This window comes from Bombus huntii, chromosome 17 (assembly GCF_024542735.1).
Source record: "Bombus huntii isolate Logan2020A chromosome 17, iyBomHunt1.1, whole genome shotgun sequence".
Taxonomy (NCBI): Eukaryota; Metazoa; Arthropoda; class Insecta; order Hymenoptera; family Apidae; genus Bombus; species Bombus huntii.
In genome coordinates, this window is record NC_066254.1 from 7,023,287 (window position 1) to 7,126,817 (window position 103,531).

The 103,531-nt window shown below is 40.3% G+C and overlaps 2 protein-coding genes, 1 long non-coding RNA gene and 1 pseudogene across 4 annotated transcripts; 3 read left to right on the forward strand and 1 right to left on the reverse strand.

Moving 5' to 3' along the window:
• The first annotated feature begins 2,166 nt into the window (after positions 1 to 2,166).
• Positions 2,167 to 42,523, forward strand: LOC126875182 (GDP-D-glucose phosphorylase 1-like). The gene is given in 5 exon segments (XM_050637938.1): positions 2,167 to 2,460; positions 5,911 to 6,191; positions 14,218 to 14,320; positions 35,838 to 36,153; positions 41,796 to 42,523. Coding segments are annotated over 5 exon segments (1,008 nt in total). The 5' UTR covers positions 2,167 to 2,271; the 3' UTR covers positions 41,915 to 42,523.
• Positions 14,392 to 14,945, forward strand: LOC126875221 (uncharacterized). The gene is made up of 2 exons (XR_007693284.1): positions 14,392 to 14,534; positions 14,608 to 14,945. It is a non-coding gene; the product is annotated as an uncharacterized LOC126875221 (long non-coding RNA).
• Positions 42,524 to 63,399: 20,876 nt separating the features above from the next.
• On the forward strand, positions 63,400 to 74,138 carry LOC126875183 (uncharacterized). 2 transcript variants are annotated; one of them, XM_050637940.1, is made up of 2 exons: positions 63,400 to 64,390; positions 73,334 to 74,138. In XM_050637940.1, the coding sequence occupies exons 1-2, from the start codon at positions 63,403 to 63,405 to the stop codon at positions 73,351 to 73,353; spliced, it is 1,008 nt and encodes a 335-aa protein (XP_050493897.1). In that variant the 5' UTR covers positions 63,400 to 63,402; the 3' UTR covers positions 73,354 to 74,138. The 2 variants fall into 2 exon arrangements, with proteins under 2 accessions (XP_050493897.1, XP_050493896.1); XM_050637939.1 differs by lacking the exon at positions 73,334 to 74,138 and adding an exon at positions 67,894 to 68,698.
• A 20,725-nt stretch (positions 74,139 to 94,863) lies between these two features.
• LOC126875294 (5S ribosomal RNA) lies at positions 94,864 to 94,982 on the reverse strand (annotated as a pseudogene).
• Between the last annotated feature and the right edge of the window lie 8,549 nt (positions 94,983 to 103,531).

Consider the following 103,531-nt stretch of genomic DNA (forward strand, 5'->3'; position numbering starts at 1 on the left):
CTGTTTGTAACATAGCGTTGATACGCTTCTTATTCTCTTCCCTTATTTATGGTTTTCCATTATTCTATTCGGTTAGGCATGCATATTCTCGGAAGTCGGCCCTTGTGCGTGTTTGTAACGAATAGTTAATGTAATCGACGTGCGCGTTTCCAAGCTTTAACAATGATTTTCATAACTAATATCAGATAGTAAAAATAATATTGAAAAGAAAATAGAAAAAAATTGTAATCAAAATATTCCCAAAGTTACAATAGAAAAAAATGTTCTCTTATATTTTTCAACAAAAGTTAAATCTAATACAAGATTTCATTTAAAATTAATAAAATTTCAAATTAGCATCAAAATGAAAAAATCAATTCAGAGATCAAACATTAAAATAACAATTTTTAAACTAATTATCTTTATTTACTTATACTTACTAGCTTTAATACTACCATGAGAAACTTTTAACAGAGATCAAAAAATTCAATATGAAATACAAATTTTAAATATAATTTAATGTCTCCTTTTAATTTCTTCTTTGTTAAATTTTGTATTATTAATTTTTTATTAATGTATTAACCCTTTGCACTCCTATGTCGAGTGTGACTCAACATCAGTTTTTATTTCAGGAGCTACTTTGTTGAGTCCCACTCGACATTCTTTCAGTTCCACCTTTTTTTGTGAAATGTGTGAAAGAAAACAAGGATTGCATCCTGGAAATTGTTTCAAGATATATCATACGCCTAAAAATTACAAAATACAACAATAGTGTGAATAAAACTGGTATTTAAGTGAATTTGTTTCTTCCTTTATTTATTTAAATTGCCTTATTTTTTAGTTAAAGTAAATTTCAAATAAAACACTTAAAAGCGTTAGGAGCTGCTGATAACAAAATTGAAATAAAATTTGGAGTGCAAAGGGTTAAACATATTTTCTAATATAATAAAGATATCATGCCTTAATTCTTAAAAAAAGTTGTATCATAACTTTCTTGTAACTAGTGTTACAGTAATACAATGATATTATTAATAAGATCTTAATGTAAAAAAAATTATGTAATACTATCATATTGTAGAGTAAAATACCTAAGATAAAAGATACAAAATAAATATTTAATATTATACAACACTTCTCACTTCATCTAAGTAATTATGATACACAAGGAAACAATAAATATAACTAGTTAATCTAAATATGGTATAAATTCGTTTTACATGTATTGTATTCACTATTGCATATTCTAACTCACTGCATTATAATTTTTTTATTGTGTCAGTATCTTTTAATTTCGCAGGAAATGTGTGTGTGTGTGTGTGTGTGTGTGTGTGTGTGTGTGTGTGTGTGTGTGTGTGTGTGTGTGTGTGTGTGTGTGTGTGTGTGTGTGTGTGTGTGTGTGTGTGTGTGTGTGTGTGTGTGTGTGTGTGTGTGTGTGTGTGTGTGTGTGTGTGTGTGTGTGTGTGTGTGTGTGTGTGTGTGTGTGTGTGTGTGTGTGTGTGTGTGTGTGTGTGTGTGTGTGTGTGTGTGTGTGTGTGTGTGTGTGTGTGTGTGTGTGTGTGTGTGTGTGTGTGTGTGTGTGTGTGTGTGTGTGTGTGTGTGTGTGTGTGTGTGTGTGTGTGTGTGTGTGTGTGTGTGTGTGTGTGTGTGTGTGTGTGTGTGTGTGTGTGTGTGTGTGTGTGTGTGTGTGTGTGTGTGTGTGTGTGTGTGTGTGTGTGTGTGTGTGTGTGTGTGTGTGTGTGTGTGTGTGTGTGTGTGTGTGTGTGTGTGTGTGTGTGTGTGTGTGTGTGTGTGTGTGTGTGTGTGTGTGTGTGTGTGTGTGTGTGTGTGTGTGTGTGTGTGTGTGTGTGTGTGTGTGTGTGTGTGTGTGTGTGTGTGTGTGTGTGTGTGTGTGTGTGTGTGTGTGTGTGTGTGTGTGTGTGTGTGTGTGTGTGTGTGTGTGTGTGTGTGTGTGTGTGTGTGTGTGTGTGTGTGTGTGTGTGTGTGTGTGTGTGTGTGTGTGTGTGTGTGTGTGTGTGTGTGTGTGTGTGTGTGTGTGTGTGTGTGTGTGTGTGTGTGTGTGTGTGTGTGTGTGTGTGTGTGTGTGTGTGTGTGTGTGTGTGTGTGTGTGTGTGTGTGTGTGTGTGTGTGTGTGTGTGTGTGTGTGTGTGTGTGTGTGTGTGTGTGTGTATTACATAGAATATTAACTAGGTTATGTTTAGATCACCACATGGTTTATACCTAAAATAGGCTGTGGTTAGTTGTGCTAAATGATTTCATATTATTTAAACCTACATAACAAAATCCGACACAATCATGTCCTACAATTCTTCTACTGAAACGAATTGTGCTTGTAGTAAAGATATTAAAAAAGATGAGGAATCTAATTTTGATTTGGTTTTAAAAGAAAAGTGGATGGAAGCCCAGAAAAATGGAGTGTTTCGTTATATATTAAACATTCAAGATTCAAAAATATTGGAAGGCAAATATCACTTTTTAGTCCAGGTAATGTTATTAAATAATTAATTATAATAAATATTTGTTTAATTTATTTTCAAATATTTTTTAATTGTTACAATTTTGTTTAAGTAATATAGTAATTTACAGGATAAAATATTTTACATGTTTCTATTGTTCACTTGTCATATGTGTAAATGTATGCTTTAATTTTACCATCTCTTGCATAAATATTCATGAGATAATTTTCTAGTTCAAATTTTAATAATTACAAATATGTTTTGTGTATTAATGTCATTAATACAAAAGTACATGTAAATCTGGTTACATATGCTTATCTCTTTGTTTTAATACTCTCAAGTACAGTTTGTTGATAACTTATAAAATAAAAATAAGCAGATAAAACAAAAATATTTACAAAATCAGTGATAATTTACAAAAATAAAAATGAAATAAATATTATGTAACTGTAATTATATCTAATAATATAATATAGATAATATTGTTTATTCTAGGAATATTTATAAGAGTAAAATTATATAAATTAACTTTATAGTGCAAAATCATATATAAAATAACAGTTAAAGAAGTAGCAATGAATATATATTTGTTATTATATTGCCAATACAATATCAGGATTGTTTATTTATTAATCAATGTATTATACTTTTAGGAATATATATCTATTGATGAACTAAAATTATTTAATGTTTTATGATTTATAATTATGAGAATCATAATGTCTCTCGTCCCTATTGTATTTCAAAGAACTTATAATCCTTTAACACATTGGCATCAGAGCATTTAGAAACTAATATATATATATATCATTTAGATTCTAGCAAAGGAATTCAAATGACATATATGTGAGTCACGGTGCTAATGTGTTAAGTTACTCTAGTATGACTTAGTTAATATAACTGTAACACAATGAAAGGAAAAAAATAATTCTATTGATTCATATATATGTAAATTCATCAACAAATAACATGGGAACTGCAAGACATTTGTATTACTGATTTAGTTAAAATTCTGCATATGGGAAGATCCTCACTCTGCAAAAGTATTCCATTATAAGAGCAAAGGTCAAATATACAAGATATATACAATATATATAATCAAAGATATATACAATCATAAATATAACATTGTCTTTTTCTGCATAGTAAATAAATTTGCAATACTGTAGTATTCAGTACTTTAATGCCCATAGGGTGCATTGTTAGAAAATTTAATATTTGAAAAAAAACCTTATTGCGCGCCATGGTACATTTATTGGAGTATACAATTGCTGATTAACCAGTTAGCTGTTGCGCCTTCTTTGAAAACTTTGAAAATTGTATACCTAAAATGTGTCACAGAAAGTAAGCGATGAAGTATAATGGCCAAATACAGAGTATGTGTGGCTGTTATAATATAGAATTAAGTTATAATAAAATGACTGTTTTATTTTTTAATTTTATTGCTGACATGAATTGTTATAACATGAAATATTGCCTTTTTTTGACATGATGAGTATATCTGTCATAAATAGCTAACTGGTTAAACATGCATCGCTGCTATAAATGTCGCCTATTACTGAATTGTTGTGACTAGCATCTCGTTAACATCTTTTTGCAAAAAAGATTAACATGTGTGCGTTGCCAGAGTGTTAGTTGGCAAAATGAGTTGGTATTGATGTGGACAATGATGTGGTTACCTATGGCATGCCGAACCTACACAGTTTTGTCTATCTTCTCAGCATCGGACATTTATGGTGGCTGAGACTTTGTTGGAAGACTTCTGTACTCATAAGCTTGTACCTGTACCTGTATCTGTTTGCCAATAATATACTTTATCTCCCAATGGGATGTTGCACCTTCATTTGTACATTTAGTCATTAACCAGATCTTGGAATACTTGTGCCTTGTGAATATGACTTCCAGTAATTTAATCCATAAAAATTGTGGTTAAAAATTTGCAAAATATCTAAACATCATAAGGAATTGAAAATTAGTAAAATGGTAGCTTTTATCTAAAGCTGCTTTTATCTAAAAGGTATAGCTAGTGAACGGGGTCAAAAGAGTCCTCCAACCAAATTTATGTAATGATGTGCCATATGATAGTACCAAAAAAACATCTTATATCAAATTTCAACTTTTTTCTCATCTAAAAAATAATTCATCTTATATTGAGCTCGAATTCACTCAACTACTTTGTAAGTCACATTATTGAACGATACTTCAAATTAACACAAATTCTAAAATTTTATACTATATTTATTATATATAGAAGGTATTAAAATATCCAAAACATAAAAGCTACTTTTTTGCGTGAAATTTTCGAGGAAATCGATTTTTGACACATTCACCACTGGAATATCTTATTAAAAAGCCTAAAAATCTATAAATTTATAAATTCTATAGTTCTATATATATTAGGTTACTCGAAAAGTTTCTTTCATTTCATAAGGTGATAATACATGAACAACAATTTCTGTTTTATATTATTTTATTGAATTAGGTATGACACATTCCATTATATTTCTATTATTATGTTCGTGCATAATTCAATAAAATAATATAAAACAAAAAACATTGTGCATCTATTATTGCCTTATAAAACGAATGAAACTTTTCGGACAACCTAATATATATATGTAACTGTATGAATAGAATAGATCACGAGAGAAGAAATGTAATTTAGGACTTAGAAAATCGATTTTCCAGGTAAAATTTGTAGTGGATTTGTTATTAACTGTTCTTGTATTGAATTTAATTATTCTCAAAATAAACTCGATTTTCCAGAATCGATCGTTCGATTTATTCTAAGCATTTACATTATTACATATATATATATAATCTGTAATTCTATAAATTTGTCATCTTTTACGGAAAGAAAATTGTCAAAAAGTTCGTAATGTTTGTAATATGCCACAATTTTCTACAGAAATTTTTTGTATGATGTTTCTCTTTGTTAACCTATTGAATAGTTCATCACCTGAGAAATGCGGTTTGGGAATCTCCTTAACCATGTAAATAAACCCCTTTGAATTATAAATACACTGAAATTCATCTGTTATTTAGAGAGATATACATACTTCCAGAAACTGCTAAGCCAGTAAATTGTTTAAGGTGTTATATACAAGGTGTTAAAAAAGTTGGACAATATTTTATGTAAATCTAGACATTAAATCCAAAAATTAAAAAACAGATTCACAAAAGAAAAAATACATTATAAGGAGAAGATGAAGATAAATAGTACTTTATATAAGATTAATTCTTATATGTACTGATATGTTCTATTCATTAGACACAGGCATTAAATGTTTAAAATATTTAATGATTCAAATTTTTATAAAGGTTTTATATGAACAATCCAATTATATATTGTTCTCTGATAAAACATATACAAACTTGTTTTAATCATATAAAAATTTTCTTTATTATTAATAATCTTATAATAAATAATATTTATTTTTCTTAATATTTAATACTGACAATTTTTATTAATTTTTAGCTAAATATTGATCGTGGTTATAAAAGAAGATCTCCAGAAAATATTATTTCGATGAACCAACCTTTCAATGAGAAAGACTTTAACTTTACAAAACTTGTGTCAGAAGAACAAATAATGAATTTAAATAATACAGACAAAGATGATATAATTGCAATTAATGCTAGTCCGATTGAATACTGTCATTCTCTGCTGTTGCCACAAAGATGTAAACAATTACCTCAACTTGTAACAAAGCATAGCTTATTGAAAGCTATTGAGTTGTTTTCCTAGAGTTTGTCTTCGTAAGTATATTCCACCTTTGAAGCAAAAGTACAGAAATTAAATCTTTAATTAATTTATAAATACATATGTTGATTGTTAAAAAATGCAATGTCAAAGGAAAGTTAATAAAACATACACAGTACTCTCATAAATTTCATTTTTCTTAATAATATTTATTAAGCATTATTCAGTTAATAAAATAAGATTATTGTAGTAATGCTTTATGAATAAAGAAGTAATTATTTTATGATTCTATTTTATTTTTGAAACTCTAATTGTTATAACATAAAACTTAATCAGTGATGCAATTCCAATTTAATAGGAAAAATAAAAATTTTGAAATTTTGGCATGATTTATTAACATTTTCTGACATTTAAAAATATTTACATTATAACTATTTACAATATCACATTGTTGTTTATAGTTTATAAGTATTTTCAATTAACCTTATTGTATCATTAAGCCCTTAACCCGCAACGTCGTGTTAGAGACGTGGTACATCCTACGGGCCAAACATAAGCAACACATGCACTTTGTACGTGAAACTTTGTACATTAGTTGGGATACATGCGACAAACACTTTTTTTTCTTGTCCGCATTCGGAAGTGCAGTATATTTTCTTGAAAAATATTAGAAAGGTACCCCTAAAAATAAGTTCAAAAAGAATGTTAAGCGTTGTCGAGGACATTGAAAGTTCTGCTAACATCGCAAAAAGTGATTTGATAAATATTTTAAATAGTGATAGTGACAGTAGTGATATTTCACTTTCTGTACGAGAACGTTGTAAGCGACTGGTTATCGAAGATGATATCGACGACGAAGACCACAGTAATCATCAACAACCAGAGCTATGGATTTGGGAAGAAGAAACTAATGAACCAAAAATTATGAAACTATACAGAGATTTCTGGTATAAAAGTAGGAACTTTGAGTTAGTTAGGTGAAAACAAAAAAGAAGTAGATGTTTTTAATGTAATATTTGATAACATATTTTGGGAAAATATTGTTATGGAAATGAATCGATATGCAAATCAAATAATGATCAATGAAAATAAAAGACTAAAACTAGATGAAACTTGGTTTCCTGTAAACTGTGGTGAAATCAAAATATATTTTTCACTATGTATAATAATGGGTGAAGTTAAGAAACCAACAATATAAATAAATTGATCTAAGAGAGCAGTTATAGAAACTCCAATTTTCAGGAAAACGATGTCGTTCAAAAGATTTCTGCAAATAACTAGATGTTTGCATTTTGCAGATAACAATTCGGTCAACAATACAGATAAATTATGTAAAATAAAATAAATAAATTTTAAATAAAATAAATTTTTTGAATCAAAGATTTAAAGAAGTATATACAATGCAAGAGGACATTGCTACCGATGAATCATTGATGAATTATAAGGGACACTTATCCTACAAACAATTTAATCCATTGGAAGGGACAAGATTCGGTATAAAATTTTATAAATTATGTGAGTCAAAATCGGGTTATTGCTATGATTTTAAAATATACATTGGTAATGATAAAATAAATTCTAGTGACAGTGCATCCAAAAGTGTTATCAAAGAACTATCACAGTCAATATTACATAAAGGATTGTTTAAATCTTTAATTAACAGTAAAACTAATGTTGTTGGAATAGTGCGCTCCAACAGAAATAATATGCCAAAAGATTTTTCTAAAGTAAAATTAAAAAAGGGTGAATATAGAATGAGGAACTGCAATGGAATACTGGCATTGAAATGGAAAGATAAACGAGACGTTTATATTCTTTCTTCAAAACACAAAACAGCAGAAATGATTGAACCAGATAAAAGTCGATTCAATTGTACTTTGAAACCAAAATGTGTCATTGAGCATAATAAAGGAATGATTGGAATTGATCGGCAAGACCAAATGTTAGCATGCTTCCCTGTGATGAGGAAATGTATGAAAGGATACCACCAAAAAGTTTTCTTTTACCTCTTTGATATTGCTTTGTTCAACTCGTACATTTTATTCAACAAAATAAATACTGGGAATATTATTATGCTGAATATAGAATTGAAATAGGCGAATCATTACTAAAAAATATACCGTTAACAGAGTATAAACGAAGAGGACGATTACCAAAGGGAGATTTACCAAAGAGACTGTACGCGAAATATTTGAGTTATTTTCCAAAGCATATAGATCCAACAATATCGAAATCACGGCCAGCAAGAGCCTGTAAAGTTTACACAAAACATAAAAAACGTAGCGAAGCAACGTGGGAGGGCAAAATATGCAAAGTTCCATTACATGTACCAATATGCTTCGAAATATACCACACGATTGAAGGTTATTAAATTTTTGTAAATTTTATCAAGACATTAATTATTTAAAATATGTGTTTATTTAGAAATTGCAATAAAAATTTTATTGAAATAATATTTATTATTCACTTCAAGATAATAATTTCTTTTTATTTATTTATTTATTATTGCTTAGTTTGTGCCTTTCGGCTTTGGACGAGCTTTCGGTTTTACATCTCGTTTACATATTACGCTTCTTATATATCTACCTCCCCTCTTATCCACTCTATTATATTGCACTCCCTCAATTATTCTGTCTCTAAAATTATGGCAACTTTTGGGCTTTTGCCTCCTTGCTATGCTTACTTATTGTCGTTCCTCCCTGTTTTGTATTGCCCTTCTCTTTTCTATTATTGTTTTCAGTTCTGTTAGTCCTTCTCCAGTCTCGTTTAGTATTTTCGCTGTGTCCTTTGGTCTTCCCGTTATTTCGCATTCTTCTATTACATGTCTCAGGTCTTCTTCTTTCCTTTTACATAGCCTGCATCTTTTTTCTCCCTCTTCTTTCCAGTATTCTCTTGCTTTGGTCTCGTTTCCACATCTGAATCTTGCTAATATTTTTCTATCCTTCCACTTCATCCTCCCTTTTAAGTATTTTGATTCCCTTATCCTTTTCCCCCTCTCTTCTGCTTCTCTTTTTCTCCTTTCTTCTATAATTTGATCTGCTGTCATCCTTTCTTGCTCTTCTCTTGCTTCCATCTGTGTCCCTCTATTTCTCACCTCTTCTAGCCCTTTCTTTCTCTTTCTTGCTCTTTTCCCTTCTTGGCCATTTCCCCAATTTCTCTCTCTTTCCTTTATGTACTCCTTTACTCCTTTTTTTGACTCTATGGCTTTCCCTTCATACCTTACTGCTCTTCTTAATGCCTTTTCTTTAATTTCTGTTAGCTTGCATTCTTCTATCAATATATAATTCGGTGTTGTCATATCTAACCTAAGATCCATTTCACATATCTTCTTTGTATTCTATCCAGCCTTTCTTCCATGTTCCAGCCCCATACCTCTGCTCCAAACAGCGCCACGCTCTCTACCAGTGCTCCAAACATCTTCATTTTCCTCTTGTAGTCCTGTTTGAAAATTCTTTCTCCCATGCTCCATGTTTTCTTCATTGTTATTGTTGTTCTCTTTTTCCTGTCTTGTATGTGTTTTTCATCACTGCCGTTTTTCTGTAGTATGTACCCCAGGTATCTTATTTCGTCCACTTCTTCTAATTCTTGCTCTCCCCATTTCCATTTTCTTTGTCTCCTCTTGTTCTTTCTTTTCTCGAAAACTACTATCTTAGTAGTATTTTCCGCGCTCAGCTCCAATTCGGTTTCCTTTAAAAAATTTTCGAATCTCTTTAGCATTTCCTTCAGCTCCTCTTCTCTATCCGCCATCAGCACAATATCGTTTGCATTGTCAATGACCATACCTTCCTTTCTCCTACCACGATGCCCCCGATTTGTCCTTTCCTTTATTCTTCTTTCAACCCCACCACGTAGATGTTGAATAACGTCGGGCTCAACGTGCATCCTTGTCTGACTTCCCTCAGTGTCCAAAATTCTTTTGCGTTGTTACCCTTGATTCTCACCACATTGTTTCTGCGTACAACTCTTTTATCCTTCGAATTAGTTTTTCGTTAATCCCCATTTTTCTCATTTTCTCCTCCAATTTCTCTCTGTTTAACCAGTCGAACGCCGCTTTTAAGTCCGCAAAGCAGGCATATAGTGTCCCTTTTTCTCTATTCAACTGTTTGTCTATGATATGGTTAATCACAAATACCGCGTCGGTCACTCCTCTTCCTTTTTTAAATCCGAATTGACTCTCTTCCAGTTTGGTTTCAATCTCTGCCTTCAGCCGTTCGTCCAGTATCTCTGCGTAAATCTTGTATGCTGTGTCCATTAATGTTACTCCTCTGTAACTTTTCGCTACTCTCTTGTCCCCCTTCTTGTATATCGGACATATTACTCCTTTTTTCCAATCTTCTGGTATCCCCTCCCCATTCCATATTTTCCTTAACAAATCTCATAACGCTTCCCCTACTTCTTTCGGTGCATACTTCCATACTTCATTTTCTAACCCGTCTTCCCCCATTCCTTTCTTCTCCTTCAAGTTCCTTAGTTGGTAGATCACCTCTTCCTTCTCTATATTATCTTGTCTCTCCTTCATTATTTTCTCTTCTGCTCGATGCTTCTCCGTTTTTCTGCCCTCTTTGTGCTCTGTTCCTTCTAAACTTTCCATGAAGTGATTTTTCCACCCTTCTTCGCTTATTTCTTCATCTATACTTTCTCTTCTTCTTCTATATTTATTTATGTATTTCCACGCTTTTTGTTCTGTTTTGATCTTCTTGATTTTCTCCATTTCTTCTTCGTGTCTTTTCTTTCTTTGTTTGCACCACTGTTTGAATGCCTTTTTCCCCTCTATGAGCGCTTCTCTACTGCATTTTCCTTTCATAAACTTTCTCACTTTCCTTCTTATCTCTCTTTTCCTCTCTTTCCACTTCTTGTCGTACCACACTTTCTCTCCCATGCCCCATTTCCTCATCTTCACTTTCTTCTTTGGCATTGCTTCGTTTATCTTCTTTTTGATTTCTGTCCACATTTCGTCTACTGTTTTTCCATTGTAGGTCCAGTCTTTACATTCCTCCAAGTATTTTTCCACACTTCCGTTTGTCCATTCTCTTTTCTCCTTCTCTTCTTCTTTCTTTTCCTCATTTTTTTGTAATTCCGGCCCCCTATTTCTATTTCTAACGGCATGTGGTCCGATTCTGTTCTTTTTCCTACTTCATGTCAATTATTTCTTCTGTCGCCTCCTGATTGCCAATCGCATAGTCTATTACTGAGTTTCCTCTCTCCCCAATATAGGTCCACTCCTCTCCTTCTTTATCTCTGCCATTGATTATCGTCCAGCCTCTCTCTTCCAGATACTTTAGCAGTGTTCTTCCTTCCATGTTTACTGTCTTGTCTTTTGTCTCCCTCTTTTCCCGTTCTTGCGTTCCAGTCTCCGCTGATGATCATCACTTCCTCTTCTCTTCCGTCTACTCTTTCCTCTATTTTTTCCATGTCCCTTTTGTATCTTGATTATAAACCATCATTATTCTATATGTCTTGTCATTGTATATTATTTTTCTTTCAACTATATTATCACTTATTTCTTTATATTCTATTTCTCTTAGTTCTTTATTTATACCCGTTATTATCCCCCCCCCCCCTTTGCACTTCCTTTTTTCTTACTCTCATTGCTGTCCTGCATTTCCAGTCGAATTCTTTGGGCAGTCTATATTTTAATTTTTCCCCATTTGCCTTCCTTTATCCATGTTTCCGTGAGTCCGATCACGTCGAATGTCTTCGGATATTCCCACACCTCCCTGTTCTTGCTTATTAGCCCTGATACATTCCAGAAGTACGTTTTCGTCCCCTTTGTAACCCCCTTTCCCCCTTTTTTCATTTTTCTCCCCCTCTCTATCTTTCTTCTTTCAGCCTCTCTTCATTTTCGTTCCATCTGTACCATTTGTTTTCTATTTTTAGCTTCTTGTATCCTATCTTTACATATTCGCTCTTTTCCCTTCTTTCTTTGGCTACCCTTCTTATGTGTAACTGTACCTCCCTTTCTTTTCTCGTCAGATCTTCGTCTATGTATACACCCTTTTTCAATTTGCTTTTCTCCTTCGTTATCCGTATCTTTTCCTCCATCGATTTCATCGTCGCCACTATTATTGTGTTCTTGCCCCCCCCCCCCTTTATCATATGTGCTCTTTCTACTTCTGCCCCTATCTTCATTTTTTCGTTTATGAACTCCTTTACTGTCTCTTCATTGCTTCCTTCGTTCCAGTCCTTTAATTACTATGTTCCTTCTTCTTTTCTCTCTCTCTCTCTCTCTCTCTCTCTCTCTCTCTCTCTGCTCTGTCTTTCTCCTCCTCGATTCTTCTAATTCTGCCCAATGGTTCCTTCTTTTCCCTTTCCCACTCTTCTCTCTCACTTCTTTCCTCTTCCTCTTTCATTTCCCTCTTCATCTCCTCCACTTTTTTCGAATATCCCTTTTATTTCTTTTATCATTGTCTTAAATCTTCTTTCCATTTTCTCTGCTTTTTCCATCATTACTTCCATTCCTTTCTCCCTGGCTGGTGTCTCTTTTTCTGTCGAGCTGTATTTGTCCAGTGTATTTTTGAAGACTGCCTTATTTCCCATTTTACCAGTGCTCCTTGGTCTTCCCTTGTTTGTCGCCATCTGCCGTTTCCCTACCTTACTTTGTTTTGCCGCGCTTCTGACCTCCTAACCTCTTCTTTTCTAGTTTTTTTTATTTATAGCTCTCTCTGGTTCTAGTCTTTTTTTTCACTTTTCTTTTGCTTTCTCCTCGTATGCTCACTCTTTATTTTCCCTTCTTCATGCCAGTTTGTGCGTCCTTTTCCTTTTTCCCTTCACACTTCACTTTTTCCGCAGAGGTCTCCGTCCGCGTGTTACCCTCGCTCCGAATCGAACCGAAAGTCCCATAAATCTTTCTTGTTCAATGATCAATTGGTAATAGCTATTTATCAAACATCTTGCAACATAAAGTTAGTTGTGTAGCGGCACATGAGTCAGAGGACAATTCATATCATGTTGTTGTTTCGGATTATCAAGATCATTAGGACACAAGTAATGTAAGAACAAATAGACTCCGGGAAAAACAATGTTACCGCTACGCATAACCGTCGAACAAAGACGATTTAATCTTCCGACTCTCCCCCCCCCCCCCGCCCCCCATCGACCAGTATAAATAAACCGACGCAACCAAAAAGAGTTTAGTATCTACGAGTATTACGAGCATCTTTCTGTATGTAACGAGCGATCCAAGTGTTATTACGAGTTATCTACCAAGTTACGCGACGAGCATTTATCGAGTGTTTATCCGCGATTTTATTTTGCGATTTATACTTTGTGCTAAAGCCTCAGCGAATATAGGCTGTAGATTAATTTATTATTTTAAATAAATTGGACGGTTACGACAACAAACGATAACCTCCAATAAATCTCACGGTCAAACATCCATATATACCTGTCCTCTACAGTTGTACCTTACTGATCAGAAGAATGGTGCGATTTACACAACTTTGAACGCTCAGCCAGACTGTGAAATGGCTCGACCCTGCCGTTGGTTACAGCACGCGATGTTCGAACTTAAATCGTAAGGCAATGGATTAACTATCTTGGATTTGTGCAACATGCAACAATAAATGTCTTAACCGTTTGAGTCTCAGGTGTCGAAAAATCGCGGACAGCGTGCTAACGCTTGTCTTAATCGACTGTGAAGAGAAACAAGCGGCGCAATAGCACTCGTCATATTTGTTATTTTTATGACATAGTTTATAAATATTTCAAGTTTTATTCAATAAAAATTATTGAGAAGGTAACAATGAAATACAGAATACAGTTCAAATATATTGGGACCTTTCGACACAAAATCTAAACAGCGCGATCGCGCTGCTTGGTACTCAAACGGTTAAGTTCGTGATTTTATTGTTCAATGGAATCCAGTTGTGAAATTCTGATCAAAGAAATAATATTACATATTTCAAAATCTAATCCATATTATATTTATACTTATAATAAAATAATATTTTTAATCTACTATTTTAAATAACCAAGAGCTTAAATATACCTGAGTTTTCGATATAAGATCTACAGAGAATAAAAAGAATAATTGGAGTAAATAAATAACTAAAGCTTAACAATTTGATAATATGTTGTTTGCAGATATATCAGGGTGGCTTTTAACAGTCTTTGTGCTTTTGCATCTGTGAACCATCTTCATTGGCATTTATACTACTTGAGATGGAGGATGTTACTGGAATATATTGTAACTACATTTTTATTCTGTTATTCCTTATATATATATATATATATATATATATATATATATATATATATATATATATATATATATATATATCTTACTAGTCCAGTCGAGTTACATTGAATTAAATTAAATCCATTTCATTAAAAAAATTCTAATTATTGTTCTATCGCTTAATGTGGTCCTATTGACAATTGAGAATGAGAATCTGTTCAAGGTAAGAGATTATTTTCAACAATACATAATCAGAAGTGGTATAATTGTAAAAATCAGTCTCTTCTCTTACTTAGTTGCTTATATCTGGGGACTGAGTGGAGATAGAGGAAAATATTACAAATGAATGTTGTAGACCACCAACTGAACTGCAATTTGGATTAAAAAATTATCATTATCACACAAGAATATCTGTGTGAAAAATTAATAACTTACTGTATTAACAAATTATAACATGTGTTACAAAGTTTTATTCTTTTTAAAAAAACAAATGAAAACTTTAAAATTCATAATTTTGCAATAAATTTATTTTCAGGGTGGAAAGGAGGTGTTCAAGTATACTTATACTTAATTATAATTATATATATTATATAGTTGATTGAATGTTGAATGAGAGGGCCATTCTTTATTGATATCCTTGGTGTTTTTATATATATAGTGTATTGGGTAGTTGCTATGTCAAGGAATCAATCGATTGGAATAGGGCAGTCATCACGATAATCATGAGTATCAGGCTATTATTATAGACTATAGGTGCTTAATAAGAATGTTATGTTGCTATGATAGAGGGGACACATGGTAATCTGTTATTTCCAATTGTATTGATTTCTTTGTGACTTAAACATTCATAAACAATTGAAACATTTAATAAGATTCACAATAGGGAAATTTTATTTCGATTCCTTAGTACTTGCCTTATAAATAAATGGGATAACTCTAGAAATGACTAGAAATAACTACTTAACTTAAAATATCATAAATCAACAATTTCACATATCGTTTTTTTTATTTTTTTTACAACTCGTGAAACCAATTTTATTTACTAAATATTGTAATAATGATAATAATGCACACGGTGAGCAAACCAAATTATACAGTTGTATGTACAAAGAAAATTTAGAAGAAAAGTTTTTAGTATTTATATGAACAAAATGATGAGTAGCTTTTGCATAAATCATTATTCGCTGTCATAAACAATAAGAAACATGAAAAATAAACATAATATGTACAATTATCGTGGTTAGAGGAAATGTAAGAAATTTTTTGACAATACAGTAGGAATACGTTTGTCCAAACGACTCGAGGAACAAGATCATTTGGATAATAAAAGTTCACTCACTACCTCCAGCAGCTACTCTTATTATAGTAGGATAGTGAATACCGGAAGGTAGTGACTCTTCCTCTTCACATGATTACTTATCCCTTGAAAACTATTTAACTCTTATTACTATTTATTTGTATAATGGCTGCATGACATTCGTTTTGTATCAGTTATTACAAAATAAATGTATAAATAAAATTTCAAATAAATGAAGAGGGTAATGAAGTCGATTTATAATGCTCAGGTCTGCCACGATGCTTTTTCTCGGAGTGAAGTTTTGGCTTGACTTTCAACAAGCTCTTATCGAATTTTTAATAGAACACTGCGCTATACATAAGAAATAAAATTATTTATATAAATTATAATAAATGCTATGAATATGAAGCTAATGCAGAACAAGTGGTGAAAACAAAAAATTATAATTTAATAAATTTATACGCTTGTGGTTTCCCTCCATGTCAAGTTCAATTAAAGCAGCAAATTTGAAACCTGCAGTATATATCTAACGTTTGGAGCAATACTCATTAAAAATATCCTCACACAAACCAGATCAGGAACTAAAACATATACGCAAAAGCATACAAAATTGGCTAAAAACTCTAACATTTCCAGTTTTGGATTGTTCTGCACAAAACTTCGACCTCAGACCCACAGAAAATCTATAGGAATTATTAAAAAAACGAATGTGTGAATCGTATGTTCTACCGCTATCATCGCTCGCTCATCGAATTGCATAATAGAATTAATAGAAGCAACGCGAACGAAAATGAGGAAGAACAAGAGGACTAAAGTTGTAGGATGCAGAATACTGGGAAACGAAAAAGGCACTGACAATATGTCTTGGAAAGACCAAAAAAGTAAAACAAGTATGACATAAGAAGAATATAAAAGTATAAAGAGCAGAAAAAGAAGAGTATAAAATATTATGTAAAGAAAAAGAAGAACAAAAAATATACGAAAAGATGGAAGAGGTAAGGGGTTGTAAAACGAAGGCAGAAATATGGGCATATGTTAATGGGAAGAGAAAGAAGAAAAGCAAGACAATTGCTCATATAAAGATGGAAAAGTGGAAATAACATTTCAATGACCTATTACAAGATAAACAAGGGATATGCAGGAGAAGTAGAAGAAAGGGAAATAGAGGATTAAATAGGAAGAATAAACAAGAGAAAAGCAGTAAGCAGAGACAAGATACAAAATAAAGCATGAATATATGGTGCAGGAGAAGCCAGAAGGAAACTAAAGGAAATAGTAAGAAGAATCTGGAATGAAGAAGACCTGTCGACAGATTGGAGAAAGGGAGAAATAACAACCATAAATAAGGTTTACTGCATATAAGGTTTACGCAATGATGTTAAAAGAACAACCAATGAAAAAAGTAGAGAGGAAGAAAATACTCTCAGAAACACAACCAAGATTCAGAATAGGTCGATGCACGTTAGATAACATATGTATATATTAAAATGTATATGTAAATTCTATAGAATTCAAATTACTCGCCTTGTTACGATCGTTCGCGGAGAGACGCGGTCGCGAGGAAAACGCGTCAGCGAGAGGCGTAAATTCTCGCTACGATTCGGTTAATCGACGCCGTGAAGTAGTCGTTTCCCTGTTTCAGTTAAGATAACAGAGGTGGTTGAATGAGTATGACACAGCATAGTAAGTTATATTTCACCGTTTATTCCAACAACTTATAACGAAGGCAGTTACGCTGGTGCGTATGTACGAGATGAGTGAGTGACTGATCTACGGGTGTGTATACCCGGTCGAAGGATGTTGACCGTTCGAAGGATGTAAAATCAGTACTGTCTTGGGAGACGATGCTGTGTCGGAGGAAAGCTAAGGATAGGTGTGTCTAGCGCACGGGACCATCGGATTTGTTGGTGATGATTTTAGTTAAGAGAGTGAGGGAAATAGGCTTCGTTGTTAATTGGTTAAACGAAGGGTCTTAACCGCCCTCGAGAGAAAGTGGTTCGTGGGAGGAAAATTGCATCATGCGTGAGAAAAACTAACTTTCCCTTGTCAAGCCGTGGTAGACAATGGTCTTTAGAAATGCTTCGGAAACAGACGTTTGTTTGGTTTGAAGGACCTCGACTAGGAAATTCCTGAGATTTATGGAAGGTACTTGAGACTATTGAGGGTACGCAGTGAGTATCCGAAGACATCTGGTTGCCATCTTGCCCGCGGTGTGTGGCCTGGGCTAGGTAAAGTGTTACGCGATGTAACACGCCTGCTGACATTTTTACTTTTGCTTTGTTTTATTGGCAGTCATTCTGATGAATAGATTAGATCAGGAGAGAAGAATGGTAATTTAGGACTTGGGAAATCGATTATTGATTTTCCAGAATCGATCGTCTGATTTACTCTAAGGATTTACGTTATTACAAATCGATTTTCTCTACGTCATGCCGTTGAAGATTATTCTCCGTATCACCATAAACGAAAACACAAAAGGTGGAAGAATAGAATGTGTAGAATCTATAAGAAAACCAAAAGATGAAGTGAATTATGTTTTTCCGCTGGAATATCAATCAAGAAGTTATCATCCCGGATTATTCAGTTCATCAATTGTTAAGAACGCCTCAAAAAGTCTAACTAAGGTAGGTCAATATAGAAATATATCACACTTACGATGGATGATGAGACTGCGGCATCATACATCTATACGAACTTAAACTTTGTGTTTCAAAATTCTTACTTAGAAGAATCAGAAATCATCTCTAAAAAGGAAAATAAAGACTGAAAGCAACTCTAGTTTTGATATGGGAAGACTTTTGGAAATTCTTCAAAAAAAAAAAAAAAAAAAGAGGTGTTTATGACGCTGGAGCCAATGCAAGTTCTATTAACCAAAAGATTATTTATAAAATAAAAGCAGATCTAACCGAACATAAGAGTGTTTTCAAAACTATCAGTGGCAATGACTTCACGAGTGTCCGGGTGAAACCTCTAATGAAGATAAATAAAAGATAGATAAATAATAGAACAAATAATGGATGTTTTCGTGGTACGCAACGATAAGTTCACATACCACCTTGTCCTAGGGTTGGACGCCATAAAAAGTTCAAATTAATACAAGATAAGAATTTCAGAATTGCTCAAAAAGTTAAAAAAAATTGTTATAAAAGAAGATCACGAAAATCACAAAGAAGAAGAAATAATATCCGAGAAAAAAGAAGAAAGAAAGAATGATCAGATGAGAAGAGAGATAAACTTCACTGAATACATGGAGAATGATCAATTTGTTGACAACCTTGAACATTTAAACAGTCCGGAGAAAAAAGAAGTGCTTTGTCTTATAGAGAAATATAGAGAAATACATTCAGCCAGCATATCAGGCATATAGAACTGTTGATGAGGGCTATTAAGAAATAAGGCTTTCACTTGAAACTGGTCAAATGTAATTTTGCAAAAAGTTCAATGAAATATATTAGCCACATCATTGAGAAAGACGGTGTGCGACCAGGAAAAGATAACCTCAGAGCAATACGCGAATTTGAACGTCCAAAGAACAAAAGAAATGTAAGACAATTGATAGGAAAATTTAATTTTTATTATAGGTACGTAGAAGATGGTTATAAACTCTTGGAGCCACTTCATTACTTACTGAGGAAAAATGTGGAATTTTGCTGGACTGAGAAATATGGGAAGTCAATCCAAAAGATTAAGAAATATTTCTGTCCTAATCTAATCTAATCCTGCCCTAATCTAATTATTCATTTATACAGATGCAAGTGGGGACCGGTTTAGGAGCTGTTTTGAAGCAACCCCGAAAGAACGGAATACAACAGCCTATTGCTTACTTCTCAAGAAAATTGAAACTGACAGAATCGAAGAAGAAAACGATTCATCTCGAATGTCTTGTTATTAAAGAAGCGATTCTGTATTGGCAACATTGGTTAATCGGCAGAAACTTTACCGTTTTGTCATTTTCATTGATTAGTTTTCAAACGCTGTTCTCATGCCCATGTCAAAAACGTAGCGCTCAGGCGATATCATCAAACTCATAAATTCGACGGGAGTAACTGATTCCATAAAAATTATTCTCGCAGATCGATATCCGGTAATGGCATCCGTAGGAGATTCAAGATTTAGAAGTTTGTAACCCTCTTGCAATGTCACGAGGCAAGGAGTAACATATTTTACTACATGATAGAATACGGAAACAATAGGAATAAATATTTGCGGATTATTGCCAAATCCTAGTGGAGAGTACTGCAAGATGTATTAATGCTATTTTACAAGCAAATGAGTTATAGTCGAAATGCTAATAAATATATTGAAACTGAAACATTACATTGTTGAAAACGAAGTGTTAAACTGAGTCAATCAATTCTTTTTGTTACAAATAAATGAAAACGTTCATATTACGAAAAAATTTCTTACGCATCCTCTGAGCATGATAATTGTATATCTTATGTTCATTTTCATATTCGTTACTGTTTATGATAATAAATGGTTATTTACACAAAAGCGGAAAGTATGGATTCACTTGAGCTGTGACTCAGTTTAGTTCTTTAGTGCATGTTATACTGTATTTTCGACCAATCACGGGGAGACGCAATCGCGAGGAACCACGTCAACGGGAGTCGTAAATTCCCGTTACGATTATAATAATCGACACCACGAGTTGATCGATCCCCCGATTTCCTTTAAGATAATAAGAGTGGTTGAGAGGGTATAACACTGTAATTCACAGGGTTATAAATTTATATTTTAACACTTAAGTTACACCGTTGCTTATGATATATATCGTCGACAATGATTTAGCGTATAGAGACGCGATACAATGGCACACTATTCGTTGGTGATAGAGCAAGACTCGTATAGTTTTGTTATAGTTGACGTAGCAATAAGGGAAAAGACAAAGCTGAACTAACCCGTTACTGACATGTTTACTTTTCTAGCGTTGTAGAATAAGTAAAGTTGACTTTTCTAGCGTTGAAGAATGTTGAGGTTATTCGGTGTGTAAACAGAGAAAACATGTGGATAAATTGTAAGGCAGAAAATATATTTAAATAGAAGTGTAATTATAAGTAAGAATACAATTTGAGCTGGTCCAGATCCACACGCTAGCTGTGTTACCCAATAACTGAAAACCCCGAAGCCAACGTCGCCTATCTACTGTTAACGGTCTGATTTCGTCGCAGGCTTTTGTCTACGCGCTGTCGATGGCTTCAGTGCTTGAGAAAACTAAAAAGACCAGATGTAGAGTTTTCTTATAAGTGGTGACCACTTCAACAAAGAAGAAATAAGGTACAGTGACGATGCTGTGCCGGAAGAAAGCTAGCGATGGGAGTGTCTAGCGCACGGGACCATCGGATGTGCTCATGACATTGTGGTTAGAAAAGTGAGGGCAGTATACATTGCTTCTGATTGGATAAACGAAGGTTGGTGGACTAGGAAGCCGCCCTCCGTAGGAAGTTGCTAGTGGGAAGCATCGTACGTGAGAAAAACTAACTTTCCCGTGTCAAGCCGTAGTAGACAATACTCTTTAGAAAAACGACATTTGTCCGGTCTAAAGGACCTTAGCTAGCGAATTCCTAAGATTTACGATGGGTCCTTAAGACTATTGAGTATATGCAGTAAGGATGCGCGGACATCTGGTTCTCGTCTGGCCCGCGGTGTGTGGCCTGGTCTAGGTAGAGTGTCGCCCGACGTAACACTTACCGTTGTCCTCTGTCGACTAGTAGTCGTTGGGCGAAGTTCAGGTTCCTCAGATCGCTGGCTATTACCATCTGTGCTATTTCGTATCGTAAATTGAGCAAATATGTCTTAAGTATTTCGCATTCTTCAATATCCATAGCTACGCGTCGTTCAGTTGGCGTGTGGTTTTCGTTTTGAACTGCTTAATTTAATTCATTGAGCTGTTGTCGGAACCTGGAGTTGAAAGATTATACGCTTTCTGCTGCTCCTTGTTTTAAATTTTTCAATTTGTTCCAGCAATTACTAATAGCGGTTAGTGCTGATACGTGTTGTCTTAAACATGATTATAAGTCTTCAAGCGAGTTGATCTTTAGATAGCGTATGTTTCGATGAGTATAAGGTGTAACAATAGTTCTCCGTCACTTGCCTTGCACACTTTGTCATGGCTCTCACTTTGCCGATTGATAGGACAAAGTCTTCCACAATTACGTCGTCTCGACCCCGTAGTGTCTCAGCAATACGTATGGCCTTTTCTGCTTGGACGCCTTGTTCTTCGTCGCAGTCGTTTCTTGGTCTGATTGTGACATGACTAGTTTTACTTCGTAATCTCTGTAAAGCGTCTGATTCTTGTCAAGCGGTTTCTAAATGGGTGGTCATCTGTGACTGGTCGATTCCGGTGTCGTATTTCAGATCCATGGTTTTTGCAAGATTACTATTTCTAAAGCTTCTAAACTCGTGAGTTAGGCTTTGAAATTGTTCAATCAAAGTAGCAATTAGTTCGCGTTGCTTTTCGGTACTCTTGTTAGTTGGATTTATGTTGAGAGGTATGATACTTGCAGCAGAAGAAGAATCACTACCTTCAGAACGTATTTCGGCTCTACTGTTTCCATAGTGTGCCAAAACCAATTTACCATTCTTTTGACCAATTAGGTGTCCATGATCCTTCGCTGTAGAATCCGTGAAGTTCCCGTTGAAGTTTCCTCTTGTTATTGCACGTTGTCTTGACAGCTATAATATTTAGGAGGATGTATTTTTTAAAATTACTTAAAACGAAATTGATGTAATATCTGTTTCCCTTTCAAACGTTTTTTAAATACGAAAGATCGGAATCAAATCTTTTGTGTCTTTTTTCATTTAGCGATATTGTTAAAATTATTTTTATTGTTGCAAAATCATGTTATCTTGATTAATAAATTATTTCTATATAAAATATTGATCGTTAAACTTTGAAGTAAATTGTACTAAATAAGAACATGATCTCAACATAACATATGAATAAGAATAAAATAAATAATAAGATGTAAGAAAAATAATAATTTTTACATATGCTGTAAGCTCAGTCCCAAGATATGAGCCAATGGATCTGCGGTTGGGCATGGCACCTTCTGCACGTTACATCCATATATTTTTTCTTTGCCCGTGTCAAGGTGGTTTTGGTGCCAAAGGTGTTTGTACGGAATCGCAAGGCATCGATGAAGCGGGATGGTTTTAATAGTCAACCACACATTGCCATGTTTTTCTTTAGCGAAGTCAGCTACTCCTTGATCCTGACTTCTTAGTTCGGCCCATTGTTTAATGTGTTGGCCTTTAAATCTTTTACTGGCCTTCTCAATGTCCTCGGAGGTGGCCGGCCAATTAATCCTCAGGGAGGCTCTCCAGGTATCCGTGGAGCTCGTCCACTCGACACTGTGCTTCCCTCTCATCTTCACCAAGCGAGACGATGTCATCAACAAAGGCCAGCACAGGAATCTCATGTCTTTCATTTATATTTATGCCACCGGTCTTCCTATTGATTATTTCTATCAGCGGCTCAAGGCACAGATTAAATAGCAGCGGTGATAACGGATAACCCTGCTTAACCCCCCTGAGGATTTCAACCTCGACCCCTATATTATCCTTCGTTTTAGTAATCACTTTACAATTTTGATACATTTCAATAATTATGTCATTTATAGGGGTCGGTACGCCCTTTCTCTCCAGGCAAGGTCTGATTGCCGAACAGGGTATGGTGTCGAAGGCTTTCGAGATGTCTACAATAGTGAACACCCCGTGTCGATGTCTTTTACAATGATCTAAAGCTGCGTTCATTAATTCTATATTTATTTTGCACCCGCTTTCTGATGTAAACCCCTTCTGCCTTATATCCTGGGTGATATCACTCCTGAGCCGTCCGTCGAAGTTCGACGAGAACATTCGACTTAAAACTAAGCCAATTGTAATTGGTCGCTAATTTTCAACAATGCTAGCATCTTTATTGGACTTCGGAATTAATGTAGTCCTATTCTCCTTCCACGAGGTCGGAAAGTAGGAACTATACCATAGCATGTTGAAAAATTTGGCGAGTATAATAGGCAGGCCAGGTATTAATAGATTTTCTTTCAATAGCCCATCTGGTCCTGCCGCAGACTTCTTCCTTATATTCTTTATTTTGTCCTCGACTTCCCCGACGGTAGTCGGCCCGAAGTAGTCACCTAGCGGCAATTCTGGGGCACTAGTGTAATATCGGAAAATAAGGATAGAAATTTTTTCCCGATTACTTACAATTTATTAATATTAAACTGAATATACGGATATAAATTGGACAGAGAACGATATTTAACGGAAACTAAATGCAATACTCGTATCTATATCAAATAACTTTACAGTTATTTGATCACTCTCGTCACAACGAATCTAACACACACACTCTCTCTCTCTCTAACAACTCTATCAATTCTCACGACTCTACTCTTCGACGACTCGAAACGTCTAACGACTCTACTCTTCAACGACTCAATTAGCTCTAACGACTCTACTCTTCAACGACTCAATTCGCTCTGACTCTCGCAACACACTCGCTTTTCGACTCGCATACTCTGACCTCTCGGTCATCGCTCCTTGAACCCGAAACCGTCCTTCTGCTCTAGCGTTCTTTATTGTTTTTCTCATATCTCTGTAAGAACTAGGTGACTTTAGTCACATAGGCGCTCTTAAATGTAAACGAACCACAGAAGGACGACGTACACGGTTTTTTCTATTTTCAACCGATCTCTAATTCAAATTTATTCTACGATATTACACTATTTTCTAATATTATCGGATTTATGGGGCCAGTTCTCCCCCATAGATCATGTAGGGGTGTGACTTGGGTAGGCGCTCCAAAGGTGCTCCTGCGCCACGAGCAACCATAATTCTTGATCTCTTAATCAACCAGGTTGATTTTGAGTGTCACTGGTATCAATACTGATGTTAGCATGTGCGACCTTAAGAGAGTCATAGTTACTCCCGCCACGGAGTTGGCCCCGCAACTCTTAACACGTTCGTCGCCCAGCGTGATTCGGTTATGTTTCCTGCGGGGCCCAAATCCGACCACCGATACGCTGAACGTAAATAGAACGATAAGCGGGAATTCACTGTTTATCGCCTTCGATTCATTGTAAAGAAAAGATTATTTAGTTCTGAAATGGAGAAAGTGATAAGCTTTCCAGCTAGAGTATTCCGAGGGATCTCATGGCAGATATCTCAAATCTTTCATTTATATACATGGAGCATACTTGTCATATAAACATCATTGTTATCGATGATCTCGTCTTATAAAAGTTCTAGAGCAGATTCTTCATGTGCCTTTGCTGCACTTACTTATTGAATATATAGTACATTGGTATTGTACATGCGAGAGTGAGGAAACGTAGAGTGAACACACACGTGTATGTATCCTCTCCCTAGTATGTATCTCTCCTAGTGTAGGAGCGTCAAATGATAGCGAGAACCGTTGGGCAAGAGCGATGGGCTTTTGTAAGTGCTATAGACCTCCTGCGAGAACGATATCTTAAAAAGAGCAACACGCAAAGAGTAGAGAAGAAGTGTTCAAGGCTAGATCCAAATATGATACAATGCTGAAAAACTAAAATTAATACATGGTTAATGGTTCTGTTGATTTTGCTGGTTGGTTTGTTTGGGGGATTTAATCAGTGAATGAATTTCATTAAGTGAAGAAAAGTTCGAGCCGTTTATGGAAAAGATCACGACACCAAAGGTTAAGTAAGAAAACAATAGGAAGATTTCGAACAAGTAGAATAAACAAAAAAAAAATCAATATGAAAAGAAAGGAAATCACGATTCCAGTTTTTGATAGAGAGGACTACAGTATGTAGAAGAAAAGAATTACGATGTTTCTGAAGCTTAAAAAATGTGATACTGTCGTAATTAGAGAAAAGACTAATACAGATAATGCAGATTGGGATAAAAACGACTTGAAGTCTTACAGCGTAATCTTAAATAAGCAGCTAGAATTTATTAGTGAGAAACAAACGGCATATGGAATAATGAAAAAGTTAGACGAGATGTATTTGAAGGAATCTATAGCACTACAAATTGTGTGCAGAAATAGAGTGGAAAAGATAAGGCTTGATAAGCTAGTAAATGTATGAAAAAATGCGGGTGCACAAGTAGAAAGAAAAGGAAAGCTGATTTACATGCATTTTACCCGAAGCATATAACTATATAGGAGATCTGGTAAATGTCTTGAAGAAAGAAGATCAAACAGTAGCGTATGTGAAAAATAAAATCGAAATAGCTGAAATGGAAAATAAATCTGATCATGGAGAAAGAAGAACTAACGCATTTGCTGCAAAAAAAGGAAGATGCTTCAAATGTGGGAAAGCAGAGCATTTTGTGAGAGTGTCAAAGTGGCGTCCAAGCGGGAGGCAGTAACGGTTATTGGCGCGGATCAACACGGGCTAGTGGTAGAGGAAGGGAAAACAGAGGCTATACAAGCAGGAGACGCGAAAACTCCCATCGTCAACAAGTAGCCGGCACGAGCGAGCAGAGCAACTCAGGGGTAGACGCATGAATCACAGGCTCATAATATGGTAATGGGATGGTTCTGTGTCCTAAATGTCCTGCAGAATCACGGCCATAGAGGCAGCGACCATCTAGTGTGCCAGGCGCAGAGGACAGTGGTAGGATAGGCACTTCTGATCTGCACCCGGCGGCAGCCCTTCCACAGAGCTCAGGACCTTATGATATAAACCTACCCAGAATCCGCAGTCCACACATTCTAAAATCCGAATTTTTTATCTTACTTACGAAATGTTCGAACTACGACGCGAGATCACCGGTGACCTGTTAATTTCGTGATTTCTTGTGTTTCCTACGTGACAAAATTGGCAATCCCTGCCAGGGTTCACTCAACCCATCAAGAAGAAACTTCAACGGGAACTTCACGGATTCCACAGCAAAGGACCACAGTCACCTCCTTGGTCAAAAGAAGGATCAACAAAGAACAATGGCAAATTGGTTTTGGCACACTATGGAAACAGTAGAGCCGAAATACGTTCTGAAGGTAGTGATTCTTCTTCTGCTGCAGGTGTCATACCTCTCAACATAAATCCAACTAACAAGAGTACCGAAAAGCAACGCGAACTAATTGCTACTTTGATTGAACAATTTCAAAGCCTAACTCACGAATTTAGAAGCTTTAGAAATAGTACCGATGAAAACATTAAAAGTATAAAATAATTTAAGGAAACTAGCGATAGAAACCGCGCTAAAGAAATAGTAATCTTGCAAAAACCATGGATCTGAAATACGACACCGGAATCGACCAGTCACAGATGACCACCCATTTAGAAACCGCTATCGATAACGTAACAGATGACGAAACTGACGGATCAGACGCTTTACAAAGATTAGGAAGTAAAACAAGTCACGTCACAATCAGACCAAGAAACGACTGCGACGAAGAACAAGGCGTCCAAGCAGAAAAGGCCATACGTATTGCTGAGACACTACAGGGTCGAGACGACGTAATTGTGGAAGATTGTCCTATCAATCGGCAAAGTGAGAGCCATGACAAAGTGTGCAAGGCAAGTGACGGAGAACTATTGTTACACCTTATACTCATCGAAAGCATACCCGACGACGGGAAAAGAAACATACGATATCTAAAGATCAACTCGCTTGAAGACTTATAATCATGTTTAAGACAACACGTATCAGCACTAACCGCTGGAACAAATTGAAAAATTTAAAACAAGGAGCAGCAGAAAGCGTATAATCTTTCAACTCCAGGTTCCGACAACAGCTCAATGAATTAAATTAAGCAGTTCAAAACGAAAACCACACGCCAACTGAACGACGCGTAGCTATGGATATTGAAGAATGCGAAACACTTAAGACATATTTGCTCAATTTACGATACGAAATAGCACAGATGGTAATAGCCAGCGATCTGAGGAACCTGAACCTCGCCCAACGACTACTAGTCGACAGAGGACAATGGTTACGAGAAGTAAACCGTGTTACCAACCGCTGACAACACTACGCCAGTATCGAAACGAAATACTACCGATCCACGACCACGAACTTTTACTCAGTCATCTAACCAACCATCAGGTGACCGCATGAAAATAAATGTTTCAAGTATTAACGAATCGGACACGCAGCCGAGATTTGCTGCTCCCAAAATTTTCTATTCACCAACCAAGGAAAGGTCCCACCTCAAGTAAACCAAACAACGAAGAAAACAGAAAAAACGATCTAGAGTCAACTGCATCACTACCGGAAGATTATCGTCAATCGTATTGTAACGAAGAAACAGAGAAAGAGCCAGATTCCTCATCGACTCTCCGTTATAACACTCTGGACGCAGTTACACACATATGAGTATGAGTAGTGTGGGGTATGTGCGTGCGCAGCGTCTTGTAAAACAGAAGAATGCAACTGTTTCGTACGCATGGCGGTAAAAAGGATGGTACGACAAATAAGAATGCTGAGATGCGTGCAATGTGTATCTACGAATATCTTGTAAATCACATATTAAATAAATATCAAACTATTTTAATATCACTTCTACGTGTAATTTGTGTGTTCCTATACATTTATTTCGTCGACTAAGATTCACCATTCTCAACATGGTAACAAAAGTTCCTGGTTGCCGGAATTTAAGGTTATGGAACTACGTGTAACCGGGAATGAATACATAGAACTTGATTTAAAAAGCTTGAAAATAAGTCCTGAAAAGGTAAAAAGGCTATTGGCAGAACAAATAAAAGAAATCTGGGTATTATAGAAAATTATTTGTGAAAAAAGAGAAAAAGGGGTGAAAATACAAAACGAATCAAGATGTGAAAGGAGGATGAAATCAAACTTCAAATATTCGACGGACGTGATTACAAGATATGGAAGAAAAGATGTTATTGTGTTTAAAATGGAAAAAGTGTGATAAACTGACTATACGAGAGAAAGTGGACACAGATACGCAAGCCTATTGAACCTAAAAGCGATGAACTCCATCTATTGTAGTATAACAAATGAACAATTGGAATTTGTTGGTGACCCTGCTTTAAGAATAATGAGAAAATTTGATGAAATGTATTTGAAGGAAACAACAGCATTGCAGATTTACATAAGAAATAGACTCGACAGAAAGAAATTGAGAGGCTTTGAAGATTCAAATTCATTTTTCACGGAGTTTGAAAAAACGATTAACGAGTTAAAAAGTGCTGGTGCAAATGTAAGTGAGCGTGAAAAGCTAGACTACATGCGGAAAACGCTACCAGACCCATTGAGATATATCGGTGATTTAATCGACTTATTGAAAAAAGTGATCGCATTTGTAAATTTCTAAAAAATAAAATTACTATGTGGGAAACGCGAGGGCAGATTGAAAGTGACAAGAAAAGGTCGAGTGTATTTAACGTTGAAAAATAGGACATAAAGTGCCGTGGCTGTGGAAAATACGGTTACATAGTGAGAATTTGCACAAACACGTGGAAAGATGGAACCAGTAGTAGAGCGAAGTGACAAGGACGTGCATATCAGCCGTAGCAGAATAAAAAATGTGGAAATTGGAGACGGACGAATTTTAAAAGGAGCAAAAGTTAGAAAACTTTTGACTTTGTAGTAAACAAAATGAAAATTAAAATCACAATAGCCAATGTATTTTACTTAGAAGAAATAGACAAATACTTAATTAGCTATGCTAGAGTAATGGGTGAAAATAAGATTACTTCAGTAAGAAATACGTCAAAAATTTATAACAAATACAATAACTTGATAGGAATTGCATTCAAAGAACATGGTTTATACAAAATAAATAGTTATATTGAAAGGCAAGAGTCTCATGCAAAAAATGTAAAAGATGACACTAAAAGATAAATTTCACAGAATCTTGGGACATGTAATAGTTTTAATTATTTAAATACGACATGTAAGAAAAACTTAATTGAGGGAATGCCAGAAAATTGTGAACAGAATAGAATTGAAATGTGGAACCTGCATCCAGAATAAAATGCACATTTTGCCTTTCCAAAATAACCGCAGTAAAGCACACGAAATTTTAGAATTGGTACATACCGATTTAACCCTTTCGCTGCTACGGGCGACTACAGTCGCTCTGCATAAAATGTCACTGACGTACTATGGGCGAAATAATTGCTCTTTGTAAAATGCCGTGTACTGTACATACGACGAGTGATTGAAGTTATTACACATCAAGTATCTTACTCTGGACATGTAGCGTTAGTATTTTGTTTTGCCTCATTTCTTTCTCGCGGACGAAATACCTCAAACACTTCAACTGAATGTGGAAAAGATACCAGAGAAATTACATGGACTAACGAATTATTCCGGCCAAATATTCATAAATTTAATTGTGAGCATTCGGGAATAAAAATATCAATTAGTTATTCGGCACCAGTTTTAGATTTTTTTCAATTGTTCTCTTCTGAAAATTTTATAAATTTCATTGTTGACACGACAAACGATTATCGGAGCAGAATTGATCAAGATGCTAATGCGATAAATTCCCGAAACACTTCTCTTCCAGAAATTTGTTGCTTTCTCGCCATCAAATTATTAATGCCACGAAATAAAAAAGTGTCATATTGTGAATATTGGTCTAACGATGAATTGTTCAAGAGCAAAATTTTTGGAGGAGTTATGAATACAGCAATAAAATACGGCAAATTTGCGATACGCCCAGACAAAGTTTTCAGAAGGCATTTTACCCTTTCGAAAACTTGTACCTTGATGAGGATTTACTCCTTTGTACAGGAAGGTTATCGTTTAAACAATACATTCCCTCTAAAAAAAAAAAACAGATTTGGGATAAAATTTTTTATTTTATGTGATACCCAATCTGGGTATGTACAGGGTCTTATTATTTATAGTGGATCATTGAGTACTGTAAGCAGCGAAAATGAAATTATCTGCGAATCAAAGACTATAGTCGTGTAACTATTGAAACCTTATTTAGGCAAAGCCCATACATTGTATCTGGATAATTGGTACATAAGCCCAGCACTTTTTATCTTTTTATATAAAAATGGAACCTATAGAACTGTAAAGGAAAGGCGAAAGGGCACCCCAATTACCCAGAAAAAATTAAAAATGGGTGAAGCGAGTTTCCGCTCCTCAAGTCTTTTATTAGCAATGAAATGGTGTGACAAGAGGAAAGTGTATATGTTGCGTTCTTTCCACAATGAAAAATTTGTTCACACGAAACGTCATTATCGCACGCAAGAAATGATTAAAAAAGCAGAGCGTATTGTCGATTATAGTCGGTTGATGGGAACTGTGGACAAAACGGACATGGTTATCAACACCATTCATTCAGAGCGAAAAAGTATGAAGTTGTATAAAAATATTTTTATCATTTAATAGATATGTGTGTTTGGAACTCTTATTGTTTATATGAATTAAAAACTGACAAACAAATATCAATGGCAAAATTTCACCTGGAATTAATTCACCAACTTTTAAGTTATTATATACAAGGAAATAACAATAACATTTCAACAGTTTTGGCACGGCGGCTCGTTCAGCGGGAGCGCCTCGCCGGAGAAACCTCCAGTGGCGAAAGGATTAAATGGGTCTCACACTAATACCGGATATGATGGATCAAAATATTTTTTGACATTTATAGGCCACTACAGTAAAGGCGCATAGATCTATACATTGAAATCAAAAAGTGAAGTTTATAATTGTTTCTTGATTATATAAATAAAGTTGGGTTTTCGGTTCGGTTCGGAGCGAGGGTAACACGCGGACGGAGACCTCTGCGGAAAAAGTTGAAACAAAAAAGGACAGGAACTTAAGTAACAAATCAGAAGGGAAACTTGATGATAAAGGAAATGATTTGAGACAGTCAGAACGGGAAAGAAAGAAACCTCAAAGATACGGCCAAACGAGCTCATATCTCATTTACGTGAATGTAGTTAGCGCAGATAGTCCTAAAATCCATGAAGAGACTTTAAGTGAGATGGCAGCGATTCACAGAAAGAAGCAATGGATCGAGAAATGAATTGTTTAATTAAAGATAAAACTTGACAATTAGTAGAGAAACTAAAACACAAGAAAATATTATATTTGAAATGGACATATACGAATAAATCTGATAATCGTCAGAGAGCGAGACTAGTTGTTCGAGGCTTCCAACAAAAATAAGTACTGGAAGATTTATACTCTCCAGTAAAAAAAATGCAGGCGTTGAAATTACTATTATTTTATTGCTGTCAATATGGTTCAATAATTATGCAAATGGATGTAGAGACAGCATTCCTAAACGGAGCTGTAAAGTCGGAAATACTTGTAAAACAATCTATGGGTTACGACGACAAAAGCGGGGAAGTATCTAAGTTATCAAAGGCATTATATGGATTGTGTGGAAGTTCAAGAGCTTGGTATGATTGTTTCGACGATTATATGAAAAAATTAGAATTTCAAAGAAGCGAGAGTGATTCTTATCTCTATGTAAAGTATGAGATTAATGATGTATACTTAGTTGTATTCGTAGATGACTTATTGATATGTGGGGAAAAATTAAAGGAAAATCGATGTGGTTAAAAACAAATTGTCAAACAAATTTGCGATAAAAGATTTAGTAGAAGTAGACTTACTTAGTGTTGAGATTATTAGATGTATGAACAGAGGAACGCGTGGATAAATTGTAAAATAGAAAATATATTTTAATACAGAAGTGTAAGTACAATTCGGATTACTTCTTAAAATGGGTTGATTGGTCTATAAACAGTATAAGTTATTCAAAAGGTAAAATTATCGTTTAAGCTCTACAATAAAAATTGAAGAGGGAATTTACGATCTATGTGAATAAAACAAATTAAAAGGAAATGAATATGTAGGACAAAATTAAGGAGGTGAATTGAAATATGTAGTTTTGTGCGCTACACCGGATCAGCCGCGCAGTAATGATTCACATATATGTGTCGGGTTTACATTAGAATTAGGGTTAGGGGCGTGCAACGAATCTTCATTTGGATTACACATTGTCGTTATGCAACAGAGAAGACATTGACTAGTGCAAATACGATTATTACAGAATTTGACAAATAACCGTGGTAATTAGATATTCGAGAAGATAATGACAATGATCCTAGGTTCAATAACGAATCCGCTGTCGACGGGATGATAGATGAACGTACTCACAAAATCTAAGTCGGATGCGTGATATTCACTGGTCGTAAAGGGTTACTCCTTTCATCAGTGAGATCGCGAACGAGAATGCCTTTCCTGTCCCGATGATGCCACAGAGGAAAGCTATAATGGGGTGTGTCTAAGGACACGAGATCATCGGATTCGTCGAGAAAAGCCTTCGTTCAGAATGTAAGGGAAATTGACGTTGCTGCTAATTGGTCAATCTCCATATCGGTGGTTAGAAAAAGATGCTAGCCGCCTTCGAGGGAAAGTTGCTAGTGGGAGACGCCGCTCGTTGAAAAATATGTCTCCCCTATCTTCCCGTAGTTGGGACAAAGACTGTTTGTCTGTTTGAAGGACTTTAGTTAACTAAACCTTAAGATTTATAACGGGCCCTCGGGCTAGCCGAACATGTACTGCGGAGACGCATCGACATGTGGCAATCATCTTACTCGAAGAATAGGGTCTGCGTGTGGCGAGCCACGGGACAGAAACCGTTGGAATGTTTGCTGTCGCGTGTCGCCACGAATATTTCCTTTAAGGAGAGCTATAGAATTACTCCATACCTTTGCTAGGCAAAGCGTTCATCCCGTGACCGCGGCTACGTTCGGCGACTGACTGTCGCCTCGAGCCCAAGCTCACTATCACAACTCTCGAACAATTACAATCGGATTGAATAACTACAATTGTTCAATTACAGCTATAGTAGACTCTAGGTTACAATGTTGCGGGATTATCCAAAATTCCAAAGGCTCCGGTGTTCTTTCATCTCCGACATATGTATATGAGTATGATATAAGTATGTGTATGAGTATATGTGTGAGTATATGCGTGCGCAGCGTAGAACAGACGAATGTCACTGTTTCGTACGCATAGTAAAGAGTGAGACTAGAAGAGTACTGAAACGTGTGCAATGGTTATCTATAAATATCTTGTGAATCACACATTAAATAAATACAAAATTATTTTATTATCATCTCTACGTGTAATGTAAACGTTACTACATATTTATTTCGGCGATTACGATCCGCAATTCTCAACAATAACTATGAAAGCTGAACTATGAAGATTGGTCAAGCATGAGCATGTACGTGACGCAGGTTAGTCTTTGTCGTTCGATTGCGACAGCAAGTGTACGCGTCCGAACACTCACGGATTCGCGAGCAGTTTGAAGGGGGGAAGGTATAGGCCAGAAAGTTCATCACAATGTGAACTGTGTTGGCTTATGGATGCGTGGCTATTAACTCTTTGCGATCTGGACCATCAACGAATCCGCTGGTTCCGTGCGTTAGATACAACTATCACTAATTTTCCTCGGCGACAGCACCATCATCACCGAAGGATGATAATTTTCCAATCTTCAATCGGTCAACATCTTAACTTGCTAGTGACTCTTTCCGTGTATACTAAACACTGGAAATAAATCAACTAAACACAACATTACTCTGCATCTTAACTTGCTAGCTTCTCTTCATGTACAGAGTGCAAATAAATCAACTAAACGTACTACTACTCGGTATCTTTAATTTACCTCCACCTTGAGCGTTAATATCGTTCACGGTTTGTGATATCAAGCGATCAGTTGCAACCTGACTGATCGCCAGTTATTTGAGACTTCGCATCAAAAACATCAAGAGGAAGAATACAAATGAATAACGTAATCATGAAGAAAATAAGGAGTATTATTGCCTTGTATACAATAATTCGTATAATTTCAGCAAAGCAAATAAAACGTACGCCGCGGGGTATAGGACGATTGTAACATTCTCTTCGATTTCTATCTTTTTATTAACCCCTTAACCTACAACTGCGGGCATAGCCCGTAGTACGATAATCGGGTCAAATGTAAACGGGCAGTGGTATGATGTATGATGATCGGGCCAAATATAATATATAATGTAATATGTAATAGCTTGTTTACGTTTTCGGTCCAAAATTCTCGAACGTAAATCGTAGGTTAAGGGGTTAATAGCTTGGATATTATTTCTCATAAAGCGAAATTGCTGTCACTCGATAATGTCATGTAGCTATGTAAGTTTGTGGTATGAAAGTTTTTGTTGCAAATGTAATAGCTTTTGCGTAATTTAAAGTCAAATTGTTACTTTCGCCAGTCTTCCGCGTCGCTGAAATATTATTGGTAGACTTGAAATTCTGGAAGTTTGGTTCTAATATTTTGAAAACGGAAATCGGCTGACTTCTTCGTGGTTGCTGGTTATACCAGGAGAGAAAATACAAGAGATGTTGAAATAATATCATAATTCTTCAGCAACGGAAGACTTTGGTTTAAATAAGACTTTAGTTAAAGTTTGACAACAGCTTTACTACGTTTGTTTGACTATCGCGATAAGGGAGCTGAGTCTAAAATGTACAAATGCTGAGCTAAAAATGTACAAATTGTTTAAAAGCTTCTGACTCGTTATTTGTAACATTCTCTGTGAAAAATAGAAAATATGTAATAAATATATGGTTATTAATGATATAAAAATTATTTGTGGGACCAAATTTATCATCCCAAGTAAAAGAAATTTGTAGCTGCACCTCCTATTGTAAATGGTGTACAAGAAGATAGTCATCTGCTCAAATATTTATTTTGGATGTATAGAAACATGCTAACATGTAATTAGGAAAATCTCTCAGAAAGTAAACTGATTTTCAATTGTAATAATTTTAACAATACTATTTCATAATTTGTTTCGTTACAATCTTCTTTTAAACTTTCTTACTACAATCATTTTTACTACTCATCCAGTATATTTCTTGACATATGTTGATAGTATTAACAAAAAAATGCAACTTAATCTAATTAATATCATTAACGAGAACAATATAAAACAATCATTTTATCTTTCACTTTTCTTAATTACATTTTAATGGTGAAGATGATTAACAATTGATATATCGTTACGTTATTGATATATAACGTCACGTGTTAGTGTAACTAATTGTAATGTCCATCAGATATTAAACCTTCTTCAAATAGATGCCGGAAAATCTAAATAACAATTATTATATGTTACTGATGGATAAAAGGCTAAATTCTTTGCTTACTTATTGCAACTTTTGTAATTTTTTTTTTAAATATAGCTTCGTTAACACTGATATTTGTTATTGTATAACATTATTATCTACACTAGTACTATTTTTCAGGATCTTGAAGAACATGCAGGGCCTATACAAATATTAAGAAACTACCCAGCAAAAGGATTTTGTATAAAGTATTCCAATGTCCAGAATATGGATGACTTTGTTAATTGGGCATTTTTGATAATAGACTATTTGCAAAATAAACAAATAGCACACAATATATATATTACGAGAGGTAAATCAAATATTAAAGAAAATAAAGAGGAGTACAGAGACGTAAGAATTTATATTTGGGCCAGAAAATCTACTCAAGGTGCAAAAGATATTCATGCGTTTAATCTGGCAGCTTGCGAACTTTTTGGACACTTGTCAATGAAATGTGAGTAATTGTTACTATATATACGTATATATTCCTAATCATATTCTTATCAGTTTCCTAGTATATTCATAAAAAATTATTGTTCATTCATATTATATTTTATACTTAGTAGCCACAATCTATAATTTTTTAAAAATGATACCTAAGTTAATCTATAACTTGTGTCGAGATGAAAATAAATTAACAAAATGGTATCCCGAATAAGATAGAAAACTTTTCGGAGATTTTAGATTACGATAGCAAATACATTATTATTTTCTTCACGTATCTGTACCTGGCGCGAAGCCTTACCAGGTACGGTTTTCATAAGCACAAAGTTGAGGTACGTTCAAACAACGCGCTATAGTTATTCCGTTGTGACCACAGCTACCTGTATGCGGATCCAGTTGCAGGATCTGCAACCATTACAGGAGACCGCTGTCAGAGGAAATGTGCTGCTCACACGCTGATGTTCCACAGTTGTAGAAAATCTCAAAAATGTGGTAGAAATTCATTTCCTACGGAAATTTCACTTGAAACATTCACGTGGCAATATTGAAATAGGTCGGTCGTAAATTATAATATACCTCAAAGAAAAGACTGAATTGTCAAACTGCAAAAAAGCTACTTCACCACCGATTTTTCCTAAATACGTAATCGACGGTCTCGCTTAGTTTCCGTGATATTCGCAAAAAATGATCGGTACAATGAACTCAATCCATAGCTGTATGTGTCCATGGCAGCGTATTGCGCGTTAGTATCGATGGGCTGTAAAAAATGTTTATTATTGTTGAGGTTATTTGATGTATAAACAGAGAAACTCGTGGATGAATTGTGAGATAGAAAATATATTTTAATGCAGAAGTGTAATTATAAGCAAGAATACAATTTGAGTTGGTCCAGATCCGCACGCTAGCTGTGTTACCCAATAACTAAAAATCCCGAAGCCAACGTCGCCTGTCTACTGTTTATGGTCTGACTTCGTCGCAGTCTTTTACCTATGGCTTTGTGGCGGAACTCGACAACAAATACCGTCACTCGACAGTAACTACAACCGGACCACGGTGGGGCAGTGGTTAGCGCCTTAGGTCACGAATGTTCGGGACTCGGGTTCGAACCCCGGCGCCCGTGTCCTACCTTTCTTCCACGCATCTAAATTAGAAGAAAAATAGCAGTACCTCAGCAGCGACATCTACAGCCAACGCTACAAGTATCACGGACAACAACTACATCTCAGCTTCAGTGCTTGAGAAAACTAAAAATCCCAAATTTTTTTTCTTTTCTTTTTTTTTTATTTAATTGTTTACATTCACAATTTGTCCAGTTTGGACATTTGGTAGAGTTTTTTAGCTGTTAGATTATCATGTGGGTGACTGCCCCAGGTGGGATACCATTTCGTGTTGGTTAGGTTGTGTCCTTTGTGAGGTCTGTTGGGTGTTTCCTTTTCAGTCTTCTATCCATGTTTGAGGCGTTGATTGTTTCCACAGCTAGCCGGTTTGGGTGTGTTCCTATTCTTTCTTTATATTTTCCTGCGTGTCTGCTAATTTCCTCTATGACCGTTGGTATTCCCAGGTCCTTCTATATATCCTCGTTTCTAAGGTACAATGGGGTGTTTACTATTGTTCTAAGAATTTTAGCTTGTACTGTCTCTATTTTGTTTATATGGCTCATTGCTGCTGTCTCCCCATAGTGGTATTCCGTACGTCCAGATTGGTTTTATGATCGTTTTGTATATTTTTAATTTATTTTCCATGCTTAATTTCGATTTTCGACTTGTTAGCCAATGCATTTGTGTCCTTGTTGTCTGTATTCTGTCTGTTATTGATTTAGTATGCTGTTTTCATTCGAGTTGTGTTTCTAGGTGGAGTCCTAGCAATTTGACTTGCCTTGTTTGTATTATGTGCGTGCCGTTCAGTATAATGTTTGGTGGTATCTGTTTTCGCAGTGTGAATGTAACGTGGTTGCATTTTTCGGGGTTTACTTTAATTTGTTTAACTTGCAACCACTTTTCTATTTTTGTGATATGTTCTTGTAGTAATTTGACTGCTGTTTCTGGGTTAGTGTGCCTGACTAGTACGGCTGTGTCGTCCGCGAATGTCAGTATTTTGCTATTGGTAGTTGTTGATATGTTGGCCGTGTATAGCGTGTATAGTATTGGTCCTAAAACGCTTCCTCGCGGAACCCCTGCCTTGATGTCTTTGACTTCGGAGTACTTCAGAGTCCTTGATTTTTATTACGAAGGTTCTGCTACTTAAGTAAGATTTTATTAATTGGTATATTTGCTCCGGGAATTGTTTCCTGATTGTTTGTAGAAGGCTATTGTGGTTTATTTTGTCGAATGCTTTCTCTATGTCCATAAAGACGGCTGTACAGTATTTCTTGTTTTCTAGTGCTAGTATTATTTCGTTGACCAGTCTGTGCATTTGCTCTATAGTGAAGTATTTGTTTCTGAATCCGAATTGGTGATCCGGTATTAATTTTTCCTTCTCTATTATTGGTTTTATGCGATCGTATATTATTTTCTCTAGTATTTTAGAAAACACAGGAAGTAGTGATATTGGTCTGTATGATGTAGTTTGATGTGGGTCTTTGCCTGGTTTAGGAAACACTATGATCTGTGCCAGTTTCCAAATTTTAGGAAAGCACACAAGTTCTTAGTATTACGTTAACTATTATTGTAATTTGTCTTATCGCTTTTGGCGGACGGTTTTTCAAGATTTTGCCATTGATTAGGTCGATTCCTGGTGCTTTATTATTTTTTGTTTTCTCGATTATGTTTCTAATTTTTTGTGCTATTGTTTTGGGTATGGTGTAGTGTTTGTCAGTTGAGGTACTAGTGGTTTGCGCATCCTCGTCCGTATGACTATTATGGTTGCTGTTGTTGATATTATGTGGTGTAAATGTGTTGTAAAGGTGGTTGGGAAATTCTTCAGCTTGATCTTCGCTGCTTTTTGCCCATGTGTTGTCTGCTTTTCTGATTAGTGGGACTAGTTTTGTTGGTTTCTTTATTTTTTTCGTGACTTCCCACAGGGAGTAGTTGTAGTTCTCGTGTGCAGAGAGTGACTCTATGAATTTTGTGAATTCGTTATTGTTGTGCACTTTTATTTTGTTTTTTTATTTCCTTTGCAAGTCTGTCTCGGTGTATTTTGTTTTCTCGTGTTCTATGTTTTTGCCATTTTGCTTTTGCTTTTCTTTTTTCTCTAAATTGTTCAAGTATGTCTGGTGGAATTATTTTCGTTTGTCTGTTGGTTGGTTCAGATATAGTAGTCGTCCATGCTGCTTCTTGGATAGTTTCTGTGAGTGCTATTACTGCCTGTTCGATGTGTTCGGGTGTTTTCAATGGGATGTTGCAGTTGGTTTTGCTCTCGATTATTTCTTTAAAAGTTTGCCATTTGGTGGTTTTGTTGCGTAGTGTCTCTGGATTGTTGTAAAGTATTGGTTTGTTTCTGTATGTAATTATTATGGGTGTATGATCGGAGCTAAACTCGAGGCTGGGTGTTATTTTCAGTTATGTTAGACCAAATGTAGAGTTTTCTTAGAAGTGGTGGTGACCTCTTAGGAGTGGTGGTTGCGAAATTCTCACTATTTGTTTGACATAAGACCATTATTATGACAAAAATTGATAACATTTCTGTTTACGATTTTTTCAAAAATTTTGCTAATATTAGGAAAAAGTGATACGGACCTATAACTAACTGGGTCCGATTGATCCTTATTCTTCTTCAAAAGCGGTTTTATTTTAGCCACTCACCAGACTTTCTGAAAACGAGCTAGGCTTAAACGGTTGTTAAACAATATTTCTGATGTAATTCACAATATACAAGATGCTTCACCTAAAACAGGCCACGTAAATATTTTCTCGATCTGCGATGATATGAGAATTACTTTCACGAAATTCAAGTGATTTCGGGAGATGAGCCAGATGTAGGAAACATTTTTTGTAGTGTCGTTTTTTAATGAAAATATTAAGGAACTACATATGAAATCATCGGAAAAGCGCTACAATCATTGTCCTACGCTGTCATTTTCTTACCTATTATATACCGCAAACCAGGACAAAAAGAATAAAAACAAAATAACGCATATGCAATACGTAATGCGTAAAGTACAATGTACCAAATCATTACAAAGAACATAAAAATTATGATATTAATGACATGTACTTCCACTAGTACGCTTAATCATTTCCAATATTCGATAGTCCATATTACAAATTAATTTTTTAAATATTGTAGTATAGTAACATTATTATATTGTTTGCCTCTCTTATATACGGCTCTTGATAGCATTCCGACTAAGCTTTTCGAAGTCCGGGCAGCGTGAATACCACTTTAGTCTCCAATCCTTTTGTCGAATGTTGAAAGATAACATTTTCTTCGTGACTTTCTTAAAGGATCGTAATCAAACAATCATCTAATAACTCTATGTATTGTTCTGAATTTATTCTTATAGAGATCATACAAATTGGTGCTTTTTAGAAATAACTGAATGTAATCCACACCATCGAACTTCCTTCACCGAAATTTAACCAAAGAGTGTCAATAATGTTTAAATCTGCCTGGACTGACTAAATTAAATTTTTTTTCATCAGAAAATGTAATATCTTTTCACTTCTCACGCTATGACATGTGATTTTGAACGAATTCCATTCTTACTCTCCTTATGCTCCTGCTCAATAGGTGGTTTCAATGATTTTTTGGTCTACTTTAATCTTCTATTTTGCCACAATATTTTTTAGGCACGTTGTGCGATCACCGGAAAGTCCAAAATTCCCAATAACAATTTCTTTGAATATTCGTAAACGATCTTCTTTTGTTAATTTAGTATTGTCACCAGTATAGTGGTTTTTACCGTACTTCTTCGGCATTTCCAGGGAATTGTAAATAGATGCAGTGGACTTATTAATTTTTGTAGAGATCTCTCCGATAGTTAAGTCAACATCGTGATATGCTGCAATTTTTGCTTCTTCTTCTGATGTTAAGACTTTTGCTCGTGGTATTGCTGCCGTTGTCACGTGGAAGAACAGGAAATCACGAAATCAACAGATCACTGTCAAGATCAATGTCAAAAATATTATTAATATTTGTTGTAATATTAGTTCTTAATTTACATAGTAAGTGAATGTAGTAGTTATAGTTAGTTATTACTGCACAGCGGTATATTTCACAAGTGGAAGAATAATTTGCTGTTATTTGATTGCTGAAAAATTTGATTCGCCACATTTATGGTTCTAATGTGCGTTAATAAACAGTCAGACAATAATCACTTACTTTACATTTTTCTTTGAAACGTAAACGTTCTGTAGATTACGATGGAACTTTTATACTAGTTTTTGAGAGAATAATTGGGTTATAACGTATGATGATATCGATACATTTTATCCCCATTAGAAATACGAAGGTTTGTAATTATCTGTAAAAGTATTGTTTAACTTTTTTAATATTCAGTATGATGAAATAGCAAACTGTCTGTATCATTAATTACATAATTATCGCATGAAAAAATAAAGCGCCGTATTTGTTTATTTTTGACGCTTTTGTTATTAATGTGCAAATGGATGATTAGACATGTTTATTAATTGAATATTGGTTATTAATTGGAATATCTCTTTGTAACTTTAAACCAGGATAAATAATTATCATTTCTCTTTATGTATGTTACAGCCAAAGAGGCATACGAGAACGTTACGGAGGAATATGTAACACGCGCTTTGCGAGAGGCAACTGAAGAAACTTTCTCTTCCGTCGCTGCTGAAATTAAAGCGTTAGTAGAGTCCCAATAAATGCAGCTGCAGTACAAAAACAGACAGTGTAATACTTTCGAAATCTATAACTAAGCAAAAGCATATAAATTTGGAAATGGAGAAAACAACGCGGAGCTAAAATAGTGTCCCCAGTAACATTATGCTTAAACCATTTTATATTTGCGAACTATATTCGGTTATCTTTAAATTAGCAAAAAGAAATTGTTTCCAAATCCAATTTCGCCGTTTGAGAGATGCACATTCATATACATATACATATACATGTATATGGATGTACATTCGTGATCTCTGGCATAGTAACATAACATTCCTATTGAACGTAGCAACCGCGATTCGCACGGTGTCAATTCAGACCACTCGTGTTCTGGTATAGGCAAATTAAAACAAAATTGATGTAATATTACAACTTTACTGTGTACATTTTTTCATTAGTATAAACAACTATTACTATAATAATGTTGAAGAAAATATTAGGTTGGTGTGATTACTAGTTCCTACATACAAAGTTGGTACGACTTCTAACGACGCTCTTTTGTTTTGGCGTCCGCCACGTGTTAATCATCTGAGTGTATCTGGTGTGTTTATATGGCTGTACATGGTGGTGAAATACAGAACGTAAAAGCTGAATCTGTGTGAATCAATAAATATCAAACTCCAAAACCTATTTAATAACAAATAATATAACAAATTAAGTAATATGCTGTAGACTGTAAAAAACAATAATAAAATGTATGTTTATATTAACACGTTGAATGCCATGGTGGTTGTCACGTAAAATAGAAAGAAACTTAAGAAAAAAAGGAACTTTATTTTTTTCTGGTTTACAATACACTTCCGAGCTCTAGGCGTGACTGTTCAAGACTGACTTGGATGATTTTAGGGGGAGTATTTAAATTCTTTTATTCGTGGGAGTGGGAAAAGGCTTCGATCATATATTTCTGAGAACGGGTAGAGTGACCGGATGCTACCCCGGTAGTCACTCATGCTAAGGCGCTTGGAATTTCGCTATCCTATCGTTTTGTTTAGTCGGATTTCATCTGTGACATTCCCCCCTTCTTAGATTGAACTTGGTCCCTCAAGTTTTCTTCAGAAGACTTTCGTGGAATCGGACTCGGCGTGGCTTGAAAATCACAGCTGATTCCTGTTCTTCTTCGAGGTGGTATGAGTTGGTCGGGATATAGACGTCGGATGTTGCGACCGGGGAGCTTGGTGCTGGTGGGGATGTCCCATTATGGCTGTTGATTACGGTTTCATTTCTGCAGCAAAATAAATTGATACATAAACTATTCGGTATACATTTGAATACTCCTATCTTGTTTTATCCGTATATATCTAGCATGCCTGATGCTATGTACCCTAATATCTGGAGCGTGGTTAGCACCCAATACTGTATATTTTTTATTCTATGTTCGAAACTAAGAGTTTTTATCTCGTCGCCTATTTTATAGATCGTGGTCTTATAGTCTTGTAAATTATCTATTACCTTTGATGTTCGCTCGAGTTTGTCTAACAGATTAGTGAAGCTATCGTTTGTTTTGAGCGCTAGGGTTTTAGTTTTGATTTCGCATTTGACTTCGTTTTTTGTCTCGAGTATACTCATGTGTTCATCTTTGTACAATATATCGCAGGAAGTGTTGGATCTTATGATGGAGGGCTTGTCAAGTTTTTGCAAGGTGTGTTTCGTTTGGCAAATTGTGCCCATTTCTATCGGGTTTGCCGGTATTGCGATGTAGCTGTTGCTAGTTCTGAGCGATATAAAGCTAATGTCTTCAATCTTAAACACAGTTATTTGACAATGTTCGATAGGAGGTTTGAAGTTTATTATTTCGCTGTCATGGATTGGTAGTGTTTGTTTGCATATAGTGGTTCCGGCTCGATTCTTACAAAGTTTGTTGAAATACTCGATATCAGTGTTCATAAATGAAAGTCCAGAAGTTAAATATATTTGATGCTGGACTACTGGAGCCAAAAATACTCCATTTCTCTTACTCGGAATAGGATATACCTGTAATATATTCCATTCCGTTTTAGAGACTAAAGGTACTATGATTTTAATATCACTGATGTCGAGTATAAACTGAAACTGTTCGGTTTTGGCAGAGATAGCGGTGTTGCACGTCTGGTTGTCTATCGCTTTGGTGTAGTTTTCTATAAATTCATCGGGGTCGAGTATTTGTGGGCTAATTATTCCGTGTTGCCTAATATTATGACGTTAAGTATCTCGTCTAACTGAAAGTTTAAAGTTTGCATCGCGGTGTCGAGTTTCATAATCATTTTAAGCATAAATCTATCGATATTTGCCTGCTGTTGTTGTTTTAATACATCGTTATATGATTTCTCTAGGTGGTTTAGGTTTTCCGAGTTTACAATTTTTCTAATAAGTGCTGTTTGATTAGCTATTGCAGTCTTGATTTTATTGTTGTCATCGAATAGTTTGTCCATGTTTTGGTTTATGAGTGTAAGATCGTCATCGTCGAGAGTTCCGAATAGACGTTTCGATACGGAACCTATGATGTTGAGTAAACCTCATTTGCTTCGGGTGTGTATTAACGTTTTCAAGTGTTTTGCGAGTTGTTTCAGGTTATTGATACAGTTTTGTAATCCTAATCTCCTAGTTGGCTTAATATATCTTCTATGTCGGGTAATGCATAGGCGTCTTGGTCATTCAGTTCGTTTAGTTTTCTGAAGTCAATAACTATTCTCCACTTCTGTTTTCCTGATGCATCTAATTTCTTGGGAACAACCCATACTGGTGAATTGAACGGAGAGTCTGATTCTTCTATAATGTTTTTATTTACTTTTCGTTTTTCGTAGATTTCGTTTTTGTGGCACTCTGGGAGTCTGTATGGTTTGGTGTTTATGATTTTGTCTTGTTTTAATGTGATTGTATGTTTTGTTAGATTAGTACATCGTAATAGGTCTGTTTCTAAATTGAATGCGTCAATGTAATGTATTAATATTTTCTCTATGGGTTCGCGGAGTTCGCGTTTAATATGATTTGTTCTCACTATGGTTTTAAGTTTAGCAATTTGATCTAATCCTTTACTGTTATCAATGTCGTTAGAAATTTCATGATTTGTCTCATCAGAATTGAAGAAGCATACTCGCGTTGGTTTGCCTTCTAGGTAGATGGTTCGAACTCACTTTTCGCCTGGTTGTATCGTTTCTGGTTTCTGAAAGTATAAAATCTTATTATCAAGTTTTAATCTATCGTTGGAAATTTCATATTGGTACTTCTCTAAACAAGGTAGTCCTATTATTCCATCTTCCATTAGGGGAAAGTCTTCCGGTACTATAAAAAATTTATGTTCTTTGCAAACATTTTAGATATAATAAATTCGTTAGTGGTATATTTGTCTTGTCCCATGGAGAACATTCGAGGTTCATCGGCTTTGAAGGTTTGAGAGTCTACTTTGTCATTTTCAATAGGTTGATTCCTGCTTCTGCGTCGATGAAGTGTGTTACATGTCCAGTTTTTGTGTTAAACCGCATTGTGAGAAGTTTGCCTGTAGGGTAGTGGCGGCACTTGCTCCGGAAGGCTGGTGACCCGCTTCATTTATTTTCGGGGCTCAATGGTGGCTTACCTGACGGAGACATCGGCTTCTCCTCGTAAAAGAAAGGTCTCATTTCGCTTCGTAATTGATCCGTCGTCCTGATGTCGCTCGTGAGTGCTAATCTCATTTCTCATTTTGGAATCTGTAAGTACTCAAGCAAGCCCTGATGCATTTTCTTTCGAATATGCGAATTTTTTCCATTTGGGAGGCTGATATGTTGTACCAGATTGGGCAGCCGTAGGTTATGATCGGTCTGATTAGCGCTTGATAGCATAGAATTTTTACTTTGCTGTCGAGATGTTTGGAGTAGAATCGTTTTTTTATTTTCCAGAATGCTTTATTGGCCTTAGTAAGTTGAATTTCGGTGTGCTGCTTGTAGTTTAATTTATAGTCTATACCTATACTCCTAGGTATTTTACGCAATTTTTGTGTGGTATGAGAGAGGTATTCTCTTTCTATTGGGCCGATTTCACTTGACTTGGGTCTAAACAGTATGGTTTCGCATTTGCTTATTGTTGCGCATTGTTGATTTTTAATTTCCATGCGTGGTAATAGTCGTTTATTTTCTCGAAAAGTTCTTGGAGTTTCGTTTTTATTGTTTTGATTTTGCGGCCTGTTACGTAGATGATTAGGTCATCTGCGAAGGCTATGGAGCGTTTATGGGTGGATGTATTGAGATTAAAGAGATTTAGTAAGTCACTGTTGTAAATACTGAAAAGTAACGGGGAATTTACTGCACCTTGTTGTAGACCGTTCTTTATGGAGAATTCTTTGCTTGATGAGTGTGAACCTTCAGTCATTACGAATGTTCTGCTTGTGATCATGTCCCAAACTATTTTAATCAGGTATTTAGGAAAATTTTTCTTGATCAATTTGTATATGAGACCTGGGATCCAGACTGTGTCGAAAGCTTTTTCGAGGTCTATTAAGCAGGCGGCTACTCGTTGTTTTGCGTTTTAGAGCCCAGCAGATGTCCGACGTAAGTTTGTTTATTGCGTGAATTGTGGAGTGTTTGTGTCGGAAGCCGAATTGGTTCTCTGGTATTATGTCATTTTTTGTGCAGAAGGAGGTTAGGGGGTTAGGTTGTTTATGATTATTTCAAATAATAATTGCTTATGTTGGGGAGGAGACTTATGGGTCGTAGGTTTTCGGGCGATGAGCCGTCTTTATCTTTTTTTGTTATAGCTATCAATTTGGCTTTTTTCCATTTTCTGGGGAAATATGTGTTGTTTAGAGCATTGTTGAAGAGTACTGTGTAGTACCATTTTATTTTGTTCGGTAGGCGCTTGAGTAAAATGTTTGGGATGCCGTCGAAGCCGGAGGATTTTTTGTTGTTTAGTTTGGAGAAGATTGTGTTTAGTTGATTGTAATTTGCGAAGTAGTTTATTTCTGGATCTGGTTGTTTGGGGTTGTCTGCGGTGTTTTCGTTTGAGAATGTGCAGACTGTTTTGTTTAGCGTTTTGTCTTGTTCCATTTCATTTTTGAGTTTGTTTGTTTCGGCGATGATAATTCTGTTTAGTTGTTCTCGGCCCATGTGTTCGTTTTGCGTATGTATTTTGGAAAAGTGGGTGCCGATGATGTCTAGTTTTTCTATTGTTTTAGGTATTATGAAGTTACCCTCGGCGTCTTTGATGGTGTTGTGTATCGTTATACCTGCTTCTTGGACGAGGGAGGCATTTTCTGGGGGCAATTTGAGAGGTGGGATGGGGTTTTGTTCTTTTGGTCTAAAGATTTGATTTATTTGTGGGAACATGTTGGCTGAGTCGTTTTTGGAGATGTTTTTTATTTTGTTTGTCCAGTAATGGTTTATAGAAATTGCGAATTCTTGTTTCAGTTGCGCTTTTATTCTGTGTAGTAGGAACTTTAGGAATTCTAATTCTTCTCTTTTGTCGTAAGAATAGTAAAATTTTATATTGTTTATTTTGGAGAGTATGTAGCTTTTATCTCGCTGTAGATCTTTTATTTTATTGTTTATATAGGGCTCGCATGAATTTTTTTGTTTTATGATTGGCACGGATTTTTGGAGAGCGATTTGTGTGTGTTTTTCTATTTCGTCTAAGAATGAGTCGATTTGTCTGTTTGTTAGGTTGACGTTGTTGTAGATCTTTAGGTCGCAGTTTTGTTCGAGTGTGTTTTGGAACTTTTTCCAGTCTGTCTTTTTGTAGTTGTACCTGGGTGTCTCGGTCTGGGTTTCGAGCGTTAGGAAGTCAGATGTGTTTTTGTTTTTTTTTTTTTTTTATTTATTTGTTGAAATTACAATCAATTCTCGCGTTGAGAATTTTCAGTAATTTTTCTGGCGTGGCGCAGTGACATGGCTGTTTATTTACAATAAGTTAATACTTATTATAGATAGATATAATTTATAATCTATAAGTACTATAAGTAAGTGCATATGCTTAATTTGGATAATTAAATGAATCTAACGTTTAGGTCTAGCGGGTAGTGCCTCTTCAGCCTGCGAATCTGGTCCGTCGTATCGAGTAGTCCAGTGATTAGGGGGTTTCGGTGTTTGTTGATTCTTTTGCTGTATCTGTTGCTATATTTTGCTATTTCCTCTTTGACGGTGGGTATCTTGAGGTCGCGGTGTATTGTTTCATTGGTTACATACCAAGGTGCGTCAATTAGGGATCTTAGCGTTTTCGATTGAAAGCGTTGGAGTATTTCGATGTTGGAGTTACTTGCTGTTCCCCATAGTTGGATTCCGTAGGTCCAGACAGGTTTTATTACGGTCTTGTAGAGGGTAATTTTATTCTGTATGTTTAGTTTGGAGCGTTGGCCCGTGAGCCAACAGAGTTTTTTTAGTTTGTCCTTTAGTTGCTTCGTTTTATCTGAGATGTGTTTCTTCCACGTTAGTCTCCTGTCCAGGGTCATGCCCAGGTATCGGACTGAGTCCCTGCTAGGAACTGTTGCATTGTTGATGGTGACCCGGGGGCAGGTTTGTTTTCGGAGAGTGAAGGTTACATGTGAGGATTTATTTTCGTTGATTTTGAAGCCCCATTTATGAAACCACTTTTCCATGGAGTCGAGACTTCGCTGGAGAGTGGATGAGGCTATTACCGGGTCTGCGTGGGTAGCTAATAGCGCTGTGTCGTCTGCAAATGTCGCTATTGTTATATCGTTTGATATAGGTAGGTCGGCAGTGTAGATGGAGTACAGTAGGGGTCCGAGGACACTACTTTGGGGTATGCCAGATTCTATTGGGAATGTTGTGGAAGTGACATCCAAGTATTTAACCATGAATTGTCTATTGGTTAGGTAGGACTTTAGGATGGAGTAGTAGCTGTGTGGTAGGATTTTTTAAAGTTTGTATAGTAGTCCTTCGTGCCATACTTTGTCGAATGCCTGTTGGATGTCTAGGAAACCCGCTGAGCAATATTTTTTCTTTTCGAGTGTTTGGCTGATCGTATGAGTTATGCGGTGGATTTGCTCTACTGTTGAATGATGTTTTCGGAAACCGAATTGGTGATCTAGGAGTGTTTTCAAGTTCTCTAGGATTGGAAGGAGTCGGCTCGTGAGCACCTTCTCGAATAGTTTGGACAGGGTAGGTAAAAGACTGATTGGGCGATAGGAGCTGGTTTCGTATATCGGTTTACCGGGTTTAGGGATGAGGGTAATCAATGAGATTTTCCAAGCCTTAGGATAGTGTTCCAGGCGAAGGATAGCATTAAAAATCGATGTGATGAGTGCTATCCCTTTTGTAGGAAGTTCCTTGATTGCTCTATTGCCTATTAGGTCGTGTCCTGCTGCTTTCTTGGGGTTTAGGCGACTGATTGTTTCTATAGTCTCAGCAGAGGAGAAGGGTTCGATAGGAGGGGATATTTGGAAGGGGGTGTGTAGGTATTCAGTAACGTCCGCGGCGGCTTGGGGGGAATGGGGTTTGAATACTTTTGACAAGTGTTTTGCAAACAGGTCGGCTTTTTCTATAGGGCTTCGCGCCCATCCACCTTGCGGACGGCGGATAGGTGGGATTATTTGTGGGGGGCGTGTGAGTTTCCTGGAGGCCTTCCATAGTGAGTAGTTGGCGTCGGCTGTGGGGGATAAGCTGGCGAGGTATTTATGGAAGCAGTCGTTTTTATAGTTTGTTAAGGTTCTGGATAGCTTTCTAGTTGCGTTGTTAAGTTTGCGTTTGTCCTCCGGTGTTCTGTGGGTCTGCCATACTCTTCTTAGTCTACGTTTTTCTGCTATTTTTTTTAGTATGTATTGGGGATATTCTTGTTTCCTGATAGATGGCTTTGTCGGTGTGGAGAGGCGGATTGCGTTTATTATGCTCGTGTTTAAGTATTCCGTGGCTGCTTCGATTTCTTCCTTTGTTTTTAGTGGGGTGAAGGCTGAGGTTGAGTGTGTAAAGACTTCTCTGAAGAGCTGCCAGTTGGTGTGTTGGTTGTGAATGGAGCCATTAGGTGTACTCTCGATGATTGTTGAACTGACTGTTGCTATCACGGGAGAATGATCAGAGGAGAGATCAGCCGAGGAGTTGATCTGGACGTGTCTTGATGGGATATTTTTAGTTATGAAGAAGTCGAGAAGGTCGGGTATTTTGTTGGTGTCAGTGGGCCAGTATGTGGGTTCGTATGTGGTGAGGTAGTTGAGGTTGTTGTTTATTATGCTGTTTAAGAGGTTTTTGCCTCTTGCTGTAACCAGTCTGCTGCCCCATTGGATGTGCTTGGCGTTATAGTCTCCTCCAACTATGAATCTGTTGCCCAGGGTGTCCAGGAAGTTATCAAAGTCTTCTTTGGCGATGGAGTGTCTGGGAGGGCAGTATACTGCTGAGGTGGTGATTGAGCCATGACAGTCTTCTATTGCTACGTTTGTTGCTTGGAGGTAGTCTTTCTGGAATGATGGAAATTCGTAGTGCTTAATACTTGCTTTGATTATTATTCCGGTGCCACCGTGGGCCTTTCCGCTGGGGTGTTGGGTATGGTAGAATTTGTAACCATTTATTTTCAGGTAGCTCTTATCGGTGAAGTGGGTTTCCGATACGAGCATTACGTCGATTTGCTGGTGTTTTAAGAAGAGTTCTAGTTCACGTTTGTGTTGCGCTAGACCGTTGGCGTTCCAGAGAGCTATGCGCCTTGGTTTTATTTTGAGTCGGGGCGTGCTAATTTTTCCACGATGAGTGTTAGTAGCGATAGCAAGTGATTTATTTGCTCCGATTGTTTCTCTATTAGCTTTTCGAGCCTTGAGGAGTTGTCTGCGTTTGGTGGGTTGGGGACACTGTTTTGGGGAAGGTTCCTTTGGCTGTTCGGGTTATTTTGGATGCCTTGTACTGCTTGGGCATAGGAGGTTGAGGTGGAGATGAATTTGGTAGGACTGGGTGTTTGGTTGGTTGAGGGGGTTGGGGTAGTCGTGAATTTCGGCGGGCTGGGTGTTTGGTTGGATACCTCTTTTGCTCTGAGCTTAGGGTACCTGTTCGTGTATAGTGTTTTATATGCTGGGCAGCCTTTGTAGTTGGCAGGGTGGTCCCCTTGGCAGTGGATGCATTTCGCTGGGGTTTCCGGTGATTTGGCGCACTGGTCAGTGGAGTGAGAGCCTGCGCATTTAACGCAGCGGAAAGTATGGTTGCAGTATTTCTGCGTATGACCGTACCTTTGGCACCTTTTGCATTGCACTATTTCTTTTTTCACAAGCGGTGGTTCGGATTTTACTATTGCGTTCATTAGGCGACTGATATTGTAGATTTCCTTATTGTTAGGCTTTTGTTTTATATCTATGAAAAATAAGGATAACGGATCTTTTGAGACTCTATGCCTTATATTACTTACGTTGATGACTTCGTGGCCGAGTTTTGAGAGTTCGTATTTGAGTTCGTCTATGTCTGCTGAGTGGTGGATGTTTCGTAGGACCACCCGGAAAGGCCTTTCCTGTTTGAGTTGGTAGGTGTGGAAGTTGGCGCTCAGGGTCCTCGCCGAACACTCCGTGGCCGGTGAGCACCTGCGTCATCCTGAAGGTCAGCGGCGCTCCGCCTCGATCCCTCCAGGCCTCCCAGTTGGGAAGCACGGCGCGAACGGCCCGGTGCGGCCGCACGGCGTCCTCCTGGATCAGCTGCGAGCGCCATCGTTCCCACGTCTCCTTCTTCGCCTCCTCCCGGATGTTCGGGGCCGGCTGGCTGGCGGTCGATGGCGTCGGGCCCCTCTGGTGTTCGTACACGCGTTCGAGCGCCAGGGCTAGCAGTTCAAATGGGGTTGGGGGGGGGGTGCCGCCAGCACGGTCGCCGACGCGTATGATGTCGTCCTCTGCAGCCTCCGCAGCAAGGTCAGGCTGCGGCGACTGGTCGTCAAGCTTCTGACCCAGACGGGTGCCCCCGTAGAGGACTCGGGACCGAACTACTCCCTCGTAGAGTCGGCGGATTCTTGATCCTGCTCCGCCGATGTTCGGTAGGAGGCCGCACAGAGCGTTGGCTGCGGCCGTCGCCTTCGGGACCAGTTGCTCGAAGTGCGGTCCGAAGGTCCATCCGCTGTCGATCGTGAGACCCAGGTACTTCATCTGGCGTTTCACCGGGACCTCTTCTCCGCCGATGTTCACCGACAGTCCGGGAGGAGGTGTTCCTCTTCGTCGCTGGTCGAAGAACCACAGTGCCTCGAATTTGGCCGGCGACACCGTCAGGCCGAGCCTTCGAATGGCGCGCACCGCGCTCGCCACGGCGTCCTCCGTGCGATTCGCCGTATCGTGCCACCACCGTCCCCCGGTCAGGACCAGGGTGCCGTCGGCGTAGCACACCATGCCTGCTCCCGGGGGCATCGGACATCGGAGGACGGAGTCGTAGGCCGTGATCCGGAGTATCGGTCCCAACACCGACCTCTGCGGAACGCCGCGCTCGATCCGTCTTCTTTCCTCCCCGTTCTTCCCGGTGTAGTCGATGTATCTGTCGGTCAGGTACGCTCGGATGATCCCTACCAGGTACGCCGGGACCTCGAAGTGTCGCAGGGCTTCCACGATCCTGGCCCAGGGGATCGAGTTGAAGGCGTTGGTGACGTCGAGTGATACCGCTACTGCCACCCCTTCTCGAGAGACCTTGTCCTCGGCCATGGTCTTCACCCTCTTCACCGCGTCCACGGTCGAGCGGCCGCGGCGGAATCCGTATTGGCTGTCGTGCCATCCGGGCGCCCTCTCGGTCATGTGAGCCTCCAGCCGGGCGGCGATGATCCTTTCGAGCATCTTGCCCATCTCGTCCAGCAGACATATCGGCCTGTACGCGGACGGCGAGTCCGGCGGGCGGCCCTCTTTCCGCAGCAGGACCAGTCTAGCCGTCCGCCATGTCCGGGGGTCTCTCTCTAGGCATCTGGTGAACAGGTGTCGCAGGCGGGGAGCCATGGTGACGATCGTCTCCACCCACGCTCGGCCCGGTATTCCGTCCGGACCGGGTGCCACGTCGCGGGATGCCATCCTCCTGGTTGCTTCGAAGAGTTCTTCTTCGGTCACTCGCAGTTCTTCGCTCCATCCTGTTGCGGTTGTCGTCGCTGCCTCCTCGTCGTCGTCGTCGTCGTCGTCGTCGTCGTCGTCGTCGTCGTCGACAGAGAGGGAGGATGGCGCTGGTTGGCTCGTGTCCGTGTCCTCGGGCGGGAACAACGTCCCGATGACGTTGTCCAGCAACGCCGGATCCATGTTCGAGGTCAGTGGGGGCGCCGAGGGTCGTAGCTTCTTCGTAACTACTTTGTAGGGCCGTCCCCACGGGTCGGATTCGACCTCCTCGATCAGTTCCGTCCAACACCGAGCTTTCGCGGTTTTGATCTCCCGCTGAAGAGTGCGTCTCGCCTCTCTGTACTCCTCGTAGCAGCTGGAGATCTGTTCCTCGTCGCGCGTCAGCCTGCGACGGCGGGCCCTTAGGAATCTTCTGCGGGCCCGAACGCAGTTCTCTCGCATCTCCGCGACCTCCGGAGTCCACCAGTACGTTCCCTGGTCGCGTCCACCCCCCGGGACGGAGCGTGGCATCGAGGCGTCGCACGCCGCGGTCATGTATCTTCGGAGCTCCTCCGCCTCCTCGTCGATGCTTTCCTGCCCGGTTGTCCGTCGGGCGTCCCAGCTCCAGGCGGATACAATCGTGGCCTCCCGTAGCATCTCCTTGTCCCTTTCCTTGAAACGCCATCGCGGTGGCGGGCGGCGGCGGTTTTCTCCCGGTCGTCGTCGTCTTCCGGCGTCGTCTTCGGCTCCCAGGGCCACCTCCATCAGTATGTAGAGGTGATCGGATAGCGTTTCCACCCCCTCGGCCACCCTCCAATCGTGGATTCGCCTGAGTAGCTCCGGCGTGGCCCACGTGATATCCACTACCGAGGATCCTCTCCACGCCACGCAGGTGCTCGCCGAGCCCCTGTTTGCCAGCAGGAGCCCCAGACCCGCTGCCCAATCGGTGAGCATCCTTCCTCGAGGGTTGGTCCTGGGATTTCCCCATTGTGTCGAGTGGGCGTTGAAGTCCCCGAGGACGAGTACTTGGCGGGGCAGGCATCTTCCGATGCACTCGCCGACTCGATCCAGGAAGTCCCCGTACGCGGCCAGGTCGATGTTTGGGGAGACGTATACCGCCACCACCGCTGCTCCCTGCCACTCGACCGCGACGAAGCCGCTGCCACGGTCCAGCAGGACGCCCGGGGCTGCCGTCCACGTTATCCCTGCGAATCCGTCCAGGTCCCCGACCCAGTTGGGCGAGTCGGGAATGCGATGTGGTTCGGCCACCGCCGCCAGGGCGACCTCGTTCTCCCGGATGGTCTGAAGGAGCAGATCTTGCGCCCTTCTCGACCTACCGAGGTTGCATTGCAGGAGGCGCTTGAATTATGTGGTCACCTCCATGGCCTCCTCCCGGCCGTCCGCCGCTGTTGGTTCGGCGGCGCTTCCTGGTGTCCCTTCCGCGCCTGCTGCTGCTGCTGCTGCTGCTGTTGGTTGGCGGATCGGTCGCTTTCTCTTGACTTTCGGTGGGGTGCATGCCTCTCCGCCCATCCTGTGGTTCGCGGGCGCCCCGAGCGACTCGCACAGGGGGCACTTGGGAGTGGGGTCGGGACAGTCTCTGGCGCGGTGTCCGTTTCCGCCGCACCTGTAGCACAGGTGCCCTCGGTCTTCGCTGTATACGCAGGTGGCGCGTACGTGTCCCAGTTCCAGGCACCTGAAGCACTGCAACGGCCGCTTCGGGATGGCCCTTATCCTCGCGGTTGACCAGCCGATGGCTATCTTCTCTGCCTGGGCCAGCTTGCGGGCTCCTGCTGCCGGACACTTGATCCATGCTGTCCCGAGGCCGCCTCTGGTGGCGCCGATCTCGCCCACCTGTACCTCCGCGCTGCCGCATCCTGCCGCCGAGGCCAGTGCTTTCTGCAGCTCCTCCCTCTTGACCGAGATGTCTATCCCGGTCACTCGTAGCTCCTCCAACCTGGTAGGAGTGGCGATTCTCACCGCCGTCGGGTCCAGCGCCTCGGTCAGACGCGTCGCCTTTCCTCTGTCCTTGTCTTCAGGGACTTTGATTATGATGGCCCCCGTCATCGCCTTTTTCATTTCTAGACGTTCCATTCCGAGTTCTGAAAGCGGGATCCTTGTTCTGGCCGCTTCCAGGACGTCGGCGTAAGACATCCTCGCCCCCTCGTTCAGCATCAGGGTCACCGCGGATGTACGCGGTGCGCGAGGGGGCGTGGTCACCTTGGGTGTGTTCAGTGGTCCTTTCTGCGTTGCGGGGGCACTCTGTTTCGGTGCGCCTGCCGTCCTGCCGAGCTGGGGCTGCTGCTGCCGTGCCCGTGTAACGTCAATTCATATCAGAGACCAGGCCACACACCACGGACAGGATGGCACCCAGATGTCTGCATATCCTTGGAGCGCACCCTCAATAGTCTTAAGTGCCCACCAGGGGGGCCTTGGCATTTTTATAGTTAAGGTCCTTCGGACCAAGCGAGTATTTCCTGTCTTAAATTTCCCTTTACGTTTATTGTCTACCACGTGTTAGCTTAGAAAGTTGGTTTCCTCCACATCTGGTATGTTCCGTTGGCAACTTTCTCGCGAGGGCGGCTAAAACCCTTCCGGGTCCACCAACCGTCCTATTATCCAATCGGAGATGGTGTTTACTGCCCTCACTTCCTTAACCAAAATTGTCATCAACAAATCCGATAGTCCCGTGTCCTTAGACACACCCACCCCTAGCTTTCCTCAGACACAGTATCGTCAGTAAAACTTCACTTATTCTGTATCCTTAGAATAGTCAACATATCAATGTCGGTCTCTACTCTTATAAGTCGCGTAGTTAATGTATTGTTGTAACTAAGTCTTATATAACGTGGTTGGAGTGAATTGTTATTTATGTTAATTCAGTGCGTGTTACATTGTGATTGCTGAATTCATAATAAAGGTTGATTAAAACCAAGTAAATAGTGGTGTTACGACTCAACTATATTTTTATTTTCACCGACCAACCCAAAAATTACGTGACATTTTGGCGATCCGTGCCAGGATCCATCAGCTTCGAGAAAACGAAATTACGCATTTCGGGCTACGGTCAACTTCGAAGATTGAGGATCAACGGACCACTGCAACAGAGCAGACACCTCTGACGTTTCGACAAAGGAACACCGCAACGGCACCTTTCCTACGGGCTAAACGATCAAGGTGAGCGAACGCTGAACTCTTTTGTCAAATAGCACAGACAGTACAAGTAGTATAACAATGGCAACGCCACAAGAAAGTAATACCGAAATGGTTGACGCCGCTTTAACTAGTAGTGGGATAGACCCAACAGTTAGAGCTATAATAGACGCATGGCAGAAAGAGAGCGAGAGTTCCACGCAACGATTTAACCGACTCGAAGCAAAGATCGCACGAATAAGCGATAAGTTAGCAAACATGCAAATGAGAAACGGATCAGAAGCCAGCTCCCTGATAACTATAGATGAAATAAACCCCACCACTACGGATCAATCAGTCTTCCGAGAACCCCCTCCAATGACTCAGCCACCCCAATCACCCGAGGGCAGAGCGTTCCTCCAACGTTCTACGCAACCAGAGCTTAAAGCTACAGATGTAATGAGATGTATATCACAACTTAACGGCGAAAATGATATAGGAGTGGAAGAATTCGTTAGAGAAGTCGAAGAGATGAGGGTAATGTGCAGCAAACAGTACTTACTGCTAAGAATGATTAAGACTGAGAGAATTTCGGGAAAAGCAGCTATGGCAATACGTAGTGTGCACATTTCAGAATACGCCCACTTATACCAAGCATTACGACAGAACTTAGCGACTCGAACCTCGGTCCGTGAAAACCAGGATCAATTACGAGACACTAGACAAGGGTTTAGTGAAGGCGTACAGAGCTATATTACTCGGTTTAGACGAGCCTACAATGAATTACAGCACAGCATTACTAATGAATACCCAGATGAAATGAACAGACGCGCCGTGAGCGACAGAATCTTGAAAGACTCGATAACGGACTTTGTTCGCGGATTAAAATTAGAAATAGGACAAATACTATTGACCACTCCGCCGCAGAATTTTATTGAAGCCGAGAAACGCGCCATCGAAATCGAAAGATACTTTCATGAGCACAGAACCCGTAAGGAACGGACCATTCGCCCCGATAATCGACCACGACCAGTAGCAAATTTCACGTCCACACCGCCCAGAGCGATTCAAAATGGTTTCGCCCAACAACCTAAAACGGCCTTTCGACGAGCACCGTTAGAAGAACGAGCCCAGGTACAATGTTTCAAGTGCAAACGCTTTGGACACAGATCAAACCAATGTCCAAATTTTCGAACACCAGGCCTACAACAACGAGCACCCCCAATCAACTTCGTCCAGATGGAAACGAAAGAATCAGGATCAATGCAACTACAGGAGAACTACCCACAGTGCTCCTTGGACCAGCCGGACAACCGAAACGAACATTTCTTGTCGACTCAGGGGCAGGAATCAATCTGCTCAAGCGAAAATGGACAGCAAGAACAGAACCGGTACCTGTGAAGAAATTCACAATGGGACACTCTGAATTCGAAACTTCCGAACGCGTCATTATAGATCTGTTTGACAAAAAGATAGACTTTCACATAATAGATGATGATTTTCCGCTAATAGAAGATGGAATATTAGGTTTCCCCGCATTACGACAGTTTAAATTCAATCTTTCCAACAACAGATTAAAACTAAATAATAATACTATTTTGTTACAACCGGCAACGACCATATCACCTGGGCAAGCCATATCAAAGACAGTGTACCTAGAAGGAAAACCGACTCCAGTATGCTTTATCAATGGTGGTGAGTCCAACTTAAAAATCACTAATTGCATCGAAAATTCCAACACCTACAATCAAATTTCTACATTCAGAGATCTAGTTAGACTTTCACATATAGAAAAGGCTCTCAGAGAACCAGTTGAAAAGATATTACTTTACTATTTGGACGTCTTCAATCTCGAAACAGAACTCTTACCGTGCACTTCACTTGCTAAACATACAATTACCCTAAAAGAGAACAAAATCATAAACACTAAATCCTACCGACCCCCTGAATGCCACAAAACAGAAATTAGGCGACAGATGGACGAAATGCTTAGGAAAAACATTATAGAACCTTCCGACTCTCCATATAATTCCCCAGTATGGGTTGTACCAAAGAAACAGGACGCCTCGGGAAAACAGAAATGGAGAATTGTAACTGACTTCAGAAAAATTAACGAACTTACGGACCAAGACGCATATCCACTACCCGACATAGATGACATAATATCGCAGTTAGGAAACGCAAAATTCTTTTCCGCCCTAGACTTATCCTCGGGATTCCACCAGATTCCTATGGATCCCAAATCAAAGAAGTACACTGCATTTAGCACACCACAAGGACATTACCATTATAATCGAATGCCGTTTGGACTCAAAAACGCGCCAGCGACATTTCAAAGAATGATGGACACTGCGCTTCGCGGACTTATTAATAAACATTGCTTTGCATATTTGGACGATATTATTATTTTTGGTCAATCGATAGAAGAACACAACCAAAACCTAGCTATCGTTTTACAAAGACTTAGGGAATTGGGGCTGAAACTACAGCCAGATAAGTGCGAATTTTTAAAGCCCGAATTAGAATACCTCGGACATACCGTAACAAGTGAGGGAGTAAAACCCAATCCGAAGAAAATAGAAGCAGTAAAAAACTTTAGACAACCTAAGAACCCAACAGAAGTAAAATCTTTCCTCGGGCTAGCAGGTTATTACAGAAAATTTATTCGTAACTTTTCAAAGCTAGCGAAACCCCTTACGGACCTCACGAAAAAGGACACGCCATTCCACTGGACCGACAGAACACAACTCAGCTTCGATACGTTAAAAGAAAGATTATGCCAAGCACCGGTACTAAAATATCCCGACTACACAAAAACATTTACGTTGACAACGGACGCCAGTAACGAAGGTTTAGGAGGGATCCTTTCACAAGACGGGCACCCTTGTTGCTTCATTTCGAGAACATTAAACCCTCCTGAACGAAATTATACAACGACGGAAAAAGAATTATTAGCTATCGTTTGGGCAGTTAAAAGACTGAGACAATATTTATTAGGCCGTAAATTCCAAATTCAAACAGACCACCAAGCCCTTAAATGGCTACACAACTGTAAGGACCCCTCAAGCCGACTGATCCGATGGAGATTAAGATTAGAGGAATACGAGTATGACATAGAGTACGTAAAAGGAAAGGAAAACGCGGCCGCTGACGCCCTATCCAGAGTACACGCGATAACACAAACTGACGTCTTATTAAAACAATTCAAAGACTGGGAAAAATCAGAAGAAATACCAAAATTATTAAAACTAACACCTAACAAAGACAACTTTTTCCAATTAACAAAAACATATCTAGGCCCATATGACGAAACCGCATGGTTACAGAAAATATCAAACGTACTCAAAACAAATAGAAAGATAGGGATAGGAGACAACAACTTAAACGCACAAGACAAAGCACACATAAAGAGACTTCTTTTGTTTTTCAATGACCAACGCGGCGACATAGAGTTTGCTTACGAGCCAATACAGAGCTTAAGTGACGAAGAGATAGAACAAATACTGAAAGAAAATCATGACTTGATAGGACATCCCGGGATACAAAAGACGTACGACAGAATCAGAGACAAATATAGTATCCCACACCTTATGGACAGAATAAAAACCAGAATAGAAACTTGTGAGACCTGTCAAACCGCAAAAATGACTAGGATTCGACCCAAAGAAGAACCATGTATAACCGACACACCATTGGAACCCAATGACAAGATAGCCATGGATATACTAGGACCATTGAAGAAAACGAAACGAGGCAATTCCTTTATACTCTCCATTCACGATGAACTCACAAAATACCTTATCCTTGTTCCTATAAAAAACCAACAAACAGAAACTATTTGGAATTCCCTGTTAGACCATTACATATACATATTCTCAGCGCCTAAGAAAATACTGACAGACAGAGGACAAAATTTTATTAGTAGCTTAATGCAAAAATACGAAGAAGCCTTCAAAATAAAACACATTAAAACTACTAGTTTCCACCCCCAAAGTAATGGATCATTAGAGCGAACTCACGCTGTAATAGCAGATATGCTAAAGTGTGTTCAAAGGGACTCAGGGGAAGAATGGGACGAACATTTAAATTTTATATGCCTAGCCTACAATACGATGATACACGACTCGACCGGTTATACACCTTTTGAATTGACATTCGGACACAAAGCCAACTTACCCTCGACCATTTCACGAAATCCACAACGCACTTACGCGGACGAAGTAGCATTCAGAAAACGAGAATGGGATTCTAGACTTTCGAAAGCTCGCGACCAATTGATTAGGAGTAAACAAAGATATCAAAGAGATCAGAGACGACGAATAATAAAACCCCAGTCAATATTTAAAGAAGGGGATAGAGTCTTAATACACAACGACCATAAAGAGCATAAATTAGACATAGAGTGGCTAGGACCCTACACCATTGAGAGAGTTAAAACACCGTATTATGAGGTTTTAATAGAAGGTAATATCAAGAAAATTAATGGAAACCGGTTAAAACCTTATTTTCCAGGACGGGCTTCATAACTATAATATACTTAGGCAACACGCAAACAGCAACCTTACCGGAAAAGCCAATTGACCTAGAGATAATCCGCAGAAACACTGAGATTTTGGAGGACCAAAATCAATCTAAGAAGGGGGGTATGTAACGTCAATTCATATCAGAGACCAGGCCACACACCACGGACAGGATGGCACCCAGATGTCTGCATATCCTTGGAGCGCACCCTCAATAGTCTTAAGTGCCCACCAGGGGGGCCTTGGCATTTTTATAGTTAAGGTCCTTCGGACCAAGCGAGTATTTCCTGTCTTAAATTTCCCTTTACGTTTATTGTCTACCACGTGTTAGCTTAGAAAGTTGGTTTCCTCCACATCTGGTATGTTCCGTTGGCAACTTTCTCGCGAGGGCGGCTAAAACCCTTCCGGGTCCACCAACCGTCCTATTATCCAATCGGAGATGGTGTTTACTGCCCTCACTTCCTTAACCAAAATTGTCATCAACAAATCCGATAGTCCCGTGTCCTTAGACACACCCACCCCTAGCTTTCCTCAGACACAGTATCGTCAGTAAAACTTCACTTATTCTGTATCCTTAGAATAGTCAACATATCAATGTCGGTCTCTACTCTTATAAGTCGCGTAGTTAATGTATTGTTGTAACTAAGTCTTATATAACGTGGTTGGAGTGAATTGTTATTTATGTTAATTCAGTGCGTGTTACATTGTGATTGCTGAATTCATAATAAAGGTTGATTAAAACCAAGTAAATAGTGGTGTTACGACTCAACTATATTTTTATTTTCACCGACCAACCCAAAAATTACGTGACACCCGCGTCGGTGGTGACGCGGTCGGTCCTCTTCTTGCCGCCTCTCCTTCGGCGGCGACGGTTGTCCTTGTCCCGTTCGCCTTCCTCCTTCTCCTTCTTTCCTTTTTTGCTTTCGCCAGTTCCCAGCCCCCATCCTCCTGTTCCCTTGGGAGCGACGTCGGTTGGGCGGCGCGGGGATCGACGGAGTGGTCCTTGCTCGGTCGTGCTTCGGGGGGGGGGGGGGGGGGGTGTTGCCATCGCGTGTCCCCGAATTGTTCCTCTATGGTCCTAAGAATGGAGGGTCCCAGTTCTCGGACTACTCTTTCTAGGGCGTCTAGGCGTGTCCTGTCGTTTCCATCTTCTCGTGCAGGACGGTCGTATTCGGGCGTCGCGTTGGCGCATCGCGGGCATTCGTGGACTCTAGCAGCCAGTCTCCTTAGTTCCTGGCGGAGGGCTGCGTTCTCCTTTTCCAGCACGGACAGCCTCGTGTCTACGTCGTCGGTGCCTCGCGCTGGTCTCGTCCTCCTCGAGGATTCCGTGTTCCAGGCGGCGGTGATGTAACTCGCCGAGTTCTTCAGGGATCTAATGTAGGTCCCCTTGAGGTTTGAGGACGTCGTCGCGACGTGCATTATTTCAGACACGTGCATCGTCAGGCCCGCGCTGATATCTGCCGGGAAGCTCGTCCTCATCTCCGCCTCTAATTCTTCGGACACCTCCGGGGTTGTGGCTGCTATTCTCCTCTTCTTCCCCCTGGATGCCGCCGAAGCCGAGCGCGAGGTGATCGAGGCGGTCAGATCCTCGTCGTCGGACCTCGCTCGCGCCCGTGATCCTCCTGCCATCGGTGACGTGCCATCGTCCAGCCTCGCTGGTGTGAGAAAGACGCCCTCCGGCCTGTCCGCGGCTCTTAGCGAGCGTCTTGTCACTCTCCTCGGAGATTCCTCCGCCGTTTCCATCCTGTTGTCCTCCCTGTTGAAGTGGTTACCACTTCTAAGAAAACTCTACATCTGGTCTCTAGTTTTCTCAAGCACTGAAGCCATCGACAGCGTGTAGACAAAAGACTGCGACGAAGTCAGGCCATAAACAGTAGACAGGCGACGTTGGCTTCGGGGTTTTTCAGTTATTAGGTAACACAGCCAGCGTGCGGATCTGGACCAGCTCAAATTGTATTTTACTTATTACACTTCCATTTGTCGGAGATGAAAGAACACCGGAGCCTTTGGAATTTTGGATAATCCCGCAACATTGTAACCTAGAGTCTACTATAGCTGTAATTGAACAATTGTAGTTATTCAACCCGATTGTAATTATTCGAGAATTGTGATAATGAGCTTGGGCTCGAGGCGACAGTCAGTCGCCGAACGTAGCCGCGGTCACGGGATGAACGCTTTGTCTAACAAAGGTATGAAGTAATTCTATAGCTCTCCTTAAAAGAAATATTCGTGGCGACACGCGACAGTAAACATTCCAACGGTTTCTGTCCCGTGGCTCGCCACACGCAGACCGTATTCTTCGAGTAAGATGATTGCCAGATGTCGATGCGTCTCCGCAGTACATGTTCGGCTAGCTCGAGGGGCCGTTATAAATCTTAAGATTTAGTCAACTAAAGTCCTTCAAACAGACAAACGGTCTTTGTCCCAACTACGGGAAGAAAGGGGAGACATATTTTTCAACGGGCGGCGTCTCCCACTAGCAACTTTCCCTCGAGTGCGGCTAGCATCTTTTTCTAACCACCGATATGGAGATTGACCAATTAGCAGCAACGTCAATTTCCCTTACTTTCTGAACGAAGGCTTTTCTCGACGAATCCTATGATCTCGTGTCCTTAGACACACCCCATTATAGTTTTCCTCCGTGGCATCATCGGGACGGGAAAGACATTCTTTCTCGCGATCTCATCGATTAAGGAGTAACGCCTTCGCGATTAGTGATTATTTTCAGACTTAGACTTTGTGAGTACGTTCTGTTGTCATCCCGTTGGCCGCGGATTCGTTATTGAGCCCGAGAGCATCGTCACTAGTGTCGCGAGTGCCGAACCGCCGTGATCAATTGTTAAGACTGTAATAACTCTATCATTGCAATAAACTACGCCTGTGTACCGTAGTGCCTACCGTATCAATGGCTAATCCTCGAGAAGATTCATTTGACGCCCACAACCCCATTTCCAGTGATGACCCGACATCAGAAGTGGGATCAGAACGGTTGCGAACGCTGGAAGGGCAGGTCGCTGTCATGAACAACCTAATTCATACGCTAATGCAACGACCAAATACGGGAATCACCAAATTACCACATTTTATCCCAGAAGTCGCAGGCGCCGACCCAGCCGCGTGGTGCGCGGCTGTTAGTAGGGCCCTGCAAAACAACCCCCTGCGAGAGGACGCGCTACACTCTGCCTTAAGTGACTCTCTACAGGGTTCTGCAGCACATTGGCTGGCGCGAACGGTGGGAAACGGAGAAGTTACCTGGCCTGGAATTAAGGAACGATTCCTTACACAGTTCGGTGGCCGAGAGACGACGTCCTCATCGTTAATCAAGGTATCCAGGGAACCGCGGGAAGCGGGCGAATCCACGGGGGCGTTTGCCGGCCGTGTCCGTTCCCTCCTACAGACGCGGTGGCAACATTCTACGCTAGACGAAATACTTAACGCTGTCACTCTCTACATATTAATTCCACACGACCAACGTCTTAAACGATTGGCCCTCACGAGCGATATCAGAACGGAGGACCAATTCCTGAGCGAAATGCGACCCTTCTGTTACGAAGAAGAGTCGACATTTTCGCCGAGATATACACCGGCGGAACCCGAAGCTAAGCGACGCAAGTTATCGGGCCACCAGACGAAGTGTCACTACTGTGGTACTCTCGGACACAGAATAAAGGACTGCCGCAAGAGGATGCAGAACGAACAGCAAAGGGATGCACGACGCCAGGAAGGAAACCGACCGGCCGCACCGTCCAAGGCGGTTTGCTACAGGTGTAACGCGGAAGGCCATATCGCACCTAACTGCCCGGCGCGACGGGACGGTAGACCAGGCCCCAAGGATGAGCGTAAAGTCAACTCCTGCGTGGTGGAGTCCCCAGCCGGTAGTTTAAGTCATCTGGGTGAGTCGTTCCCATTTTACTTCGATTCCGGAGCCGAGTGCTCATTAATTAGAGAATCTGTCGCTCCGAAATTCTCCGGTAGGAGAACGACAGATATAGTAGTTATGCGAGGAATAGGAAACACCTGCGTTAAGAGTACATCCCAGATCTTATCTACGGTACGCATTAACTGTTTTACATTGGAGATAACCTTCCACGTTCTGGCCGATAGTCACCTGCATTATGATATCATGATTGGCCGCGAGATCTTAAGCCAGGGTTTTGATGTAACTATTACACGGAATAGCGTCGATATTTGTAAAACGAAGACTATTAATGCCTGTAGTAAAACCCCCGAGGACGAGATCAATATCAATGCGGTTGACACTGACGTGGTTGGTAATGATAAAAGTCGGTTAATTTCTGTCCTCGCGAAATTCAAAGATTCATTCATTACGGGCTTCCCACGTACTCGCGTAAGCACGGGCCAGTTGGAAATACGGTTAATCGATCCTAATGTTACCGTGCAAAGAAGTCCCTACCGACTTAGCGAAGAAGAGCGTAGGATAATGCATGAGAGAATAGACGAGTTAATTAGAGCAAAAATCGCGAGGCCGAGCAACTCACCGTTCGCGAGCCCTATCTTACTTGTAAAGAAGAAAGACAGCTCAGATAGACTGTGCGTAGATTTTCGGGCATTAAATAAAAATACGGTCGCGGACCGGTATCCCCTACCCCTCATCGCGGATCAAATCGCGAGATTGCAGAAGGCGAGATACTTCATTAGCCTGGATATGGCCAGCGGATTCCACCAAATTCCCATTCATCCTAATTTGACGGAATATACGGCGTTCGTTACACCCGACGGGCAATACGAGTACGTGACTATGCCGTTCGGATTGAAAAATGCACCATCCGTTTTCCAGAGGGCCATTCTCAACGCCTTAGGCGACCTCGCGTATTCGTTCGTTGTTGTTTACTTGGACGACGTCCTAATTATTGCCGACTCAGTAGACCAAGCTCTAGAAAGGGTGAGCACCGTATTAGATACCCTCGTGAAAGCCGGGTTCTCCTTTAACTTTTCGAAATGCTCCTTTTTAAAGACATCGGTACTCTACTTGGGATACGTAATTCGTAACGGAGAAGTCCGCCCAAACCCGGGTAAAATACAAGCCTTGAGTTCTCTACCTGCACCGTCGACCGTCACACAACTTAGGCAATTCATAGGTTTGGCCTCTTATTTCCGAAGCTTTATTCCCAAATTTTCACAAGTAATAAAACCCCTGTACGCACTTACCTCGAGTAACAAGAATATACCTTGGACGGATAGGCACGAACAGATAAGACAAAAGGTAATTTCCGTTCTGACTGACGCGCCGGTGCTAATGATATTTGATCCCAATTGCCCCATAGAATTACATACGGACGCTAGCTCGGAAGGATATGGAGCCATCCTAATGCACAGGGTCGAAGGAAAAAGTCGAGTAGTGGAGTATTACAGCAAAAGGACTAGCCCTGCGGAATCTAGGTATCGTTCCTACGAATTGGAAACGTTAGCAGTTGTAAACGCCGTCAAGCACTTCCGTCATTATTTACACGGACGAGAATTTCTCGTTGTCACCGATTGCAACTCCCTTAAAGCATCCAGTAGTAAGGTACACTTGAACGACAGGGTTTACAGATGGTGGGCTTACCTGCAAACTTTTACCTTTGACATTAGGTACCGGGAAGGTAAACGGATGGCCCACGTAGATTTCTTTTCGCGAAATCCCGTAGACTTGGATCGCAGTACGTTCAGCAAAATCGTAGAGAAAGAAATTAACCTAACCGAAATCTCCGACGATTGGCTACTAGCGGAACAACGTCGCGACCCACAAATTTCCGAGATCGTCGATAAATTACAGAACGAAGGGCTCGCGGAAGACGTCGCGAATACGTATGAGTTACGGTCCGGCACCCTTCATCGTAAAATACAGAGAAAAGGTAGAACTCTCTGCCTGCCCATCGTTCCGAGAGGGTTTAGGTGGTCTGTTATTAACCATGTGCACCAGTCCATTATGCACTGAGGTTGGGATAAAACGCTTGAGAAACTGTACGAGTATTACTGGTTCGAAGGAATGGCGAAGTATGTTCGCAAATTCGTAGAGAACTGTCATGCTTGTCGAGTTTCAAAGGCAAGTTCGGGTAGAGTACAAGCCGAATTACACCCCATACCTAAGACCAGTATACCTTGGCATACGGCTCATATGGACATAACGGGCAAACTAAGCGGTAAAAACGATTCGAAGGAATACGTCATTGTGTTGGTCGACGCCTTCACCAAGTTCGTATACTTGCACCATACCCGTAAGTTAGACTCCATGAACACCATTAAAGCGCTTAAGTTCGCTATATTTTTGTTCGGCTGTCCCTGCCGGATAATAGCGGATCAGGGAAGATGTTTTACGGGCAAAGAATTTCGAGACTTTTGTCAAGATAAACACATTAAACTCCATTTAATTGCGACCGGAGCTAGTAGGGTCAACGGGCAGGTAGAGCGTATTATGAGTACGCTAAAAAACATGTTCACAACAATAGAAACCACCGGGCGGTCCTGGCAAGACGCGATCGGGGAAATACAACTGGCCTTAAATTGTACCACCAACCGCGTGACTAAGTCAAGCCCGTTGGAACTACTAATCGGTAAAACAGCGAGACCCTACGGCTTATCCCTACCCGACAGTATCGAAAAAAGAGAGGTAAATATCTCCCATGTAAGACAGCAGGCGATAAAGAATATAGAAGCAAGCGCCAAATACGATAAGGATAGGTTCGACAAAAACAAAGCTAAAATAGTTAGGTTCAACCTTGGCGATTTCGTGTTACGTAAAAACGAGGAAAGAAACCAGACGAAGTTAGATCCGAAATTCAGGGGTCCATTCGTAATAGCCGAGATTTTGGAAGGAGGTAGATGTAGTTTAAAAACCTTAGACGGCAAACGATCATATAAGGACAGACACGACAGACTGAGAAAAATGCCAGAAGGTTGCGTCCCTGCTGAGTTAGACGTCTGCGGTGATGACAACGGCGGTGATAATAACGATGCAAGTACACTGACCTCAGAGGATCATTAACACTGCGTTGTGGTCATAGTAATACACCGAGTGGTTTTATGTGCTTTTTGTTGTAACCCGTTGAGTGGGGTTACGTGCTTTTGTTGTAACCCGTTGAGTGGGCTTACGTGCTTTCTGGGTGTAATGCACCCAACGTGGCAATATGATCCAACAAACTGAGGTTCACCGGTGTACGAAATCGAAAATGATCTGTTGTGTCATTACGGTCTGACTGGCGACTCACAGAACGCACCTAGCACTTTGAATACAAATTATAACATTACAAATTCCTATTCTCTTTTATTTTTCTGTTGTCAAACCTCCGAACGAAACTTTGTTATTGCACTGGACCCTTGACTTACTTGGACATTTAGTTAAATCGCAAATAATGTCAGTTGTATCGAATCTAATGTAAGAAATACGATATTTTAGTTACACACGAGGACGTGTGATAGTCAGGATGGCCGTGTCGGAGATGAAAGAACACCGGAGCCTTTGGAATTTTGGATAATCCCGCAACATTGTAACCTAGAGTCTACTATAGCTGTAATTGAACAATTGTAGTTATTCAACCCGATTGTAATTATTCGAGAATTGTGATAATGAGCTTGGGCTCGAGGCGACAGTCAGTCGCCGAACGTAGCCGCGGTCACGGGATGAACGCTTTGTCTAACAAAGGTATGAAGTAATTCTATAGCTCTCCTTAAAAGAAATATTCGTGGCGACACGCGACAGTAAACATTCCAACGGTTTCTGTCCCGTGGCTCGCCACACGCAGACCGTATTCTTCGAGTAAGATGATTGCCAGATGTCGATGCGTCTCCGCAGTACATGTTCGGCTAGCCCGAGGGCCCGTTATAAATCTTAAGGTTTAGTTAACTAAAGTCCTTCAAACAGACAAACAGTCTTTGTCCCAACTACGGGAAGATAGGGGAGACATGTTTTTCAACGAGCGGCGTCTCCCACTAGCAACTTTCCCTCGAGGGCGGCTAGCATCCTTTTCTAACCACCGATATGGAGATTAACCAATTAGCAGCAACACTTTCTGAACGAAGGCTTTTCTCGACGAATCCGATGATCTCGTATCCTTAGACACACCCCGTTATAGTTTTCCTGTGTGGCATCATCGGGACGGGAAAGGCATTCTCGCTCGCGATCTCATCGATCCAAGAGTAACGCCTTCGCGATCAGTGATTATTCTCAGACTTAGACTTTGTGACTACGTTCTGTTGTCATTCCGTTGACCGCGGATTCGTTATTGAGCCCGAGAGCATCGTCACTAGTGTCGCGAGTGCCGAACCGCCGTGATCAATTGTTAAGACTGTAATAACTCTATCATTGCAATAAACTACGCCTGTGTACCGTAGTGCCTACCGTATCAATGGCTAATCCTCGAGAAGATTCATTTGACGCCCACAACCCCATTTCCAGTGATGACCCGACATCAGAAGTGGGATCAGAACGGTTGCGAACGCTGGAAGGGCAGGTCGCTGTCATGAACAACCTAATTCATACGCTAATGCAACGACCAAATACGGGAATCACCAAATTACCACATTTTATCCCAGAAGTCGCAGGCGCCGACCCAGCCGCGTGGTGCGCGGCTGTTAGTAGGGCCCTGCAAAACAACCCCCTGCGAGAGGACGCGCTACACTCTGCCTTAAGTGACTCTCTACAGGGTTCTGCAGCACATCGGCTGGCGCGAACGGTGGGAAACGGAGAAGTTACCTGGCCTGGAATTAAGGAACGATTCCTTACACAGTTCGGTGGCCGAGGGACGACGTCCTCATCGTTAATCAAGGTATCCAGGGAACCGCGGGAAGCGGGCGAATCCACGGGGGCGTTTGCCGGCCGTGTCCGTTCCCTCCTACAGACGCGGTGGCAACATTCTACGCTAGACGAAATACTTAACGCTGTCACTCTCTACATATTAATTCCACACGACCAACGTCTTAAACGATTGGCCCTCACGAGCGATATCAGAACGGAGGACCAATTCCTGAGCGAAATGCGACCCTTCTGTTACGAAGAAGAGTCGACATTTTCGCCGAGATATACACCGGCGGAACCCGAAGCTAAGCGACGCAAGTTATCGGGCCACCAGACGAAGTGTCACTACTGTGGTACTCTCGGACACAGAATAAAGGACTGCCGCAAGAGGATGCAGAACGAACAGCAAAGGGATGCACGACGCCAGGAAGGAAACCGACCGGCCGCACCGTCCAAGGCGGTTTGCTACAGGTGTAACGCGGAAGGCCATATCGCACCTAACTGCCCGGCGCGACGGGACGGTAGACCAGGCCCCAAGGATGAGCGTAAAGTCAACTCCTGCGTGGTGGAGTCCCCAGCCGGTAGTTTAAGTCATCTGGGTGAGTCGTTCCCATTTTACTTCGATTCCGGAGCCGAGTGCTCATTAATTAGAGAATCTGTCGCTCCGAAATTCTCCGGTAGGAGAACGACAGATATAGTAGTTATGCGAGGAATAGGAAACACCTGCGTTAAGAGTACATCCCAGATCTTATCTACGGTACGCATTAACTGTTTTACATTGGAGATAACCTTCCACGTTCTGGCCGATAGTCACCTGCATTATGATATCATGATTGGCCGCGAGATCTTAAGCCAGGGTTTTGATGTAACTATTACACGGAATAGCGTCGATATTTGTAAAACGAAGACTATTAATGCCTGTAGTAAAACCCCCGAGGACGAGATCAATATCAATGCGGTTGACACTGACGTGGTTGGTAATGATAAAAGTCGGTTAATTTCTGTCCTCGCGAAATTCAAAGATTCATTCATTACGGGCTTCCCACGTACTCGCGTAAGCACGGGCCAGTTGGAAATACGGTTAATCGATCCTAATGTTACCGTGCAAAGAAGTCCCTACCGACTTAGCGAAGAAGAGCGTAGGATAATGCATGAGAGAATAGACGAGTTAATTAGAGCAAAAATCGCGAGGCCGAGCAACTCACCGTTCGCGAGCCCTATCTTACTTGTAAAGAAGAAAGACAGCTCAGATAGACTGTGCGTAGATTTTCGGGCATTAAATAAAAATACGGTCGCGGACCGGTATCCCCTACCCCTCATCGCGGATCAAATCGCGAGATTGCAGAAGGCGAGATACTTCATTAGCCTGGATATGGCCAGCGGATTCCACCAAATTCCCATTCATCCTAATTTGACGGAATATACGGCGTTCGTTACACCCGACGGGCAATACGAGTACGTGACTATGCCGTTCGGATTGAAAAATGCACCATCCGTTTTCCAGAGGGCCATTCTCAACGCCTTAGGCGACCTCGCGTATTCGTTCGTTGTTGTTTACTTGGACGACGTCCTAATTATTGCCGACTCAGTAGACCAAGCTCTAGAAAGGGTGAGCACCGTATTAGATACCCTCGTGAAAGCCGGGTTCTCCTTTAACTTTTCGAAATGCTCCTTTTTAAAGACATCGGTACTCTACTTGGGATACGTAATTCGTAACGGAGAAGTCCGCCCAAACCCGGGTAAAATACAAGCCTTGAGTTCTCTACCTGCACCGTCGACCGTCACACAACTTAGGCAATTCATAGGTTTGGCCTCTTATTTCCGAAGCTTTATTCCCAAATTTTCACAAGTAATAAAACCCCTGTACGCACTTACCTCGAGTAACAAGAATATACCTTGGACGGATAGGCACGAACAGATAAGACAAAAGGTAATTTCCGTTCTGACTGACGCGCCGGTGCTAATGATATTTGATCCCAATTGCCCCATAGAATTACATACGGACGCTAGCTCGGAAGGATATGGAGCCATCCTAATGCACAGGGTCGAAGGAAAAAGTCGAGTAGTGGAGTATTACAGCAAAAGGACTAGCCCTGCGGAATCTAGGTATCGTTCCTACGAATTGGAAACGTTAGCAGTTGTAAACGCCGTCAAGCACTTCCGTCATTATTTACACGGACGAGAATTTCTCGTTGTCACCGATTGCAACTCCCTTAAAGCATCCAGTAGTAAGGTACACTTGAACGACAGGGTTTACAGATGGTGGGCTTACCTGCAAACTTTTACCTTTGACATTAGGTACCGGGAAGGTAAACGGATGGCCCACGTAGATTTCTTTTCGCGAAATCCCGTAGACTTGGATCGCAGTACGTTCAGCAAAATCGTAGAGAAAGAAATTAACCTAACCGAAATCTCCGACGATTGGCTACTAGCGGAACAACGTCGCGACCCACAAATTTCCGAGATCGTCGATAAATTACAGAACGAAGGGCTCGCGGAAGACGTCGCGAATACGTATGAGTTACGGTCCGGCACCCTTCATCGTAAAATACAGAGAAAAGGTAGAACTCTCTGCCTGCCCATCGTTCCGAGAGGGTTTAGGTGGTCTGTTATTAACCATGTGCACCAGTCCATTATGCACTGAGGTTGGGATAAAACGCTTGAGAAACTGTACGAGTATTACTGGTTCGAAGGAATGGCGAAGTATGTTCGCAAATTCGTAGAGAACTGTCATGCTTGTCGAGTTTCAAAGGCAAGTTCGGGTAGAGTACAAGCCGAATTACACCCCATACCTAAGACCAGTATACCTTGGCATACGGCTCATATGGACATAACGGGCAAACTAAGCGGTAAAAACGATTCGAAGGAATACGTCATTGTGTTGGTCGACGCCTTCACCAAGTTCGTATACTTGCACCATACCCGTAAGTTAGACTCCATGAACACCATTAAAGCGCTTAAGTTCGCTATATTTTTGTTCGGCTGTCCCTGCCGGATAATAGCGGATCAGGGAAGATGTTTTACGGGCAAAGAATTTCGAGACTTTTGTCAAGATAAACACATTAAACTCCATTTAATTGCGACCGGAGCTAGTAGGGTCAACGGGCAGGTAGAGCGTATTATGAGTACGCTAAAAAACATGTTCACAACAATAGAAACCACCGGGCGGTCCTGGCAAGACGCGATCGGGGAAATACAACTGGCCTTAAATTGTACCACCAACCGCGTGACTAAGTCAAGCCCGTTGGAACTACTAATCGGTAAAACAGCGAGACCCTACGGCTTATCCCTACCCGACAGTATCGAAAAAAGAGAGGTAAATATCTCCCATGTAAGACAGCAGGCGATAAAGAATATAGAAGCAAGCGCCAAATACGATAAGGATAGGTTCGACAAAAACAAAGCTAAAATAGTTAGGTTCAACCTTGGCGATTTCGTGTTACGTAAAAACGAGGAAAGAAACCAGACGAAGTTAGATCCGAAATTCAGGGGTCCATTCGTAATAGCCGAGATTTTGGAAGGAGGTAGATGTAGTTTAAAAACCTTAGACGGCAAACGATCATATAAGGACAGACACGACAGACTGAGAAAAATGCCAGAAGGTTGCGTCCCTGCTGAGTTAGACGTCTGCGGTGATGACAACGGCGGTGATAATAACGATGCAAGTACACTGACCTCAGAGGATCATTAACACTGCGTTGTGGTCATAGTAATACACCGAGTGGTTTTATGTGCTTTTTGTTGTAACCCGTTGAGTGGGGTTACGTGCTTTTGTTGTAACCCGTTGAGTGGGCTTACGTGCTTTCTGGGTGTAATGCACCCAACGTGGCAATATGATCCAACAAACTGAGGTTCACCGGTGTACGAAATCGAAAATGATCTGTTGTGTCATTACGGTCTGACTGGCGACTCACAGAACGCACCTAGCACTTTGAATACAAATTATAACATTACAAATTCCTATTCTCTTTTATTTTTCTGTTGTCAAACCTCCGAACGAAACTTTGTTATTGCACTGGACCCTTGACTTACTTGGACATTTAGTTAAATCGCAAATAATGTCAGTTGTATCGAATCTAATGTAAGAAATACGATATTTTAGTTACACACGAGGACGTGTGATAGTCAGGATGGCCGTGTCGGAGATGAAAGAACACCGGAGCCTTTGGAATTTTGGATAATCCCGCAACATTGTAACCTAGAGTCTACTATAGCTGTAATTGAACAATTGTAGTTATTCAACCCGATTGTAATTATTCGAGAATTGTGATAATGAGCTTGGGCTCGAGGCGACAGTCAGTCGCCGAACGTAGCCGCGGTCACGGGATGAACGCTTTGTCTAACAAAGGTATGAAGTAATTCTATAGCTCTCCTTAAAAGAAATATTCGTGGCGACACGCGACAGTAAACATTCCAACGGTTTCTGTCCCGTGGCTCGCCACACGCAGACCGTATTCTTCGAGTAAGATGATTGCCAGATGTCGATGCGTCTCCGCAGTACATGTTCGGCTAGCCCGAGGGCCCGTTATAAATCTTAAGGTTTAGTTAACTAAAGTCCTTCAAACAGACAAACAGTCTTTGTCCCAACTACGGGAAGATAGGGGAGACATGTTTTTCAACGAGCGGCGTCTCCCACTAGCAACTTTCCCTCGAGGGCGGCTAGCATCCTTTTCTAACCACCGATATGGAGATTAACCAATTAGCAGCAACACTTTCTGAACGAAGGCTTTTCTCGACGAATCCGATGATCTCGTATCCTTAGACACACCCCGTTATAGTTTTCCTGTGTGGCATCATCGGGACGGGAAAGGCATTCTCGCTCGCGATCTCATCGATCCAAGAGTAACGCCTTCGCGATCAGTGATTATTCTCAGACTTAGACTTTGTGACTACGTTCTGTTGTCATTCCGTTGACCGCGGATTCGTTATTGAGCCCGAGAGCATCGTCACTAGTGTCGCGAGTGCCGAACCGCCGTGATCAATTGTTAAGACTGTAATAATTCTATCATTGTAATAAACTACGCCTGTGTGTACCGTATCAATGGCTAATCCTCGAGAAGATTCATTTGACGCCCACAACCCCATTTCCAGTGATGGCCCGACATATTTAAATATATTTTTCTACCTTACAATTTATCCACGTGTTTTCTCTGTTTACACACCGAATAACCTCAACACTCCCGTTGTCCTCCTGTTGTCCTCCTGTTGTCCTCCTGTTGTCCTCCTGTTCCATCGCCAGGCGTAGAAACAGGTCCGGGGGCCTGGCGGTCCACCCTCGAACGGCCGTGGTCGCGAGATGTCGACGCAGTGGGGACCACTTCACTACCCACGGCTGCGCCGGTACTGGGGTATCCCTCCCCTGCAACGTAAACTTTGTTACTTAAGTTTTTTATATCCATGTTTCTTGTTTTTTTGGTATTTTTTTTGCCGAGGTCGTCAACGGTGTGTCCTGTCCTGGTGCCGCTCACACTTCTTCACACCCTGATCCGGTCGGAGCTGGTGCAGGTGTGCCAGGGAGCCCCTTGTGATGAGGTGGTGAGTGGTCCTGACAGGCGTGGGGCCCACTAACTTCTCCGAAATTCTCCGCACCGGATCGGCGAACTGGCTAGTGCCGCGGACACCGGCCAGCCGCCACCCGACTATAAGAAATATCAGATCCATCGGTGTTTCCCAGGGTAGTCCTGTGTCCCGGGGGCTTCTGCCTGCCTCGTGCTCCTTGGATAGTCCCAGAAAAATGGCTTCGGTGCGCCTCCTTCCTCTTCGTCAGCGCCCGCCGAACGGTCGCCCACCCTTGTTCGTGCCGCGGCGACCGTTGCTTAACCTTCGTGATCGATGGGAAACTAGCGTTTCCACCGCGGCTAAGCGGGCGCTGACTGTCTCAACTAAGACCTGGATGCCCTCTGACCCTTACACACACACTCTCATGTACAGTGTAAATGTATCACTTCCCTAACAGTTGTTTGGTGTGGGTCTTTGCCTGGTTTAAGTAACATTATGATCTGTGCTAGTTTCCATAGTTTAGGATAGTATTGGATTCTTAATATTGCGTTGTAAATTATTGTGATTAGTCGTATCGCTTTTGGAGGAAGGTTTTTTAAAATTTTACCATTGATTAGGTCGATCCCTGGTGCTTTATTGTTTTTTTGTTTTCTCGATTATGTTTCTAATTTCTTGTGCTGCTGTTTTAGGTATGATATAGTGTTTGTCAGTTGAGGTACTAGTGGTTAACGCATCATCATCGGTATGACAATTGTGGTTGCTATTATTGATTATATGTGGTGTAAATATGTTGCTTAGGTGGTTGGAAAATTCTTCAGCTTGTTCTTCGTTGCTTCTTGCCCATGTGTTGTCTGCTCTTCTGATTGCTGTGTCTAGTTTTATTGGCTTTTTCATTTTTTTTGTGGCTTTCCATAGGGAGTAGTTGGAATTCTCGTGCGCAGATAGTTTTTTTTTTTTTTTTATTTATTTGTTGAAATTACAATCAATTCTCGCGTTGAGAATTTTCAGTAATTTTTCTGGCGTGGCGCAGTGACATGGCTGTTTATTTACAATAAGTTAATACTTATTATAGATAGATATAATTTATAATCTATAAGTACTATAAGTAAGTGCATATGCTTAATTTGGATAATTAAATGAATCTAACGTTTAGGTCTAGCGGGTAGTGCCTCTTCAGCCTGCGAATCTGGTCCATCGTATCGAGTAGTCCAGTGATTAGGGGGTTTCGGTGTTTGTTGATTCTTTTGCTGTATCTGTTGCTATATTTTGCTATTTCCTCTTTGACGGTGGGTATCTTGAGGTCGCGGTGTATTGTTTCATTGGTTACATACCAAGGTGCGTCAATTAGGGATCTTAGCGTTTTCGATTGAAAGCGTTGGAGTATTTCGATGTTGGAGTTACTTGCTGTTCCCCATAGTTGGATTCCGTAGGTCCAGACAGGTTTTATTACGGTCTTGTAGAGGGTAATTTTATTCTGTATGTTTAGTTTGGAGCGTTGGCCCGTGAGCCAACAGAGTTTTTTTAGTTTGTCCTTTAGTTGCTTCGTTTTATCTGAGATGTGTTTCTTCCACGTTAGTCTCCTGTCCAGGGTCATGCCCAGGTATCGGACTGAGTCCCTGCTAGGAACTGTTGCATTGTTGATGGTGACCTGGGGGCAGGTTTGTTTTCGGAGAGTGAAGGTTACATGTGAGGATTTATTTTCGTTGATTTTGAAGCCCCATTTATGAAACCACTTTTCCATGGAGTCGAGACTTCGCTGGAGAGTGGATGAGGCTATTACCGGGTCTGCGTGGGTAGCTAATAGCGCTGTGTCGTCTGCAAATGTCGCTATTGTTATATCGTTTGATATAGGTAGGTCGGCAGTGTAGATGGAGTACAGTAGGGGTCCGAGGACACTACTTTGGGGTATGCCAGATTCTATTGGGAATGTTGTGGAAGTGACATCCAAGTATTTAACCATGAATTGTCTATTGGTTAGGTAGGACTTTAGGATGGAGTAGTAGCTGTGTGGTAGGATTTTTTAAAGTTTGTATAGTAGTCCTTCGTGCCATACTTTGTCGAATGCCTGTTGGATGTCTAGGAAAACCGCTGAGCAATATTTTTTCTTTTCGAGTGTTTGGCTGATCGTATGAGTTATGCGGTGGATTTGCTCTACTGTTGAATGATGTTTTCGGAAACCGAATTGGTGATCTAGGAGTGTTTTCAAGTTCTCTAGGATTGGAAGGAGTCGGCTCGTGAGCACCTTCTCGAATAGTTTGGACAGGGTAGGTAAAAGACTGATTGGGCGATAGGAGCTGGTTTCGTATATCGGTTTACCGGGTTTAGGGATGAGGGTAATCAATGAGATTTTCCAAGCCTTAGGATAGTGTTCCAGGCGAAGGATAGCATTAAAAATCGATGTGATGAGTGCTATCCCTTTTGTAGGAAGTTCCTTGATTGCTCTATTGCCTATTAGGTCGTGTCCTGCTGCTTTCTTGGGGTTTAGGCGACTGATTGTTTCTATAGTCTCAGCAGAGGAGAAGGGTTCGATAGGAGGGGACATTTGGAAGGGGGTGTGTAGGTATTCAGTAACGTCCGCGGCGGCTTGGGGGGAATGGGGTTTGAATACTTTTGACAAGTGTTTTGCAAACAGGTCGGCTTTTTCTATAGGGCTTCGCGCCCATCCACCTTGCGGACGGCGGATAGGTGGGATTATTTGTGGGGGGCGTGTGAGTTTCCTGGAGGCCTTCCATAGTGAGTAGTTGGCGTCGGCTGTGGGGGATAAGCTGGCGAGGTATTTATGGAAGCAGTCGTTTTTATAGTTTGTTAAGGTTCTGGATAGCTTTCTAGTTGCGTTGTTAAGTTTGCGTTTGTCCTCCGGTGTTCTGTGGGTCTGCCATACTCTTCTTAGTCTACGTTTTTCTGCTATTTTTTTTTAGTATGTATTGGGGATATTCTTGTTTGCTGTTAGTTGGCTTTGTCGGTGTGGAGAGGCGGATTGCGTTTGTTATGCTCGTGTTTAAGTATTCCGTGGCTGCTTCGATATCTTCCTTTGTTTTTAGTGGGGTGAAGGCTGAGGTTGAGTGTGTAAAGACTTCTCTGAAGAGCTGCCAGTTGGTGTGTTGGTTGTGAATGGAGCCATTAGGTGTACTCTCGATGATTGTTGAACTGACTGTTGCTATCACGGGAGAATGATCAGAGGAGAGATCAGCCGAGGAGTTGATCTGGACGTGTCTTGATGGGATATTTTTAGTTATGAAGAAGTCGAGAAGGTCGGGTATTTTGTTGGTGTCAGTGGGCCAGTATGTGGGTTCGTATGTGGTGAGGTAGTTGAGGTTGTTGTTTATTATGCTGTTTAAGAGGTTTTTGCCTCTTGCTGTAACCAGTCTGCTGCCCCATTGGATGTGCTTGGCGTTATAGTCTCCTCCAACTATGAATCTGTTGCCCAGGGTGTCCAGGAAGTTATCAAAGTCTTCTTTGGCGATGGAGTGTCTGGGAGGGCAGTATACTGCTGAGGTGGTGATTGAGCCATGACAGTCTTCTATTGCTACGTTTGTTGCTTGGAGGTAGTCTTTCTGGAATGGTGGGAGTTCGTAGTGCTTAATACTTGCTTTGATTATTATTCCGGTGCCACCGTGGGCCTTTCCGCTGGGGTGTTGGGTATGGTAGAATTTGTAACCATTTATTTTCAGGTAGCTCTTATCGGTGAAGTGGGTTTCCGATACGAGCATTACGTCGATTTGCTGGTGTTTTAAGAAGAGTTCTAGTTCACGTTTGTGTTGCGCTAGACCGTTGGCGTTCCAGAGAGCTATGCGCCTTGGTTTTATTTTGAGTCGGGGCGTGCTAATTTTTCCACGATGAGTGTTAGTAGCGATAGCAAGTGATTTATTTGCTCCGATTGTTTCTCTATTAGCTTTTCGAGCCTTGAGGAGTTGTCTGCGTTTGGTGGGTTGGGGACACTGTTTTGGGGAAGGTTCCTTTGGCTGTTCGGGTTATTTTGGATGCCTTGTACTGCTTGGGCATAGGAGGTTGAGGTGGAGATGAATTTGGTAGGACTGGGTGTTTGGTTGGTTGAGGGGGTTGGGGTAGTCGTGAATTTCGGCGGGCTGGGTGTTTGGTTGGATACCTCTTTTGCTCTGAGCTTAGGGTACCTGTTCGTGTATAGTGTTTTATATGCTGGGCAGCCTTTGTAGTTGGCAGGGTGGTCCCCTTGGCAGTGGATGCATTTCGCTGGGGTTTCCGGTGATTTGGCGCACTGGTCAGTGGAGTGAGAGCCTGCGCATTTAACGCAGCGGAAAGTATGGTTGCAGTATTTCTGCGTATGACCGTACCTTTGGCACCTTTTGCACTGCACTATTTCTTTTTTCACGAGCGGTGGTTCGATCTTTACTATCGCGTTCATTAGGCGACTGATGTTGTATATTTCCTTGTTATTCGGTTTTTGTTTAATGTCTAGGAAGAATAGGGATAACGGGTCTTTCGAGACTCTATGCCTTATATTACTTACGTTGATGACTTCGTGGCCGAGTTTTGAGAGTTCGTATTTGAGTTCGTCTATGTCTGCTGAGTGGTGTATGTTTCGTAGGACCACCCGGAAAGGCCTTTCCTGTTTGAGTTGGTAGGTGTGGAAGTTGGCGTTCAGGGTCCTGAGTGTCTTGGTGAGTTTTCTGTAAGCTTCTGGGTTCGTCGGTAGTATTTTCACCTTGTTGTTGCTTATCTTAAGGTTATATTCCTCCTTGCTGGTATCTCTCTCTAGGGACTTGATCATTGTCTGTATGTCAATGACGTCGTCCACAAATATTGGTGGGGGAGGGGGGATTCTCTGTGAATGTTGGTTTGGTGGCGGTTCTACGATTTCCATGGCGTCGTTTGAGGATTCCAATACGGCGAACCTGTTGTGTGTGTTAATTTGCGTTGCTGTTTCTATTTTCCTTTTCTTTGTAGTGTTAGCGTCGTTAGTGCGGAGAGTTCTGCTGCACTTCTGCCACGGGGGCGGGGGGGGGGGGGGGGGTAGCACGGGGTAGCTGCGAGTCTGCTCCGGAGAGCCCGGTCGCGGTTGCTGGGCCATCATCGAGCTAGTTAATTCGGAATGAACAACTAGTCGTGAGGCTGTGAGGCTAGTATTCGGGTTGGGGTTAGGTGCGTGGGTTTTTCTTCTCCCTAGAGGGTAAGGGACACTTAGCTGCGTTCTCTTTCGACGGTTGGGCGACACGTGTTGTTTTCGAACTACGCTGGGCACTAGAGACACGTCTGCACGCTTCGGCACTCCACAGCGAACTGCGCAGATAGTGACTCTATGAATTTTGTGAACTCATTGTTATTGTGTTCTTTTATTTTGTTTTTAATTTCCTTTGCAAGTTCATTTAGGTGTTTTTTATTTTCTTTTGATCTATGTTTTTGCCATTTTGCTTTCGCTTTCCTTTTTTCATGCTGCTTCTTGGATAGTTTCAGTAAGTGTTGTTACTGCTTGTTCGATGTGTTCAGGTGTTTTCAATGGGATGTTACAATTGATTTTGTTCTCAACTATTTCTTTAAATGTTTGCCATTTGGGGGTATTATTATCTCTGAATTGTTATAAAGTATTGGTTTGTTTCTGTATGTAATAATTATGGGTGTATGATCGGAGCTAAGCTCAATACTGGGTGCTATATATAGTTTATTTGCATTTAGTCCCTTTGTAACTGCAAAATCAAGTAGGTCAGCTATTTTGCTCGGTCTGTCGGCCAGTATGTCGGTCTTCCTGTGGACAATATATTGAGGTTATTGTTTCTAATGTATTTTTCCAAGGTTCTACCTCGGGGTGTAGTGATTCTTGATCCCCATAGTGTGTGCTTCGAATTATAGTCTTCCGCTGCAATATACTTGTCACCTAAATGTTGAAAGTACTCTTCCCACATTTGTGATGTAATTTTGTGTCGCGGTGGTACATATACTGCTGATAACTGTAAATAGTTGCTGCTAGTTTGTACTGTGACGGTGGTTGCTTGGATATATTCCTTACAAACTTGACTGTGTAAATGATGTTTAATATCGTTTCTTATTATTACTGCGGTCCCTCCGTGTGTTTTTCCTGAGGGATGCTTGGTATCATATATGGTGTAGTACGGTATTTTTAAATAGTTTTTTATAGTGAAGTGTGTTTCTGAAACAAGTAGTATATCGATATTATTGTTGTACAGGAATGTTTTAGTTTCTAAGGCCCTTTGTTGTAGGCCGTTAGAGTTCCAGGCTGCTATTTTAAGCGTGTCAATTTTTATTTTTTGCTTAGCGTGTTTGTGAGTAGCTGTAGCATGAGTGTGATTTGTTGCGTTTGCTGTTTAAGGATTGCGTTTTGTTCACTTATCATTTTTGCTAACATTTCCGTGTTTTTAATGGATAGCTTTATCAGTTCTATGATTTCTGTAGCGTCGTCGATGTTATTGTTCTGGATTTGATAATCTAAGGGTGTTGACTGTTTGGCTGCTTGCGCGTAGCTTCGACTACCAAAGGTGTTGGTATTATTATGGTTGATGTTCACTACATGCTGTATGTTTGTTGATGTTTCAGTTACTGTGCTATCCTGATGTGTGTGAGAGTTAGTGTATATCCTGTTACGAAGCGGCGGAAAAAATTTACCTTGAAGTTGTTTTCTTACTAAACAGCCTTTGTAACTAGCTGGGCGATTTCCACCGCAATTGTAACATTTTACATCATTTATTTTTCCCGTGTTTGGGCAGTTCACTGTAAGGTGCTTTCCTGCGCATTTGACACACGCCGGGTTCCTGTTGCAGTAATTTTTAGTGTGTCCATATTGTTGACATCTCATGCATTGTGGTATGTCTTTTTTGTGCCTGGGTGGCTCGACTGTAATTAATGTGTTTAAAATTTTTTTTAATATCGAACATTTCCTTGTTATTTTTAGGTTCTAATTCTATTAAGAATAGCGGTAGTGGTTGCTTCGTATCGTACCTTGTAATATTGTTTATAGTTCTTGTTTGGTGGCCAATATTTGCTAATTCGTCACTTAGTTATTTTGTGTTAATTTTTGGATGCAGTCCTCTTTGTAGCTCCTTTCCGTTTTGAGCTGGTACGCGTGGTATATAGCATTTTTTCCCCTTAATTCTTTTATAACTTTCCTATAATTTTCTGGTGTGTTTGTTTGGATTTTTACCTGTTCTAATTTTGTTTGTTTTATTGCGTAATTATCCTTTCCAACAATATTGTTAAGTTGATCAATAAGCGGGTCTATTATTTGCGTCTCAACAAATATTGGTGGAGGTTTTGTAATGTGTGTTGGTTGAGTTGTGGTATTGCTTGTTGGGTCGTCGTCTAATTCTTCTGTTAGCGAGCTGAAGGAGTTTCTTAGCGGTAATTCTTGCAGCCATCGCTGCTTTTCCGTATCTAGATTACCTGTTATTTTTCTTTTTTTGTTATAGCTGGCTACCTTCCAGCTTTCGTCCTGTTGAGTTGTTGCTTTGTTGTTTTCCATGTCAACTTCAATTGTGGCTGAGTAGTCCTGTCCTTGGTTTGTCGGTTGACTTGTTTTTGATGTATCTGTTGTTTTGTATATGTAGTATTGATCTTGTTTGTTTATAATTTTTATTGGTGCAATATTCTCCATGGTAGGTTTGCTAGTCTTCTTGATAGAAGACACGGGTTTCCACTGTTTGGCTATAGGCGTAACCGTTCTTAAATTTCTCTTCCCCACTTGCCGCACTTTCTCTGAAGCCCGTTTTACACGCCCGTTTAGCTCGGCTGTTCGGGCAGAACTGTTTTTTGCAGTTAACGCTCTCTTTGGTTACTGCTTCTTCTTTTTTTATTTTGCACTCGCCTGGACCATGAGGCTCAGTGCATTTTACACAGCGGTAGTTTAGATTACAGTTTTGTGCTGTGTGACCTAATCGCTGGCATTTGTGGCATTGAATTATGTCATAATTTTTTTTTTTATTATTTTTCCCATTTTATCTTGAAGTAGTTAAAATGGTTAATTTTTAACAGGTTACTTATATTGCTGTCGGGGGATAATTGTATTATGTAAATTGGGAGCAATATATTGTTCTCCCTTGATCTTTTTGTCGTGAATCGTGTGACTTTTATGAATTTTACGTCGTCAATGTGCAAGGCTTGTAGGTCTGTGAGTATTTCTGTTTCAGTGTAGCTATTGTCTAAACCTTTTAACAAGTATGTATGGTGTTTCTCTGTTTTGGGTGTATACGTGTAAAAGGTTGTGTTAGCTGAGAGGAGAGTTTGTTTTGCTTTATGGAAATCGGGTAGGTTTTGGAGGTAGAGCGCGTGTTTACCTGCGTGTATTCTTTTGATGTGAAATTGTTTAATGTCCGCTACTTTCTCTATGAGCGTTACGGTGTCCTTGGGGTCTTGTAGGATTATGTTGATGGGTGGCGGCCTGTTGTCTCTTGTGGTGGGTGGGGTGCTCGTACGCTCCTCCGCGGAGCATCCGGTAGGGCGTCCGTCCGGTGCTCGGTCCCCCCTTGGCGATGCTGGTGGCGCCGGGCCTCCTGGGTTGTACGATGAGGCCTGTCGCCCCTGCGTTGTTGATTGCTTTGGCGGTGTGGTGGGACTGTGTTTTCCCATTTTGCCACGTAATACTTGGTTTTTTTGTCTTATTTGCTCTGGCGTTGAGCTCGATATTGGGTAGATTGCTGGTCCCGGCTGTGATTGTGGATGTGGTTCTGATTCTAGTAAGCTAAATCTGTTTTTTGTTGAGATCGCTGGGGGCGAGGCAGCTTTTATGGGTCTCATGTTTCCGACTTCCTTAGTTCTTTCGTCCTGGGCGGAGAGATGCTCTTCTTTTGTGTTTTTTAGGATATCTTCTAATCCTTTGGTCCTGGCAACTAGGTTTGGTTGGGGGTTGAGTTTCCGCGTCTTTTGCGCGGACAGTTGATTTCCTATCCTGTTTCAGCGCACGGTAATTATATGACGAGAACGATTGCATTCAGCGCGGTATGGGCGTTGGCTGAAATTAGTAATTTTCTTATTTGTTTTCCATGGTCAAAAAATAGAATATTTAAATAAACATAGGTGTGTGCCAAAATGAGAATTACTTCCTTCGGTAGTACACATACTAAAAACAGTTGATCGTTAACCTCCAAACAGGACGGATCCCTCAGCCCAAAAAGGGACATCAGGCTTAGGTCCTGGAAATATTGCAGTGATATCATCGCTATAAATAAAAAAAACAAATAAAAATAAAATTTAAAAAAAATAAGAAAATAAAAGTATATAAAAAAATAGAATTTACCGAGAATGATGCAAAAGGCAAGGCAACGGAACCCACCTTAGAATTAACAAGAAAACCCACCAAAAGAAAAATAAATCCCCAAAAAGCGGCCAAGGAAATCAACAATAGCTTAAGACTGTCCGCGCAAAAGACGCGGAAACTCAACCCCCAACCAAACCTAGTGGCCAGGGCAAAGAGTCTAGCAAACATCCTAGGAAACACAGTTGTAGATTATCACCCCAGCCAAGAAGAAAAGGCTAACGAAATTACAATCTGAACCAGAGCCTCATCCACAACCGGGACCATCAAACTACTCCACTTGGAACTCAACGCTAGATCAAATAAGAAAGAAAAACGAAAGATTACGAGGCAAAACGGGAAGACACGGTCCCACCACGCCACCGGAACAATCGGCGCAGCAGGGGCGACGCACCCCACCGTACAACCCAGGAGGCCCGGCGCCTCCAACACCGCCAAGGGGGGACCGAGCACCTGACGGACGCCCCACCGGATGCTCCGCGAAGGAGCGTACGAGCACCCCACCCACCACAAGAGACAACAGGCCGCCACCCATCAACATAATCCTACAAGACCCCAAGGACACCGTAACGCTCATAGAGAAAGTAGCGGACATTAAACAATTTCACATTAAAAGAATACACGCAGGTAAACACGCACTCTACCTCCAAAACCTACCCGATTTCCATAAAGCAAAACAAACTCTCCTCTCAGCTAACACAACCTTCTACACGTATACACCCGAAACAGAGAAACACCATACATACTTGTTAAAAGAGGTTTAGACAATAGCTACACCGAAACAGAAATACTTACAGACCTACAAGCCTTGCACATTGACGACGTAAAATTCATTAAAAGTCACACGATTCACGACAAAAAGATCAAGGGAGAACAACATATTGCTCCCAATTTACATAATACAGCTATCCCCCGTATTATTTACATAATACAAGCAACCTACTAAAAATAAACTATTTTAACTACTACAAGATAAAATGGGAAGAAATAATAAAAAAAAAAAAAAAGGATGACATAACTCAATGCCACAAATGCCAGCGACTAGGCCACACAGCGCAAAACTGCAACCTAAACTACCGCTGTGTTAAATGCAGTGAGCCCCATGGCCCAGGCGACTGCAAAATAAAAAGGGAAAACGCAGTAACCAAAGACAAAATATTCTGCGTCAACTGTAAAAACTACGGACACCCCGCGTCATACAAAGGTTGCCCCAAACTCGTAGAGCTTCGTAAGAAGCTAGCCGATAAAATAAAAAAAGACAAGGAAGCAAAGACACAACGAATTGCCCGAATAAGCCGCAAATACGTCCCAGAACTAAAGTTCTCTGACGTAGTGAAGCAGCAAACAACACTAAATCAAATAACCAAAATCTTCCCACAATCGGCAAACTTAGATCCGCGTCCAAGCCAAAGCCCAATCACAACCGATAACTCCCCCCATCTAAACATTATAAACGTTATCGAAGACTTTAAAAAAGGTATTCTCCAAGCGATAAAAGAACAACAAATGCAATTAAACGAAATAAAAAATACACTATCAACGCACGAAGAAAGGTTCGACGCCATCTTCAGCACTTTCAATAGTACAGACGACGAATAACCAAATCACGCCAAACCGACAATCACAGCAAAAAACACATAAATTTAACCTAAAACATCTGAAAATAATTGCAATAAATGCCAACTCTTTAATTTCAAACCAAAAAAGATACAGTATGCTAACCCTAATAAATAAATAAATAAATAAAGAAGCCCCCGATATGGTACTCATCTCAGAAACAAAACTAAACAAAAGACACAATGTACACTTCAAAAACTACACCATGATAAGACACGACAGACCGAACGCCAGTCAAGGAGGAGGAACAGCGATCAAGAAAAGATAAAAAAAAAAAACCCTATAAAATACAAAACGATCCTAATTGATAAAATAACAGATAATAAGTTTCAGAACCTTAGAAACAACGATTATAAAAATAAAAATAAGCAATAAGGAAAATTTATTCATCACTGCAGCCTACGCAACCTACGGAAACCAGAAAGAATTTAACTACGAATTCAATAATCTTTTCGAACTCTTGCAGCTCAACAAACCGGAAAACTACTATATAATAGCAGGAGACCTTAACGCGAAACATACAAGCTGGAAAAACGAAATAAACAACACGAGAGGCAACTTCATTAGAAACTGGCTAGACAATAAAAGCATCCACTACAAAACAAACTTATACAGCTCCGAGCTACCCTCTTACCCAAAAGGAGGCTCATACCTGGACATATGCCTAGCAGATGCGCGACTAAAATTCCAAAACCTACGTCCAAATAACACCGTAAAGTAACACCTTAGCCTATGACAGTGACCATAACGCCCTAGTATTTCAAATTAACAAAAACACATCTGACTTCCTAACGCTCGAAACCCAGACCGAGACACCCAGGTACAACTACAAAAAGACAGACTGGAAAAAGTTCCAAAACACACTCGAACAAAACTGCGACCTAAAGATCTACAACAACGTCAACCTAACAAACAGACAAATCGACTCATTCTTAGACGAAATAGAAAAACACACACAAATCGCTCTCCAAAAATCCGTGCCAATCATAAAACAAAAAAATTCATGCGAGCCCTATATAAACAATAAAATAAAAGATCTACAGCGAGATAAAAGCTACATACTCTCCAAAATAAACAATATAAAATTTTACTATTCTTACGACAAAAGAGAAGAATTAGAATTCCTAAAGTTCCTACTACACAGAATAAAAGCGCAACTGAAACAAGAATTCGCAATTTCTATAAACCATTACTGGACAAACAAAATAAAAAACATCTCCAAAAACGACTCAGCCAACATGTTCCCACAAATAAATCAAATCTTTAGACCAAAAGAACAAAACCCCATCCCACCTCTCAAATTGCCCCCAGAAAATGCCTCCCTCGTCCAAGAAGCAGGTATAACGATACACAACACCATCAAAGACGCCGAGAGTAACTTCATAATACCTAAAACAATAGAAAAACTAGACATCATCGGCACCCACTTTTCCAAAATACATACGCAAAACGAACACATGGGCCGAGAACAACTAAACAGAATTATCATCGCCGAAACAAACAAACTCAAAAATGAAATGGAACAAGACAAAACGCTAAACAAAACAGTCTGCACATTTTCAAACGAAAACACCGCAGACAACCCCAAACAACCAGATCCAGAAATAAACTACTTCGCAAATTACAATCAACTAAACACAATCTTCTCCAAACTAAACAACAAAAAATCCTCCGGCTTCGACGGCATCCCAAACATTTTACTCAAGCGCCTACCGAACAAAATAAAATGGTACTACACAGTACTCTTCAACAATGCTCTAAACAACACATATTTCCCCAGAAAATGGAAAAAAACCAAATTGATAGCTATAACAAAAAAAGATAAAGACGGCTCATCGCCCGAAAACCTACGACCCATAAGTCTCCTCCCCAACATAAGCAATTATTATTTGAAATAATCATAAACAACCCCCTAACCTCCTTCTGCACAAAAAAAAGACATAATACCAGAGAACCAATTCGGCTTCCGACACAAACACTCCACAATTCACGCAATAAACAAACTTACGTCGGACATCTGCTGGGCTCTAAAACGCAAAACAACGAGTAGCCGCCTGCTTAATAGACCTCGAAAAAGCTTTCGACACAGTCTGGATCCCAGGTCTCATATACAAATTGATCAAGAAAAATTTTCCTAAATACCTGATTAAAATAGTTTGGGACATGATCACAAGCAGAACATTCGTAATGACTGAAGGTTCACACTCATCAAGCAAAGAATTCTCCATAAAGAACGGTCTACAACAAGGTGCAGTAAATTCCCCGTTACTTTTCAGTATTTACAACAGTGACTTACTAAATCTCTTTAATCTCAATACATCCACCCATAAACGCTCCATAGCCTTCGCAGATGACCTAATCATCTACGTAACAGGCCGCAAAATCAAAACAATAAAAACGAAACTCCAAGAACTTTTCGAGAAAATAAACGACTATTACCACGCATGGAAATTAAAAATCAACAATGCGCAACAATAAGCAAATGCGAAACCATACTGTTTAGACCCAAGTCAAGTGAAATCGGCCCAATAGAAAGAGAATACTGCAAAAAATTTCAACTAAGAGAAAAAACAGACAAAGGGGCTCTCTCTCTCTCATACCACACAAAAATTGCGTAAAATACCTAGGAGTATAGGTATAGACTATAAATTAAACTACAAGCAGCACACCGAAATTCAACTTACTAAGGCCAATAAAGCATTCTGGAAAATAAAAAAACTATTCTACTCCAAACATCTCGACAGCAAAGTAAAAATTCTATGCTATCAAGCGCTAATCAGACCGATCATAACCTACGGCTGCCCAATCTGGTACAACATATCAGCCTCCCAAATGGAAAATATTCGCATACTCGAAAGAAAATGCATCAGGGCTTGCTTGAGTACTTACAGATTCCAAAATGAGAAATGAGATTAGCACTCACGAGCGACATCAGGACGACGGATCAATTACGAAGCGAAATGAGACCTTTCTTTTACGAGGAGAAGCCGATGTCTCCGTCAGGTAAGCCACCATCGAGCCCCGAAAATAAATGAAGCGGGACACCAGCCTTCTGGAGCAAGTGCCGCCACTACGGTAATTGCGGGCATACAATATTTGTGTGCCGCATGAGGATGAATTTGATACCGAGGACTCCGTAACCGATTTCATTCGAGGCCTAAAAACCGAAATGGGACAGGTATTACTCGCCAATCCACCATACAACATCGTGGAAGCTGAAAAGAAAGCCGCCGACATTGAGCGATACTTCAGAGAAGATCGCAGTCGACGACCAAGACCAATGGAACGATCACGATTCTCCGAGCAGCGACGACCAACGACCAATAATCCCAATCCAACCATTAGGAAACCAACTCCAACACCTAGTCCAATGCCAAGAAACTTCCAGCAACTTCCAGCGTGAATTTAGTGTTCCTATAACATTATTTCGGCTATCAAAATCCACGATTCTTAACAGGAATATTCAACTCTATAAATATGGGAAAAGCAGGGATCCTTAGCCCTCAAATCATTGATCATGTAATGTTTATCGAGAGTTATAAAAAAGCATTAGGACATCACCTTTATAACTCAGCATTAGAACCGAAATACAAAAATTATCATTTCATTCTAGATATCAAGATCAAGATTAACGGTATTCACTGTCAAAAGTAAAGTTTTCTTTAAAATAACCATACCTTTGCTAACAGACTCGGCATGGCATATAACGCGAGTATACCCCATACCGATAAAAATAGGTCATGTATTTTTGGCACCTGTAACAGAACATCCAATATTCTTAACGCATCAATTTGCATATATGAACGTTGACAATGAATACCTCGAAAAAAATTGTAACACGAAAATAGGAATATTCGAACACTTACGGATTTTGCTTGAAAACTTAAACGATTACGGTGTCACAGACGAAATTGGAGCAGCTCTATATAACAAACCGAAATTCCGAACGCCTTATCGCGTGTGACCGTCCGGTCAGCATCCGTTCTCAGCCGCCTGAGTGGCATTCGATCACTCCAGCCGTTCTCCCAAGTTTACACTAAGTATAAACAAAACCTTCTCCCACTCCAACGAATGGAAGAATATAAATGCTCCCTTCAAAATCATCCAGTCAGTCTAAAAAAAAATTCTTAACTAATCCAAGTATCGAAAGTGTATCATCGCGAACCGAAAAAATTGTATAAATTGAGTAAAAATAAAAAGAACTTTATCTCCTTTTCGGAAATTAACAAGTTCCTTATTTTTATCTTAATTTTACACGACAACGGCGTAGTCATCAACCCCATAAAGTGTGAATTTGATGTGAACGAAATCACATTCTTGGGACACACCGTAGACGCCAACGGGATAAAGCCGGTAGCCGAACGCGTTGACGCAATTGTAGAAGTACCGCTTCTCGCGACCGTTAAAACATTACGTAGGCACCTCGGTATGATTAACTTCTACCGACCTTTCATACTGGGGGCCGCAAAAACACTTAAGCCACTCAACGACCTGTTAAAAGGCGCGAAAAAGGGCAACGCGCCCATCGAGTGGTCGGAGCAATTCGAAGCTTGCTTCTACGAGTCGAAACGCGTCCTCGTTAACGCCACGATGTTAGCGCATCCGATACCTGGCGCGCCCATTAGCCTCGCGATAGACGCATCCGACTATGCATTAGGAGCGGCCCTGCAGCAACGCGTCAACGACGCTTGGCAGCCGTTGAGTTTCCTTACCAAACCTTTAAACTCCGCGCCGCGAAAGTATAGCGCGTACGATCGCAAACTACTTGCCATGTACACCGCGGTCAAGCGATTTTGACACGCCATAGAAGGAAGAAATTTCATAATTTTCACGGACCATAAACCCCTTACTTATGCGTTCAATCAAAATCCTGATAAATGTTCGCCGCGACAATTCCGGCACCTTGATTGCATCGGACAATTCACCGCCAACATACGGCAGTCTGTGGATCATCAAACTCTCTCCGTCGCGCAAGAAAACGAGAACCGATCACGTATCGGTACTTTTGCCTAAGCCACCCCACAACCGAAGTCCATTGTTTATTGTTAACAACATACAAACGTAATACTCATCTACTGGTCAACAAACGTTATAAAAAAAAACTCCTTCTCGTCCGATAACGAAAGTTAGGATGAAGAAAGTACTTAAATGGGTGACAGCTTGGGAACTCCGCGTGGTGTTGACCTTTTTGTTTTTCCAATCCTTTTTACTTTCCTTAATAATCTATTTTTAATAATCTATAGTCGAAACATGGAAAAATAGAAATGATTTAGTATTACGCGACTAATACCATATATCACTCATTTTTGCACACCTTTATATTTTTTCACATATTCTATTTTTGTACATTAAAAGCAAATAAGAATATCATTTATTTCGGCTAACGCTCATGCCGCGCTGAATGGAATCGTTCTCGTCTGAAGGCAATTTGAGAGATGGGACAGAGTTTGGATCTTTGGATGTAAAAACTTGATTCCTCTGTGGGGCATGCTATCAGTCCTTTTTAGAGATATTTTTTATTTTGTTTGCCCAGTGTTGATTTATAGAGTTTGCGAATTCTTGTTTCAGTTGGGATTTTATTAGCATTATAGCAGCTACTTTAGGAATTCTAAGTTTACTCTTTTGTCGTAAGAATAGTTGTATTTTAGATTGTTTAATTTGAATAGAATGTAGCTTTTGTCTCGTTGTAGTTTTTTAATTTTATTATTGATATAGGACTCGCAAGAATTTTTTTCTTTTAAGTTTGGTACGGATTCTTGAAGAAGGGTTTGTATATGTTTTTCTATTTCGTCTATAAGTGAGTCGATTTGCCTCTTTGTTAGATTGACATTGTTGTGGATATTTAGATCGCAGTTCTTTCCAGCTGATTTTGTAATTTTTTTTTAGTTTATTTCTTTGTACTTACACCTGGGTTCGTCACTCTGTATTTCTAGGGTTAGGAAGTCAGATGTATTTTTGCTTATCTGGAATACGAGAGCGCTATGGTCGCAATCGTAGTCTATAGTTTTGAGCGGGTTAGTTGCCCATAAATTGGAGGAATTGTAATTGACAAAGGAATTGTAATTGTGTGTCTCCAAAGCATATGTCTAGGTATGAGACTCCTTTTGGGCAAGAGTCAATCCATTCTTCCTGCGTTTTTAATGATTGTTTTAGTTCGTTTAATTGTGTTTGTTGTTCATTTAGGGCTTTGAACATGCTTTTTTTGAAGACCTCGATAAGTTTATTATGTCCAATTGGGGTATGGTTTTAATTGGATTTGGATTTTGCATTACGCGCGGTAATAAATTTGTTAGATGTGGTTGGTTTTCGGAGACTTGGTTTCGGCTTATTCCTTGTCGTAATATGTCTGAGAACTTTAACTACGGAATGAATTTGCGGCTTATTTGAGCAACGCGTTTGTTTTTGATTCCTTGCATTTGTTGATATTTTTGCAAAGTTTTTTTGCAAAGTTCAACGAATTTTGGGCATCCTTTATACAACGCAGGATATCCGTAGTTTTTACAGTTCACGCAGTATACTTCGTCTTTATTTACCGCGTCTACTTTTTTTATTTTGCACTCGTTTGGTCCGTGCGGCTCCATGCAGTTTACATTTGTGACATTGCGTTATGTCATTTTTTCTGACTTTTTCCCATTTTACGCTAAAGTAATTTATGCGGTTCATTTTTAGTAGGTTACTAATATTGCTTTGTGGGAATTCTTGGATTATGTAAATTGGGAGCAATACATTGTTCTCTATGGATCTTTTTGTTGAGAAGCGCCAAACTTTTATCAATTGGACGTCGGACATCTGTAGTGCTTGCAACTCTGCGAGTATCTCTGTCTCGGAGAAGCTATTGTTTAGACCCTTTAATACGATCGTGTGGTACTTCCCTGATTTGAATATATATGCGTAATCGCTGTCTTAGTTGCAATTAGGATGTCTTTCATTTTGTTAGTCTGGTATATTTCGTAGGAATAGCACGTGTTTATCTGCGTGTATTCGTTTAAAATGGAATGACTGTGTTTAGAGCCTCTTCAACGAGTTTTACCGTGCCCTTCGTGTCTTGGAGGATGATGTTTATTGGGAGCGGGTTGTCTCTATTTGTAGGGACAGTGGTGTCTGCGTTCTTCCTTGCAGAGGCTAGTGGCCTGTCCGGGTTGTGTCTGGCTTCTCGGCAGCGTTGTCGCTGGAGATGGGCCCACTGCGTTGTCCATTTCGCTGGGCTGCGCCAGGGACGTTGAGGGTGTCGTTGGTTATGATACATTTCTCGGTCCATTTATTATTCTCTCTCAGACTTGTGATTTCCTCTCCTGAGAGACCGTATGCCTATTTGCTTTATTTCGTAGGTTTTCGTTCTTTTTCCTTATTATTGTGGATTCTTTTATTGTTATTATTTGAGGGTGTTGCTGTGTCTGAGATAAGCTGGATTGTGATTGCAATACGCTGAACCCATTTTCCGTTCGTATTGCTGATAATGGGGAGCTATCGGCTGAATTTATGGTTTCGTTTTTTCGGCGGTCCGCGTCTCCTGTTGTACTTTCCTCTTTGCTTACACTTTCCTGGCTACTCTCTGCCCTGTTGTTCCCCTTCGTCAGGTTTGGCGAATGGTTGAGTTTCCGCGTCCTTTGGGTGCCAAAGCTTGTGTTGCCAAGAAAGTTCTTGATCCACTTATGCTATATTATTCTTTTGGTTGCTTCTTTCATTCTATCTACCTTCTTCCTTCTCTTATTTTCTTGATTGTTTTTCTAGTGAGCATTATTTATCACTTTTCGTTATTGAATATCACTGCATAAATTGGCAAACTCACTAACAAGTCTTACGCCTGGTATTTTTTGCCAGTGAGATAGGACCTGCTGGGGGTTCACAGCACTCTGACGAGAAAGAGAATGCATTCAGCTCGGTATGAGCGTTAGTTGAAGCAATCAATTTTGTTATTTAATATTTTTGAATAAAAAATATTTACAACGTACAATTATGTAGGAGGATAAGAAAGATATGTAAAATCTTGTCCGGCATCGTTTTCAAGAAAATGGAGTGCGAAGTTAAGTAGGGGCAATTTCATAATTGATTTTCGCGAAAACAAAGCGGAAAATGTCATTTTACATTTTCGACTTCATTTTCGCCACGCACAGGGAATCATCGTCCTTCGGTTTGTGTCACAATTTTCGGCACATGTATCTTTGCATTCTTTCAAACGACATGCGTATGTATAATACTTGTACATTCTCCAATTTCGAATATTGAATACATATAACATTATCGGAAAATATAAACAAAGCAATATACAGGGTGGTTGGTAATTAGTGGTACAAGCGGAAAGGGGGTGATTCGACGCGAAAAAATAAGTCGAAAATATAGAATACAATTTTTTTTTTTTTCTTTAATTTTTCCATCGAGACAACGATCTACAGTGAGATCCGTTATAACAAGTTGTGCTAAAGTACGCACGTACCGAGCGAAAATTCAAAGTCGATTTTCTCGAAAACAAAGCCTCAAACGAAACATTTTTATCCTATATTTTCGACTTCTTTTTTCGCGTAGAATCACCCCCTTTCCGCTTGTACCACCAATTACCAACCACCCTGTATAAGTAAACGTGTATGCGAGAATGATACAACGTATGGTGATAATCGTTTGATGCTAAAAAGATATTTTCTCGATGTATACGACTATACAGCTTATTAACACTTAGCCAACCGCGCTCGCACAGGCTAACCTATACGCTGTCCACCGTGCATTTTTCCAAGTAAGGAGGACTTATATTCGCTAATACTTGAAAAACAAAGAAGTCTAAAAATTATTTAAGTGGTCAATTATATTTTGCGGTAATGATTTTGTTTAACGATTTCACATATTGTTTATACAAAACATCAAATTAAAAGTATAAGGAGATATAGGTAAAATTAAAAACATTAAAGATGACTAAAGATAAATGAAACGACTTGAAAGTGAAGTTGAAAATTCATAATGCATTTTAATATTTTTTTACAGTGTGGTATTGTTCGACTATAACTTTACTTAGTCATAACTGATAGTGTAACTATTTAATTAATTTTAAGACCACTAAATTGGTGTATTTTATTACATATTGCACTTTATAAAAGCGGAAAAAGAGTCGCAATTAATTGGAAACAATTCCAGGTAAACAATAACTGATAATTACAACAACAACAACAACAAAGAAAATGCGTCGCTAAAATCAAAAAGGGAGATCTCCCCGCGTTCGGTCACTCAGCGATGTTCTTCACAGAGGAGAGATCCGATGGTTCGGATGGCTAAGTGTTAAGAAAAGTAAGAAGAGCCAACACCACACGGAGTTCCAGAGCGGTCACCCGTTTAAGCACTAACCGTGCCCAGCGCTGCTTGACTTTCGTGATCAGACGAGACCGAGTACTTTCAACGCGGTGTGAGCGTTAGTTTTAGTGATCAGTTTTGTTATTTCATGTTATCGAATAGACAAAATATTTAAGAAAACACACGTGTATGTATGAGGATAAATGGTATTTTTAGACGTGCATACAGATTTATAAAATTTTTCCTGGCTTCGTTTCCCAAACAATGAATTGTGAAGTTCCGTCATGTAGATACGCGTATACTTAAAAAGTAGCGGAGTCAAGTGGACCGAACTTCATAATTGATTTTCTGGAAAACCAAGTCCTGTGTCAAAAATTGTCACTTCATCCTCGACTTATTTTTGTATAGGAAATCAGGCCCTTTCGACCTGCACCATCATAATACTCTAATTTTCTCGCCTACTTCAATTTTGAAACTATTTAGTTTCACTGGATTGCGTATAACTACCAACAGCAAAATACCAACATTCACGGACGACACGGCTGTCGTGACAACGACCATATCCAAATCCACGTCATTCCATACTACCTGACTTGACCTTTTCACATGGCCCAACGTTACATTTTCCCCATTACGTAGGGCAATTAGGATCCGCCGCCCCTTGCCCCTCAACACCAACAAACGCAACCTATAAAAATCGCAAGCATTCCACCAAGAAGAGTCTTTTTTAGTTTTGAGTCCAGTCTTGTGTACAGTTTGGCCGTGATTTGAACTTCATTGTAATATTATACTTAATCATTTTCGCGAATAAAATTATAAATTATAAAAACAAAATTATAAAATTATAAAAACACGGTCAAGTTAAGTTACTCCTTTTTTATCATAAATTTTACGTGACACTGTACCAGTCAGGTGACACTGTAGAACGGCTTCTTTGATGTCTATTATAGTAACGCGGAAAGATCGCCGACATACAGACAATGTCGGCGATAAAGCGCAAATGCTGAGAAGCAGAAAGGGTCGGAAAACTTGAATAGGGCTTCGCGGCACTCGACAACAAAACTTTCCAACGGTATCACCGAAGCGCAAATGCCGACAGGCCTAATGAGCTATCGATATCCGTACGGTTCTTCCGCCGAATATTTGGAAGAAGGCGTAGATGGTGTGACATCAATCACATCTCAACCTACATCAGAGACAAGACATCGACCCCCGACCTTCGGACACGTTTCTACATCATAACCTACACCGAGCCCCTCTCAACATCCTCAAACCAAAACGTATATAAACCGAGGCTTCACCCAGCTCGGGCAGTCCTTGTTCTAATTGCTGTTCTTGTACAACACCCTTTTTACGGTTCAGTGTTATTCTATTATTATAAGTGCCAAAATTATAATATAGTTCGATAAAAGAAAATTAATAGTTGGTGTTACGACCGTTCGCGGAGAGACGCGGTCGCGAGGAAAACGCGTCAGCGAGAGGCGTAAATTCTCGCTACGATTCGGTGAATCGACGCCGCGAAGTAGTCGTTCCCCTGTTTCGGTTAGGATAACAGAGGTGGTTGAATGAATATGACACAGTAGTAAGTTATATTTCACCGTTTATTCCACAACTTATAACGAGAATAGTTACGCTGGTGCGTATGTACGAGATGAGTGAGTGACTGATCTACGGGTGTGTATACCCGGTGGAAGGATGTTGATCGTTCGAAGGATGCAAAAACAGTACTCTTGCGAGACGATGCTGTCTCGGAGGAGAGCTAAGGATGGGTGTGTCTAGCGCACGGGACCATCGGATTTGTTCGTGACGATTTGAGTTAGGAGAGTGAGGGAGTAGGCTTCGTCGTTAATTGGTTGGACGAAGGGTCTTAACCGCCCTCGAGAGAAAGTGGTTAGTGGGAGGAAAGTTGCAGCGTACGTGACAAAAACTAACTTTCCCTTTTTCGCCGTGGTAGACAATAGTCTTTGGAAATTCTTCGGAAACAGATGTTTGTTTAGTTTGAAGGACCTTTTCTAGGAAATCTATGTGATTTATGGAAGGTCCTTGAAACCATGGAAGATACGCTGCGAGTATCCGAAGACATCTGGTTGCCATATTGCCCGCGGCGTGTGGCCTCGGCTAGGTAGAGGGTTACGCGACGTAACAGTTGGGTTACGCGACTCAGCTTTCTTTTCTCTTCAAACCCAAGTATCAATTTTACGTGACAATGGCAACGGTGGCGGACGCGTAACGAACGTGTGCGTAGTAGGGATATTAACGGATGACAAAAAGAAAAGAAACGGATCAAGAAAACAGTTGAGTTGTAACCGAGGGCAGAGAATCGTCAGTCGGAATTGAGAGTTGTACGTAAAGAGTCGAAAGCGAGCATTGTTAATAAATATACCGTTAAACACCACAGAGTATTTCTTCGGCACCGCAGCCGTTGATCCTCGGTTAGCCACCGAAGAGTCAAGAGTCGTCAATCGAGAGTCGTTATATCACACTCTGTCCCAACATTCTTAACCGCCACTCTGTTGAATCCACATAATAAACGTCTGAATTTTTCTTACCTTGCTCGTGAAACGTTTAAACTTAAGCGAAATCATTCGAACGACGCGAGGAAATGAACAGTGATTTCTTAATTTCACTACTCCCCGTGCTTTCGACGTAACACAAACACTCTAATCCAGAAACAGCAGTCATATTACTACCAGAACTTATCAGAAAAATAGAAAAATGACTGCAAGATAAAAGCAAACCCCAGTCAATTTAACCACATTACATTTACAATACGAAAGCGGAAACCACCTAATATCCGATTGAATGGCACGCACATAACACAAACAAAGCAAGTTAAATACTAAGACTCCACTTGGACTCATAACTTACATGAAAGCAACATATACCAAATCAATTATAGACAAAATACGGATAAAAAGGAGACAGTCGAAACTGTAAACTCAGCATAGAAAGTAAATTGAAAATATCCAAAACCAGGATAATAAGGTAACTAAACCAGAATCGCTTCTAGAAAATACTCAGAACAGTAGTCAACGCCCCATGGAATATCAGAAACGAGGATATACGCAAGACCTAAAAATACCAATGGTCAAAGAAGAAATCGGCAAGTACTAAAAAAAAGGAAAAAAAAAAGGAAAAAAAAAATACAAGGAAAGAACGGCAACGCGTCCAAGCCAAATTGTAAAGTACAAATTAAATAAATGGAAAAAAAAAAAGAAAAAAAGAAACGGATTGCATGTTTGCCCATAAAGGAGTAATCAAAGTGATGAAAACTTTTTATAATGCTTGTTACTTGCGAATAACCACACTTAACCCTGCTGCGGTCTTCCATTTAACTAAATTATTCGGTAAGAGTTTGAAGAAGAAAGTTACCTTTGCATACAAAGATTCGTTTTTCTTTATTTTATCTTCTAACTAAGGACCGGGGAAATGTAGCGGTACGTTACTGTATCCTTCATAATAACTTTCATTGCAAAGAACCGGTACATTCTATTATCGCAAAGAAAATCTTGGCATTAGTGAAATTTCTACAAACTCTTATTTTCTCTTTGAAATGTTCCAATGTATTTATAACACTCTCTGCTATTTCTTTTGCAGCTTTCCTACGCGGGTCATATTACCGTCTTATAATATAATTTTGTATCAGTGCGTTCCCTAAATTTTGCTATGATCGCGCGTTTTTTTTTTTTTTTCCTCAAATATGTCGGTTTCAAGAGTCAGATAAAATTTTGCTCTATACGTTCAAAAGAATACAGAAGTTCTTAGAGAAAGAAAGGAGAGCAGTAAGAACAAAGAGACCCGGAGACCCGGCAGCAGGGTTAAAAACAACATGAATTTAATTTCTAAATATTTTGGTTTCTTGCATCCTGATATTAACCTTCTTCTGCTTAATCTATTTTCATCGTTAAGAAACATTTTAAACACTATTTACAATACAAAGATAAAATACTTTATTTTATATACCACATTGTGAAAATAAAGATAGTTTATTTTTTACTACATATTCAAAATATTTTATTCGTACTGTAGACCAACAACTACTTAAGATAGTATTTAAAAGAAATATTCAGAAAGAAAATTCAGAAATAGAAATAACTTTTAATTATATAAATATCTAACTCATCGGTTTCATCAGTCTCTGTAAAATACTATTTCGAATCAATTTTACAGTCTCTCACACCAGTAGTGACAAATTTAACCGCAATTAAAAGAGTATCGTAATCAATATTGAAGTAGTCGAGTAATAGTGATCTTTCAATGTTTCGAAAATCATATAGAGTAAATAGAAAAATAATTATTTGCTGATAATATTGACATAATTTAACCGTTCGAGCCCCAGGGGTCTTTGAAAAACCACGGTCGTGTCACGATCGGCATACTTCAAATCCGACGGACTGACGATAGAGATAAAGATGTGGCGGCACTCGGCGACAATGTATATCGCTGAAGTGCCTAATGAACCATCAACATCCCAACGGTCCTTCCACCGAAGGTTCTAGAAGAAAGAGCACGTGGCAACGATCGCGGACGCCTAGCAAATGCATGGACGGTGGGGATGTTGAGGGATGACAAAAGAAAGTAATCGGATCCGATCGAAAGTAAAATCATAAGAGTCAGTCTTAGAAAGTCACGCCTAGAGTTCGGAAGTAGATTGTAAAGTGTATTGTTGTTAGAAAGAAAAAAAAAATAAAGTTTTCTTTTTTTATTTTTCACCTCAAATTTCTTTTTTATTTTGTTATTTTACGTGACAGTGGAAAAGTCCGGAACGGCAGGATAACCTCTTAATCGATTGCGAGAGAAACAAGCGGCACAATAGCGCTCGTCATATGTGTTATTTTTATGAAATACATCTATATTTTTATATATGCGTACTATTAGTTTATAAATATTCCAAATTTTGTTCAATAAAAATTATTAAGATAACAATGAAATACACAAAATACCGTCAGTCGTCCGTAGCGTTCAAATGTACTGGGACTTTTCGACATAAAATCTAAACACCGCGATCACGCTGCTTGGTACTCAATCGGTTAAAGAAACAACGATATGTCTAACATGCGCGCGTGTCTCTGATATCGGACGATACCGCGCTCTGTAACTCGTTCCCCGTCGAATTAATCTTGGGTGACAGATTTACGAGGGAGAGTAATGACTCAATGCGCGAAGAACAATTGACGAAGTTAAAACTGGGAAAAAAAAAAAAAAAAAAAAAGAAAAAAAAAAGGAAAAAAAGAACAAACAATGAGAAAGTTTCAAATTGTTTTCGACGATTAAGACGAAATTTAGGAATACTTACTGCGGACGATTATGCGATAGGAAGCAACTGAAGCGAATGCCGCGACGCGATGTACGACTGAACGAATGCGACTGAATTATCGTACGACGATACGAATGATTAACGATACACGCGTGACGATGCCGCTCGCAATTGAAAGACCAGCACGAGACGGTTTACTAATCGTTCGCTCACTAAAATGATACTTACCTTCGCGTATGCTTGGAGATACTGTTCACAATTGAAGATTTCGCACAGGACTGTCCACTGATCGTCACGCCTGATGGAACGACTCTGTCTCCACCAACGCTTGCAGCCATGTCCACGAATGCTTCAAGATATTGACTCATCGAAGAAGCTAGCACAGAAAAGTATCACTGATCGTTGCGACTGACGAAACGATTTCACCTGCACGAGCGCTTGAAGAGCGCTAAGAGATTGAAACGGTTCTTTAGTCCACGTTTAGCGATTCGAACGCACGGAAACTGACTCGCTGCTACATGTTCACGATTAAACTACTCGAACGAGACTGCCGATACCGTTGTTAGACTCCAACAAGGCTCGAAACGGAGGACCCCAAATACGCACGCTGATTGGTTTTCAAGAAAATCGTCACGCGGCATATTCGCCCGCAAGATGGCGTTTACTGCGTGAATACGCTCCAAGTGCGGGGCAGATCCTTCGCTGGAAGAGCGTGAACGATACCTGGGTGAATGCGAGGCTTCGATGTAATTGGGTAAGAGTGGCGGCGCTCGACCGCTCGGGCCGTTAAAATCCGTCAATTATCCTTACAAGAAACTCGTAGCGTAGGAAATTAGAAATACTGCTACGAATGTTGAAGAGAATCGTTTTAGCTATTGGAGTACCCTTCTAAAATAGCGCCTTGACTGCGAAAGCGAGCAACAACGAGCTACAACGAGACAAAAGCTACATCATACTATCCAAAATAAACAATCTAAAGTACAACAAAATTCTTACGACAAAAAGAGAAGATAAATAAAATAAAAAAAAATATGTCTAAAAAGACTCAGCTAGCATGTTCCCACAGACAAATCAAACTTTTAGGTAAAAAGAATCTAACTCTATCCCTTCTTTCAAACTACCTCCAGAGAAAGCTCCCCTCCTCCAAGATGCAGGTATAGCGATACAGAACATCGATAAAAACATGGAGTCTAGTTATTTCACAACATGTAAAACAACGGAAAAACTATACGTTATCGGCACTCACTTTTCCAAAACAGACACACACAACGATCACCTGGGTCGAGAATTATTATCTCCGAAACAAATAAACTGAAAAATAAAATAGAGCGAGACATATCGCTAAATAAGGCAGTCTTCATATTCTCTAATGAAAACACCTCGGACAACCCCAAACAACCAGACACAGAAATAAACTACTTTACAAATTATAATCAACTAAAAATCATTTCCTCTAAATTAAACAATAAAAAATCATCCGCTTTCGACGACGTCCCGAACATTTTGCTCAAACGGTTAACCAACAAAATAAAATGATATTAAACAGTGCTCTTTAATAATATTAGCAGCCATCACAAAAGAAAAGAAAATAAAGACCGCTTCTCACCCTCAAACCTGCGATATATAAGTCTCCTACCCAACATAACCAAAATATTCGAAATAATCATAAATAACCCCCTAGTCTCCTTTTGAACAAAAAAAAAAAAAAAAAAAAAAAAATAACGTAATCCTAATAAAAAATCAATTCGGCTTCCTTAACAAACAATGTTTAACAATCTATAATCGAATAATCGAGAAAATGAAATGTTTTAGTATTACGCGATCATTATCATGCATATTGTATCATTCTCATTTTGGCACACACCTATGTTTCTTTAAATATTCTATTTTTTGACCATGGAAAACAAATAAGAAAACTATTAATTTCAGCCAACGCTCATACCGCGCTGAGTGCACTCGTTCTCGTCGAGTCGACTGTTGACCACCGAGCGGGACGGACCCCTCGGAGCGCGCGTCGGAGTAGACTAATACCCACTAAAGTAGAAGGACCAAGTGACAAAATAGTGACAAAAAAAGTGAAAAATACGGCATCGACATCATCTCCATAAATACAAATAAGAACAAAAAGAAAATAAAATAAGATAAGACAAAATAAAACTGTACAAAAAAATAAAAGCTACCGATTATGAAGCCAAGAGCAACGAAACGGAACCCACCGTAGACCCAATGAAAAAAGCCACCAAGAGAAAAATAATTATACATAAAACAGCCAGGGAAATCAACAGCATCCTAAGACTACCCGCGCAAAAGACGCGGAAACTCAACCCACAACCTAACCTGGTTGCCAGGGCAAAAAGTCTAGCAAACATCCCAGGAAACACAGTTGTAGATCATCACCCCAACCAAGAAGAAAAGGCTAACGAAACCAAAAACATGAAGCCCACAAGAGCTACTTCGCCTCCAGCGATAGAAACAAAAAATAGATTCAGCATATTACAAGCTGAACCAGAGCCTCATCCACAACCGGGACCATCAAGCTACTCCACTTGGAAATCAACGCTAGAACAAATAAGAAAGAAAAACGAAACATTACGAGGCAAAACGGGAAGACACGGTCCCACCACGTCACCGGAACAATCGGCGCAGCAAGGGCGACGCACCCCACCGCACAACCCAGGAGGCCCGGCGCCCCCAACACCGCCAAGGGGGGTCCGAGCACCGGACGGACGCCTCACCGGATGCTCCGCGGAGGAACGCACGAGCACCATACCCACCACAAAAGAAAACAGGCCGCCACCCATAAACATACTCCTACAAGACCCCAAGGACACGGTAACACTCATAGAGAAAGTAGCAGACATCAAGCAATTTCACATCAAAAGAATACACTCAGGTAAACACTCGCTTTACCTCCGAAACCTAGCCGACTTCCATAAAGCGAAACAAACACTCCTCTCAGCGAACACAACCTTTTACACATACACACCCAAAATAGAGAAACACCATACATACTTGCTAAAAGGTTTAGACAATAGCTACACGGAAACAGAAATACTCACAGACCTACAAGCTCTACAAATAAACGACGTCCAGTTTACAAAAGTCTCACGATTTACGACAAAAAAATCAAGGGAGAACAATATATTGCTCCCAATCTACATAATACAGCTATCCCCCGACAGCAATATAAACAATCTTCTAAAAATAAACCATTTTAACTACTACAAGATAAAATGGGAAAAAATAATAAAAAAACAGGATGACATAACTCAATGCCACAAATGCCAGCGACTAGGCCACACAGCGCAAAACTGCAACCTAAACTACCGCTGTGTTAAATGCAGTGAGCCCCATGGTCCAGGCGACTGCAAAATAAAAAGGGAAAACGCAGTAACCAAAGACAAAATATTCTGCGT

Bases quoted from the DNA above. Each gene is read 5' to 3' on its own strand.
- LOC126875183 (XM_050637940.1), top strand. From the start codon at position 63,403: ATGGCTAATCCTCGAGAAGATTCATTTGACGCCCACAACCCCATTTCC. The intron at 64,391-73,333 runs GTGAGTCGTTCC...ACGATATTTTAG, and splicing joins CGGTAGTTTAAGTCATCTGG to TTACACACGAGGACGTGTGA.